This window comes from Ornithodoros turicata, chromosome 6 (assembly GCF_037126465.1).
Source record: "Ornithodoros turicata isolate Travis chromosome 6, ASM3712646v1, whole genome shotgun sequence".
In the NCBI taxonomy this organism is placed as follows: domain Eukaryota; kingdom Metazoa; phylum Arthropoda; class Arachnida; order Ixodida; family Argasidae; genus Ornithodoros; species Ornithodoros turicata.
The window spans coordinates 21,808,836-21,916,201 of NC_088206.1; the positions used below are offsets into that span (position 1 = coordinate 21,808,836).

At 45.9% G+C, this 107,366-nt stretch overlaps 3 protein-coding genes and 2 long non-coding RNA genes across 8 annotated transcripts in view; 2 read left to right on the top strand and 3 right to left on the bottom strand.

The window, feature by feature from the left end:
* The first annotated feature begins 2,671 nt into the window (after positions 1–2,671).
* Positions 2,672–47,739, top strand: LOC135396411 (uncharacterized). Of its 4 annotated transcripts, none has more exons than XM_064627375.1 (6): positions 2,672–2,735; positions 12,661–12,755; positions 24,216–24,592; positions 39,599–39,779; positions 39,840–39,960; positions 47,192–47,739. In XM_064627375.1, exons 1-6 carry the CDS (start codon positions 2,687–2,689, stop codon positions 47,479–47,481), a joined length of 1,113 nt encoding a protein of 370 aa, XP_064483445.1. In that variant the 5' UTR covers positions 2,672–2,686; the 3' UTR covers positions 47,482–47,739. The 4 variants fall into 4 exon arrangements, with proteins under 4 accessions (XP_064483445.1, XP_064483446.1, XP_064483447.1 ...); XM_064627376.1 differs by lacking the exon at positions 2,672–2,735 and adding an exon at positions 8,288–8,431 and having other exon boundaries at positions 47,192–47,738; XM_064627377.1 differs by lacking the exon at positions 2,672–2,735 and adding an exon at positions 9,244–9,603 and having other exon boundaries at positions 47,192–47,732.
* Positions 5,040–90,095, bottom strand: LOC135396413 (uncharacterized). Its single transcript, XR_010423373.1, has 3 exons — positions 89,970–90,095; positions 6,357–6,467; positions 5,040–5,126 (listed from the first exon to the last, which is right to left on the bottom strand). It is a non-coding gene; the product is annotated as an uncharacterized LOC135396413 (long non-coding RNA).
* On the bottom strand, positions 34,240–38,174 carry LOC135396412 (uncharacterized). The gene is made up of 3 exons (XR_010423372.1): positions 37,701–38,174; positions 37,391–37,529; positions 34,240–37,136 (listed from the first exon to the last, which is right to left on the bottom strand). It is a non-coding gene; the product is annotated as an uncharacterized LOC135396412 (long non-coding RNA).
* Positions 90,096–104,205: 14,110 nt separating the features above from the next.
* Positions 104,206–106,534, bottom strand: LOC135396415 (m7GpppX diphosphatase-like). Its single transcript, XM_064627380.1, has 4 exons — positions 106,186–106,534; positions 105,941–106,086; positions 105,654–105,878; positions 104,206–104,635 (listed from the first exon to the last, which is right to left on the bottom strand). Exons 1-4 carry the CDS (start codon positions 106,517–106,519, stop codon positions 104,363–104,365), a joined length of 978 nt encoding a protein of 325 aa, XP_064483450.1. The 5' UTR covers positions 106,520–106,534; the 3' UTR covers positions 104,206–104,362.
* A 194-nt stretch (positions 106,535–106,728) lies between these two features.
* Positions 106,729–107,366, top strand: part of LOC135396414 (CCA tRNA nucleotidyltransferase 1, mitochondrial-like) — a 1,618-nt gene continuing 980 nt past the window's right edge. The window contains exon 1 of the mRNA XM_064627379.1: positions 106,729–107,366. This exon is cut by the window's right edge and continues 980 nt beyond it. Within this exon, the coding sequence (XP_064483449.1) occupies positions 106,911–107,366 (456 nt within the window). The 5' untranslated portion in view covers positions 106,729–106,910.

Here is a 107,366-nt window from a genome sequence, read left to right on the forward strand (position 1 = left end):
TTATTCCTTTTAGTTTATCAGGCAGATTGATGTGAAGATATTCCTCAATTTCACTAGTAACTTTCCTATGCTAAGCGCAATGTAACTTTTTTAGCTCACATTTGCGAAACACAGACGGGTATGTATAACGTATTGCATCATATGGGCTATGAAGCTAGTTTCCGTCATACAATCAGTTGCAAAACTGTCGTGGTGATGATGACGGTGATGTGGAAAAAAAAAAGTCCAGCTGCCTACCCCAGGGCCTACACATGGTGATGGGAGTGCAACATGTAGTTAAAAAATGTCAACCGAGTCAGTGTCAAATGTCAAACAAGCAGAGGAATCGTTGGGGACACACAGCACGCACTTAGCAAGTCATAGAATATCCTTAACTCCAGTTGTAGGCAGAAAATTTCACGTGCCCTCAGAGCCTTGTCGAACGACTGCGGGATGTCGAAGGCTCGGGGGCGCACGTGAGATTGGCTCGCCTCTAAAACCCTCCTAGTGTCACCGTATTTTCGATACCTGAGAAGCATGTCCTGTCGTAACGATCGTTCGTGTTGATGGCACGCGCTTAAAGCTGTGTCCTCCAACTTGATTGATCGGAGCAGATAAACAAGGCATCTTTTGGGACAGGAAGACGAAAATATCATCGGAAACGCAACGAGATATCGCTATAGTCATTGCACTGCGAACGTATACCGCAGACTTTGTTTTAAGGTGTTCGTGCCGCGCAGACAAAGCACTCGTAGAATCATCTTAGCTTACACGGATTGCCGAACGGGATCTAGTTATTTTCTCACCTTAAGTACATTACACTGTAGGTATGTGAGCCGCACAAAATGAAGAGTTAACAACGTTAGCCGGGAGTCAGTCCATGCCAACATGCTTATTAATGCTCTTTGAACACTTGCTTTGTGACGGTACACAGGCGATTAACTTTAAAGGTAGCTAATTGTGGTTTAAATTGTTTACGGCGTTTGACATGTTTAGGGAAGAGTTACATTTTTTTTCTCTCTCTCTCTCTCTAAATATTTTATTGCGGAGGTGATCTCACACGAGGAGCTGATACTCGTTGAAAAGGCGTATTAAACGTCGCGTTTCGTATACATCTAGTCAAACGCTTTGTAAGAGATACCGTCATGTGGCTGGAAGAATCGAAGCAGGGGGTAGGCAACAACAGTAACTCCTAATTCCAGTGAGCCCCAAACTTTGGTGCAGTATGCCAACAACACTCAGAAGCCTATTCTTCCTGGCGAGAGTAAACATTATGTCGTTCGTTTGATCTTTTTACCACCTGGTAGTCACTTATTGAGGACTCGATGAGTGGTCGCTTACGATGGCGTCACTTGACCACAGGAAAGATAAGTAATCAGTAAAATAGTAAGCAGACGGAAAAGTTAGGGGTTGGGATTCGCGGATATCAGAAAGAAACATTATTAAGTGCAGTTATGCTCTATATGTGCATGGAATTATGTCTTCTAGTGCGTATCATCTCAAGATCAAGATCAATCTGAAATAATATATCGTTGCTGTAAGTGGTGCTATACTTTATACTGCATGCTGGCTATGTCACGGAACATAAATGCTGCACCATCTTTAGACACATTCGGCAACGGGACGCCTACGGTAAGATGTTGCCTATAGGGAAAGATCTGGCAGCCGAAAAATAACGGCATAGTATTCACGTTACTTTTATTTGGTAGCGGTAGGGTATGCGTTACTTATTCAAATTTGTAGCGACGCTAGTGTTGCGCTACTTTTTCGTGGAGTAGCGAGTAGCGGTATTTGGTTACTTCATGGGCACAATACTGGTTGAGAGTTAGCAGTCGTCCGTGCCGTCATACCTCGTCGTCCGGGTCTTTTTGCTGCCCATACAGAATGTAACATTCTAACGATAAACTGTCTGCCTGAACAGTGAACAGTGCCTGTCCCCGGCCCCGGTCCATTGATCGAGGGGCCCTGCCCCGGGATGGGGGTTTTCATCATGACGTAGGAAAACCGAGAAGCACGGACAAAAATGGGACAACACACACAGATCTCTACTCTCACTGGGTATTTATCGTTTTTAGAAGCGTCAATTGCAGGGTCTTTCGCTCATGAATCACGAAGGACGCTACTAATGACGCCTGTTCCTTTTGTGTCGGTGTCAGGGTAACAGCATTCCGCGAGATTTTACTTTTTTTTTTTGCGCGTTAGCGTTTTGTTGAAACCATGGCTGAAGACGAGGGCTGAAGACGACAATGGGTCATCACCTGCCTCCACTCACGTGACCAGCATCTCGTCACATCATTCTTGTCTCACCTGCGGTAATAAACACATCGTCAACCTGCCTCGCTGTCTCGTCTTCCACACGTCCATTTAACGCTCCAAGCGTTGTCGGGTGAACTGAACTATATTTGTATGTGTGCCTATTACGCGTATCATCTACACCCCCCTCCCCACTCCTTCCGCCTGTCCTCTCTCCATCTGTCCAGTTGCTTGGCGGTGCTAACACGGAATTAAAAAAAAAAAACTCTAAGAAAGCCCTCTTCTGATGCAAGCCATTGACCCCGTGCTCTGCTCTCCACCGGCAAAACAACCACTATGACAACGCCACTTCCGTTCTATTTCTTCTATTTAGAAGAATCCTCGCCCACATGTGTGAGCGCAACCCGCCTTTCGCATAATACCGGTCCGCACGTTGCCAGGCTCCCTACGGCGAATGTGCCGGAACGATCAGCAAGGTGCTCGTTGTCGACGCAACACGACGAGTGAGTTTTGCTTCCAAAACTGGTTTTCCAATCACTTTTCAGCCGCCATCTCTGGGTTTGTTTCGTAGTAAGGCATCAAGAAGCCATGTGACTTTATGTGAAAGACCACCTCATTGCTAGTCACTGGCTAGTCTGATGTATTCATAACTCGGTGTTCCTCTGTCATGTACAATACTCGCGGCATGAAGGATTGTTATTCTTTCTTTACGTATTTCCGGGGATGGGGAACGAGAAGCTACCACTCTGCATGTTTGGGTTAGCTAGCTGCTACTGGAGTACAGAGCTGGCGTGATACACACACCGCACCAGCTTTGCCATCATCATATGACACGGATTCCTTTCGCAGCCGGCGCCGGAATCATTTGCCCAGTGCTCGTATGTACGCATCTATTCAACGAAGCACCTGCTGCTTGACATTTTTTTTCTTTTCTTTGACGTTGCTATTGCTTTGCTGCTTGACATTGCTTACTGCAATTGCGTCGCTGCCCTCTTTGACATTGCTATCTTGTTGCTTTATTTGTTCTCGTTTTAATTTTGTTTTCCTAGGCGTTTATCAGAATTGTGCGTAAAAGACTATCATTCTTCAATTTGTCAATATTTTGCGTCTCAGAAATCTGTACTCTCAGTTCGAAGTGGAATGGTTCATACTTCATAATTAAGACGCTCAGTGCACGAAGATATATAGAATGTACATGAACATTAAATGTTTATTGGACTGTCGGGAAGGTAAGCATCTCTTACTCATAAACGACCCTATCTCCATGGCTGCCCGTGTTGCCATGACGATTGAAGGCCCTCCAACATGGCGGACGTATTCACGTTGTCACTTGGTTTCGATTTTGAGATTTCTGAATTGCGGCCTTCGGCCTTCATGTATCGCGCAAAGAGCGCCGTGCACGTGTTTTATCACGTGCCCACCTTTTTAAATTTCCCGCCCGTCTTTTTGAATCTGTGAGTTAGCAACGGTCAAATTTTACAGCCTGATACACTGGACCGTGCCGGACTGGGCCGGGTTTCTCGGGCAAGGCTTGGGCCGAGAAACCTAGAATCTTTCGGGCTTGGTCCGGGCCCGGGCTAGGTATGTAGCCGTCGGGCAGGACCTGGGCGGGCAAAATCAATGGAACGCCGGGCTCGGGCCTAAGAATGCGGTCCGTTCAGTGCTCTGCTTGCTACCGCATTGTAACCAAGTCCGAAGTTGCAAAGCGAACACACAATCTAATTCCTAATAATGGGTGATTTGCACATTGCAACGAAATAGAAACCTTTCCTGCAGTTCAGTATTGTGAAAAAGTGGCAACCCAAACAACTATTGAGTGGAATAGCGGTTACCTGAATGTCTCACGTAGTGATTTCACGGTGCTACTGTAGGTAGGAATTTATTTGTTTGTGGCCATCACCGACGTGAGTGTGAAGTCAAGTCCACGTGAGTGATTGTACTGCTTTCGTTGCGTTCATTGCGTTCATTCAGCCTTATCTACTGTAAATTCGGTGAATTAACTATATTCGTTTAACTCTTTCTAATTTTCATTTTATTACTACTATAGGATGGATTTTTTCAAGAGCAATCACAGTTTCTAAAGATGTCTTCCTCTCGTTTTTCTTTCGCATTCCAGCTTGTGTCACATTTACCTACGATGATCATGTTTTTATTAATCACCCACATACTGTTAGCGCGCTTCTGTCCTGATGACTCGCATAAAAAGAGGGATGCTCTTAAATACAGGCTATGCTGATCGCGCGGTGCTATAGGTTATACGGCCATGTGCATGTAAGACGTAGACAGAAGCTTCCTCCCATTCCTCTCTAAATTACAGACAAAGCATATCGCTCTATAGTGATGCGAGGTCACCAGCGTAGCACACGTATTAGCGCGAGCGTTACCTGCGTGAATAACCTAAACATAGTCCGCACAAATTCAAGCATTAACCATAAATGATATCGTAGGGACATGTGTCGGGTACCCTTCTTGAACACATGCTACGCGGGGTAAGTCATATTTGGTCCAGTAATAGCACAACTTCAACTGCACATAATTCTTCCAACTATAAACTCAGACACGAAACTTTAATTCTGAATGCTTGTGTTCACGACAAGCGTTAATAAGCAGAAACTGTGTTGCTCATTTCACGTGTTCAACACGTAGACGGCATATACAATCATGATAAGATGAATTCATAAGTGGGGAATGCGAGTTTTGGAAATGTATTCGCAACACTCACGTGTAGGTTCGCAGGGGCAACCCTGGATGTAGCGTCCTCCCTTCACTTGACCCAAGGAGCATCTTTGACCTTCCTTACTCCGTGGCTGACATGTAGAGACTCCTGATGCACGCAGACAGCAGCTCGACTTGCATTCGCCGCTGTTGGAGCAACCTTCTCCATTAGGCAGGCTCTGAGTACATGGAATAGAATAGAAACTGAAATTTAAAATTTCGGTACTGCAACACGACTGTCGTGTAAATTGCAGGAATCTAACGTCAGTGTGATGTCAAAGAAAAGTACTGTAGTGTGCGCTCAAATTGCGGTAATATTTATTTTGGCTAAATGCAAGGCTAGATCAAGGAGCAAGATACAAAACGACAATCCGGGAGCGTTCGTTAAATAAACATCATTTTTTAACGCTACTTGGCGCCTGGAATCTTACACGTAATTGCTTGATCGAGACGTATTTGTCCTGTGCGTCCTGTGTTTGTACCTCCCAGTGTACTTTGTATTACGGTATACAGGGTGAACACATAAAGACGCTGTTCGAACAGTTCGAAGCACAAAATAATAGCCCATCGTCATTACATGTGTGGTTATTATAACGCAGACGTAGTAGCCGTACCAAATACTACACGACAGAGATGCATGAAATTATTAGCAGAAAGAACGCTGCAGCTCCCCGCTCGGCCGGGACTTCAACTCTGTCAGACGGCGACCTCTTGCGGAAACACTACAGGTCTTCCCGTTGTATTTAATCCTTATACAGTGGAATTTAATCCTGAGCTGTCGCCTTTTGAAATGAAATGAAAGCGGGGGGCGTACGCCTTTTGTGTGACTATATTATGAACAGCATAAGTGTCACAAAAAAAGGCGTCCGCCTCCAGTTTTCAACAAATCGGGGCAGATAACGATATCATTCGATATGGTGGTTTGCTAGGAGCGTGCTATGCGGTGAAGTTCATTTTTAAGAGTGTGAGTGGAAGCAGCGGTGGAAGCAGTGAGTGGAAGCAGTGGAAGCAGCAAAGGTGGCTGCCGCCGCCTTTGAGTCCTTATGCTGTTGGATTTAATCTTTCTGCAACATTTAATCCTCGTGTTCCAATTTTAATCCTTATGCCATGAAATTTAATCCAAAATTCTCGAGTTATCTTTTCATTTTCATTTTCAAACAAATTCATTTCATTTTTGATTTCATTTTCAAACAAATAAAATTATTTGTTTCCCGGCACGGGGGTTTTATCGCTTTTAAAGTATGAAATACCGAACAGCCCAATTTTTAACCTTTGATTTTTAACCTTTCAACCTGTGATTTATTACCATTCAGGACTATTTCCTTTTTTACAACTATAAATTGAATTTATGCGACTACTACTATTATGTGCAGTACTATGGGTAGTATGGGACTACCTGCATGACGCACTTGGTTGACTCCTCGTGCATGACGGCGCTTCCGAATGAACACCGTTCACAGCGCCATGTTGACGCAGGTGAGACGTCACACCGGGGCCAAGTCTCAGCGCAACATTGGAAACTAAAGAAAATATCGAAGAATATCAGAAGTGAGAAAGTTATCTATTTTGGAGGAAGACATGGTCTTGCTATGGAAGACGCTTCCTTCCAAGGACAGCGGTTAACATCATGGAAGGTTTTTTTTTTAGTTCCGTGTTAGCGCTGCGAAGCAACTGTGGCACCGAGAGGCGTACAGATGTGGGCGGATGGAGAGAGGACAGCAGGAAGGAATAGAGGACAGTATGCGTCCTGGGATTACTTTAGGGGGAACTGTGCCAACATTTCTCTGGAAAGTCTTGGGAAAACCCAGGGAAAACCTCAGACGGCACAGCCGGTGGTAGGATTCGAACACACCACCTTCCCGGTCTTCAGCACGACCTTGCCTATACCACTAACGAGCGGGACGCCGTAACCCGCTCGGCCATGCCGCTGGTTTGAAGGGAATCGAAGAAAGTGCCTTTTCGTGTTGGTTGAATTGAAAGTTTAATGAAACGCTAATTCCACGGACAATTGCATTTCTCCCGCAGTAGATGAACCATGGCACTGGCATGTGCAGACACGGTATTATAAACTGACTGAAGTACGCAAAATAGATGTCCTCACAACGAATAGCCGAACCGTTGTAAATATACGGGCATCACATTAAGTAATTTTTCCCTCTGAGGTTGGTGCACTGGGGTCCGACCCTGCCCTCATTCTCACGTCCCTGTTGTGTCTTTATCATAGTTGTCATCACCAAAAGGAAGAAAGACAAACGACGTTACATTCTCGGCGGTGTTGATTCCAGAAGTTGAACATGCGGAAAACAAAGAGTTATCAGTAATATTGCAGCGACAGCGAATACAAATCTGACGCGTCAGATTACAACAACTTTATTACAATTTTGTTCCCTGAAGCAAAAAATGAAAAAGTGACGTGAATATATGATTCGTACTATATAGTGTCGGAAAGGGGTTGTTGCTTGGAAGTCTAATCAGATGCCAATGTAGTGGAAGGTGTAAAACTTTCGAAAAGCTGATTTGTGCAGACAAAAATACCAACCGATATACATAGTCCGATTACTTAAAAACCCGAGTCTGGGGGACAAAAAACGACAACACAGACGCGGTCTCAGTTGAGACCTTGTCTGTGTCGTCGTTTTTTGCCCCCAGTCTCGGGATTTTAAGTTATGGATCTATACCACCAGCTCGCTATTCTCTCGTTACCGATACAGTGCGAACCATCGACAGCGCCACAACAATATACAGCGAATACAGAGCACGAAATATACAACAACTTTATTGCGAAATGATGAATGGGGAGTTTCGTTTATAATGTCTCGTTATTTATGTAATTTCATGTACTTTATAATACAAAATATGCATATTTGCCATCGATAGTTTGATATAGCGGCAAAGCTGACTATATCCGTGCCACGATTTCTTTAAGTCATCTTGATGGCGGTCGCGCGTGTTATCGCCCTGCTTCCTTTGGGCCCGAAATTGTAGCAGAAAAGAAAAGAAGATGAAGGAACTTACCCCGTGTGCTGCGCTAAACGGCCTTAGAATATCCACCTGTTCCTCCGGAAAACGAGCACCGGAGGCACTGTTTAACGCCAACAGCACGACCAAGAGACACACAACCACCTTCGCGTCCATCTGTCCGCAAATAATGACGAAAACGATTTGTAGAACTTGTTACGGGCACTGTCAGCTTGAAAGAACCGAGGAGGTCGCCGCAATTTCTGACGTCACGATTTATAAAACCGGTCCTTGTTTTCGATCTTCCGCGGCTGTAATTAACGCACGTGGAAGGGTGACTCAGTTAATGTCATAAAGTCGTTGGATTATAGTTATGAGAGACACGATTCAAGATTCTTACGTACCTCGACTTAATGTTGACCTTCGCGGAAAATTGTGACGTCTGTGCTGCTCAATTACTAACCGACGCCGACTTGTTGATTAGTGATGCTTATAGTACGAGGAAGCTGTTGGCCACAGGACAAGGGTAGGTGTTACGTTTCGTAGTGTCACCGCCGAGCTGCAGAGTGACCTCGATAACTCAGTCAGCAACGTGCTGACCTATAACAGTGTTAGATTTGATGTAATTAAAGCGTATTTAATCTATAGCGGACTTTGCGCTTCACAACCTACTGTTCAAAGATTTGGAGATCGGTCTCCTTGTTGCTGCCGTGTGGGCTTGTACCGGTACCGGGCTTAAGCGTGTCCACATTCCCCTTGGGTCCACAGCAGAAAAGAGTGCGGCGGCAAAGTAAAGAGCGGCATTTCGGGCACATATTCTTAGAAATTCGTGAAGCACGATCCTTGTCTTTGCTACCGTACAGTTGGCGTAAAATGAAAAACGTGTGGCAGGGTACAAGGTTTTCGTAGCTTTGTGTGCAGGGTACTCACTGACCATCCTCGCCTCGAAAAAAAAAATGTTGCCATGACGTCTAATACACATCCCGTGTTCAGTTTTCGGGGAATCATGATGTTTCCAGCCACACTTTTTTGCTCGCACTCAGGGTCGTGGGGGGTTCCACGTAGTCCCGCTGTCCGACATCCATGGCCCCTGATATGGGTACTCATCAGCATGCATCCTATGTAACATTTTATAGCACCACTCAAGGTTTCCAGTACCCACCGTAAAGCATAGATTGAGAAGTTACCCGTCAAAAAGAACTCGTTACAAGTTAAGTTACCGCGTGCAAAATGTAACTAAGTTACCGTATTTTCACGCGTATTAGCCGTACCGCAGATAGGCCGCAGGACTCGTTTTTAGATACATTTTAAAAATGTTTTTGCAGATAAGCCGCGGGTAATACGGCGCGACTGCTCTGTGCGCTAAACCAATGATGCACATACAAAATCAACAGAGACGCTCAACGCTCGTGAGCGCCGTACTCCCTGCCAGCTGCCCTGTTCTGCCCTGACGACTTTTAGTTTGAAGCCGCTGTCGTGGCTGTGCCACAGCGTTGGAGCCATGCCCCACCTCTAACTGCCGTGCCCGTGTCCACGAATGCTGCTGCTCTCGTCAAATGAGAACTGACGCTTAGCTGACCACGTTTTATCCCGATGACAGGTGTATTGAACCCTTCCTGTGCGTCTGCCGACAAAGGAGACCGTGGGGAAGGCCATAAACCCTGTCCACATTCCGGTGTTGGCATGAAGTATAACAAAGTAGGTCAATTCTAGTGTTCTACCACTTAGATCGGATTGTGCCCTTGTTGCGTGTTTTTCGTGGATTGACGGGTTAGTCCACTCGAATGTGGAGTGGACCCGCCCATGTTCGGTATTGTTCGTGCACTGGCAGGGCGGTCCTGTTCCGAAAAACATGAGGAACTGTCGGCCCTTTCGTTTAACCCGGGGTATGGGGAAGGTACCAGGGAAAAATAGTCACCAGATAAGCCGCACCCACGGATAAGCCGCAGAGCGTCCGCGAAAAAAATAAATCCTGCATAAGCCGCGGCTAATACGCGTGAAAATACGGTAATAACGACGTTCTTCAGCCTGAAATGTAACTCGCAGTTACTGAGTTACTTAAAAAAAAGAACGAGTTACTTTCAAGTTACTTCGGACATGAAATAGCATTACGCAGGTGCAGCACGCGTGAGCAATTAAGTTAAACCTTGAGTTGCCTCCGGAGGAGTGCTAAACGCTTAGATCGTTTCGTTTATGTGCAACAATAGACCTCTACCTGTTTGTAAACAAATGACGTCATAGTGTTCGACAGCGCCAAAACTTGGTAGAATTGAACTATACGCTCGAAGCTTGAGGTGAACAAGGTCGCGCACGAAAGCTAGGGTCCTGAGGGGATTACGATATGGCCCCTTAAAGGGACGCGACCCTCGGTCCTACTTTTCTTTCAATGGGAGGCAGTGAACAAGTGCCCATTCGTGGAACCCAGCCCTCTCCTTCAGATTTGTTTCGATTTCAGTCTGTGTACCAATGTCATGATGACGTTTCTGTAGATATTCGAACGCTTTGCATCTTATACTCCCTGTGGGCGCACAATGGTTCAGCTCCATTTCAATGGCAGCGGTTCTTACTTCCTGAGTAAAATACTTTAATTGATTTGATATCACGTTTTATGGCAAAAAATGACAGGAAGGCACCGGAGTGAAAGCAAGAACATATGTAGACGTGAGTGAAAAGCGGGTTAAAAGTAACTTGGAACTTCACTTAAGTTACTTTGGCAAACTTACCCAAAAAAGGAATGAGTTCCTCTGAAAGTTACCACGGCACAAAAGTACCGAGTTAAGTTACAAGTTACCAAAAAATGGAACTTAGTTACAGTAACGAGTTGCTTGTAACGAGTTACCTCGAACTCTGCCGTAAAGACACTTCCGACATACCCAAACGTCCTTGCAAGACATCACCCGACAAGCCACAAGACAAGGCCCCCGAATAGCTGTCCATAACCCTGTCTCGCGCTTAGTGATACTTTTCGTGTCGTTTTTCAACGACCCCACACCATGCTTGATGCAATCTTTTGTATCATGTCCATCTTTTGATCCCCCACGCACATTTTTCATGCGTTCATAAATACTGGCTAGTGGACATCTACCGTACTTAGCCCATAATTATGTCACCACAAGGTGGCTCTTATTTGCCTATAGAAGCTTACCGCCTCGCCAAGTTAACGCAAAATTGAAGGAGAGCATACTGCTATTTGTGACACGAAGCGACACTTATGCAACAACATGTAACAATGTATAATACGTATATGCGAACGTCATCACAGTATTCCGGGTTGCAACGTCTCAAACGCCTCTCAGTGTCTTCTGCGGGAAACGAGAGAAGGTAACATTGATGCTCATTATCTTTTAGACATATAGTTCATAGCTAAAAACTAATATTGCGATATAAAATTCTATCTGAATTGAACGGATTTGCAAATGAATTGAAATTCGTATGTATCATGACCTGCATAAAAGGATTGCATTCAGCGCGGACGGACTTGACAGGTGAATTCGCTCTCTCAGTTTAAGAGACGTCTGCTTGAACAATCACAGCAGAAGTCATTGTCAACTACGAATGCTCCACCAATTGAGAAAATACGTTGCCCTTTGAAAGAGAATTTTATCGAAATGAAAGGCTTAAAGGAGCAGCGCTTCAGTCACGACCATTTCTTCAAACCAAGCCGTTAACATGATTGCTAAAACGTACCATGCCAAGTGATTCACTCGACAGATGCATACATATCGCGGAATTCGATTTTGAAAATCGCGACCGCGCGCAACGGTGGCAATGCCCGCAACTAGCCGCCAGAATCGTTCTGACGTCATCGCAGTGCAACCCGCTAACTGGTTTGCTTGTTTGGAGAAGCATCGTCTGCTACACAGAGAGAACTGGGAGTAGGGAGTAGTAACAGTTCCCTTAGAAGTCGGCCCAGGACGCACATTCCCCCAGGGCGTGAGTCGTGACGTTGCCCACATACGTGAGGCCGACAACGGCAAGCCCTATCACCACCACCACCACCGGGAGTAGGAACGAAAAAGAGAAAAAAGTGCGAAAAGCGCTGGCCCCGTTGGAGCGCGGTCTCTCTTCTTCTTCTTCTTCTTCCCAGGAAGATGGAAAAAAATACTGAGTACTGGAATACTGGAAAAATACTGGAATACTCTTGTAATCGTGATGACATCACAATCCTCTTCCTCCTCCTCGTTTTGGCCCGCAGAGCGAGTCGAGCGGGAACGCGTGCGTCCATGTTCGGGGGCGTTTTTTTTTGTGTGTGTTAGTTGTCATGTCAAGTTACGCCATTTCGTAATTCCCCAGAAACAGAAGATCTTTTGGATAGATTTCTGGGATCCTTTAAAGGGGCTCTAAATTGTAAAAATTTCTCCTCGTGGGATGAAAGATGCCGTTACACAAAAGGAACGAGTTTCATCTCACCAATCTCTCATTCTCCGTGTTCTCCCAATTGCCATTGGGCTATGCGCAACCCATTTTAAGTAGAAGAAGAAGGTCGGTGACGGGGGCTCCAAGTACGAGCAGAAGAACAAGAAGAAGATCGCCTGGCCAATCGCCCTGTGTGGCTGGTGGCCACTGTTCCTAGTGGTGGAAGAACAAGAAGAAGAATATCGGTGTTCGGTGTTCGTCTCACATGAAACCTGTAACAGAAGAGGAGCCACTGCTCGCACGTTGTGACGAGGATGTACTACATACATTACATTCTTGTAATCGGCTGTTTATTGAATGTTGCAAACTGCTTGTTAACAATATCCTTGTTTCTTTCAGTGCACGAAGACAATGTCTTAGTGTCATTTCCTGATGACGGGCAAGAATTCCTTCTTCCCGAAGCAGATAGTCCTCCCGTGAAAGGTGTGTGTCAGGTAAGACACAACAATGTCGTCCTACGCTTAAGGTTGAAACAAACGTCGACGAGCACGTCCTTTTCGGGTAGGGTAAGGTGGTTTATGTTGAAGACAGTTGAGCTGTTTTGTTAATAGCAGTCAGAATAATCGCCTAAATTGAACCATAATTCGTTAACTGAATCCCCAAACCTGACGCACAAATTACTGTGGTGCTAAACCAAATATTTATTTCGTACGAGCCAAAAATGACAGCCTACATATTTCATCAACTTACCCCACCCTACGGGTAAGTTGAGGACATCAAAAAAATAATGCCGGGTTTAAATTTTGTCTTTTGTGTGGGCCAGCCGAAACGGTCAGCCACGAGTGGTGCACATGGAAACACAGGGCAGTGACACAGCATCAAAACGGTGAGGTCATATTTTATTAGCCGAGGAGCAGAAATGAGCAAATTGGAGGTCAGTGCTTGCGAAAGTTACAGATGGGACGAAAAAAGGCCCCTCCTACCTCGACCACATCTGCAAAACAGCGTCTGACGTCTTTCTCTTTCTAAAAAGCCACGTGCAGAACGTCAACACGTTGCTTCGAAGCCCAGACAACTGCTGTGCTCATCCTGGTGTCACAGACGAGAAAGAAATATTGCTAAGAAAATGCCACGCGAAAAACCCAAACTGTCCTCATCTTGCCCCAGTCTTCAAGTAGCCCCACTTTATCCTACACTCTTAAAAATGAACTTTACCGCATAGCACGCCCCTAGCCAACCATCATCTCGAATGATATCGTTATCTGCCCTGATTTGTTGAAAACGGGAGGCGCCTTTTTTGTGACACTTATGCTGTTCATAATTGTCACAAAAAAGGCGTACGCCTCCCGTTTTCAACAAATCGGGGCAGATAACGATATCATTCGAGATGATGGTTGGCTTGAAGCGTGCTATGCGGTGAAGTTCATTTCTAAGAGTGTATACAGGGTGTGTGCAGATCAACCTAAGTGGCATTTTGCGCACTTATACCCTAGTCAGACGGCAAACCTCAGTCCGTTAGCGGGAAGGCCGTTACTTCGCCTGTAGTCCAACCATCATTTCGAATGACATCGTTCTCTGCCCTGATTTGTTGAAAACGGGAGGCGTACGCCCTTTTTGTGGCAATTATCAACTGCATAATTGTAACAAAAAAGGTGTACGCCTCCCATTTTCAACAAATCAGGGCAGAGAACGATGTCATTCGAAATGGTGGTTGGACTACAGGCGAAGTAACGGCCTTTCCGCTAACGGACTTAGGTTTGCCGTCTGACTAGGGTATTAGCTTGTCTACTTAACTGACGAACTTCCGGTGGCGCACGACGATACATTTATGCATGCGAAAGCTACCAAAAACTCGTGGAAGCCATGCTTACCGTAGAAAATAAACATAGCGACGAAAACGTCGGCTTCTGTGCATTTAGAATAGGGCAACATGGCGGTCTCAGGTGAGCTGTGTGGAGGTACCGCTGAGGCACTACCGATGAGCATTCATAAGGCATCCATATGGGACATCGTTTCGGTTTCTGCACCCATAGCTTCCCTAGCCGTTTGTAATGCACAAATTGCCCCTATTGTAATGCACAAATTGGCCCCTATTGTAATGCACAAAGCCGATGTTTTCGTCGCCATGTTTATCTTATACGCTGAGTGAGGCTTCCGCGAGTTTTCTGTAGATTTCGCACGCATAAATGCGCCGTCGTGCACTGTTTTCAAACAACAGTCACAACCGGAAGTTGTCCAGGGTTCCCAGCGGCTGCATGTGGTGCCACGCGCTGTTATTCAATTGAGTTAAACCCTTTCACTATTTGTAAACAGTGATACACTCTTAAAAATGAACTTCACCGCAAAGCACGCTCCTAGCCAACCATAACCTCTAATGATACCGTTATCTGCCGTGATTTGCTGAAAACGGGAGGCGTACGCCTTTTTTGTGACAATTATGAACAGCATAAGTGTCACAAAAAAGGCGTACGCCTCCCGTTTTCAACAAATCACGGCAGATAACGATATCATTCGAGATTATGGTTGGCTAGGAGCGTGCTATGCGGTGAAGTTCATTTTTAAGAGTGTAGGGTTTAGCTGAAATGAGTGACACGTCGTGGCGCCACATGTAGCCGCTGACGCTGGGAACCCCTTCCAAAGCAAAGTGGGACACCAAGAGTACGTGATGTCTAAATCGCCTGGGAGGGCATGACGTTCAAAGGGATTCGGAATATTGCAATAAATTAATCAGTCGTCAGGTAAAATGCCTACAGATGATGATGTTGGCGAAGGTAGGTGGTTAATATCGATAAGAAACAACAGGGGACGGAGGTATTCCTCAAGTGACCGCTTGAGGATGGTAGATAGGACAAACTGATCTGCATTTTAGTATAATTCGAAATCATGTAAAATTGGTCGGGTCAATGCATAACCCAGATGACTTTGCAAGTAAACACGCACGAGGTACACAATGAAAAGCTTTGGCAAGGTCAGCCTGGTTGCCTTCATCGAGATTTTTGAGAATATCGTAAGTTAAGCCAGACAACTGTGCGTGTAGGAATAGCCGTGACAGGAGCTATGTTGCAAAGGAAAAAACAGGCGTTAGTTTCAAGCAATGTCATTTGCAATCCGATCTAATGGCATTTCTATAATGTGTTCAGACTTGTACGTATTTGGAGTATTGTATTTAAAATACTGTATTTTAAATACAATTTGCGGTATTTTGGTACTCTACTCAATACTTTTTGTTTTGTGTATTTATACCCTATTTAAAATACATTTTCTGGTATTTTGTACTCAATACTCTAATTACATATTTTGGATCTCCCTCTCAAACTTTCTGTGTCTCGTCTTTCCATTATCTTGCTTGTTCAGTGGAAATTTCCTGAGTCCCTCGGACATGACCCGGACATTGGCCCTTCTTGGAAGTCCCCATTTAGAGATCTTGCCCCGTGTGTACTAATCCTGGGCCAGTGAGGGTTCTATTCTGTGTGCCTTGACGCGGTTACGCCGAATTCTGACCTCACCGTGCAGGGACTTGCTAGAAGTTTGCTTTGTTCTGGGTCACATACTTAGTGGAGTTATGTGGTACCTTTTTGTCATCTTTTTGGGACTTGTGTTTAGATGACTCCTATCAGACAGCGGCGGCTAGCGTAGTGCGCGAGGTTTACGTGATTCATGTCACATAGCGGCGACTTGCCGCATTGACCAGTGACCCGTGACTTTTTGCGTTCAATGATAAATAGTATCTTAATTGTATTTCAAATACTTTTCGAAGTATTTTGTACTCTATCTTAATTACTTTGGTTTTCATGTATTTATACTCTATCTTAATTACATTCTACCCAAGCAGCACAAAGGACTGGGATTCGGCTGGGAACGTAACGGGGATGATGGGTTCGAGGTGGCCGATATCGCCGTCACGAGCCCGACTGCTTCCCGACTATGTGAGGGGGAAGAATTGAGGGAGAGGGAACTACATAAAATTATTTCCCGATAGATCCCCGTTCGTGTCCCGGTCAGAATTCTTTCCGATAGATTCCCGTTTGCGTCCCGGCCAGGATTCTTTCCCGATGGATCCCCGTTAACGTCCCGATCTGCTGTGGTGTACTGGTTAGTATTTCTTCCCGCTCGTCTCCCGATGTTTATGCAGATTCGGTAACACGTGATCGGATGGTACAGCTTGAGACAAAGTTTCTGAAACACGGGTATTCTGTATTGGACTTCTCCCAGCCACCTTTGGGGAATGCTTGTTGAACAGAATCCTTGGGAAAAATCTGCTCAAGGATTCTGTTCAACAAGTGTTCCCCTTAGGCCGCAGGGGAGGCATGGAGAAGTGAAATACAAAACACCCGTGTTTCAGAAACTTTTGTCCCAAGCTGTACGAGACAGTGAAGCACCCCTTCAGGAAGGAATTTGGCTGTCTGGTATGAGGTAACTCTTTCAAACATTGGGCTGCACTTCATGTGTTGTGTGTTGTGTTGTGTGTGCTGTATGTGTTGTATGACAGAAAACATGCACACGCAGCACCCTGAACAGAAGTATTAATGGAGCCTCACTGCAAAGCAGGCAAGTACAAGATACTCGGGAAGAGTCGGTCACGTTTTACGGCTACAAGTTTTGCAAAGTTTGGTTCGGAGGGAGTATGGAACGCCGTTTTGTGGTCAACGTGGCCAGAGTGCCTCAAAAGTACTCCTGCCGCATTCTGGTCACTGTTATAAGTGTGATGCCCTGACACCATCAGCAGCTTTTAGGTAGATTCATGGCACATAAGGAACCTGTGATGTACACCATCGCACACAGTCAAGAAAAATGTAGCATTTAACCTTGCTCTCCTTCATTATAACAACAACAAAAAAAAAAAAAAAAAGAAAGAAAGAATACTAGAGAAAGGGTCGGCAAAACAGTGAGTGTTTTGTTGTTGTTGTTTCTGATTCTATCGATCTCTCGCTGTCAGATAGCACTGCCGATCTGTTCACAATCATAACTATTACCTTAGCTTTGGCCAATCTCATGTTGCAATTTCGCTTCAAACACAACATTCAGTGCTTCTTATGAAAACAGCAGCATTTCTCGAAAGATCCTGGAACGGCCACAATCTCAAGAGGTAGTACGATTCTATCCGTCGTCATATTTCGTCCGCCAAGCCATTGCGCGGAGATGTTGGCTCCATGCCCATTTCAACACAGGCTCACCCACACTCGCCCGGGCTCGCGCGTCGTCGCTGGTCTTCCATGCCACCAGCCAGCGCTGCCTGTCGCGCATGCGCTGTTCTTGTTGGGTTCGCTTTGGCTGCTGTAACGGTCGTTTCTCGTCGCCGCGTGTAGTTCGCGTAATTGCGAGCGTTCCAGCAAGTCTAAAGCGTTTTAGAGGCTTTGTATTGTTGTTCTCACCTGATGCTGTCGTTCTTGCAACCCGTCTGATATTGCAACTGTCTGTAAGTGCAAGCGTTTCTTCTAACCGCGAGCAGACCAGTCGGTCTCGTTTGACATGTCAAAGAGTGAAGACGCTGCCTTGCATGTGAAGCCAAATCGTTCTTCGCCTTCAGGATTCTGTTTCAGGTGTGTAATTAATGTAACTGTGAAGTAATATATTCGACTGCGCCATGCATTCTCATTGTCCGTTTTATTCTATTTGCAGGGATCTGCACAACGACAGGGAGATAGAACGCCAAGTGAAGTCGACTGTATGCTTTGTGCAGACGGTATGTCATATGTCTCTACACTGCTCTACCTATAGGTGTCCTGCCATCGTATTTTCTGGAACGATATTTCTTGCAGGTTCAGCGTGTATGACGCAGCGGCCTCCAGCAAGAGAAACTCAAGCACCGTGTTCAAATATGGTTCAAATGCGGTGAGGACTCTTGCTCGACAAGACAACGCTTAGAAGTGCTTTTTCTGAAGAAGGACAAGTTGGACCGGAAATGAGGACCTAGGTGTGCTCTTTTGCGTTGTTGTTCACCGTTCGATCATTACCAATTTTTGTGCCCCCGTGGGTTCAACGCTCAGGTATGTTGATGATAAATGGATATGCGTTAAAAGGTACGTACTCCGGAGTGGTGAATTGTTGTGGTGAAGTGATTTGTTGCTGCTATCTCCTGTTTCGTGAGGGTTCTTGTCGGTACTCATATACCGCAGGCATGAGGGGCTTTCTTTGCAGAACATTTCAGTAAACCAAGACTGCAGCATTTTCAAGATTGCCATAACAGCATCAATGCAGCTCTCATGTCAACATCAGCATCAAGACAGCTCTGATGTTAGCATCAGCCAGGGCAGCTCTGATGTTAACATCATCATCAGAGCAGCTGTGATGTTAACATCAGATCTGATGTGATTTGGGACACTGTCTTGATGCTAACATCAGCTGGTGTTAACATCATCATCAGAGCAGCTCTGATGTTAACATCAGCTGGTGTTAGCATCAAGACAGTGTCCCAAATCACATCAGACCTGATGTCGCTTTTTTTTTTTTCAATAGGGATGCTTCTCCTTGACCATGTTTTTTTTTTTTTTTTTGCTTATTGACGTTTTTGTGAAGGAACGCTGGATATGTGCACACCATTGACTGTCAGCTCTAGTCCCGGTCAGTTTTCGTTGTAGTAATTGCTAGTCATTTGCACCAAAGGCGCTGGATGTAAACTATTTTCTCTTTCCTGGACTTGCATTTCTCCCAGTCGTTGGCTTTGTCATTTTTTCATAATTTAAATTTTCTGTTGGTAACTCTTGAGTTTCATAATCCCTACGCTGTGCATTTTACCATTTTTGATAAAGCTCATTCCACATACCGTGCACAGACTATTTTGTGCTGACATGCAGCAATTGTTCCGTTTTGTCTAATGTTACATGCCATTCATTTTTGTGTCTGGGCAGTACTGAAGCATGAGCAGATAGGCAGACTGCCTATTACTGCATAACTTCGTTTTCTTTGAGACACCACCACTTTTGCAGGCAGACCGCCTCTTGCTGTATACTTTTTCTTTCTTTTGAGACACCATTGACGTGCCAGTGGTTTCGCAGGCAGGCTGCATATTGCTGTATACCATTCCCCCCATGCAGCAATTTTACCGTTACATCTAATATTAATGCTACAAGCCGTTCATTTCTTCCTGGGCCACTACCGAAGTGCAAGTGGTTTGGCAGACTGCCTACTACTGCATTCCTTTTTTGTTTCCTTTGAGAGACTACCTCTTACTGTGTACGTTTTCCCCCCTTTTGAGACACCATTGAAGGGCCAGTGGTTACGGAGGCAGGCTGGATATTACGGTAGACCATTTCCACCCTTTTCTTTTCAGGCTACATTGCCAATGACAGTATTTATGCGGACAGGCTGCATATTTCTGTTTACCCCTCTTTTTTTGTTTTTCATTTCAGACACAATTGGCATGCATTGGGTGATGCAGGCAAACTGCTTAGTATGCACCACTGGTCGTTTAGTCTATTGAGGTGCTACAAGTGTTGTGTCAGTCTATTTCCTCTCCGAAAATAAAATGTTGGGCTCTACACACACTGTTTACACTCGAAATTATTCTAATTATTATAAATAAGCATGATAATGCTAAAATATGCATGGGGGGAGCCCCTGCCAGCATTATCGGGGATCCGTCGGGGACCTGCTGGGACCGAATACTTGCTGCCGATGTTGGTCCTTAATCATCCCGGTGTTGCAAACTGTAGGAAGGACCGGTATCGGCTGGTGGCATGCCCCCGACTTTGTAGGATTCTTTCCCGATGCTGGACCGGCTTCGCCCCGGTCCTTTGTGCTGCTTGGGTAACGTTAGTATTTATTATCTTATCTTAAATACATTTTTGAGTATCTTGTACATGTCTGAATGTGTTGCATGGCAGGCTGGATGGGTCTATCACGTATGTGCAGATGATTGACCATGAGTAGCCACATAAGTCGCCGAGCAGGACGACCACTCCTCATTCTGGAAAGCGAGGGGTACACCTTTTTGAGGCAACCAGTGTGACACAAAATGGTGTACACTTCACGTTTTCAACAGGCAGACATTTTTCGGAATCATTACGGCCGACAACGAATGTGTTATGGGTTGCAACTCTTTTTTTGCAACTAGTTTTTTAAAAGGGCCTGCGGAGCCCCATGTATTTTCTGTGGGAGAAACTTTGGGTTACTGCTCGCTACCTACTGGACCGATTTTCACGAGACTGGTTTTGCTCGATAGCTTTTCAAGAGCCCGTGGGGATATGGGAAAAAATGTGCGAGTTTTTAAAGCAGTGATTTTATAAGTGTCCGTAAAAATTTGGGAAAATCGCCGAAATCAGACATCCGATTTGCGAAGCGCACGGATCGAATGTTATGATAAGCCAGACGAAACGTCTGCCCCAATTCTCCCTCGAAAGTCTTTCTAGAATATTTTCGTACTGGTATTATGTGTATCCTCGACTCTGTTCATTCACGACAACCCAAAATGTCAAGGCATGTGAGACGCTGTCTCGTGAGCACATTTTCAATCGCGCACTGGCGGCACACCGCGGGCTACAGAAGGTATCACTCTGCAACATATGGGGCTGCTATTCCAGCAGCCTATCCTAAACTGGCTTTCCCAGGTAATCGCGGTGGGCAGGCAGTGGTGGGGAAATTATTTATTTTGTAACGCATTACATTTACTATTTTTTCAGAAGTAACGCACAAGAAGTTGCTCATATTACCTTTGTGGTTAGTAATGTCATTACTTTCATTAAATAATGCCATTACTCCTGCACTAGAGTCTCTAAGAAGTATAAGGCCCTGCATCATAGGTATCAGTCGCACGAATATTACTCAAATTGGTGCGAGTGAATTTGCGCGTAATACCGAGGGCAGGGTATTCTATCCATGATCATCGTTAAAGACTGCTTAAAAAAGAAAAGAAAAGGAAAGGATTTTCCGTGCCTCAACACAGCACAATTTTTAACTGTCCGCTTCAGACTGTGCCAGAACATTCAGTCCAAGTAATGAGTAATGCCATGACGCATTACTCGATCAACATGTGATGCACGACTTTGTAATGCATTACGCCCCACCTCTTCACCAGACGAACTTTTAGGTTTAGCCTAACTGGACAAGGGGGGAGAGGAGCCTAAAACCGGACATCTATATGGGCGTGTCCAGCTGAAGAACAGCACCTCGGGACACTACGCTTTTAACTATGAAAATAATTATATTAAACGTAAATGTGACCTGAGGGAATGCCATATGTATAGCGCTTCGTTGCACGATAAGCCGGTGCCGTTCTTAGGTAGGCATTCCTGTAGTCGCATGTTAGATTTCAATTCGCATCTTTGATAGAATTACAGTTTACAAATTCTTATTATTTGGCTTATGCACAAAGAATACTTTTTGCAGCTGATGCGAATATAAATCACGCCTTTCAAACATGCCTGACTACAAGCGCGGGTGAACGAAATACAACGCATGGATTGAAATAACTGAGGAAAGAGGGTTGTAGCTTGCCTCGGCTGATGAACCTTTTTCACATACGCGTCATATCATAGCACCATGCTCGCTGCAACCATGCTCGGGGCGTGTCAAAACAAATCCACGTGGGGACCAAAACCGCTCCTGACTGGGACCGACGAGCTCGCGCCGTTCGTGCAGACCCCATATCGCTGCATCTTCGACTCAGGAAGAAAAATGTAATATCGGGTACGGCATTTTTGGCATTTAGCGCCATATTGAAAAGTATAATGCAGAGCGTTTCGGAACATGCCGAATTTTCAAAATATTCGGCATGCACACACAGGTAAACATTCGGGTAGGTATAACTATGCTTGGACAGTAGAAGAGCTAAAACAATGATTTTTTTAGTTACAGCTTTTCTTAAAATGCAACTGTAGGCAGTTGCATTTGAAAAAGATGTTGAGAGTATGCCGGAATTCCTTCACTGGAAAAAGGCGAAAACGTAATTCCCTACACCACCAATGAGAGCACGACCTTGAGAAAAGGAATGCTTTCTCCTCTGAGAGACGCCCGTTCATTCCTTTGGTTAGGTAGTCAGGTCACCACACCGGGACTCTCTGCATCTGCGGAAGCGCCGCTCATTTTTGAAATTGTATTATTCGCGGTGTATCGCGGTGTAAAATCGCAAAAAATTGTAGTCGCGAATAAAGGTGTACTAGCCGTCACCAAAAGGGACACTGTTGCCAGCTGAGCTCTCGCAACAAGAACGAAAAATAGCCTACCACGAACGGCCAATGAATCAGCCTGCATGGTGGACGTAGAGATTGACGGTTGAAACAGCGCGTTTCTCACCTGACGTTCGGGAGCTTTCTGGAAATGGCAGCCAAGGAAGCGTGTTGCTGCACCGTTGATCTGTATAGGCTTCAAGTATCGAAGCCATGACGTCGTCGCGGGTCCGGTCGCAATGGAATGGTACTTGCAAGTTGCGGCTAACGTTTCCGAACTCTTTCACGAACTTGCTCTGTGACCACCGTCCGCTGGCGGCCTTGTGGTATACAATGACCGCCTAGGAATCTGTTAATCCCTTTGTCCTCTCGTGACGTCAGTGAACTCGGGTGGGCGTGTTCTCCCCAGTTACAAAACTAATGCAGAGTGCGGAGCCCCATTCTGGGAAGCTTCATTTCCCGGTCACAACGGGCCCACAGCTCGTTTCTGAGGCGGCCTTTGTGCTGACCCCAGGAAATGAGGGACTGTACTCAAAACGCGCATTTAAGTGCACGTGAATATGTCTGAAAATGACAAACTTCTCGATCCGCGACAATTAATACATCGCTAATACTAATACACTTACAGTATTTGATATCTAAGCACTTTTTGGACGAAAAAATTAGCCAAATAGATTGCCAGTTAGCCAAGAAGACAGGTGGTATCCCCCCGGATGCGACCGTTCCTCTAAGACAGCGCGCGCTTTACCGCATAACACGCTCCTAGTCAAACGATGAATGACATTCTCTTCTGGTTTGTTGAAAACGATCGAAAGACGTACGCCTATTCTGTAACACTTTACACGTATGCCAAGTGTTACAAGAATTACGTACCTCAACACCATTCCCGAGACAAATCAAGTGAAAACGATATTGCTACATATATATAGGGATAACGTGGACGGGGGATTATCTCGAGCGCTCTGTCCGAATAAGCAACTCAGTTATCCATTCCGTCCTTCTGCTTGGCCGTGGCTGGAGTGTGCTATGCGGTCAAGCGCTCTTTTTAGAGTGCTGCGGAAAGCCGATAGGTATGCGCCTTTTTTGGACAGTTACTGCAGAATGCAAAGCGTAAAAACAGGGCCCCCATTTTCAACAAATCAGGAGAGAGAACGATATCATTCGGATTAATTGTTGGCTAGGAACGTGTTACGCGGTGAAGTACCTTGACAGTCACAAAGGAAGAGTTTCCCTTTCTGGGAACGAAACAAACTGGAAATTCTTGTGATTATATGTTTTGCAAGTTTGAGACGAGTTGAGAGATCCAAGTTGCGACAGTGGCAATAATTATTTGCCTCCTTACGAAGTCGGGTAAAAATGCAAGTACTGCGTATTTACTGCCGATGAGTCACTCGCATGACTGCTACTGTGGTCACATGGAAAATCTGGAACACATCAATCTTCATTGGCGCACAACTAAGTGTTCAAAATTATATTTACGGTGTCCTCAGACCTGTTCTATTCTCGCTCTTCCACTGTGACAAAATTGTTTGGTAAAATCCAGCCCACCAGGGCAATGCCCTAACAGCACTGCTGCCTTCGTGCACACTGTGAAGCTCGGTTCAATAGCCCTATCCCTGTTTGTAAACAAATGACGTCATAGTGTTCGACAGCGGCACCAGTTTGGTAGAGTTGAACTACACTCGAAGCTAGGGGCGAAAAAGGTCGCGACCAAAAGCCGCGGTCTTGAGGGGCTTACGACGGTCCGATTTGTTTCGGTTTCAGTTTGTCAACCAACGTCATGATGACGTTTCTCGGGTAGAGGTCTGTTGCTGTTGTTCACTCACATGTGCTGCTTATTCTCTCTTACAGGTAGCGAAAGCGTCATGTATGACACGCTCGTCAATGTCTCTGCGCTTCCTACTGGCTACCAGTGTGACTTTCATCGTTTCGGACTTGTGCAAGGTGATGTCCAGCTACGCTCTCCGCTACTATAATCATGACCGGTACCCCGTGGACCAGACGATCCTGGTGGCTCTTACGGAGGGTTCAAAAGGAGTAGTTTGCTTCGCAGTCCACCGCTGGCTGAGTGAGAGTTGGGACATGCGGCTCTCCGTCAAGTTTCTCGTCCCTTCTGTCATTTACGCGTTCACCAACAACATATTCTTCTACGCCTTAAACTACGTCACTCCTGCTGTTTGGATCATTCTGGTGCAAAGCAAGGTGCTGCTCACACTGCTGGCCTACAAGTAAGTATAGAAGGGTATGGACGTTTCTAAAGCATAAGAATAGAGGAGAGCTTGCCCTCCATTTCTGTTAAGACCATGTTCATATCGAACAATTCGGCCGTCGCAATGGGACATTAAGAAAATGTTCCTCCGTGATTTCATTAATTCAATCGAGTACTTAAATTGAGCGGAATTTGATTAGCATCGGCGGTGCAATGCTCAAGTCAGGACCCAGTTTTCACGTATTTTGTCCAAGTTTTTGTGTACATCATTCGCAGTTATCGTTAGTTGTGCGTATCACGCGAAAGTTTGAGTCGCATAAAAGGTAATTGGGTAAAAGGTTGTGACACTTTGATATGTGTGGCTGCAGAAGCGGCGTGATGTCACTCAATAAGCGGAGGAGTGAGAGGGCGCCACTCAGAGGAGGAAAGGCGCCGTCCAGACACCCCGTAACTCGTTCCTCGCCTCAAAGGCGTGCCATCATTGGCCGGTTACAGAATGACGTTCCCTCGTTTTTTCAGAGAGGGAATTCCGGCATACTCTCAACATCGGGCGTCTGCTCTTGTCATGTATTCTGTCGAATAACAGTGAAGCTACACCAGTATTTCGCGTGGGATTTTTGATACAGTCGTTAGCGGGGAATTAAATGACATTACCGTTTTGAAATGGACTGGAATGGATGCGACCGTCTCTTAAACCGTCCATTAAAACTGTCAGTGTGGCACCGCACGAATGACATCACAACCTAAGCACTTAATGTAATTTTTTTGTGCCCGGGTGGTATACTCATATAGACGACGACGTCGCTAGTGGACGACTCTGGACATCGTCTTTGATGAATAATTTCATCGCAGTCATAGTCGGTTAACACAGAACTGCCTGTCGTCCACCTGCAGTTATAGCCCCAGGGAAGGGTAACGGACGTATTTTCGTTACCGTTTCCATTTTCGTTACTGTTATATTTTCGCTTCCGTTATCCGTTTCTGATACCAGCTTTTCAATTTTGTTTCTGTTACCTTTCCGTTACTGTTTCCGGTAATGAAGCTGTTGTTACCAGCTGGCGGGAGGACATGCCGTCCGACTCTGTCCGGCAGTCTGTTTTGCCCACGTGCTGCTTCGGTGTCACGCGTACACACATAGTAATTTTATGTCGTTGAGATGCGCACATCTTGCAAGGTTTTCTTAAAAAATGCAGGAACATGTCTTCAGTCTTCAGCCACTCCGAGTCGAGCAACTCAAAATGGGCGTAACCTTCACCCAATGTCGCCATTCATAGGCCGACACTCTCAGTTGTAAACAATGCTGCCAGAGCCACGGTCAAATGAAAAAAAGTAAAAAGTAAATAAATAAATACAAATCGTAGACTGTCATCCTCGTGCTATGGCGGAGTAGAGTGCGTGGGGCCTATGTTTCTCACGTGTTCATGTCATGAAGTTATGAGGACTGCAACGAGTAGGTAAACAAGGGATATGCACCCTTGAGATCCAATATTGCGCATTGATTCCATGCTTACGTGTAATATTTAGAGCGTTACTGGGAATGGAGTCATCAGAATACAAAAATAAAATAAAATGTCACTCGTGTCATCGCACAACAGGAATAGCCATTACCCGAATTCAATACCGGACAATAATTTTCGTTTCCGTTTCTGTAGCCGGTAATGGAGGAGCGTGGTATCTGTTTCCGTTATCGTTATCTTCCCTTCCCAGGTTATAGCTAGACTCCGCTTGCGGTGGTGGTGATGTAACGTGAAAACAAAGCGAGGTCTGGCTGCTCTTTCTTGGGGAAGAAAGAGGAGGTTGGGGAGAGGTAGGCTACAGAGCTTGTAGAAGTTCGGTTCCCTTCAGGTATGCGAGGCGGACGCCCCGAACCTTGTAGCGTGTGGTGAGTGTGCTTGTTGGAGTCTTCGCTTCGAGGGGGTGCTCGCAGTACCCTGTACAAGTCTCTCTCTCTCTCCAGTTTCCCTCTCTCCCACGTTGAAACTGGAGCAACCTCATTGGTCCAAAATACCGGGCAACATTTCATCGTCGAGGCGCACGTGGGTGGGCGGACACATTGTAACGTGGACCCCTGTGCATAGTCAAACTGTTTTAGCGTTTGACAGCTAGGCGATTGATTACCGCGCAAAACGAGTAACTGAGTAGAGTACTAAATACATACCCAATCTTATTTAAGACGAAGTATTAAATACTCTTAAAAGTAGCTCGTTACTTTCAAGATATTTTGACGTCACAGTTGAAATTCGCTATCAAAGGAATACGAAGAGCGTCAAGTTGAAAATGGCAGAAAAAGATTTATTAGCTCGCAGGAACAACTTGTTTCCAAAAGCACTTTCCCCGTTTGTGTTCAACACATTGCCCCCAATACACTGAAAGGGCGCTCTACAGATGCGAACGAATGTTCTACCACAACGACAGCATTACTGTCATTTTTCTCTTTCACCCTCTCTCGCTACGGCTTCGGCACGCATACCCTTCTGGACAACATATGCACTCTATATGAAAACAAACGGAACGTTAATTAGTACTCCCTTTCTGCTCGTCTTTACTCTGATCACCCCGCCTTACTCTTCCGAGACACACTTTATCCTGCTAAGTTTCCCGTTACACATCCAAGAGTCTAAACGATACTCTTAGGGAGCGTAAAAGTTACTCTCCTCTTCTACACTTTTATTCTGGGATGTGCTCTACTCTTGCACTTCATTGCCTGACTTACTATTCTGAGAGTCCCTTTCCTCCAAGTAGCAGAGCAAGCGTTTGGGCTGGTTGGTTCATATTGAATTAAAAACAATTAAAAAACCCCCAGTGCTGGGTAGGACAAGGACATAGGATAAAAGGGCAAGGACCGGCACTGAACTACAACCAAGTGAAGTTTATTTTTCGAGCAAACCCGTGACACCCCTCTCACCCCACAAAAACCGACCAAAAGAGAGCGCTATACACTAGAAACAAGTTTTTCCAAATCTGCTTGCCTATCTGTTGTCGTGCGTTGATAAATTCTTCTTTTTTCTTGGTGAAATCGATGGATGCCATACTAACACAATTATCCCCTTCCTCTCGAATGTACCTAGCCTCCTGATAAAGAAGCTTCCCTCTTCCATGCCCGTGAAAAAGAATTTGCGTTCCGCGGTAATCTGGGGGCTGTTTTTTGCAACCATCGCAATCTTTTACGTGATCTTTTAAAGTTTAATATTGGGAGCTCGGCCTGGCATGCTCCTGCAACCTGACGTTGACGCATTTCTGCATTTGCCCAATGTACGATTTCTTGCAACCTAAAGGAATTTTGTACACGACATTCCGTTTGCAACCGGTGAACCTTTCCTCCAATATTTGTTTCGGAATTGCAATCGTTTTGGAATTCTGAATTGTTTGGTATATAGCAGCAAACGTGGTTGTCGTAGAAAACCAAGTTAGACATGTCTTTCAAAGTTAATTTTTCTATATACAACAGACTCTGTGCCTTTCAAACTGAGCCAAGTTTATGGTGCTTAACTGTTGGCATTACAACTATGAAAAATGCACTTATAGGATTTTACTTGAAAGACTAAGGTATCTGCTGTAGCACATGTTCTACGCTCGTGGAGCCGCAACAGGCGTTGGTGTGCCGACTCTTGTAGTCACAACGTACCCAAGTACCCAGAGCAGGTCTCCCGTCCTAACTGTTCGCGATGAGGGGATCATCATACGATGAGCACGCGCTCTTCATTTTTAGGGCAAGTGCTGAACGCGATGTGGTCTTGTCCCATCCCCCAGGTGGCAACGCAAGGTACTCAGCACTTTGCTCCGCACGTTAATATCTGATAGGGGCCATGGCCATGATGCGCTGGCTGCGGTGATAGCAGTTCTATATACGGCCCTCTGTTTCCAAGCATGTGACGCCACGAAAAAACTGGTTGGAGGCTATAGTTTGCTGTGGTGGGCAAGAAGCGGGAAAAAGGCTGATAATGTTGATAATAGGTGCCCACCAGCATACTTTGCGCGGCGGCGAAACGTTATCGATGACGTATAGGGGAGCACGTCGTTTATATGACGTTGTCATACCATGCTGAACACACAGGTTGCCGTCCGTTGTCTACTGTACATCTCTAAAATAGCGGCTTGTGTGTGGGGTCACTAGGACATGGGTGTAGACAGGACGAGTGCTGACTCGCAACTGTGACAGACGTCTCCCGTTCACTATACTTCCGCTAGAGCGAGCTCCACCAACCGGAAATATTTTGGGTGGCCCTGAACTAGTACTTTGGGATATTTTTTTTACATAGTCCCCTGTGGACCAATATAATCTACCTCCAAGTTAGTTAGCGCGATAAAAGGTGAACTGATTTCTTTATTAATACCCTCAGGGCAAAGCACTACAGAGGGGAGTGGTTTTACAAATGATCCGTAATGAATATATGGAATGTTTCCGAGTTGGTACAAAATAGTGAAGATGGAAGGTGATTCCAGTCAATGCTTGTTCTCGGTACAAACGACTTTGAAAAAGCGCTAGTCCTGCAGTGAGGTATCCCTACTTTGTGCTGATGGTCAATGCGGGATGAAAAGTAATGCGGAGCGGCGAGGAGGTCATCCTTTAAAGGTCAGCTACGCCGATTTCCCGATGTGTTGAAACGGTTGTGATATTCAGAACGAGCACATCCAACTGCCCCCGAAACGCACCTTCGTTTCTCAATTTTGTCTTCCAATTACGAAAATTAATTCATCAAAGAAACCAAAACAAGCCATGGGCGCAGCCATTTTTGTGACGTAGATGGGATAAACCACTGATCTCTATCTATAAAGGCTGGATGGCGCATGGGAGAGGGGCTCGCGGGGGAGAGGCGTGCATTCGGGCCGCCATGTTGGGAGGCCCTAAAGCGCAGTGTGCGCCCATAGAAAACAATGGGAGGCAACGGAGATTGTGAGTATTTATAGCGCTGCAGGCGTTGATCGTTGCTTGTCATCACACAATTTTGTAAGGTGCCAGTATACTGATGTATCCTAACAGTGTTTCACAGGTGTCCTGCCGTTCGATTCTTAATTACGTTATGTTTTGCATTCCGAAACTAGACCGTCACAGCAGTGCAACGCTGGGGATTGTACTACAGTACGTTTCCCAGCCAATATTTCAACAAGAAACGATGTGAGGTTATCAACCACCATGTATGTAATATCCCGTGCTGCGTTCTGGACAAAAATTGCTCCATAAAGAACGGTCCGGGAAAGGATATACTCGCATGGCAGAAAGAGATCGTTCTGTAGAATCACAGCCGTTGTTTTCGCCGTGTATCGGTTTCGTATGATTTATATCAAGCACCGCCGCAGAAAGTGTCTTTTAGTGAACGACTGCGGTGCTTTGCCTCGCAAATATGGACATACCGAAGCAGCCCAAATACGTTGTGAGTGTGATCTAATTGCTTCACGCAATTAGAACACGCTCGTTAGGACAGTTAATCAGGTAGTGATGTAAGCTTAATCAATTAAGTTACTTAAAAGTGGTAACACCTCCTTGAGACGCAAGATTTACCTCTTTTTGAAGTACAGCCCTTCTATGTTTGCTTGTTTCTTCCTTCATTTGTTCTGATTATTTGCAGGCGCGGTTGTGCCAAACTGAATGTCCTTCTCGAGTACTCACATGCTTTTGCTGAATACAACTGCAGCGTGAGTAAAGCTGCTTAGGAACGGGGGCCTGCTATCCAGTGCTGACTTTGTCATGCTTGTTATGTGGAGCACGTTTGAAAAAATGCAGCTGCACATCTGAAACTCCAATGAGTATCATCGTCATGTAAAAGAGAGCGTCGTAGCACCGTTGTGAGACCAGACACGCTTTCTGAATATCTTCTATGGCTCCTTCCGCAGTTTGCACAATTTTGTTCAGCATCGAAGTCTCTCATAGGAACCACTTTGCATTAACTGTAACTCCCATCTTACATTTTGATGTGCAAGGGCCTTCTTGCACTACACACGTATGGTCTGCAACAGGATAATTGCAGCAGGACGATTTGGAGCTTGAAACAGTTGTGATTTTGTCATTTTGGCCCTCGTGTACCCCGTCTGTGAAACGTAAACAAAAAAAATCTAACACGATATGCTTTTGTAAAGAAGGTCACTGATGGTGAGTAAAGAGAATATACAAGTTCAAGTTTATTCAACATTTTATATCATACATTATATTATTCAACATTTTATATCATACATTATATTATTCAACATTTTATATCAAGTTAATACAACATCAAGTTTATTAAAGTTATTTCTTGCACTTATGCGTTTCAGGATACAATGAACGTGCAGGGAGGCCACAAAAGACTACATTTATTGTTTTATGACCTTGCTACAATGACAATATATATTTTAGGAATGACAATGGACAGGTACTCTCTCTAAATTTGTAGCACTCAATTTTAGGTTAGAATGAGCAATGAATAGCAACTTCCCTCCTGGTATTTTCTTATATATGATGAATTTTGAATTTAATGTGATCAAATATGTGTTAATATAATAGTATATATAAGAATATAATATGTGATAAATGAATGTGATCAACAGTAGATGTAAACAACACCAGTAGCCAGAGAAGTGCATTCTCAAGAAATAATTTTCTTTAGCATATATGTGCATGCCTATTAACTGAAGCAATTATCACGGTTTTAATTTCTGAGAGTGTACTGTAGAGACGGCTTAGATCTACAACAGTTAATACAAGGTATTATATACTGTGAATACATTTAAAAATTCCATGTGACACATACTTTTTTGGAGGTGCTGTGGTAATCAAAGTTTGTGGGCATTACGCAGGTTCTGCACCCATTTCTTGAGTATGTCGAGGCAGCTGTGAAGTAACCTGCATTGATGATGATTATTCCAATTTTTATGGTGCATCGACAACAAAGGAAATAATACATCAGAACATTGGTTTGGGTGCAACCAGTTAAAAATGAATATGTTGTTTAATAAATGCATTGGACAAATGTTAAAACATCAGTTTAAAACATGGTTTACAATCCCTGTATCTTCTAAAAATTAAAAAGATGAAAAACTATTCTAAAAAGAATATGGGGAACTCTTCTAAAAAGAATTATAATCTCTAATTATTATATTGCTGGGTGAAGGAGCCTAAAGTGTAAGGTGTGTTTCTGATGTGAACATGTAAGAAAATATGCAAAACTGAGAGAGGCTAACCACAGTGCGTGCACTGAGGTTGTTCCTTCCTGTAAAGTAGTAACCAGTGGATGAGGAACGTGATACTTACCTGTACACCCAGCCGTATCACACTACACAGATTATTCACTGGGTAGCCCTCATGACGAAACCTGTATTGAGAGACCACTTTTGCCTTAAAAACTGCTTCAAATAGCACGACACGCTACAAATTATTACTATCGTAACAAGCTGACGATACAGCTCAGACAGTTATTCAAGTCGCGCCACACCACCGTTACGTAGGATTCTTTGTCACAAATCGAACCAAGGCACAAAACAATACCAATACATGAAAAAAGGTGACAATCGTGGTCTCATTATGACGTAATACCGAACTTGTGCGTGAAGGTAATTCAAAGAAATGAATGTGGCACTTGCTTCCGCAGAGAACACCGTGTACCATGCTAGAAATGCATGCAAAAAAGCGCTCGAGTGCTCGCACATATGTTGATGACAACACTACCTGTGTAGTGTAACGTGTTCTTTCAAGCATATTATGCACTCAAACTGTATTTGCCGCCGGGTAAAATGCAAGTGTGCTCGATTGAACGTCGGAAGAGCGATCAAGCAACCTGCATCCAGTGCTCGTTTTGGACAAACAAACACTTCATAATGGTCAACTAAATATACAGAATGAACGCCTATTTATTCCTCGATAAAGAGTGACTCACCTGTATAAATTTAGGCCCTGTAACCTCGCCAGTACGGTTGGTACGACCGTAATTGCAAGAAGTTGCCATGATCGCTGCGGCGACTGTTGTGAGCACCGTAAGATGGCGGCCGGTTTCTTCACGCTCGCGCTCCCTATCCGCGATCCAGCCTTTTACAATCGAGATCAGTGGGATAAACCTGCTCCATCGACGTAGATAGAGAATCGTGCGTCTGATTGGATGAAAGCTGAGGCTTTCTCTGACTTCCCTGGCGTCCTCTCCCGTTTGCGAGGAAATCCAGTTATGGCCGCCGGCTACGATGAGCGTTTCGTCCGAGGTAATCCCGAGAACTATTGAGCGATGGAAACAACAACCGCGAACTCACCTCAACATCATTTTCGGCGTGAAATTATGATTGTGTGCTCGAGAACTTCGCAGTTCAACCGTTCAGCTGCCATTCACGTCAACCCGTTTGCTGCTTTTACTACAAGTGCAGGAATGGGAGCGATTGAACAACAACGTGAGACTTGGTGATCGTTTGAGCATATACCTGCAGAGGACTGGTCTTCAAAGAAAGAAGGCCGTATTTCTGCCCATGCACTTCGGGCGATTGCCAGGCTTGTTACACGCGATACATATATTGTGCAGCATCATAGCGCGACTGCAATGAACGACGTAGGAATGTATCGTGACCACTCGAACTGCACTCGTTGAACCATTCGTGGGTTATATGAAAGTGCTCAATAGAGTTGCCCCGCACAAAAAGTGTTGGATATAGTTTTGTAGTGTGTTGTTTATCTCGTAGAGCGCATCGCGGCATGTAGGTCCAGAGCCCTTATACGTATTTTTTGCATGTTTACTTGAGTGTGCGCATTGTTCTATACCACACAGGCCATATTTCATTCATAATAGTTTCGCAAATAAACACGTACGGGTCGATCTCATATTGCTTTTGAGTTAGGCATAGTGTCTTCAGATCAGGGTATGTGTATCCTGTTTGCTGGGCCCAACAGATGTTATTAAGGGTAGTGCAACATTTCCCACTTCTTGAACCATGCTAAGATTGCCAGAATAAGGAACATTACACTGTGCTGTGTATTCCACACTCAGTTGTCTCGCGACGTAAACCCCGAATTATTATATTGGGTACTCCACATGTTCAACCAGTCAGCACTTCCCATATCCTATTTTTTTTAAACATGTGCTTAAAATTCCACAACTGCCACTCAAGTAACTTTGCCACCAAATTAGTCAGTGACAAAAGGTATATGTACTTTATCACAAATTTAATAACCTTGGTGGAAATGGTTGATGGTGTCCTCTGCCTTGTACGGTGCACTTCATAGCAAAATACACAATAGTCCAAATGTTTTCCTTGTCCACAAATGTCCTGTCAAAGCTGAAAGACTCTTATCAAAAAGGGGAAACGGGCTTGCTTGTCCAGATGAACAAATATGAAACTGCAGTGCTCAACGTAAATAACTGCATGCTCAGCAACTAAGGCTGGTGATGCCGAAGACCTAATATTTCTAGGTTAAAAGGAACAAAGGAGAAAAGACCACTGCGGCGTATTAATGTTGTTTCAAAAGTATAACACCACAAAATTTGTGAGAGTCAGTTGGTGTATTTAGTTATGTTGGTCACCTCCTGCACCAATTTTTAATAAGATTCAAATGCATTGCTACAAACCAGGACCTAAGCTTGACCTATGATCTAATAATAATAATAATAGTATCTATCTATGACCTATATGGACCTTCACCACTAGTTTGGTCCAGGTTTCACACGTGGCTTCTAGTGAAATTCCAAGCTGCTTTGTAGAGCTGACAGGAGACTTGCAGAGTAGGGAATTTTTTATTTATATTTTCTATAGAACATGTAAAAAACAATGTGCTGTACCAACTGTATTCAAAGAAATAGAAATATACTTTGTTTTAGCTATGTGCATATTAGCAGATTACAGGTGACCGATGACACACAATGGGCGTCAAGGGTGAGAACACAAGAATACTACCACTGCAGGCACTGTCCTGAAATTCTAAGTCACCATTTGTCAGAAAGCAATGACCACGCAGGCCTAAGGATCATATTTAGCTCCTTCCATTATTCTTTTTATTGACAGCATGTTGGCTGCCATCCAGTCCATGAAAGTGACCCTTATCGTTGAAAGAACGGTTCAACAGCAAGCGAGCTGGTGATAGTGACCATGATGGCGAAACCTGAAGAGGAGATACAAGAAGGGACATAAACACGCTATGTTGAGACATTGTGTATGTCCCTTCCTATCCCTCGTCTCAGGGTTTTTCGCTATGGACCTTCATGATGTTTCCTTCCGGAAACTTGACATATTTTTATGTAGAATTGTGAAGGTACAGCTAGGTGCTGTTAGCAAATCACACAGTACTTTTCTTGAAACAAGAATCCATAGAAGATACACAATCATCTTCAGCATTGCACACATCTATGGGACATGTTAATCACTTTGGAATGTCACAGACAGGTCATGGAGGCCGGCACATGATTAGTGGTGTTGAACAGACAACTATTTGTCATGTTTTAGGCAGAAAAAGCAGTTTTCGCACCTGCATGTTGAGACAGATGTATCTCTACATACTTTGCCATGACACAAATATATGAAGCAACAAATGTGGTCCAAGAATGTCCTGGCCAACTGCCAAGAATGGGGGAACACAGTCTTTTACCACCTACACTCTTCAAAATGGCCTTCACACACGACACACTGTAGGTCAACGAGACTCCAGAATGATGTCCTCTCCCTCCCCATTAGCTGAAAACATTTTTCTACAACCTTGCGTAAGGGGAAGTTAGTACAAGAAACACACACATTCCTTTTTTGAGCAAATTAGTATTCAGAGCGTTACCATACTGTGGTATGCCTGCAGTACATACGTGGTACAGCACACACACTAAAAAATTTCACCGTAGAACATGTCCCCCATTCTAATGACAGTCTTCTCCAGTTTTTCAAACTGCCATTTCCCATAGTGCTTTATGGTATGACACAGTATTTCTAAATCTTTACTGTAGTTTACTGATTGTAGCAGAAAAAAGACATCACTGTTCCCGATCACAGGACGCAAGCCATAAGTGCTATACGGAAACAGTACATGCTGCTCTCTAGCAGTTGTTAGTGTTTGGACATGGTATGGTGCATGCAGGGTAAATTCCATGGTGAAAATATCCAAACGTGAACAACTGTTAGATTACATGATGTAGAATGCTCTATAGTACAGTAAAACCTCCAAAGTCGGACACCTCCCTACCTCGGACAACTCCCCATGATTTCATTGCACGGGCAGGCTCCCATTGAAACTACATGGGGACGAAATTCTCTATGTCGGACACCTCCCTATCTTGGAAGTAGGATAGGGTTTTCCCTGCAAAGTCGGACAAAACCCTGGCCAAATTACCTCAATATCGGCCCATCTTTGCACCAAAAAGACCCAAAATGAGCAAGTGGCCTTGACTTTTGCCCCTTTTTTCCCTATACTGGTCACAGCATTTTGTTGCTTTAGTTTTTAGAGTCCAAAAACAAGTGCTGTCAGTCTACATTGTAATTCTTTATGTGAGCACTTGTCTTCAGTTTGTCTAGAGCCTTTGAACGAGCACTGCACCAAAGCTATCAGAAGTGGGCTGACGCTTCAGAGACAAGTCCTTGCTGCTCGAAAAGCTCCAGAGGTAATGCCATTGAGTAGAATCTGAACGGAATTGAATATACTAAAATCAGTAATAATTATCAGTCAAGAGTGGGTAGAGGTACCACTACCAGGCACCACCACCAGGTACCACTAAGGACCTTAAATTGAAGAAGGGGGACATTTCTCACAGCTGTGATCTCTTCCATTTTTTGTTGCCGTCATATTCTGTAAATCGGACACCTCTATACGTAGGAGACGCTTCGGCTGCACCGCGGGTGTCCAACATACGAAGGTTTCACTGTATTTATGTTCCGTGTCATGTGACCACAAACAATATATGCTTTTGCTCATGCTGCACAGCACAGGCGAATTGAGCTGCATGTGAGGATAATAACATGAAACCCGAGGCGCGGAGGAAAAGGCATGACTTTACGGTCTCTGTGTCAGTTGTTTCATGTTGTAATTGCGTACCAGCTGGCCTGTACCTGAGAATAGGTTTGATGCATTGTGCACGCACCATAAACATGCAGTATGTGGTGTGTTGTGATAGTAATGCCACTGCCAATTGAAGAATAATGCTCCAGGTGGATTGTTTCGGTACAATCTTGAACTATGCATACCAAGGGGTAGGGCATCTGCGTGACAGGTTTACCTGGAAGTAAGAATGTAAATGTTAGCTGAAGTCATTGAATAATTAACATTATCAATATACTGCTGCAGATGATACAAACAATAGCATACATGATGCTCCGATATGTTCTGCAGGAATGTCTCTGTACTCGCAATATTAGTACAGCAGCTACAGAAAGGCATAAAACAAGTTTTTGTATACATGATACCACTTGAATGCAACACAAGCTTCTGCTGCACTGCCAGAACACCACGGCGGACAGATTTACCTTACTTCACCTCAGAAAAAGTATACACTGTTGCACACATGATGCTGTTTGAATGTCTCGAAAAACATAATTTATGACCAAAAGACATCAACTGGAAGATTTCGATTTACCTTAGTCAAAACTGAGAAAAAGTATGTGCTGTTGCACACATGAAACTGCTTGAACTGTCCTCGAGCGCTCTGGAAAAACACCTTATTTGTGACCAAAATACAACAGCTGAGCCAACATTGAATTTATACCTTACTCAAAATACACAAGATTTGCTGCAGTGCATATGATACGGTGATACTGCTTAAATGTACTCTGAAAGCGCTGCCACCTCAGGCATGGTTGCTCTAAGCTAGCGAGCAACAGCAAGGGTATACGAACACAAGAAGTCGAGCACAAGTGATGGAATGCACTTGATTAATCAGAAAATGAAACGTCTCAGTACCAGGTGTCACTGTTCCGTCAACAAAAACAGATGAACTTTGAAGGGGCGTCTGGTTGGCACTGGTGGCAGCCTTCAGCTTGAAACCCAGACGGTGATAGTTGAGACGTGGAGTGCAAGCTTTTCGGTTGTGCCAGCATGCCTGCGAAATCATTTAACAAATAAGGCAATTCCAAATCTGTACTGAGAATACACCTGCTGGGGCGTAATCTCTAAAGGATGAAGCAGTAACCGACAGGTAGCGTATTTTTCTCTTCTACGTGATGCAATTTGCACCGCATGACTGACTTGTCTAACATATTACGCGTCTTACCTTTATCTGCTACCTAGTCCTGCCCCTGCAATCTCCTGCTGCAGATAAGGTTGGCACAGCATCCAGGACGAGACATCTTCGGCTTCTTGTGAAACAAGTTGCGCATTGCTTCCGTAACATTCGTATGAGCCAGATGAACAGATCAAAGCGCTCCTTTCGAAGGTGGCACCCAGTCGGAGTTGTAACCGATTGTTGCAGTCAATAGACTTCTCTTTCGCCTTTCGGAAAATTGTGGTTTGAAACATTGGAACTGCATGCTCAAGTGTTCTTGCAGACGGGAGCAAAACGCTTACACATTCTCGGCACGCAGCACAGAACACGAATCACACCAGGAAGTCTGTACTGGCCTAGCAAATGCTTTGCAGTCGAAGGAAGCAAAACTCACGTTCCTCGTGGGTTTAGTGAAGTCCAGAAATATACTGGCTCCCTAATAGCGAACTGTTTATCACTTCCCCAATGTGAATCTGCGCAGCAGACGGCTCGGCAGAACTGGCCGGCTTGGCGGAAGAAACCAAGCCAAAAGTCATGCCAAGCCGGAGCGCGGGCAGACCACGAATGTGTCGTCGACACAGGGTTTGCGGGCCACAAGACGGGATGTCAGTGAAACTAAAAATTCACTTTTTCGGAAAACCGCGAGGAGTTTGGGATAACTATTTTGCATACATAATCAGTGTTCCCTTATGAACACATCGTGTGAGTACCATTCCATTCTGTAACACTCGAAAATCGGCGTAGCTGAGCTTTAAAGTGGGATTGTGGAAGTAGGTATATGCTATGGAAGAGAGAAAGACGGCTAATTTTACGGCGTAAAGATAATGGCTGTAAGGACAATGAGACTTTCATAGCTGAAACACTGGCTGTGCGGTGGTAGTTCGAGAAGATGAAACGGGTCGCGCTGTTCTGCACTGCTTCCAGTTTATGATGATTGGACTGGGTCCCAGACGGCTGATGCGTATTCGAGTTTCGGTCGCACAAGCGTCTTATATAGTCTTAACTTTAGGTTCACCGGGGCCAAGTAAAAATTTCTCCTTATATACCCAAGAGCACGGTTAGCATTGTTGCAAATGTATTCAACATCGGTGTCCCATGAGAGGTCAGGCGATAGTAGTACGCCAAGGTATTTATACCTGGTAACAGACTGAAGATGAAGAACAGACTGATACTTGTGAGTGAGCGCCAAAGTGTTACTCTCAGCGTCTGTACGCCCGTCCGTATAATCCACCCCTGAGTGTGTACGTCCAGGACGATTGTTCAACTAGAGTATTTATATTGACCCTTGGAAAGTATTTGCAAGATACCAAGTTATATTTAAGATACGTAACTTAAATATCCTGAGCAGCGACGCAATCCCGAGATTCTTGAAGAAAAAGCAGTCATTTCAGGAACGTTTCGAGTCACGGTCAAGCTAGTCTCGAGTTGGGAGCGTTTATGAACTTCAGATTGGCGTTTCATCTTGCTTTAGCCGAAATGGAAACATCGGCCTAATGCGGTTTGAAACAACAAGTTCCTCGCAAGAAGGGGAGCTCAAATTGGAATAACTGATACATTAACAGCTCTAAGAAGAAAACAGATGGCAATGCAGTGTTTCACTAATTATGCAGCCTTTCTGTACGTGACCTTCGGATAGCCATATTTAAGTTTGGAATGTATTTCGTGTCAGGTAGGCACTCATATGTCCCTACATAGGAGATTATCCTTATCAGAGAGAATACGACTTGATCCTTAGACATAAAAGTGGGAGCTCAGTGTGGGCAGCCGCCCCTCACGACACCGAAACATTCCATCGAAAGCGATTGTCTAAACAAGGACACCCCACCAAAGCTCTGATATCCTTGTCTAGCAAACGAAATTGACGCTTTCTAAAACCCTGCATTTCGTTAACCGATTTTGCTTTACAGATTCTATTTCAGAAAAGACATTACCTGTGCCCAGTGGACAGCAGGCTTACTAATCATTATAGCTGTCTCTGGAAGCCAGTTGGATGACATTTTGCGCGGGAACATCAAAGGACAACTCACAGCCATTCTTCTAGGCCTACTCAACAGTCTGCTCTCAACGATAGCTTCGGTTTACACAGAGGTTGGAAACACTCGTGTATTGGGACTGCTCATTGTCTCATGGTTTTCCGTGGTATTGCAGTTCCTATTTAAGAATGATACTCGAACCATGTGGGAACAACAAGTCCAAATCTACTCGGGTGGCGCAGTCTTTGCGGCACTGGCGGGGGTTGCTGTTCAGAAGACAACTACTGGATCATCTGGTATATAGTTCAATTAACTCGTATATTGCAACTCGTGAAATGTGCAATTCTTGTGCAACTGTCTCTCGACGTTGAGGCAGGGTCACATTCCATATTCCAACTGCACATAATCTGCTAATTAGGACTCGATGTGCCTGAAATATGACAGTCGTCAGAAAAGTCAGAGCGACCAGTAATCGAACCCGTACTTTCTTGATTGCTGGTCAAGTGCGCTAACCATTTCGCTACATTGTCACGGCTTACCGAAGACGTACCAAGAGACTTACCATTCAAGTATTCTCCTCGCGTTCTCTCCCGCCCCATGGTAAGTCGGCGGTATATGCTGTGCAGGTGGATGGTTAGTCGCAAGTGGATGGTAAAAACGCGCAGGTTCTTTTCCTGCCGCTCTCTAGCTTTTTTTTTTTTTTACGGCTGTCATATTTCAGGCACATCGAGTCCTAATTAGCAGATTCCGACCTCTGAATATTTCCTTTCCCTCGCGTAGATCTGCTTTTGTCGCATTTCTCTTCATGAAAGGTTTCTATATAGCACGGTTGAGTGGTTGAGATACGAGGGCGTGCTGAAAAGTTGGACCCACTTCCAGATATACGAACGCGATCTCGTCATCGTAGACACAGAGTCACAGCGCCAGACGAAGAAGCAGCAATGAAATCCGCCATTTGAGAAAAAGATGACGACGCATGCGCGAAGCGGGTCTTAACGGGAAGCAAATTGGTTGGCACGTGAAGCAGAAGCTAGAATCCTAAGTACTGCAACGGACAGCACTGGCACGAAAACCCAAGTCCGACCTAGACTGGCCCCGCACCAGAAGACCGGACCCCACAGTTCTCTTGCCTTTGGGCGCGTACCGGACTCCGGTCTAGACCCACGACAATTGTCCTCAATTCTTTATTGCACATTTTTTATCCGCAGTCTGGTACACAACTGTTACGCGTGAAACAGCTTTTTCAACAAATTTTGTTCAATTTCTGTGGTACTGCTTGCGACACACTTGCCTGGAATCTCCAGCCCGTGGCGCCCCCTATCGGCGGTGTTGCGCGCGAAGGAACTACACCATTATCGTCTCCGATGGGAGGCCATGGGAAAACTGTCGGCAGTATACATCGAGACGAGAAACGGCTGATAGTTTTACGATATTTCACCACCGACAGTTGCCCTTTTGTATGAAATATTGCTGCTGTACATAGTACTAGTATAATAGTTCTCAAATGTGCTGTACGAAACTGTCTAAATATAACCTGGTTTGGGATGACAAAGCAGTGCAATGACAGCAGAGCAATGACCGCGCTCCGCCAATGCTTTCAATGCAGTGAATGGCGGTATTCGAAGCACTCTCTGGTTTGCATTCCCTTTTAAGCGCCTCCTCTCACCACCTGCATAACGTAGTGGAACAACACATGTGTGAGGCATGACACGCGGTAGGACTCATGCACGAGAGTCGTGTGTATCGCTCGGGGAATGGCGGCGCCTCAAACATGGCGAAACTCTGGAGGTTTCCGTGGGCGCTGCAAGAGGGCGCTGAGTTTTACATACCTTCTAAAAAAGGCTAAGCGAAATTCGGCAATAATTAAAAACAGGGGTCTATGGGCTTATAGCAGGTACGAAGTAATCGGTATGATTTAGAAGGGGGTGATGGTACCAGGATTGAACTTCGGAAACGCAGTACTGAGCCCAAATCCGGGTATACAATCCTTTATGGAAGCACGTCAGATGGGTGTAGGGAGATTGGCACTAGGAGCATATGGAAATACACCGAGCGAGTGGGTTATGGGGGATATGGGATGGTCCTCCTTGGAGAGCCGGGAGGCAAAAAGTAAGATCATGTACGAGGCGCGTCTCAGGAATTTAGACGAAAAGATGTGGGTCAGGAAAGTGCTATCATATATTTATCTAAACAACGTAGACACGAAATGGCGGAAAAGAACTAAGCGCTTGTCTGCTAAATATTTAACTTGGGACGAGGAAAGAAAGAAGAAAAACATAAAGACTAGGGTAAGGCCTAAGGGGGGAATCTGAAACTAGACAGTGGACAAGTAAAATGCAGGCGAAACCATCACTTGAGGTGTACAGGGAATATAAAAGGGAGATACGGCAGGAGGGGATTTTCGACAATTCTAGAGCAAGCGCGATGCTGTTTGAGGCAAGGACAGAGATCTTACGAACAAAAACTCACGTCGCAAAATATACAGAGGTCTCAGATAACACATACGGCATATGTGAACAAGAAGAGGAGACTGCGGAGCATGTCATTCTGGCATGCAAAGGTATTCAGCCGACGCAGGGCGATGTGACCTTATCGGAAGCACTAGGGGTCCGAAACGATAGGGACGAAGTTAACCTCAAATCAGTACAAAATACAAAGGACCGACTAAATGATTGGTGGCATAGGAATAATGTAGTTGTCTCCAATGCAGACACCGGCAGTGTGAGTAGTTCTAATCATTCGAAGTTAATTTCATCTTCAGTAATGTGTCAATTCTAGGCTAGGTGGCGCAAGCTACCGCCCGCTCCAAAGGGAAAAGCCACAGTATCCGTCCGTCCATCCATCCATCCATCCATCCATCCATCCATTGCTCGCTAAAGTTACACATAGCGTGATCCGTTGTACAGGGTATTGTTTTAGAATTACGCCTCACCCGTCGTCTCCAAACCACTTCGCACAATGGTAACGGTAGCTCACCATAGTAACGGTGCTCCAAACTTTCGAAACGCCGTGGATTGGATCGGCTCGGCGCGGTATGCGCGGATAAATCCAACATGGCAGCTTTCCGCGTAGTGCGCATAGTGGTGACCGGCTACCCCAGCTCATACCGACACAACCCATACCGATACAACTCATACCAGACAACCAGTGTTGTGCGTAGCGGCGCTACTGTAATCGCTACTTTTTTCAGTAGCGGAGGTGTAATTCCGCTACAATTTTGAGTAGCAGAACCGCCTCCGCTACCGCTACTTTTGAGGGAGAAAATAAATAAATTAGACGCTAGACTCTAGCGTCTAAAGGTGATTTTACTACATGCTCCGTATCGTATTCAACTGCGAAACCGGTAACGATACATGGTATTCACTTTAGGTTGGAACAGGGCTGGGCAGTATTTCAAATACAGTCGACCCCCGTTTATCCGGACGGTACCGTTCCCGGCGAAATCGTCCGGATACCGGGGCATCCGGATAAATGAAACGACCGAATAGAAACGACCTACAGAGCAAGGTTTAATTAAAACACAGAAATTTTGTCAATGACAGCTGTTCCATAGTAGTGTAGTCACTCGATTCCTGCAAACTTTTGCTAATTGCATAGAGTTGAGCCACGCCGTTGCGCTGCTCGAAGAATGTCAGTGCGGACGCAAAGTGTCAATGTCGGAGCCTTGTTTCTCACTGGCATCATCGGGACCGTCTTGCTGCACATCATCGGAGGCGACAGCAGCAATCACACCGTCATCAGTCATAGCTGCGCACGCGTCATCATCCTTATCAACGTCAACGTAGTCAGAAACCGCAGGCATCACCTACGGCAGTCACAGTGAGCCTCTGCATCAGGGATCGCAGCTCACCTAGGGGAATGTCTTCATCGGCCAACGGGCCGTAAGCAGCAGGCCCTCAGGTTGGAGTTTTCCCCTCTAGAACCGGACAGTTGCTCGAGATATTTCCAAATGACTCGACTGGTCAACGTGACAAACGCATACAAATAGAAAAGGGGGTCATCGTGCACGGTTGTCGCCCCTACGGAGGAATGTAGGTTCCTAACGTGTGACGGGAATAACCCCGACACAGCGAAAAGGGTGACGAAGCGGGGTCAGTGTCTCCTCATGCTCACGGTAGTCCGGATAACTGAAGCTGGATTACAAGAATTTTCGACTGTCGTTCCCTGGAATTCTTGTCCGAGTCCGGAAGCTGAAGTCCGGATAAACGAGAACAAAATACATGGAGGAAAATCCGTTCCCGTGCCTTTTGTCCGGATACCGCGGGATCCGGATAAATGAAGTCCGGATAAACGGGGGTCGACTGTACATTGTATTATAATACCGTTACTGTAATACTTTAGAGTATTTGTATTACGTATTATAATACCCATCTGATAAGTGTATTTGTATTACGAGTTCGAGTATTACTTGCATTGTATTACTGCAAAACTCGTAATACTTATGACATGTCCTGCCTGAGGTGATGGGTCTTACACGTGTATGCTTTCGGTACCATTCCAGTCCTACGAACACAACCTAGTTCTGCCAACAGAGGATCACACTTCAACGTGCAACAAACGGACGATTACAGGAGCTGGCTGACTCAAATTTCTGAGAAACTTCTCCACTCTGAGTGAACAACCCGGAGCCCTTATGGGGTCGTATTATAGAATGGAGCCAGGGTCGGTGCGTCAGAAAGTGAGGCAGAAAAAAGGGGATTATCGACACACACACACCTGCGTCCCGCGAGAGAATGCCCAGAGGGCTGTGCACTGTGCCGTGCGAAGTTGGAAGTCCTCAAGTACCTCGATGACAGCCGCGTAGACTTGTCCATGTTGGACGACTACCCGTCAGTTAAGAGTGTTTTCTTAAGCACTAATTTATGTTCGTCCGCGCCGGTTGAACGATTGTTTTCGTTTGCGAACCTGCTACTCAGACCAAACAGACGATCGTTAGAAGATGGCGTATTTGAAAAGATGTTTCTTCTTAAGTGCAATCAACTGAAATAAACATGCGTTGACCGGACCGGTGGCTTCAGAAATATGTCTGCGATTCCTTTTATAATAACTGTCTGCCACGGCACAAAAGTATTACTAGTTATACTTGAGTAATACAGGGAAGTAATAGTATTATGTATCATAATACTTGAAAATAAAATGTATTAGTATTATAATACCATTTTTAGCAAGTATTATGTATTTGTATTATAATACAAATTTTGAGTATTCCTGCCCAGCCCTGGGTTGGACCGATTCATGTCAGACCAGAGCCTTCAAATCGCTGCTGTCTTAATGCCGCGGTTCAAGCTCTCATGGCTCGCAGATGAAAACCAACGAAAGGAAGTAACCAGCTTGACCGTAAACGAAATGTTAAGGTGTTCGGTCGCCTCAAGTGAGCGCGCCGAGGAAGATGCTCCATGCAGATGATTTCTTTTCTTTTGGGGAGTCAACTTCTACAGCAGATCCAGCTGATTGTGAGCTTACTCAGTACTTCTCTGTGCCAGATAACTTTAATTTGACATCGCTAAAGCAGGGTTATCCAAGAGTGCACGGGGCGTTCCTCAAACTGAATACCGCCGTTCCATCAAGTGCGTCTACCGAACGACTTTTCAACGTTTGCGCCGATACGTTCATCATGAAACGTGTTAGGCTCAGTGACGGGAACTTTGAGCGGCAACTGCTCTTGAAGGTGAATGCAAGTGTGTAATGACTTTTTCAGAAAGTACTGATCGCAAGAAATAAAGTATCAGCATATATGTATATAAGTATCTTCCCTAAGTATCCCTTCCGCTACTTTCTCGCCGAAGGCCTATGAATATGTGATACATTCAAATCAATCATCATTGATACTTTGAATGTATCACATATTCATAGGCCTTCGGCGAGAAAATAGCAGAAAGGTAATTCGCTACATTTTTTTGGTAGCGGTAGCGGTATCGCGCTACATTCGTAAATTTGTAGCGCCGCTAGTATCGCGCTAGTAGCGGTATTTCGCTACCTAAATTGAGTAGCGGGCACAACACTGCTGACAACTCATACCACACTCAACTCATACTGGGACAACTCATACCGGGACAACTCATGCCACACTTAACTGTGTTTTTTGCTTTGTTTTTTGCGGAAAATGTTTTACTTTTATTTTTTTGTCTTGCGGGAAGAGGTGTTGATTTTGGGAGTAGCTTTTTTGTACCATTCAAATTGAAGTCACGCAGGGAAAGGCCATATCAGGAAAAAAATGTCACAGAATGTGACACACCAGTCCTACAGATGACAGTTGCCGACGCACACTGAAAAATAGTTAAAGCACACAGAAATTGTAATCAGAAATGGGGACTTTTTTCTAAAGAAGCCAAATCGAGAATGTCCCACATTTCCACTGTCGTACGGAACCCTAAAACACTAATCCTTTGAATACATGGTCAATGGGCTCAATCCGTATTGCAGCCCAATACGATGACACGTTTCTCCAGGCGTTGTTTGCGCGATGCGTTGGGGTGCCAGCCAAGGACTAGCAACCCATTCTTCATGGTGGTCTGGCAGACTTGTAGAACTTTAGTAGAACGGTGGGAAAAACTAAACAGCCTCCACGTCGAGTTAATTCGTCCTATTCTCCAGGAACGGCTTATCGGCCAGGCCAACGATTAAGGTCATCGAGGGATAAGCCTCCAATCATAAGAACATATATTAACATCAGCGACTAGCTGGTTGCCTCCTATGCTTGCAACCAGCCAGACCAGCCAACTCAGAAATATTCCACACGACGATGATAATGTTGGACAATTTTGATTTGATTTCATTTCAAAATTCCCGATCTTCAATAACCATTGCAGTGCGGTTTAACTATCCTTCAGTGCGCTTCGGTAAATGTCATTGGTGGAATTCTTATATTTCTTTCAGTTTCAGTGAGTGCCGTGATTTAGTTTTTTTCTTCCTGGTGGCGTTTCCAGGCGTGGCATGAGTTTTGAGTTTCAAAAGCTAATCCCGAAATCAACCCCTCTTCCCTCAAAAAAAAAAAAAAAAAAAAAGAGAAGAAAAGTTGAGTGTGGTATGAGTTGTATGTGAGCTGTCTTGGTATGAGTTGTCCTGGTATGAGTTATCTTGGTATGAGTTGTACTGGTACGAGTTGTCCTGGTATGAGTTGTCCAGGTGTGAGTTGTCTTGGTATGAGCTGGATGGTCGCCGGGGTGACCGATTGCAGTTTGAACACGCGTTTCGTTTCCACGGGTAGAAATCGGGTTTTGTAACGTTGCCCGGGGGGCACATACCGGGTTTGACCCGAGGCGACCGGCAATGCATTCGGGGGGTACGTTCGTTGAGAAATAGGGTTAAACCCGAAAACTTCTGGCCATGAGCTGAAGCAGTGATTTCTCCAGAAATAGACCTCTGGTGAAGTGCTGAGATTCCAGGGGGTATTGGACAGTCTCAGAAGTTTCAGGCGTGTGTCACAAAAAGCCATGGAGGAGAACCTAATACAGTCAATAGAGTGCGAAAGAACCCTGTACAGGTAGGGATTCTCAATCGTTATTTGACCTCACTTTTCTCTTTCAGTAGAGACAATGTCGTCACTAACCGCATCGCTTCTTGCCGCAATAATTGTTACGGCCACCATCCATGGGATAATGACAGCTGTCGTCGTGAAGTCACTCGACAACATTGTCAAGTACCAGCTGTCTGCAACCTGCAATGTCCTCAATTGCATAATTTGTGCATCACTTTTTCCGGACCGTTTTCATTTCACCTCTTTCTACGTATTAAGTTTTCTCATATTACTCCTCGCTATCTACCTCTATGAGAGGCAAAAGTTTGAACTCCCAAAAATGTGTCAGGGAGCATTATAGCACTGCAGTAATGTCAATATTAGCTACTGTTAATGACACGTAAAACCTTTCAGGGCTTTGCTTGGTTTGGCGTTGCTCTCCTACGTGTTACTACGTGTATCATTCTGATCTTAGTATGTGTATTGCAGCTCCCAAATATGTATAGATATGTGTGTACTCATGCGCATTATTACTTGCGCTTGTGTTTTGGAACGCTGTATTAAAGTTGTAAAATTGCGAGTAAAAACTGTGAAGTTATCACATAAATCAATCTGACGGCCTATGCCGTCCGGCATGTGGGCAAAGGTCTAATGCAGTCCATGAAGACAGAGGACGACACACGTAGGCTAATTCTGAGGCACAGTAATAATTTACTGGTTCATCTCAAACGAAATCTTCGAAAGGGTGCAAGAGGGAAAAAAGACGCATAACTACGTTTCGCCTTGGTGGCGATCTCCAAGGATTCCAAGCTAGCTCTTAATTTCCCTTGTTTCAGTGGTATAAGGCAGTGACATGCTAACTTTGTTACAGGATTTTTTTTTGCGTATGAATTTACGAGTGACTAATAAACCAAACATACAAAAAGAAAATGGGTTATGTCACACATATACAGGGTGTCCCAGCTAAATTCGAACATCACCTTTTCCGAGATTAAATCAATTGCAATATAGCATATGCTGAAGGGCACTCCTTAGGAGGGCATTAGGAAACTCCTAAGGTAATGTCTCAATTAACATTCAATAATTAACTTTTTAATTATAAAAGCTGCGAAGTTGTCCCATTGAGAACATCTGATCTCTTCGGTCGGGATACGGACATTTCGGTGCACGGACATTTAAGTGTAAAACGTTGCTGAGGCGTCCCGAAAAAACAGTGATATTAAACGGTAGGAGCAACTTATTTATTTACACATGGTAACGAGACTTTCTCTCGTCTCGTTACCATGTGTAAATAAATAAGTTGCTCCTACCGTTTAATATCACTCTTTGATTTACTCACCGCCGGCAACTTGACATCGCCTATTTTTCTGCCTTCGTATCTTCTCGTCGTAATAAAACAAAGGCAACGGGGCGGCTTGGCATCAAAAGTAGTGTTGTCAAGAAATTTGGTTTACACAGAGATGGGCGTGCTCTACCTATTTTTGTGTACTAGTGTAGATTTAAGACCTGATCTGCATGTGTTCGTGGTCTGTCGTGACTTTTTAACTTTTTGGGCATATTTTGCGCCCCATGTTCTGGTCGGTGCAGTACAGATATTTATTATTTATTTATTTCTTCAAGAGCAGATGAAGAATCGCTTTGTCATTTTGTAATGAGTGTTATATCGAAGAGGTATCTTCAAGGTATATATACTGGTATTATGCATTTGAATTCCATTTGTTGTGGACGTGCCCGTTACACCTTTGGTGGAAACGCATCATTAGTTGTTTTTTTGCTTGTATTCCTACAGAATTTTTCTCGGGGATGGCCGCGTATTATCAAGGCCTAAACAACCATATAATATTTCCGTGGTGCCCCTCCAAAACCTGTTACACTCGTTAGCCATAAAATGATTGCGGTGACTTAAAATTATAAAATCATTTCCAACAATAAATTACGTGGTTGACAATTATCGATAAAAGATGAAAGTCACTGAAAAGGTTAGCCAGCTGTAGGACTCGAACCCACATCTTCTGGATTGCCGGATGTCCCTTCTATGTTGTTCCAGCCTCAGAACATCAGTTCTTTCTTGACAATGATGTACTGCTTCTGTGGTTTAGCCTCAATCTTTTGTTTTCTTAACTCGAGAGCAACAGCTGACTGACTGAACCAATGCGTAGTGCATGCCGGAGCGTATGTGTTACGTCTCTCAAATCATTTTTCCCTTTTTTTTTTTTTTTGCATAGGATTCCCTTTACTGCGGACCACATTATCGGTCATAGTGCACTTTTTCTTTTTCTGTCATAGGCCGTGTCCTTCACTAGTCATTTCAATCCGTTCATCCAAATCATAATCTGCAGCGCTTCGTAGTTCTGTTAATGTTTCTTCCTCTTTTTTTATTACCTATTTTTCTTTTTACTTTTGCTGTTCCCCTGGACCTAGCCTGTTGAGACATGGATGTATAGGAATAAGGGAATTTTTTACCCGTAATAGCAGTGCCGTGCAACCAGGCGTTCGGCGACGTCGTGCCTGACATCACGCTGGCATCGGGTGAGAGAATACAGATACAAGGGGAGACGTGTCCACATTTTGCTTCTGAGATAAGCTTTCCTTGCATTCAAATTAGGGCTCAGGATCTAACACATTTTTCCGATTTTCCTATAAAACGTTTCCGTTTAAACGCTTTATACGCTGGAAAACCTTTCCTTATGAAACGTTTAAACGTTGTGTTTAATGCGAAACGTTTAAACGTTGGTACGGCGCACCGGTTCATGTTGGCGTCGTTTTTTTTTTTTTTTGTATGCAGGTATCGTGAGGGAATCTCACAAATGTGATGCCAGGGAATCTTTCCGTTTACCTGATCAAAATGACTCCAATCAAACGATTTCTTCGTTCTGCGTTGCGCAGAAACTTGTGAAAAGTTATTTAAACCTCTAGTCATATGATAAAAAGTTGAAGGTTCGATATTTCCTGTCTGCCTCTCTGTTGCTTTGGACGTCTCTGCTAACGACTCTCTAAACATGTCTCAACGTGAGATTTTTACTCGATTATGTGAGGCGGGAATGAAGAAAAGGATGTCCTGGGTCGCCAAGTGTGGAAGGAAGGTGACCGGGCCGTGGCTCACTCCAAGAACATCTTCATCCGCCAAACTCTTGTAATAAGGATGCGGCAGTCGGAGTAGCAACAAATACAAACGTTTAATGATGATGAGACGTATTTACAGGCATGCATAATAATTTAGGATGGTAAGGTGCCGAATAGGTCGTCGTAGGACGTTCTATGAATGACGACTGACCATTCCCAGACAGAACACCATCTCCCACGGACGTCCGAAATAGATCCCAATGTCCATATCCGAAAATGGATCTCCGTGGGACTTCCCTGGGAGGTATATTCGTAGCCGTATATCCGCAGGGGGTCCCGTTGTGGTTGTTTCACGGATTGTCCAAATCGACTCCGTGATGGGATGCTGCATGGATCATGTATTCCAAGAGAGAGAGAAACGCGGGATGTAGCACAGCACAAATTCGACTTGTCATAAACCAACTCAGTTTCTCAAACCGAATGAGTAAGAAACAGAGACATTACCTCCACAGTGACTTAATACGCCAAGCAGTTTCTCACATCACTGTTGTTCGTGCACGCAATCGAATTAAACTTGCACATCTCACCCTTCATTTCGACCCACCAGCGAACAGGGCTCTCGTACTTGTAGAAGCTCTCGAAAACACCAATGTACAGTGTCTGTTTTCTGTTTGGAAGTGAATACGACTACATTTCCAAAGCTTTTCGGCTAAGTGGCCCAATCTCTTGTTGCTGTTTTTTTTTTTTTTTTTTTTTGAATGCACAAATGTGCACTGGTCCTGACTGTCATATATTACGAGTGCTTGTACTTTTTTTGCGGGGTTTCGCGTTTTAATTGCACAAGTACGCTGTGCAGAATTTGTGAGCCTGGTGAACGTTGAAAATTAACACTGCATTCCCATGCTACCTGCATTTGTAGCGTTTACAATTATATTGTTCTTAGTTTCTACGGTGTTTTTCTATATCTTAGATGCCTTTACAGTAAATTCCAATAAAAACACTATGCATTTTGAATACGTGTCTGTGTGCACACTAAACTTTTTTACACCCTTTTGAGTGTAAGCTGGGTGTGCCATAACTCACACCCTTTTGAGTGTAAAAGTTTGTAGGTATAATAGAATACACCGGCCTCTCAGGGTGTATTTCACAACACATCCACATAGACACCTCTGTAACATCTACTTAGCGGCTGTGCGGTTTGTTGATTTATACTGGTAATTGGACGATACCCTATAAGGGAAACTGATTCAATTTTTGGTGTGGCGTGTGCAGCTTTGTTTCTACAGTGAGTGTATCATGCATATCAGCCAAAGTAAATGCATAATATGAACATATAATGCATTGTGTTCTCCCAATATAGCAATTACGAACTCGTGCCATATTGTATCAATAGCGGGTCTGATATAGGGATAAGGATATACGCGCTTAAATTTAGAGATTAATTTGAAACATCACACAAATGGAATGACGAACCAAAAGCACTCTTAGAAAGGCATTTCCTTTCTATGAGTAAAACATATACTACATATATTGCAAGGTAAATATAGATGGTAGCGAAGCTTGCATTGGCCACCACGTCTTCAAGGGCGGCCATGATAAAGACCGTCAGCGCCATCCATCCGTTGCGGGGCAAACTACAAATTCCGTCATAATGACGTCACCTGTTACGTCACCGTTACGTATAGCGCAGGGCGGGCGCTCGCGCGGCGCGTGCGTTCCATCGCGATGTCGAGCCGCGGAATGTCAGAACCGCTGTTGAAAGCAAATCCAAGAGCAAAAACTCAAACAATTTGTAAACAGAGAAGAATCAACACTAGCGACATGCGTGCAACAAAGGACACAGGAGACCAGGTGGGGGCTTGCTCTCTTTTATCACAGGTAAATTCGCCATGCCGTTGTAAACAGTATAAATACCCACATGAGACAATTGATGTTCTGAGGCTGGAACACAGACTTTTCAGTGACTTCCATCTTTCATCATAAATACCCACGACAGAATAATGTGCAAAATAACAAGTATGACAGTCCATGTACTGAATAAGCACGAAAGGATAATGTACAAATTCCAGCAAGCACAGGTGGTTGCATGCTGCTATAGCTGTCCTCATGTACATCTGGAACTTTCCACATATCTTTCGTACAAAGAAGGTGGAAGTGAACATATTTGCATTTGAAGATCACATTATATGATATTTGCATACTGTGTGGTGCTATGTCTGCCCACAGTTTTTGTCACTGTAAGGAATGCTATGGGGGAATAAGAAGGCACAAGTCCATTAGCTCATTTTAGAAGTCTGTGATACTTTATCTTGGAAAACAGGCACAACAGTATCAGCTTCCAGCAATGACAACCTTGTTCAGTGTGTACACACCCTGCTGATGTCTACTTCTACTTTGATTACAACAGCATTTTTGTATTAAAGGAATGTCAAAGCATCGACAATGTTCTATGCTTCTGCTATTTTGTGCACATTTTGCCATGTGGTGTAGATCTGCAAGCTGCACAAGGTGCTTAGCCCTGCATATAACTGCTCCTACATACTTGCACACAACTACTGAACTCAGCGCAGGATTCAAAACATAAAATTACCTGCTAGGGATCTATGTACACAGGTATACACTTAATACATATCAAAGAATAGGCAAACTGCTGAAGATTCAAAATAGAAAATGTATGCTAGGTATCTATTTACACAGGTGTACAAACACTAAACATATAAATAATTGGCAGCACAGACTACTGAACTCTGCATGGCTGTCAAAATACAAATAACACAGTAAGGAACTATGTGCAAAAGTGCACTTTGACAAATCGTTTGCTTCACAGGAATGAAAGAATTACAAGATATCATGTGTAATCTAGGTTACAACTGAAAGCACTGGATAGACAACAGAACCATGCATATCCCTTTGCATGGAAAGAAAACGTCTGGTTACATCACAACAACGTGCAGAGATTACGAACTTAGTATCGCTGCCTGCTGCAGTGCCTTCTGACGTAACGTACTACTTCGTACCTCCTCATTCCTTTCTCGTGCAAACCAGAACAGTCATACCCTCAGAAAAAAGTGAAATAGATCATCATACACGGATGAAAAACACAAACTCAATGTCTTTGGCACAAGTATGTCCAACGCTTCACACAGCTTGGACCTGACTCCTTGGGAGCTGAGGAATGTCTTAATGAACGTTGGCTTTGAAGGCTTCCTCACACGCACCCACAAACGTCGCAAAGGCAGGAAGAGGACCCGACAGCTCCAAAGTCAGTACTGTCTACATTCTTGACACACAAATAAAGCAATAGCTGGCTACTGTTCTGAAATATGGCATTCCCCCGAGGAATGTCCCAAGTTGGACTTGGTGGTTTGAAATTGAAAAGACGACGATGAAGAAGAAGCTATGAACAGTCACAAAGTGCGCAGTCAACGTACAGCAAACTCGTAGCTAACAACATGGAGAGCGACAGGAACCGGAAGAGTACTCGGCTCTGTCAATAATCTTAGGTATTACTGGCAGACCGCGCGAATTGCTACATTAAAAACATGCATATTGCATTAGTACAGACATTATTCGCGCCTCCGATTAAATTATTTTTGTTTACCTTCGTAGTTTGCCCCTCAACAACCACGCTCGCATGTGTATCATGAAGGGCGCAGGGTTGCTAACACAGATTTCGTATTTTTTCCCGCCTTCGCTACCATTTATATTTACCTTGGTGTACACGCCATTCATATTCCATGACAATGTTGAACATTTTACAATGAGGCAAAACACCCTTGAACCACTGCACCCTTATTACACCCTTAGCACACCCATAACGCACCAATGTAGATGTGCACCCAATTCACACCCATCTGTGAGAGTGTCAGCCTCGAAGAGGTGTAACATGAGTGTGATCTGGGTGTGTATTGCAAAATACACCCCTCTTACACTAACATAGGTGTAAAAAAGTTTAGTGTGTGGGTGCATGAGCTGTAACAATCCCATACATGTCCCTGCTATGACCTCTGAGGATCATAGCAGGACTTCCACAGGATATCAAAACTGCGGCCACGCGGAGCTCCACAGGACATCCTCTACATGTCAACTCCCCAAAATGGTCATATCCTGTGGACGTCCGGATCTCCACCTCAGGTTTTCCACGGGAAATCCACAGGAGAGCATTGTTCCCTTTGGGTTACGACGTGGCGCACCGCCGTTAAATACTACGGTGGCGCCACTAACACACATTGACGATGGGCATGTCAGCTGACGATGACAATGACGCTGACACGACCCCTTGTAATAAAAATGAAATGTCCTCATTTCATGGTCACTCTTGAGGTACTAAACACTTGATAATCAAAAAAATGATAATCATCGTGACATTCTGTCTTTCTCAGTTTTAAACAATGCACCTCGACTCTTACCAGGGCCCTTGGCAGAATAAGGGCACTGAGAAAAGAGAACTGACAGAATTCCTCGAAGTTACAACGTATATGCTAAGTGTGGCAAATCCATACCCGTTACAAAAGAAAAAATCTCCTGATTTTGAGTACAGTGAAGTATACAGAAAAATTGTGAAGTGTACACAGTTGTGACAAGAATATGTGCGCGACAAAATCTGACAGTGAACAGAATACCAAAAATGAAGTACTGACACAAGCACTCCAAGCATGGTATACGAGAGCAGGAGTCAGGGAAATCAAGCAGGGAAAATTGTCAAGCCAAATTTGTTCGTTCATGAGACGAAGCATCCTTCGCTCATGAAACGTCTGTTTACATTTGTCGAGGCGTCCCACCACAAGTGCAAACTCTCAATTTCAAGTCGTACTAGGTAAATTACAAGGGTAGACTTAAGTTGAAGTGATAACCAAGTCGAAGTGACTGGCCATTGCGAAAGAGTAAATGTTACGCAAGTCTGCACTATAAAAATCGTAAAACGTAACGTGAGGATAGCGGTAACAATAGATCTAAGCAGAACTAGATGTTGGCATTAATAGCGATAAAGATATACGTCTCAACATACCTTAAGTTCTTGTCTGAACTGAAGATAATTACGAACACATCACTATAACGTTTCGCGTTTCGTGCGAAGTCTCTTCAAAATCGTTGATCACTGAACGAAGTTTCTTTTCGGTGAAGAGGAAAGTCCTTGTTGATAGAAGACGAAGAGGTACAGTTCCAAGAAGTACATAGCGACGAAGATGAGGCCGGATCAGCTGATTACAGGGCACTGATGTTGCGTTTGCTGAAGACCAGTCAAATGTTCGTGAAGGTGACTACGGATACGATGAATCGTGAGGTGAAGTTCGCATCGCTTGAGCAGGCTGTGCTGTATGAAGACACTCGTGGTCCTTGCGTGGATCACTTGAAGATGACAACGGCGATGGCGATGAACGGCTGGACGATATGTCCCAAGCAGTGTGATAGTCCAGGAAATGAGCTGAATTGGCTCAAAAATAACACATCAGGGGAAGTTGTCTGAATATTAATGGCTTGTGCTTGGAAGATATGTTACGATAACGAGACATGCTACGCTTACTTCGAAACACCAAGCTATCACCAAAGACTAAAAGATAGCATTCCGGAACATTAGTCGCGGAAGCTCAATATATTCCGTTGCAACTGACTGAAGAGTTACAAGTGTGGAATGGAGGTTTAGTTTTCGACAGGAAAACTTAAAATGGCTACAACTGAGCTAGAGAACGGCCTCGAAAGTCACTCGAGGAAGGCACGTTCTAGAACGTTAGGCTAAGCAACTGTTAGACCTAACTGAAGAAAAGGGTTTAACTCTCGCGCGGAAGAAATCTACGTTCTACACCGCTAAAGAAGGTTTGAAAGTCATGAGTAAGACATGACGGCTGCCTAGACTGAAGCAAGCCATCAGGACACTAGTCTCGTGAGAGAGAACGCTAGTGACTTTACTGAATAGGACAATGGCTGACCTTGACAAGGTTACCGCGACTGTTGGTTGCTGGAGGACGAATCCAATACGAATTGCTTAACAACGTCGAAGAACCAGAAGATGGAAAACACGCCTTCGGTTCAAGCACCCAAGCTGATGGAGCTATCTGAGTACCTCGTACAAGTGAAAAGAAAACTCACTATGCCTCTGCTGACAAAGGCCATGGACTGCGCTGAAAAACGATCTTGCCTTTGAACTCTGAAGACTTCACTCCGAAGATTGCCGATCCTGTCGACTGCGCCATGTGAGGCGGGAATGAAGAAGGGGATTGTCCTGGGTCGCCAGATGTGGAAGGAAGGTGACCGGGCCGTGGCTCACTCCAAGAACATCTTCATCCGCCAAACTCTTGAAATAAGGATGCGGCAGTCGGAGTAGCAACAAATACAAACTTTTAATGATGATGAGACGTATTTACAGGCATGCATAATAATTTAGGATGGTAAGGTGCCGAATAGGTCGTCGTAGGACGTTCCATGAATGACGACTGACCATTACGACGTGGCGCACCGCCGTTAAATACTACGGTGGCGCCACTAACACACATTGACGATGGGCATGTCAGCTGACGATGACAATGACGCTGACAATTAGTATTACGAGTACACTCCTACCAAACTTCTGAGCAAACCCTGCAAGGCCGATTTGTAATATTAGTGCCTTCAAAGCTACTATAGACAGTAGACACGGATCGGTAGGCTTGGTGATCTCCCGAGTGAATTCGATCATCTACAGGGTGTCCCAGAAAACGGCAGAATTCGGCACGCTCTTCATGTTGGTGGGGTAAAAAAGTTACCTTTACTTGGCAAATTGCTGAGTTCACTTCGCAAAAATTTACATCATTAAACTTAGGTTACACGACATTCACATCAGGAGGTGGCAAAAGCCAAGTAAGAACAAATGCCGTTCACCGCATAATTCTAGGTGGCGTACTTTTTTTTAGAATACAATGACACGTTTTTTGGGACACCCTGTATACCAGACCTCCGAATGCACCGCCCCTTTATGCTAATTACTCCAGGGCGATTCCACGCGAAATGATCCAGCGGACCTGCTCAGTCCTCACAAAACTATAGCGAATTTTTACGAAAATTTGTTTAGTAGTCCCTAATAGTGCAAAACGACACACCACGAAACGTTTCTTCCCAAATCTCGTATTGTTCTGCTCAGAGGAGACCGCCGTTCAATTCTGCGACGTCTAGTGACACCCCTGGCTTCCCGCCAACGGACAACCGACATTCTTCCCCCCTCTATGTTGAACAGAGTTGATCCCACGCTCGCTTTCCGCATGCCACGAAACACATCTCGTCAGGATGCTGCATTAATCCACCGCATGCGCCTCGATGTGGCCTTTACAGCTCAGTGGCGTTACCGCTTGAGACAAATTGGTTCTCCCACCTGCTGCCACTGTGGTGCTCTTGAGGATCTGGAGCACATTCTTCTTCATTGCCCTCACTACGAACCTTCCCGAACCACACTCTCCGAGTCTCTTCGTCAGCTGGACTCTCGCCCTCTCTCCCTACCGACATTGCTTGGTCCCTGGCCCAATCCAGCCCAGCAACGCTCTGCGCTCAAAGCTCTTCTGACATTTCTGGACACCATCGGACTTCGATCGTTATTGTAAAGGGGCTCGTTATTTTATTCCCCCCATTCCACCAAGCACTGGGGTAGAGTATCGCCTGTTGCGATGAAACTCCCCACTCTCCAAGGCCGAAAATAAAGTTGTTGTTGTTTCCCAAATCTCAATGTGGCGGGTGCTACACAGGAGCAAAGTTCGCAGCGCTGGCGAAAACCGTGCCTGGTGTGAACGGCAGATGCGGCTCATAGAAAGCACCTAGAACTGTGCGGTTTTCATTTGCGTATAGAGGAAACCATGCTTTACACAGCGTCCAAATCCCGATTGTCGTGCTGTAATCGGTGCTGGCATACAAAGGCCGGAAGTTTCGCAATTTTCCTCCTACTTCGTGATTTTTTTGTGGAAAATCAAACCATTAAATTTTAATGAATATTTTTCCCTGACAAGGCTTCGTGGAATACTTCCACAGGAAAAATCGCAAGTCACGTAACTCTTGTAGTCATTGCAGGAAAAAAAGAGGAAGTATGCGATTCTTCCAAAAGTCGCTACAATCGAGCGTAAAACACGCAATGAAGAGGTCGGAAGAGACGCCTGAAACGCAGTTTTATAGAGCGAGCCTTCCTCTACAACATATTAAAAAATCTCGATGGTGTTTTTTCGAATACATGAGAAAATAATTTTTTTGTAGTAGAGGGTATTACGGCCACACTGACCCACGCTGCATGTATCCGGTGGGGTGCTATATTTGTTTCTTGGGCTCCCGTTTTAATTCCTCGTATTTCTGATTTTTTTCTGGTTGGTTTTCAATATGACAACTACCCGGACCAAAGGAACTTGGCTTCAGGTGAGCACTGTGGAGTTCCAATCCACCAGTATGAATATTACAGGCGTGTGAAGTATGTTCACTTGATGAAAGTTCCCTTTAACTGTCACATTTAAATGCTGAACGATTCAGCAAAAATATTAACCACGAAAAGTCTAACAAATTATAACGCTAGAGGAAAAGACGAACGTGCAAAAAAGTCATTTACATGACAGTACTGGAAACGACTGAATCTCGTGGCGGTGGTTCATCGTTCATGCTGTCCCAGGTTCCAGTGAGGCTCACAGCTATATAAAGCCTTGCACCATTCGCGTATGGAAGCGTATACCCGCGGATATCCGCAAGAAACTTCTGGGTTCGGATGAAATATGGACGCTTGTTGTGATCTGCGGATCAGACGCGGACGGCGCCGGCTGAGGAACGGGTCAGACTCGGATAAACCGCGAGATTGCGCCATGAGTTTGCTTCCCAGTAGGTACAGAACATAGAGTACAAGGTGTACGAAAGCCGCTCGCGCATCTGAGAGAGATCTATGGCGTCTCGAGTCGAGGTGCGCGTTCGGCGCCGATCTTGCGTTTCACTTGCAATAAACTCTACTTATCCCGTTTGGTGCAAAATGTGTTGCTGTGCTTAGTGCCATATAATCTTTCGTGGAAGCTTTAATCTGTACTTGCTGTCGTGTATCCTTTGGTAGCATCATGGACGCTCAGGACCTGTCCTCGCTAGAGAAGCTATGCCGCTCCGGGGTTTTCACTGTCAGAACGAAAGAGAGGAAGTCGCCCGTGTGGATGAAGTTTGGTGACAGCTTTTTTTGCTGGCGTTTTTCTTTGTTGCTGTTGTTGTTGTTGTTTTGTGCTGACGGGAAATAACGTTTATGTGCTGGAAAATTGGCCTGATATATCGAGCATAGAAACTGAACTATTGCTGCGTGCCGTGGGAGACGCGGATTTTTCGTATAGGATGTGGATGTCAAAAAGCTCATCCGCGCAGGGCTTTAGCTCACATGCCAAAATTATTACTTAGACTTGCCCATCACCGCTAATCCCCAATCTCCGTTGCCGGCATCGCGCACACCGGAAACAATGCCATAAACTTAACCACCCAGGGGGCGTAATCGCTTCATCGTCGTTACGGTCGTTACAAGCTAACGAGTGGGGGGAAATTAAAAAAGGCGGGCGGGAAATTTAAAAACGTGGGCACGTGAAAAAACACGTGCACGGCGCTCTTTGCGCGATACGTGAAGGCCGTGGTACACGTCACGCGCAGTGTGTCACGTGCCCACCTTTTTGAATTTCCCGCCATTAAGCCCCTTGCAATACACGTGTTATGCTACAGAAGCAAAGATTATGGTAACCTTGCAGAAGTCTGTGCCACAGCATATTGCCTGCTCATTATACCCCAACCAGACCAGAGGAAAATTAAAAATAAAACGAATTAAAACAGGAGCCCAAGAAAAAAATATAGCACCCCACTAGATACATGCAACGTGGGTCACTGTGGTCGTAATACCCTCTACTACAAAAAAAAGTATTTTCTCCAGTATACGAAAAAACACCCTCGAGATTTTTTAATATGTTGTAGAGGAAGGCTCGTTCTATAAAGCTGCGTTGGTTTCAGGCGCCTCTTCCGTGTTTTACGCTCGATTGTAGCGAATTTTGGAAAAATCGCATACTTCCTCTTTTTTTCCTGCAATGACTATCAAAGTGACGTGTCTGGCGATTTTTCCTGTTGAAGTATCCCTTAGGGTCTTGGCAGGAAAAAATATTCATCAAAATTTAATGGTTTGATTTTCCAGAAAAAAATCCCGAAGTAGGAAGAAAATTGCGAAACTTCCGGCTTTTGTATACCTGCACCGATTACAGCACGACAACCGGGATTTGGACGCTGCGTAGAGCATAGTTTCCTCTATACGCAGAAGAAAACCGCAAGTTCTAGGTGCTTTCTATGAGCCGCACCTGCCGTTCACGCCAGGCACTGTTTTCGCCAGTGCTGCGAACTTTGCTCGTGTCTAGCACCCGCCACATTGAGATTTCGGAAGAAATGTTTCGTGGTGTGTCGTTTTGCACTATTAGGGACTGCTAAAAAATATTCGTAAAAATCCGGGATCGTTTTGTGGGGGCCGAGCAGGTCCGCTAGATCATTTCGCGTGGAATCGCCCTCCAGCTTGATGCTCGCCTACAGTTGCCGGCGTCCAGTGCCAGCGCTACCCCAAAGCAGTCATATGCGGCCCGCGTAGTTCCTCCAAGGTTCAATGCGGCCCGCAGACACAAATGAGTTCGGCACCCCTGGCGAACACTAAAAAAAGAAAAAAGAAAAATGATCGGATATCGCCATGGTGATGGGAATATTGGGATAACGTTAGCTTAGGCTATTGACAGTACTTTGTCGAAGGCGAAGTTCAACGTCACCTCGAGTATTTGCAAAAATCGCCCTGGGTGTACTATTTCATGCGCAAAACATGAGTAGTAGTCAGTCAAACTGTATAAGAACCACTTCTTTCTAATCCAATTCTAAGCCAAAACCCAGTTCTAATCCAACACAATCCAGTTCTAAGCCACCACAATCCAATTCAAATCCAACGCAAGCCAGTTCTAAGCCATGTGATTGGTCGCCATTAGCTCCGCCCACTTCACGTTGATTGGCCCATGCTAAGCCTACTGATCATTGATTGGTTGACCGTAGCTCCGCCCCTTTATGCTAATTACTTGGCTCCCTCTACTTCACGCTGATTGGTGCATGCTGATCGCTGAGTTTCGCCCCTTTTTTCTAATCCAATTCTAAGCAAAAATTCCAGTTCTAATCCAACACAATCCAATTCTAATCCAACACAAGCCAATTCCAAGTCATCTGATTGGTCGACCACTGATTTGGCCCGGCCCACTGATTGGCTGAGCCTTCACTAGCGCCCGCCAGGGGGCGCGCTCGGTAGCGGCCCCGCTGCGACTTCAGACAGATTTCAGACAGACAGGCAAAAAAATACATTTCGACGTTTATTGAGTACATATTTGAGGCAAAGCATGGCAGTCTTGGAGAGATTGATTCCTTTGACGCTCGGCGTGGTTCCGCGGAAGTGACGGATCATGTAAACATTTCCGGGACAGCTGCCAAGAAAAATTTCGTCCTCCGTGAGTTGGCACTTCCACGTGCACTGGATATCTTCATAGCTGTCGCTCACGTCCAGTGAGTGAAGGCACTTGCTCTGCGATCCAGTAGCGTTCCTGCCCAGGTTAATGCCGAACCGCATAGGTACCACGTGCCACTCTCTGATGGCCAAGAAGTCGCCAGGGCATTCGTGCGCGTACGTGTACTTATCCGTCTTCAGCTTGATGCTCGCCTACAGTTGCCAGCGTCCAGTGCCAGCGTGCACAAGACAAGCGAGAAGAGAACAAGATACCACATCCTTCCAGTGACGTAGTCCAAATGACGCTACTCCATCTCATCCTCTGCATTATCTGAGGGGGAAAGAACGCCAGGTGAAATCACGCTATCTACGTCATCCGCTTGAGCTCACCATATTTGCAGCTTCCGTACAGGTAGGAGTCGACGTCATTGTAGAGGTACCGTTTGCCGTCATACGCCATCAGACTTCTTTTCACATTTCTGATGGTGTACATGCACTGTTTCTTTCCCACTATTGACACCTGTTCGTGCGATACGCTAGTGTGCTTGAATAGGGTATCGCGGTACGTGTCATGGAGGAGGTTTTTGCACAATGTGTTTTTTTTTACCCCTTTAGCTCTTGCTATCTGTTTTCCCCCAGCTAATTTGATGGAATACATTTTGGCTTTCAAGCATATTACTTCCTCGATGGGTATGCTACCAGTTTCACTTTTGAACGCGCCAAGCCTACCGCGATTCCTCTCGCTGTACAGCGGATGATCCCGGTCGAAGGAAGACAAGCCTAAATGGTCGTCGGCGATCCCACGTAACTGATCTTCGTAGTCCTTGCAAAATAGGCCGAGGATTAGAGAATCCGTGTCACAGTAGCAGGTAATCACCAGACAAGTGAGCTTACTCAGCAGGGTTTCATAGTAGAACGAGTACATGGTTAACTTACTCAGTTCTAAAATCGTAAAGCCAATCTGCAGGGGGAAATCGCATCGCACTTTTCGTTTGCGCATTTCGTACATGGCGCAATCGGGGGACAAAATTTCCATTCGCACGCATTCCGCTCGACTCCCGAGGCGACTCTCCGTTTCCTCATCGAAGGCTACTCGAACATCCTGCATATTAAATTTATTTAGCAGCGTTCTCCCGAAGACCGCATTATTGGAGATTTTAGAGAATTTTTTTTTAACGTCGTGCCCGAGACAACACATCTGGCAACATTGTTCTCGATGTAGGGATGCAGGAATGGTGCCTGACGAAATTTTAGAATAACGATGAATTTTTTTCACCCTCATGCCCAATCTACAATAGAGCACGAGTAGCGTGTAATGAACGACGTACTCGACCTTGTCCTTGCACGTGAGCAGCAGCTTTTTGCTGTTTGCTGGCTGATACATTAAGTCTTCGAGGAGCCCCCGCTGGAATGACGAGAGCCATTCTTTTGGGATGACCGTCTTCTCGGGAGCCAGGGGGAAGTACAGCGTCAGCGCGTGGATAGATTTTGGATATTCCAAGTCGCACACGTAAACGTACCCCGCGTCCGAATCCGTGGGATGATGCATAAAATCCACTGAGCTAAAATCCTCGACCCATTCGAAATCGCCGACGGGGAGGCGCTTTATCATACTGAATTCGTAAAGATTGTTGCAATCTATGTACGATATGGTACACCTCCTCTTTATGGGGATCATAGCCACTGCACAGAGGGTTGTTAGGCCGTAAATGACTCCTGCTCGCCTGACAGAGCCCACCTCTAACACTCGATTCTATGGTCCGGTACATGTCCTCGTCGATGATCAATTCCAAATTTGCCTGTGTGTAATTTAGGGCGCATTGCCACGAATAGGATGCCGGAGAAACGCAATGAAGCAATTCCAACCCGCGCGCGTCGTAGCACAGGCGTCGGAAGTGCTGCATTACATCAGCATGTAATAGGGCATTCGTTTTCAGGTACAATGCATTATAATTAGAGGTGTGCGAATATTCGAAATTTCGAATACGAATCGAATATTTGTGATATTCGATTCGTATTCGTATTCGAAAATTTGATATTCGAAGTTTTCGAATATTCGATTTTTTTTCGAATATCATAGTCAGTGATGGCCACTAACTACTTCTACAGTAGTTTAACTATAACTACGAACTACTTTGCGATTGAGAAGTTTAACTAGTAGTTCAACTACTTTTCAGGGGAATAGTTAAAACTACTTCTTTAACTACTGCAATGTAGTTTAACTACGTCGATAACTACTTAACGTTGTCCATCAACACCAATCACTTGTAGTGTTCTTAGACACCTAAATATGAATCATAAGCAATGATAAACTTTGGCTCAAGCCATTGCTACGATCGTCAAATACAAAGCTTGTGGCGGGATTCTTTCTGTGCCTACGCGATAAACTAAGTTGCAGAATTATTTCACAGCAAAATTAGGCTTCATTAGACAAGCATTAAAAGTGAAGATCTAGTACACATGCACGACACAATTGCTCTGCACCTCCGTTCTCATCAAACAAGCAGCACAAGGTAAAAGTCGGAAGCACAATCGTGCCGTAAAGCTTGCGGCAAAATCGGAAGTAGTTGGCGTCTTTCCAATAACCTAACTACTGTACTTAAAATAGCAGTTTAACTACTAGTTGCCACTACATTTCTGCAAGTAGTTGATAACTACTTTTTAACTACAACCAGGTAGTTTAACTAGTAGTTTAACTACTGGCCATCGCTGATCATAGCAGCTTATTACAAAGCTGTTGCTGCACACTGGAATTTGTACGTTGCGGCGACGAACATGCATAGTAGAACAGCTGCAAAGCGACGCGCTGAGCTTCCGAGGTACGCTCATTAGCGAATGCGTTGCTATACGTTGGGTAACCGAAACCGAAACTAGTACGCAGTTGTGTGGCAGCCGCCATTCTAAAGTACCACCCCAGTGAATCCCGCGACAGCGGTACGTTTCATACATCGTCAGCACAGTCGCGGCTTTAGTGGATTGCTAACGAACTCTGAACATTCGTATGAGGCCTACAGTTCGGTGAAATTACGGTTAAATATTGAAATTTTGTTGAGTTGAGCTTAACATCGCTGTTTACCGTCCCATTGCATGCATAGCCAAAACCTGCGTCTCGAATGCGTTTTTCGGTCTCGATTTGTGGTTGTCAGCGATATATAATAGAATCATGGTCGCGTGCGATGACGGCGATAATCGAGGAGTGGGACGTGTTAATATTTCGACATAGTTTCTCCAACTCCGGCGCTCTGCGACCGTATGAAAGTGCCAACTAGGACGACAATAACGCTGCAGTCATTTGAAACTGCACTAACTGCTGTTACAATCTATGATAGCAAGACGCATATATAACCTGAAGCCCGATCTGAATGGAGCGATTTTGCTCGCGACTGACGCGCGTCACCGTCGGCACGACAAAGTTTGAGGCCCGCGCGCAGATTTTCGCCGTGAAATGAAAGGAGCGCTGAACACGAACGTCGCGGGAACAATCACACTTGATGACCATACGGCGATTTGTAGATACGGCGATTTTGTAGTTATTAGTAGTAATGACTGGACACAGACTGTCGGCAACGCTACAAGGCTTCTGGACACGTTTAATTAGCAATTAGAACTAATTGGGACCCCCACGTTAATCAGCATCATCCAATGAGTCATCACACTAATTAGGGAGCATCTAAGTCGTGTCCAGACCACCCTGTGCGTTGGCGACAACCTGTGTAAATAAAAAATAGGTAGAAAATAAAATAATAAGATAGAAATAGAGTGGAGAGAAACAATTTATTCAAAAATCAATGACGCCGTGACGAAGAAACCGCTCCGAAACGTCCCAGTGACCAGCACCCGCCATGTCGGTAGTTGGCGACGGGCAGTTGCAGAGATCGACGACAGGTGGCCACTTAGTTGCCAGGCATCACACCAGATGGTACCACCATCATAGCTCTATGCAAGAAAGAGAACAAGATACTAGCGGCAGGTAAAAATGGCAGCACTGCTAAACAAGTCTAGGCATGCGAGAGAAAAGGTCTAACTGCTACTGCTAAACAGCACGGAGAAAGCAGTACACATCGGGGAAAAGGCTTAGGGGCAGCGATCGCTTAGGCCTAACCACAGCGCCTCAACACTATACACAAGGCGGGAACCACTGTGCACACATCGCTAAACATGCGTCAACACAAACAAAAGGCTTGCTCACCGCTAAACAATTCTGTACATGCGAGAAAAGGCTTAACACGAGCGCGGTCAAACGCGGTCACCGCTAAACACGGGGGCACGGCAAATATGCGAGAAAAGGAGCGCGCCAAATCACTCACCCTTTCCCCTGCCACGACTGCTCCATCCGAGAGTGCGGAGCAACCGAGCACATGTCTGCTCTCCGCGACAACCAGCCAGAAACTGAGCGGGCGCGGGGACTGTGGAGCAACCGAGCACACGTCTGCTCTCCGCGACAGCCAGCCAGCAACTGACTGGGACATCGCTCCGCGGCAGCTACGCACGCGCGCGCGCGTTTATCTGTATAAAGGCAGTAGGGGACCAAGGCGCCGTAGGGGACCAAGCTCTTCTTGAGTCTCGAAATGGTGTACATCGTTTGCTTTATACTCTGGATGGTGCACTGCTTCTGAGAGACCGCCTTTTCATTGAACAGAGAATCTCGGTACACTTCATGCAATAAATGTTTCCTCACCACGTCTTTCTCAACTCCTTTCGCTCTCGCGATCTGTTTGTGTGTCCCAGCCAAGAGAATGCTGTACATTTTCGCTCGGATGGCTACGACTTCCAGAATAACTCCGCCTCCCGTCTCGTCTTTGAAGTACCCCATCTGATTCGCGTGCTCGTCGTTGAAAAGTGGGTGGTCCGGTGGATAGGAAGACAGATCTAACTCACTCTCAATCTTCATCAGCTGCTCTTCCAGGCTTTCACACGTGAGAGAAAAAATTATGCTGTCCGTGTCGCTATAGATCAATTGCAGTGGACACGTCAAGCGAGAAAAGAGCGACTCGTAGATGAAGCTGTACATTCGGACTATGGATATCTCTAGAATGGCAAAGCCCACGTAAAGTGGGTGCGTGTATTTGATGCGGCGTTGTTTCATCTTGTACAAGATGCACTTATCACTCAGAATGTGAAAATGCTGACTGTCGACTGAGCTAGCTTTTCGGAGCGCGCTTTCTTTGTCGTAGGCTATAGCATACATTTTCATGCGTCTCACATTTTGTATCGACTTACCGAACGTGCTGTTTGACATGGTTTTGTACAGAAGTCGCTCGAATTTCGTGGTCGCGGCGTTCCTCAACGCAACGTTTCTCTGCACGAAGGTTCGCAAAAAGTTGTCTTGACAGAACGAGAGGATGCTGTGAACACGTTTTATTTTCATGCCCAACCTCACCTACAGAGCGAGCAATGCATAACGAACGACGTAGCGTTCTTTGTCGTAGCACGTCAGCAAGAGTTTCTTTGTGGGAGGGGCGTTCAGCGACACCGCATCTTTCAGGTGGCGTTGGTAGGGGGAGAGTTCGTTCTCGTCCACGCAACTGTGTTCGGGTGCTAGGGGAAAATCCCTGGTGACAGCGTGCAATTCTTCGGGATACGACAAGTCTACCACGTAGACGTAACCCACTTCCGAATCGTGAGGAATGTTGAGAAAATCGATCTCGCTCCACCTCGAAGGATCGACCCACTCAAAACCACCTGTCGGGAGATGGAAAGTCATCGCGTATGGGTACAAACTGTTCACGTCGAGGTACTGGATAAAAGTGTTTTCTTGCTGCGGGTCGTAATCGTCACACCCCTCGTGATTAGCCCGACAGTATCTGTGGAAGCTGTTACAAATGCCTCCCCTGATTCCCTTCTCGATCGTTTCGTACATCTCGCGATCGCTCATGAGCTCGAATTTGACATTGGTGAGCTTCAGAGTGCTGCTCCACGCGTAACTGGCGAGGGACATGTTACGTAAGATATCCATCCCATCCGTCTCTAGCGCAATCTTCCTGAAATACAGTATGATGTCGCAGAGCTGACAAGCGTCGAGCGTGACGTAGAGACGCGTGTAACCGCTGAGGTTCTTACATTCGAACAATTAGAAAATCTCGAGGGCGTACTGATAGTCCTTGGCCGTGATCTCTTGGTCATTCAGGTCACTTTTCAAAGCTTCCTTTGGCGGTAGTGTGGGCAAATTGTACGCTTCGAAACTGTCGACGAAGGTGTACGGGTAAATGCGCTTCCTGAGGAGGCGCCGGAAACGGTCACCATACATTTGACGGGTACAATGAAACATGCCCTCGCCACCGCTGGCGAGGAGGGTTTCCACCAGGTTCGACAAGGACAGGTTGAAAAACTGCGTGGTATCGCGGATATGGAGATCGCCAATGTTGAACCCTCTTTTCTTTTCCGAGCTCGAAGCTAGGATCCACGGTTCGCCCAGATTTAGAACGTGCATGTGGCGGAGAAGGGAGCTCAAATCGTATTGCAGGTTGTGCACGCACACGACGGGTTCTTTGGTATTACGACATTTAAGGTTACACGTATCACACAGCGTCGCGACAAAATTAGAAGAACCGGGCTCTACGAAGCGGGTGTGGTCGTGATGCGACACCTTTCGCGTATGTCGGTTGAATTCGATTCCACAAAATTCGCAGTGTGTAGCGCTCGCGTGTCGCAAGTGGTCTTCCATACTCATGACCAACGGTGAGGGACAACGGTTCAACCTATCGATTTGATTGCTAAATCGCTTGAGCGAGAGAAAGCATTTCTCTGCCGCGTTGGGTCCCAAATAGCCATCTAGGCCTAGTATTTTTCCGTCCCAACTTCTCACTACAACGATGCAGTACGAGCTCACCCTGTGCACACTCACGGCGTCCTTAACGAGTGCGTCCTTTTCCAAGACCGTGTTTTCCGTGTCCAACACCGCGAAATAGGGATAGGGATGCATGTACTGTATCTTGTTGAAGTAGACACTCTCCCATGCTTCTGGCATTTGGAGAATCACTTCGTTTACGTCTCGACACAGACGTTCGTGTTGCTGCAATGCCTCTCTCGTCCCATAACCGGACGTCCATTTCTCGCAATAAAAATAGTCACTTCGTCCCATGAAAATGCTAAATTTTTTAATGCCATAGAAATGCTGCCTAACCTTGAGCAGATGGACTTTATCTTTATGGAGCATGCAGGGAACCCGTCCAGTAGATATCGAACTCGTCTGCTCATCGAACACGTAGATGTACATGGAGATTTTGTTTTTTCTCTCCCACAGGCTAATGTCTACGTATGTGACTGGGAAGCAGGGCGGCCAGTACGTTACGCGTGTCTCTGGATTTGAAGGATTCATGTATTTGCGGTATCTGGCATAATCGTTTGGTTTATTCCTCAAAGGATGTAAGAGTGCCAGCACGCTATGCTTGAAACACTCGTTTTCGTGATTCGGAGGGAGTTTGACATTTGTGAGAGTCCTTGTTTTTCTGTTCAACATTTCTGGAAGCTCGACCGTGCACCGAATCCGCTTCGGTTTTAAGCGCGTTAGTTTTAAGTCGACACATTGGACGTCGTTCGAGGTGAAACCAGACCCTTCTCTCGCATAGTTTTCTACACGTTGCGAGGACTCTGCGATGGCAGCGTTTATCGCGGCTTCGATTTCTTGACAGTTATGAATCACTCTCATGTGAAGGTTCACGTGAAGGAGATGAGAAGTCAACCCGTCGGCTCCGTCCTTAACCATAAGCACCTTAACCTTCGAGCACAGTCAAAATTTGAAAGGCATGGGATAAGCTTCGAGGACGCGCGTGATTGCTGTAGCTATGCTCGGTAGATAGAGTCGCAAATCGTCGACGTTGTCGTCGTGCGGGGAACAGAGAAGCGTGTACCTAGTAGCCGTTCCGTCAAATGCCTCATCTGTGACAAAGAAAGGAAGGAATCGTCTCTCCTTGACGGAGGGTTGATTCTGTACGACGTGTTCTCGTAATTCAACGATTCTGCGTCCCTGGACAGGCTCAGCTTCGTTTCGAAATTCTGGGCTCGCATCTGGTGATTCATCTCTAGCCCTACCAGACAGAGGAATGAAATCTGCATACGACTGATCCCCTTACCACATGAGCAGCTCGTGTGCACTGTCGTGCCCATCTAGGGGTTCGTCGTCGTCCGTTTCAGGTATTACGAAAGGCGGACTACTGACTCTGTCGTCGTCGTCATCTGAAAGGACGACTGAGCTGTTACCAAGATTCTCTATTCTAGCTTCGTGCTCTCTTTCTATGGCCACGAGCATGGCATCGATCGGGTCGTACTGACACACGAGACAGCGCGGCACTGCGGTCAAACAAAATCAGTACGAGATTCCCCCTCACGAAACAATGCTCAGTTTTCCCTTCAGTTAAGAAACGCTTGAGATTGGTGATGAATGAGGATGGGATGAGTCCCTGTGTGTGTGTGTGTTCAGTGTCATGCGGTGACAGCGGCTATTGGTTCCTGAAAAGCAATGTCATACATAGAACACACTCTCACAGCAGAGGCGGTGAACTTACATTTTGCTCCACGAAACGCCTCGCGTCGTGGATGAATACCCCTCGTGGGCTTTCGATCAATCATCGTACAACCAGCGCACTTTTTATAGTCGCTACACCGCTCTCCTCCTCCTCGCATTGCGACGGTGCCGTCTGTACTTTGACCACCCCACCTTCCGTCTTTCGCGCCTTTTTTCTTTGCGATGTCGCATATGACAATGATACCATCGACGTTGAATAAAACATTACACTAATGTCTAACTAACACTCTGGGCCGACTTGTATATGACAACGAGAAGACCAAGTGTGGGATCCGAACCCAGGAACTTCCTACACTGGACGCGACACACTAACCACGAGTCTAATTCGTACTGCGTGACGTTTTTCGTATTGCGGGGTCCCCAAGAACACACATGGTCCTCAGGATGTCCCCACAGTGTCATCGTGTCCTCGTCCTTCGAGGTGTATCCCCATAACGTCCTGAGGATAACACTCGCGGACTGTCCGTGAAGAGTCATTCAGGTACGTCCTGTGCCCGTCCCTGTGGGTAGCTAGGGGGACGAGAAATAGTATTTTGTTTAGTTTACCTGCTCAGACTCCCTAAACACATCTGTTTTGTTTTTGGGCCGATCCTGGGACCTGACTGAGATTTTTCCTAAATAAAGGGTGGCCCAGCGTAAAATTCCCTGCCGCCAAAAGGAATGACTGCCTATGATACATGAACGATTTTTCGTGGAAAGAACAGAAACGCGCGATTCTGTCGCACTACTTTTGACTTTCAAAGTTTCTACCTGAATGTCTCAAACCAACGTGAGTAAGAAACATAGATTTTGGAATGAGGCAAACCTAATACTTCAATCCATTCCTCGCTTTGAGTATTTTTTCTTTGCGTAATCGAAAGAAGCATTGAGAGCTCACCCTTCGTTTTGCGTAGCAGGCGAGCAGGACTCCCGTATTTACGGAGGGACGCGTTATAAGCAACAAATGGTATCTGTTTCGGCTTCGGGAGAGAATTATAGTACCTTTCGGAGTGAGTTTCTGAGTGGGCAAGCTTAAGGCTTGTCCCACCCTTACGAGGATTTCTCAGACTTGGTGTCCTTCACAAGATTCTGTTTCCCACAGGAACAACAAAAACGCTCCTATAAATTTGGTGTCATTGCAATTCGGTGCAACTTGTGTAAGCACTTGGCGGATGTGCGTGCCAGAAAACGCAAAATACATAAAACAAATCAAAGCAGAGAATTGACGGAAAGCATTGTCCTTCATGTGTACTTAAACTGTCCTAAATTGGTCCCTGAGGATGGGCGAGGGACAGCCTCGGGGACGTCATCTCATATGCCAAAGTGGCAGTATTATGACATTCTGAGGATCAGATTTTGACATCCTAGGGATGCCATACCTGTCCCCATCTGACAACCTTAAGATAGCCCTGGGATGACAGTGTGTTCTTGGGGGTTCGTGTCTACACTCGTCACAACTTGTTCAAACACGACCAAACACGTTCAAACGTGTTCAATGACGTCATAGAGAGGGAGAGAGGAACAAGTGTGTGTCCAGGGACGACTTCGACGGTTCGCCGCCCGTGTCTGAACACGTCCAAACACGTTCAATGACGTCATAGAGAGTGAGAGGAAAAGCTTTACTATAAATGACGAAGCGAACGTTTGATCATCATTCTCGTGCCATCATGATCAGCTTGGTAGATCCTCGTAAGTAATACTAATGACGTCATCATCGTCGAAGTGTTTGAAAAGTTTTGTTTCCAGTTTACAACACTTTTGCTGCGCGTGAAGTCGGTTTTTTCAGGCCTCACATACTTCGGGATTGGCAGCGCCCGCTTCTTCTGCACCAATTGCGGTGGATTGTGGTCCAAAGGTACGCTTCCTCGTTATTTTCTAATACGTTCTATAATCGTTCACATTTTTTTCAGAGCAAAAGCATTGGACGGACCGATTGATTCGCCCGTTTCTCGGCTGTCGGACGGTACCGTTCGACGTACGTTGCGAAGGACTTCGACTATTGAAAGAAGATGGAGAAGATGGACCATCAGTGTCACTCTGTGACTGAAGAAGATTGTACGTGTGTTTGAGATAAAAAAAACACGTGTTTCTCACGTTCGTTTCGTGCAGATTACTGGCTACTCTTACGACTTACGTCGTGGCTACTGACGGGAGATCTACCCCTGGTCCTAACCTTCAAGCCTCCTCCGAAGACCTTCTTTTTGCGGATCGGCGATCAGCTGACCACCTGTCGTTGCGGTGGACTCTGGTCGAGAAAACCCAGCCATTGGTTAGACTCGAGCCTTCGTCCGTATTTGGGCTGTCTTCCCGGCTACGAAACCAAAGCTGGTGACTAATTCATGTATAACCTCTCATCATCAATAAAGATGGTTGTCTACTGTCATTCTGTCTCAGTCATGACGCTCGAGCAGAGGTTTGCAACCTTTGTGCAAACGCGAATGTATCGGGACTTGCTGCGATTACGCGATTATATTCATGGCGATAGCTGCGAGGGAGACTTTCACTCGATTCTCCAGACGATACCAGTGGCGTCGGAACTATTTTTCCTGTGGGGGAGCGAAAAAAAGTGCTAGCATAAACATCATCATCATCATCATCATCATCACTTATTTTCCTTGAGGGCTCATGCTGGCGTTATACAAGGTTGCTACACAAACTGTAAACATGCTCCAGGCAAACGACATCTGCATATTTGTACAGTACATCTAAAATAGCATTGCAGAAGTATTGTAATTAAATAGCGCTTGGTGGTGGGCTAGTTGGTATGAGTTCAATGCGTCCGGCTTTTTTTACTTCTGCGCAGTGCCTAGACCTCTATGACAAGTAATGTGTAAGGAACTTCCGCGAACCGTCGTCGCAGCACGTACGCGTGCCGCGACTAGAAGCGAATATCGTCTGATCCGCAAGCCTTCTGCGAAGAAACCACACTTTCCTGGGGCGGTCTGGAGCTCAGCAAGAATGTGTCCCTTTGACACCCAGCTCTTTGACTGGGTGTCACGCTGTCGTTATCAGTCCAGGGCGACTCCATAGGAAAAGCCGGGTAAATGACAACAGCAGGTAGTTTTGGACATCAGTACGGTGGAAAGTGAGGAGCCAGCAATCCCGTTAACAGCTAGAATATTTTACTATGACAAGTGAACATATACATAATATGAAGACAACAAACAAGCTGCGATACATATCTCTTACCAGAGGTGTGGGCTTCTCCGATGTCTATGGCGTTTGATAATCATGTAACGCTTCTGCAGGCGACAACTTGATGGCGCTCCCTCGACGTTGCCGTTGGAATCCGACACGTGAACACAACACCGGTGCGACGTTTCGTCTTAGTCAATTGCACTTATTGTCGTACTATAGGTCTCACACGTCAGCTCGAAGTGGGCACCCTGGCCACAACCGACTGAAATCTGTGGCTGCACCTGGTAAACCGCCCCTATAGCAACCTTCAACCGGGTGGTATCTTTGTATCCTTATTTCCCCCAGATGTCTTGTGTCTTGCGTGCCTTTCGCGCTTCCCGTTTGCGCCTCTATCCCCCCACCCCACCCCGTGGATTGAGTCTGGTAATGCTCGCGCCTCCCGGTACACACTTTCGGACTGATTTATTGCACTTCGAAACCTCGACAGTGCACTTCGCACCGCAAACCTTGCCATGGTCAAATCCAGAACCCTGTGAACCTGACACCTTTGGTATGTAACCCTTTTCAAACGGTCTCCGCACAGTGACAGTGGTAGGCTCTCTGTTTGTTGCTCTCTAAATTTATCGCCGCCGAAAGAACACATGCACGGGCCTTTCCGTTACGACGTAGAAGAATACGACGCGGGGCTGACACTGAGGGAGCCGTGCTCCCCCATTCGTAAATGTGGGGGAGCCGTCGCTCCCCCTGTTCCGGCGCCCCTGGACGATACCCTTACGTCTGTTCACCGTCAGTGGGAAGATTGCAAAGAAAATGAAGCGTTTCATAGATTACAAGCTCGAGCTGTTGGAAAAGTATAGACGAGTAGAGACAGTCGACCCGTGTCTCATCAACGCGGGTTTCAACCGTCCTATCGTCCATCGCTACTGGCTTCTCCACACATCCCTCGACGTCACGGTGACCGGCGACGACGAGCGTCGGGTCAGCACGTTGGAAGATCGTCTCGCAAGCGTCCTGTGTATGTCGTGAAAAAAACAAATAGACAACTTTACGAAACGAGTTCGCTCACGAGGAGACGTTTTATTGTTTCGTCATTCTGTTCGAGGTTACAGGAAAACATGGATACACAATTTTTCAAGCTGTAGCGTTTCGACATGCGCGTGGCTACGTAGATACAAAAAAGCCCGCAGTAAGGCGAAAAAGGTGATTGAATACACTGGTCGTTATACTCGTCCACTAGTAAAGTCTTTCGAAGGTTTGCTTCGATGGGGGTAAGTCCGTAGCTGTCGAAAAACACGGCAGACCCGTCGTAGTTTTTCAGGTAGAGCACCCAGTGCTGCCCGCGCTTTCTTCGCTCTTCCGTATTGATGATTAAATAGCCGGGCTTGCCTAAAACGAAGGCTTCGTTGGAAGCGCAAATGCCCTTCAGCATGGAGGAAGCGAGGGGGTTCAGGGACACAAGTTCCAAGATGTCGCTCTCGTACATCTTTTCTATGGGAAGGTGACCGTACAGTCCTTGTCGACGCACATGAGCTTGGGACACTCGGAAATCAAGAGGGCGGTGACCGCTTGTGGAAGGGCTTTAGCGAAGCGTAATTGCAGGCGAACGTTTCCTTTTCGCCACTCCTTCAAATGCGAAGGAGAAGAACACTTGTCCACGTCCAAGTTGAAGTAGAGAAGGAACCTGTTCGTTTTAAATCGCTCGTAGCCATACTTGAAATGTTTTTCATCCAGTTCTTGCAAGAAGTTAAAGTAGGGAATTTGACGAGGGCGTTCTGAAAGTCGTACTCTGCTCGCACCTGCTGACCGTCCACGGACAGCATCGAATGAGACAGGTCGTAATGGCGGAATTTGTAGGGGTTCGATTGGATGTCGCCAAGAAAGTCAAACGTGGCAAGCAGGGCGACGCATAATTTGGAAGGTACCCTTTCGGGGTAAACGTTTTCAAAGTGAGCGTCCAAGCTCCCGGCACTCAAGCTCCGCACCTTGGTTTCCAATCCACGTAACACGTAGATGGCTGGCGTGGTCTGAAGCCGCCGCTCGTATTCCAAAAACAGGGAAGGTGCCAGCGTCACCTTTTTCAAGTGTAACGTCATTTCTTTAATGTCCACCTCGTAATTGTACGTTTTCTTGTCGTTGGGGACCGATATGAGTTTAAATTCGTCGTTGTTTAACAGGAAAACGACGCGAATTTCGACGGCAGGTACCATCAGGCGCGGCTGTTGAAACAGGTCGGTATTGATCTGACCGACCATGTTAAAGTATTTTCCACCCTTCGTCGCTTCGTAACGTTGTTTCGGACCGCGAGACGAGACGTTGTAATCGTTCTTTAAATGTTCGTCGTCCTCGACATAGAGTCCAGCCGCGTGCACTGGTGCTTGAGCCAGGGGTGTGGAATGAAGCACGACGTTCAAAATACTCCTGTAGGCATACAACTCGTTGGAACTGACGAGCTTGTTGTTCGCATAAACGGTGACCGTCTTAAACATGCCGCTCAACAGATGGTTTATTGGGAAAACGACATCTTTCTCGTCCATTTCTTCCCCGTCGTCGCGAACAATGCGCGCGGTCAAAGACACGAAGCTACCGTAGAGATCCAAGTGTGCCCTTTGTAAATTTTGAATAGAAAATTCGATCACAAACTATTTACCCCGTTCACCGGATAAAAGAGTTGGTACGAAGTATCTTCCACGCCGTATTGAATGGAAGGGGGATCGAATATCATCACGTCACTCGTAAGACGATGCAGTGACCGTTGCGTCTGTATTTTTCCTTTCGTTGACGTCATGATGGACGGAGCGCGCAGCGGATGTGTGACCTTCACAGCATACCAAAGATATCTGCAGGTGCATCATGTGTCGGCGGCTTTTGTTGTCTTTTGCGACGTTTCTTTCCATTGTTGTTGTTTCCAGAGCCCTCCATGGAATCCAGCACGTCTCTCCCCGTTGCTACGGCCGTCTTTTTTACTGCGCGCGATATTCCTTCGCCATCGGCCAAATTCCGCGCCAAGCGCTTCAACGTTCTCTTGGCGATCGGTTTTATTTTCTGCCAGATGGGAACGATAAACTTGGATATGTTGCTCAACACACCGCCCCCTCGCTGGAAAAGGGGCCCCGTGTACACGGGAATTATTTTGGGAGAATTATGGTACATATTTGAAATGCAACGTTAGATTGGTTCTGCCTCTGGACCGCAGCGGCAAACGTCTTCCCGTTTCGTCCGCGAAAACGATCGTCACTGAGGGAATTTCGATTTGAGACAGGTTAAAATACTGGATGTTATCTAACGTGTAGGTGACGACGTGCTTGTCTTTCTCGTAATAAAAGGGTAGTATTTTTGATATCGGTTTTCTTCCCGCTCCCCACGTACGTGGATTCCACGATATCCGTGTAGACGATTATGTTGTGAAACGGGGGTTCCAGATGTACCTCGACGGAGCTCGTGGCATCCTCCTCCTCCCCCGTGAACACGGTACGCGATTCGAAGCCCAAAAGCACGACCAGGTACTCGGAAAGTCTTAGGGTGGAGGTGCCCTCGGAAAGCCGAATTTTACATTTCTGTTCGGTTCCGTCGAAGCTGAAGCGCGCGCGTTCGCCTACGCGCTGGTTAATCGCATCCAGAAGTGCTTGCGGCGTCGCATAATAGCCGGAAGGCAGATGTACTTGCAAAGATCGAGGAATTTTCGTCTTGACCGTGAAAGAAAATTGGCGCGCTACGGGGAGAGAGACGCGTAGCGTTTCTCCGTGTCCCTCGACCGGTGTGAGATGTAGCAGCTTGACAAAGGGTTCCGGTAAGTGCAAGCCTTTCGGCGTTTTCAGATAGTAGACGTTATCCGCGAATTCTAGCGAGGCGTCCAGCTTGTGCATCTGGAAATACTTGTTGAGTGTGTTACGTAGTTGGTTACGTAGTTCGTTACGTTGAGTGTGTTACCGAATTCAGAGTGACGTCGCCGAAAGCGACGGGTGCGGCGTGCTCCAATAAGATGGAGGTGGCTTTGCGTTCGCTCAATTTGGGAGGCTTCACCGCACGACCTGCTTCGCGGGACGCTAGCGAGGGGTCGAGCGCCTGTGCGAGCCAAGGGTCCAATTCCACGGCTTTCACGTCCACGGGTAAGACGAAGTCGTATCGCGATTTATTTTACGCGAAAGAAATGTTAAATTCCGAAAGGGCTTTTCCCAAATCCCTCTCGAGATCCGAGGTGACACGAAAAGTTCTCCTGGCTTCGACCGTGTCCTCGAAAGAAACCTCGATTTTCGCATCTTGCCTTTCGTACCCGATATTTAAAAAATTGTTGCTTATGCTGAGATCCATCAGACCGACTTTATAGCGATTCGAGAGCTGACGCGGACTATCGAAACCTACCGTGAAGGCGTTGAGTTTATTTGAGGGAAACTTATCCATGCTGGCGTTCGAGAGCAGGTGGACGTAGATGTCTGACGTCATTTCCCAATCTTGACCTCGTCGCTGCTCGGAACCCAACTGTCGTGTTATTTGTCGTAACCGAACCAGCGAACCAAGGAGAAGCTCTGACCGTTCACTTGCTTCTTTCTCAGCACTTTCGTTACTGGCCAAGGCTGATTGGCGTCTCGGGTTACGATGAGTACCTCCTCGGGGTAGAAAGATCCGTCCACCTCCTTACCCCGGTAATCTTCCAGGTGCACGACGGGAGGGGAGGTGTCTCTCAGGCGTCAGACTGTGAAAATCTGAGGCGACCAACTCCCTTCCGAGCTCTTATAAAAACCTTTTCTATGTAGCAGGACCCTCACTTTATCCCCCACTTTGAGCTTATTTTTCACGGAGGGTACGACGGGCTTCCCATTTATCTTATTGAACAGCTCCAATTCGTTTTCGGGCGTGACTTCGGACGGGCTGATGCCCAACGTCCTGTGTTTGGTGTTGTTGTAGTCACGCACGATCTTGGGAAGCGCGGAAACGAAGTGGTATTTTCTGGTCACTCTAAAATAGCGGAATATTCTGTCGCGTAAAGTGCCTGCGATGCCTTGATTACAGGAGAGAAGGTGGAATACATGTGGACCTTCTTTCGTGGACCTTCCCGTCTTACGTTGCAACAAATACCTTTTACGCTCGGTTTCTTTTTTTTTTCTTTTTTTTTCTTCGTTGTTGTTGTTGTTGTTATTGTGTTGTTTAAAATGATCCTTGTCGCTTTTTTTTTATTTCCTGTAACCCACTCCTCCCATGTAACGCCCTCCCGAGGGACTCTTGGGAGTAAATAAATTGATTGATTGATTGATAATTGACGAGTTCGTAAACGGAGGAGTGCCTGATGGGCTTGCCCGGCACGGAGACACTCGCGATCCCAGGAAAGAACCTTCTTTAACTCCGATACGACCCTTTCCGCTTCCTCTTCGTCCACCTCTGGGGAGAGGAGCGAATAGTCAGTCATTTGTAGCGTCGGACGCCTTGTTTTTATTGTCGTAGGGGTCGAATCTGTACTGCTTGAGAATGCGATACAGTGCTTGCAGTATGAATTTTCTCTTTGACGTCGTCACTCTCCTTCGAGGAAAGGATGTTCCCGATGGAGGAGGTGGTCACTTCAATTCTCTTGGCTATTGGCGAAAAGGTTCAACACGGCGGAAAGCAGGAGACAAACCACCGACGAAAGAACGCCCTGTCCTCGCTGCTGAGACGCTGAAAGCGCTTCAAACGCTGTGGATTCTTGTGAATCTTTTTGTAGGCGAGCCGTCGTATGAAGCGTTTGTGCTTCTTCAAACGCGCGAACGTGTCTGGAGCTAGAGCCACCTTTCCGTTCAATACACTGAGGCAAATTTCGGAGAGGTGTTTCATGTCTGATGAGGAAGAACGTCTCAAGACGGCGCGACGGCGCGGAGGGGGTAGAGTGGAGAGTACTTTGAATAAAGTGAGGTGAGGGCGGAGATTCATTTCGGAGTGTGGATATATTGAAGTTCACCCGGAAAGATATTCCTATGCAACCTGTGGTCCTCGCGCGTATAATTATGAAGATCCATGAGTAAATAAGCGTGGGGCGATGACATCGCTTGTTTATATGCGTCCAGAAAATATTCCAGTCTTTTTCTGCCAAATAGCTGTTGCCCGAAATGTTCCATCTGGTGCACGGTGCGCCACAGGACAACGTAACTGGCGTTGTAGGATATAGCTCTAAAATGGCTAATGTCGAAAAAGATGTTTTGAACGAGTAAGAAGATCGACGCGTTGGCGTGGTGAGAACCCCAAATAAAAAGATTGTTCACCTCCTTCAAGGAACCGGCGTTCCTCATGTGATCGTCGACGACGATCGGCGTAGCGCGCGACGTGTCCCACTCTCGCGGTAGCCCCTTGGTAAATTTTACGGAGTCCCCAAATTCGTCCTGCATGCTCGGCGAAGCATATTTCTGCACGTAGAATATTTGTGATGAAGACTTGTCCACCACGACGTTCATCTTCCTCAGCACGTTCACAACGAAAGTAGATTTGCCGCACATGGAGGGACGGCTTAAGATCAGGGTGTCGGAGCGAACCGAAAACCGGAACCGAAATCCGGAACCGAAAACCGAAAACAACCACTATTTTGGTGCGAACCGGAACGGAATCGAAACTGCATACGTTTTTTTCGCTCAGGAGGGAAACCGAAAAATATATTTAACGGTTTTCGGTCCAAGGAAAAACTTCGCCGGTTTGGACTACGGATAGGCGAATGAAACAGACGTCGTGTGCTCTGAAGTCATGTCATGGATACTATAGGAGGGTTACGGTTACGGTGGAATGTATGTTGGTATACTATGACCCTTAGGCTCCCTTTGTAAAGGTTTATCGTTCGCACACGCACACAGACTTAAAGGTACATATGATTTTCTAGCAATGTGCCGTAGTGTTCGCTTTAATTTGATCCCCCCAAACTCTCCTCAACTAAACAGCGACCTAAGGGGGCTGCATAACGGCCTCTTTATCGGTAATGTCGCGCAACGCGTCCCTTGTTTGAGAGCAGCTAAGTTGAATAGATTTACGTATACACGAGGGCAAGCCCGTGTGAAGTGTCAACGCTTTTGTGGACAGGACACGAAGAAAATAAAACGGAGCCGTCGAGCGCGTTTGTGATGTTCCTCGATTTGCGTCGCACTCGTGCGGTGGTGCTTGCTGGCTAGACAATAGCAACAGACATTCGGATGGGACACGGTTGCTCCAACCCAGCAAGAAAGTACTTTACGTATGACATCACAACAAACAAGTCCGTTTGTAGCATGCGCTTCAAGATAGACAGTAACCTACAGGAGCTACCAATTTCACAGCTGTCTATTAATATTAAATACCATGTGTGCGGAATAAACAGGTTTACATTTTGTAACCTTGATTTTTTTTGTGGGGATGAATATTCCCAGCAGAAGTGGAACCGGTTAAAAACCGGTATGAACTGTTATTTTTTTGCTCCGGAGCAGAACCGGTACCGGATCGTTTATGATGTAACCGGAATGAAAACTGGAACGAAAAACGTTTCGGTTCGACACCCGGCTTAAGATACAGCGAAAAGGATGACGGAAACGAAAAGGTTCGGGGGAAGACATGTTGTGTGCGTACACGTTGCACGAAGAAAAAGAAGAGACTGAGACTCGAAGAGAAATGCATCACTTTTATTTACACGACGGTCGTCGTCCTCTAGATCGGAACTGCGTTCCTAATACAGATTATCCAGGCTAAAGTTGGACTTCTTTTTCGTCAGTCTGTCTGCCGCTAAGATGTGGTTGAGCGTCTACATCTGGTCCTGACACATTTCTTGATGTGCTTGCAACCATTCCAGGTGAAGGATTTGAAAGGCTTCCTCCACGATGCCGCGAATAAATTCGTGAAGTTCTTCGTTTTTGTCTTTTTCTGATGACAACGACGAGAAACGCAGGAGAATAAATCACACATGGCGTTTTCCACGTCTCGGTCAGAATGATGACGCGAGCGCGGTGCCTTTATACAGATAAACGAGCGCAAAGAAATGAGAGCGAAACCGAAACGAAGAAGCCACCCGTCGCCGCTAGGAACGCGCGCGCGCGCAGCAGCAGGAGCAGAGAGTGAAACCGAAACCACCCGCTGTCGGGTGGACAGACGGCGCGCGCGCGTATGCGTAGCTGCCGCGGCGCGGCGTCCCAGTCGGTTGCTCGCTGGCTGTCGCGGAGAGCAGACGTGCGCTCGGTTGCTCCGCAGTCCCTCAAGTGCTCAAACATCGCCACGCCAGTACTGGACAGCTGTGTCAGCCTTATTGGGCCATCATCAGCAGTACGCAGGCAGGCAGCATTTGAGTGGGTGTTGTCAGAAGACCACGTAGCACGTGATTACTCCCGTCAGGGTGTGCTAACTCACCACTGAAAGCCCAGTGCAAAGTCAGTGAAGTATATTATAGGAATATAGCCGGAGCTACCCTCTGACGCCAGAGCTATCTTCTGACGCCATCCGTTCAAACGCTGCCTGCCTGCGTATTGCTGATGATGGCCCGCTCAGTTTCTGCCTGACTCTCGGATGGAGCAGTCGCACCGCCCCGCGGGGAAAAAGGTGAGTGACTTGCCGATGTTTGCGCGTTGTTTTACCGCGCACCTTTTCTCGCATGTTTGCCGTGCCCCCATGTTTAGACTTGTTTAGCGGTGACCAACGAGTGATTTGCCAATGTTTGCACGTTGTTTGACCGCGCTCGTGTTAAGCCTTTTATCGCACGTTTGCCGTACGCGCATGTTTAGACTTGTTTAGCAGTGAGCAAGTCTTTTCTTCATGTTGACGCATGTTTAGCGATGTGTGCCCAGTGGTTCCCGCCTTGTGTTAGCTGAATAGTGTTGTGACGCTGTGGTTAGGCCTAGACTTGTTTAGCAGTGTTGCCATTTTTACCTGCCGCTAGTATCTTGTTGTTCTCTGTCTTTCTCGCATAGAGCTATGATGGTGGCGCGATCTGGTGTGATGCCTTGCAACTAAGTGGCCACCTGTCGTCGATATCTGCAACTGCCCGTCGCCAACTACCAACATGGCGGGCGCTGGTCACTCGGTCGTTTCGGAGCGGTTTCTTCGCCACGGCGTCGTTCATTTTCGAATAAATTGTTTCTCCCCACTCTATTTCTATCTCATTTTCTTCTTTTTTTTCTTTTTTATGGACACAGGTTGCCACCAAATCACAGCTTGGTCTGGAAACGAGATAGATGCTCCCCAATTAGTGTAATGACTCCCTGGAGGGTGCTGATTAATGTAGGGGGTCCCCATTAGCTCTAATTGCTAATTAAATTGTGTTTAGACGAAGTTGTGAGTTGGCGGCAGCCTGTGTCCAGTCATTACTACTATTACTCCCGTCAGGGTGTGCTAACTCACCACTGAAAGCCCAGTGCAAAGCCAGTGAAGTATATTACGGGAAAAATGGCCGGAACTCTTTGGCTGCACGCATAGCATATATGTTTGCAAGTGCTCAAACGTCGCCACGCCAGTACTAGACAGCTGTTTCGGCCGTATTGGACCATCATCAGCAGTACGCAGGCAGGCAGCGTTTGAGCGGATGGCGTTAGAAAATCACGTAGCACGTGATTACTCCCGTCAGGGTGTGCTAACCCACCACTGAAAGCCTAGTGCAAAGCCAGCGAAGTATATTAGGGGAAAAATAGCCAGAGCTCTTTGGCTGCACGCATAGCATATGTTTGTAGTGCTCAAACGTCGCCACGCCAGTACTGGACAGCTGTTTCGGCCTTATTGGGCCATCATTAGCAGTACGCAGGCGGGCAGCGTTTGAGCGGATGGCGTCAGAAGATCACGTAGCACGTGATTACTCCCATCAGGGTGTGCTCACCACTGAAAGCCCAGTGCAAAGCCAGTGAAGTATATTACGGGAAAAATGGCCGGAACTCTTTGGCTGCACGCATAGCATATATGTTTGCAAGTGCTCAAACGTCGCCACGCCAGTACTAGACAGCTGTTTCGGCCGTATTGGGCCATCATCAGCAGTACGCAGGCAGGCAGCGTTTGACCGGATGGCGTTAGAAGATCACGTAGCACGTGATTACTCCCGTCAGGGTGTGCTAACCCACCACTGAAAGCCTAGTGCAAAGCCAGCGAAGTATATTAGGGGAAAAATAGCCAGAGCTCTTTGGCTGCAGGCATAGCATATGTTTGTAGTGCTCAAACGTCGCCACGCCAGTACTGGACAGCTGTTTCGGCCTTATTGGGCCATCATTAGCAGTACGCAGGCAGGCAGCGTTTGAGCGGATGGCGTCAGAAGATCACGTAGCACGCGATTACTCCCGTCAGGGTGTGCTCACCACTGAAAGCCCAGTGCAAAGCCAGTGAAGTATATTAGGGGGAAAATAGCCGGAGCTCTTTGGCTGCACACATAGCATATATGTTTGTATAAGTGCTCAAACATCGCCACGCCAGTACTGGACAGCTGTTTCGGCCTTATTGGGCCATCATCAGCAGTACGCAGGCAGGCAGCGTTTGAGTGGGTGTTGTCAGAAGACCACGTAGCACGTGATTACTCCCGTCAGGGTGTGCTAACTCACCACTGAAAGCCCAGTGCAAAGTCAGTGAAGTATATTATAGGAAAAATAGCCGGAGCTACCCTCTGACGCCAGAGCTATCTTCTGACGCCATCCGCTCAAACGCTGCCTGCCTGCGTATTGCTGATGATGGCCCAATAAGGCCGAAACCGCTGTCCAGTACTGGCGTGGCGACCGACGTTTGAGCTCATAGAAACATATGCTATGCGTGCAGCCAAAGACCTCCGGCTGTTTTTCCCCTAATATACCTCACTGACTTTGCACTGGGCTTTCAGTGGTGAGTTAGCACACTCTGACGGGAGTAATCGCGTGCTACGTGATCTTCTGACGCCATCCGCTCAAACGCTGCCCGCCTGCGTACTGCTAATGATGGCCCAATACGGCCGAAACAGCTGTCCAGTACTGGCGTGACGGCGTTCGATCACTTACAAACATATATGCTATGCGTGCAGGCAAATACCTCCGGCTATTTTTCCCCTAATATACTTCACTGGTTTTGGACTGGGCTTTCAGTGGTGAGTTAGCATACCCGAACGGGAGTAATCACGGTGCTGCGTGACCTTCTGACGCCATCCACTCAAATGCTGCCTGCCTGCGTACTGCTAATGATGGCCCAATAAGGCCGAAACAGCTAGCTGTCCAGTACTGGCATGGCGACGTTTGAGCACTTACAAACATATGCTATGCGTGCAGCCAGAAAACTCCGGCTTTTTTTTCCCTAATATACTTCACTGGCTTTCCACTGGGCTTTCAGTGGTGTTGCGACATGGGTTCCGAGTCGACGTGGTAGCGAGCAGACGCAGCCAGGGAAGGAAAATTATACAAGTTTATTTACAGTGACATGTCAGTGTGCGAGTGAGCAGTACAAAATGGCGCGCAGCGCTTTTAAAGGCTTGAACAAAGGAGCCACCGTTGACCTTCGCTGGATATGGCACCACGGTTTCCCAGAAATCCCTTGGAGCTGCGGAAGCACTTAGACTGCGTCCCTTTCTTTCCAACTTGGAGTAGGCCTTTGTTTCTGCGTTGGTTGGTATCGTGCAGATTCCTCAATGGGGATTAAATGCATCTGGCAGGTGTGCGTCCTTGTCGTCTAGCCGAAGGTTCGAAGGACCTTTAACTTCTATTCTTTTCACCTTGGCTCTTTCGTAACATCACCCCGCCGCCGGGTGGTCCATCAAGAAAAGGAGCGATCTTCTGTCTTGCTCCTTTAGATTGATGCAGAATCGCAGAAGCGCACTTTATTTGCCAGGACGTCCGATCGTGGCACGAAGTAATTGGATGCTCTGTTGCCGTGCTTTCAATTTGCAGAAGTGTTTGGCGTCGAATAGACCAGGCCAAGAGACCTCCCTGCTGTCTTCCTTGTTCGAAAGGCAACCCACTTATATATAGTAACTGCAGGTAGAATGAGCACACAGCAAAGGTAGAACAGTGACAGAATCGACCACTCCAAACCACAATCCCAACACAGACAAGTGCCGGTTTTGTCGCATCGTCTGTCAGACTTAACAACATAAGGACAAGTCCTACGATTTATTCCCAGCTACCCCCATTAATCAAGAATATGTCCCATCAGTGCAGATCACAGCCAAACCTCCCAAAGTGAGACAGTCGTCTGTCAAAGCGCGCCCATGCGGGATCCTTTTCACGCAAATGCAAAAATGCAAACATTCCCCCAGCTATTTACAGAATTTGGTCCACTTGGAGAGCACGTCTTCTGAACTAAAAAGAGCGACTAGGTCCGTCAGCGTTACGAGGGTGGTTCCATAAGTTTCCGGCCCGAGGTAGAAAATCCGCGCGAATTTGAAAATGCGATTAAGGACGTGTGGCGCCATCTGTTGGAGGTCCGGAGCACAACCCTCAACCCTCTCCATGCTTTTGTCGGTTGGAGAGCGGCATTTCAAACAGCCAGGGTGCACACTTCATTTAAAATGGAAAAAATCGAGTACCGCGCTGTGATAAAGTTCTTAACAAAAGAGTGACTTCCGCCTAAAGAAATTAAAGCGCGACTGGACAACGTGTACAGGGAAGCCTCTCCGTCGTACACAACGTAAAAGACTGGGCTAAGCAGTTTCGACTGGGGCGAGAGTCCATTGAAGATGATCCACGCGATGGTCGTCCAGTGGAAGTGGTGACACAAGAAAATTTGTCTCTTGTCGAGGAGGAAGTGCTGAGCGACAGGCGTCTGAAGGTGAAGGAAATCTCAGAAAGGCTGGGGCTTTCCAAAACAACCGTTTTTCGCATCATCGGTGAGGGCCTTCACACGAAAAAGGTCACTGTGAGATGGGTGCCACGACTTCTCTCGTCAGTTCAAAAGCAACAGCGCGTCGTCTGTGCCAAAGAGTTTTTGGAGCTCTGTCAAGAGAACGGGGAAGAAATATTGAAGTCAATTGTCACAGGGGATGATGGTGCTCTACTATGATCCCCTTTCGAAAAAGGAGTCGATGGAATGGCGCAAACCAGGAGAAGCACCCCCAAGAAAAGCCAAGGTCACACAATCCACAAAGAAGATCATGGCAACAATATTTTGGGATTGTCACGGGACCCTCCTCATCGAGGAACACCACAGTGAATGCGACTTATTATGCTTCACTCCTGCACCGACTGCGAGACGCCATCAAGGAAAAGAGGCACGGCAGGTTGAGTCGAGGTGTCCGGTTGCTCCAGGACAATGCCCCTGTCCACATGGCTTCTGTTGCCAAGGCTGCACTGAAGGAGTGCGGCTTCGAAGAAATCCACCACCCACCCTACAGTCCAGATCTGTTGGAGGTCCGGAGCACCACCCTCAACCCTCTCCATGCTTTTGTCGGTTGGAGAGCGGCATTTCAAACAGCCAGGGTGCACACTTCATTTAAAATAGAAAAAATCGAGTACCTGGCACCGAGTGACTACTTCCTGTTCTCAGACTTGAAGAGGGATCTCAGAGGACGGAGATTTCAAAACGATAGTGAAGTGCAAGAGGCAGTTTTCCAGCATTTTGCTGACAAACCTTCGGACTGTTTTTTCAAGGGTATAAGAATGATGGTTGAAAGGTGTCAAAAGTGCATCGAAGTTAAGGGTGACTATGTCGAAAAGTGATACACTTGTTTCGTCTCTATGACTATTAAAAGTTGGTCGGGCCGAAAACTTATGGAACCACCCTCGTACCATTGTCAGCTCCCTTCTTATACTTTATCTCGAAATTATAAGGCTGCAACGCTAAGCTCCAGCGGAGCAGTCGACCATTCTTCGCGGGCATGTTTTTCAGCCACGTTAGCGCGCAGTGGTCAGTCTCAATTACAAATTTGGCACCGGACAGATAGCAAGAGAGCTTTTGGACTGCCCCCAGATCAAGCATGCGCACTCTTTTTCTGTGTGGTAGGCTTCTTCCCGCCCCGTCAGTTTGCGACTTATATACAAAATTGGTCTTTCACGACCGCCTTCATCTAACTGACAAAGGACTGCACCAATGCCACAATCGCTGGCGTCACACTGCACGAAGAACGTGTGGTTGTAGTCCGGGGCCTTTAAGATAGGCTTGTGTGTGAGCGCCTCTTTTAACTCGCGGAAGGCCCTTTCCTTTGCGTCATCCCACTTGATGACATTCGGTTCAGTCTTTCTCAAAGCATCGGTTAGGGGACTAGCGATACTGGAGTAACTTCTGATATAGTGCTGGTAGTACCCCGCGAGTCCAAGAAACGCTCAAGCTCGGTCTTGGTAGTTGGTCGCGGGTACTCTGCTGCAGCTGCGATCTTCACGTCGGCTGGACGGCGATATCCCTGTCCAATCACATGCCCTAAATGCGTGACCTCGGCCTTCCCGATCTGACACTTTTTCGCACGCACCGTGAGTCCTGCGTCGCGAAGCCTTCCCAGTACGGTTCGAAGATACCGAATGTGATCTTCCCAGCTGTCTGAGAAGATGGCGATATCATCTAGATACGGGAGTGCGAAATCTCCCAGCCCTTTTAGCACGCGGTCCATAAGGCTTCAAAAGCAAAAGGGAGCGTTCTTTAACACAAAGCTGAGCATTTTTGGGCGAAATGTTCCCAACGGGGACACAAAGGCGGCATATCTGCTTGCGCGCTCCGTTAAAGGGACTTGCCAGTACCCGCGAACGAGGTCTAGGGTGGAGATGTATTTCGCCTTACTTACGACCTCCACCCTTTCCTCGATATTCGGTATCGGATACGTTTGATCACGGGTAACGGTATTCAACTTCCGATAATCTACGCACGGTCGTGCGTCCTTTCCGGGCACTTCTACTAGTATCAATGGGTTCGTCAGCCGTTCGCAGTTCGTTTATGCTAACAATCATGGCTCTCCTCTTTCTGCAGTTCACTCTGGCGTTCCCCAGGGTTCCGTCCTAGGGTCCCTCCTCTTTTCAATATACATTAACGATCTGACTACCCATGTCTCTTGTGATATTCATCTGTTCGCCGACGATTGTGTCATTTTTCGGGAAGTAACATGCGACAATGACGTTAACATGCTACAGCGCGATCTAACAAAAATTATGGATTGGTGTAACACGTGGAAGATGGATTTAAATGTTAACAAATGCAAGTTGCTGCGCGTATCTCGTTCACATACTCCTGTTCCATCTTATTACTTGTACACCGCCCTTGATCATGTTTCGTCATATAAGTACCTCGGTGTCCACATTACTTCCTCTCTTACCTGGTCGCTCCATATTAATTCCGTTATTAACAACGCTAACCGTACTTTAGGCTACTTACGGCGGAATTTTTCCGCAGCTCCTCGTTCACTAAAGCTGTTACTTTATAAAACACTAGTCCGGCCTAAACTAGAATACGCTGCGTCCATATGGGACCCCTCTTCTTATTCTTTGATCATTTCAATCGAGCTCATACAAAATAATGCCGCACGTTTCATTAACCACAACTATTGCCGTGCTGCTAGTGTCACCATTATGAAAGAGTCATTATCACTTCCGTCACTAGCCTCTCGGCGTAAACTTGCTCGTCTATCATTATTTCACAAAGTTTACCATCAGATTCCTGCGCTACGCGCTCAGTTGTTACCGCCTCCTTCCTGTGTTTCATCTCGCTTAGATTATCAACACAAAGTTGGCATTGCTCCCTGCCAAACATCTGCCTGTTCTCATTCTTTCATCCCCCGCACATCGGAAGAGTGGAACCGCCTTCCAGGTAACATCACTCACATATATGACCATTCAAAGTTCAATGCTGCACTAATTACTTTACTGGAGTTTTCTAATTGATTGTGATATTTATGGTGTACTGCATAGCAATGTTACTTTTTGTTATTTATGTTGTTCATTGTGACTTATGTGACTTATTTTAGTGTTATTCATCTAATTGCTTTTGTATTTTCTGTACTGTTGCGCTTATTCTGACCTGTATTTATTACCTTTGTATATTGTGTTTGTGTGTAATAACCCACTCCCCTCTGTAATGCCTTCGGGCCTTGAGGAGTAAATAAATAAATAAATAAATAAATGGGGATGTAAAATCGCTTTCCCCGGGCTCTATGATACCTAGATCTAGCATGCGTTTTTTCTCGCTCTCTATGATCTCTCTTTGCCTCGGCGATACTCGGTAGGGCTTGGAACGAACCGGCTCATCACTAAGTAGCTCGATGTCGTGCTCCACCAAATTCGTTTTTCCTGGTCTGCTCGAGAATACGTCCTGGTATTCTGAAAATATCTGTTTTACATCTCTCAACTGGTCTTCAGGAAGCGTCCCACTGTTCACTATCTTTCGACAGAAAGGTCTTTATGGACACCAACGAAGGGAGTACACCCCCAGTCACACTTGTACAAGGAGTTCCGCAAGGAGCAGTTCTCAGCCCGACACTCTTCAATCTGCTCATGTCGGAGCTCGCCAGCTTACTACCACCCAAAGTAAAATATACCATGTATGCCAACGACCTCTGCGTATGGAGCAGTGGAAGACAGATACAGGCAATAGAAAACACACTTCAGCATGCCCTAGTAACCATCGCCATCTTCCTTGAAAAAAGAGCCCTAGATTTTGAACTTTTCGCTATCCCGTAACGCTCGCTAAACGCTCGTGCTCCCCGGTTGACGGCCAATGCGCGTGACGGAATAAGCGCGCGAATTTTGAAAAATAGCTATAACGATCGTTATGTACAGATCAAGATAGAGCGCATGGACCTCTCAACCAGCAAAACCGTCTACTTACCCTTTACAGGAAAACGTCTGAAAAACTTTAAACTCACAGTGGCTGGAACCGAAATAAGGCGCGTCACCAAGCACAAATACCTGGGAGTCACCATCAACAGGAGTACAACATGGGGTGACGAAGTTAAACACCTGGAAAAATCCACAAGAACCTACACAAACATAATGAATCCTTGGCGGATACCGTGGGGGTAACAACAAGGCTCTTCAAGCAATGCACCGTGGCCTCATCAGGCAAACAATAGCCTACAGCCATCCCTTGTCATCAAAATCTCTCTCCGTCTCAGGATAACAGACTGCAACGTATCCTAAGTCGCAGTCTACGCATCTGCCTGGGACTTCCTAGAACTGTCAGAACGGATATAGTACTTGCCGAAGGAAGAGAGCCACCCATCCAAACCCTTCGCAAACAAGAAACTGAGCGCCACCTTATCCGTCTCCTCACAAGACACTGCGGGCACCCCCTCATCGACAAGATAAAGCAACGCACCAAATGTAGCATCTACAAGGCCATCCGATACATTGACCGCATCCTTCCTAAGCATCGTGCAAAAAGACACTATCAGGACACGGCCCCCTGGCTCCTACTCCCACCAAAGATCTCCACTGAAGTACCAGGGATTTACAAGAAAAACGAAACACCACAAGTGGCCCTAAAAGCACTAGCCATGGCACATATTGAAGAAAACTACCCGGTAGCAATGCAGGTGTATACTGACGGTTCCACATCGAAAAACAGATCACCCAGTGCTTTCGTAACCGACGGCATAACAAAAGCGTACAGGTTGTCCCACAAGACAACATCCACAGCAGCAGAGCAACATGCAATTTTGAAAGCTCTACGCCATATCAGAAAATCCCAAGCCGGGACATGGATAGTGTGCTCCGACTCCAGAGCGGCCCTCTACTCCATCCAAAAGCAGGACCCACAAGACCGTATTGTCTACAACATCATGAAGGCGCACAGCGAAGCCGAAGCCTTAGGACACAATATATTACTCCAATGAATACCCTCTCACTGCGACATCTCCGGAAATGAATGCGCAGACAGAGCTGCAAAGGAAGCCCTTAGCAAAAGTAGGATATCTGCAATCCCCTTTACAAAGTCAGATGCAAAGAGCCGTCTCCGTAAAAGTACAGAAAGAAGACCGCGCACAATTTGGAAACAATCAATGAGGCCAAAGGACTACTTTGCATTCATCGACACTGAAGCAGACAGCATAATTCCAAATGGAATTGAACGATCAGTCAAAACAGCCATACATCGCACATGACTTGGAGCGCTGTACACAGGAACTACACGGCGCCAGCTAAGGCTCTGCGACTCAGACCTTTGCAAACGATGCAAAGTCCCAGAGGATACACACCACATAATCATGCACTGCCCAGAATATACCCAAGCCAGACTCCAACAGACTCTAGTCTAGCGGCACTGGACAACAGGCCTTTCTCCTTTTGCAAGATTGCTGGAAGATGGCCCACAAGGCACCAACAAGCACTTAAAAGACAGCGGTATAAAAGACCGCTTCTAAATTCCATCACTCCTAATTATTATATTTTAACGCGTAAGAACTGGAGCTGCAGGCGCCCTTAGGACAGCCACCTAGCTCCAATACACCATGCATACCACTTATGCATATTTGGGTCTTCCCCTTTTCCCTCCCAAGACTCCTTCAACATTCGCAAGGGTGTTCGTTGCGCACGCCCGTACAGAAGCTCGGCAGGACTAAATCCCGTGCTCTCGCGTGCTACAGAACGCAGCGCAAACATCGTTGCCGGCAGGCATGACTCCCAGTTAGTCTTGTGCTCGTAACATAATGCTCTCAGCACTCTTTTGAGGACGGAATGCATCCTCTCCACGCTGTTTGATTGAGGATGATGCACTGGGCTATGGATTATTTTCATGTCACATTTCTCTAGGAATGTAGTTGTGAGGTTGCTCGTGAAAACACTGCCATTATCGCTCTGGATTTCTGCGGGGAAGCCCACCCTAGCAAATATGGAGAGGAGCACGTCTACCACTTGCGCGGAACTCAATTCCCTCAGAGCTACGGCCTCGGGGAACTTCGTGGCTGGACACAACGCTGTTAGAACGTAGCGATGTCCTTGCTCTGTCACGTGTAAGGGACCGACAATGTCAATCACCAGTCTGCGGAAGGGCTCGGTGATTATTGGCACGAGACACAGTCGGCCCCACGCGTTGGCATGTATCGCATGATTTCACCCAGTTTTCGATGTATTTCCAGCAACCAGGCCAGTAATACTCCGCAGTTAGACGAGCCTTAGTCTTTCGAACGCAGAACGTGAAGAAAAAACAATGTGCAAGTTTCCGGCGATGCAGAATCAAAAATAACAAAGACGGTTAGGAGCATCAGCTGTTTACTATATACATTAAAAACAAGACTTTCGTGCAGTAGGCTGCACTTCTTCAGGTTTGAGGACCTGTTACAAGTTGTGAAGCATATATCAAAAAACCAAGTCACATGGTACAAGAGAAAAGGGTAAGGGTGAAGAGAACTACAAACGCGATACAAATATCAACAAAAATGAAAATGAAAAACAAAACGCAATCAGTAGGAGGTGGCTCGACAAGGTCAGACAGACATACAGACGAGTCGGAGTTGTACGTGGAGGAAACCAGTGAACAGCACATGAATAGGCACAGCAGCCAGTTGGCACAAAGGGCTTTAGAATGCGTACGGGGAATTAGGGCTCAAGGGCGAAGGATTGAGGACACACAGCACCTTGATGGCTAAGAGCTTCCAGACTCTGGGAAAGTAACGCGGAGTTGGTGTCTTACTGATTGTGTATCATCGTGTATGATGTGAAAAATGGCAGACAAGTGATAATACAATAAATAGACTCATAGTGTAAAGGACTGTAATGGACCGCCGTACACGTTGATGCCGTGCGGCTGTAACGTTGCAAATTTCGAAATGAAAAAGGATTCTCGATTTTTGCGTTTGATGTCATTAGCGTACCCGGATTCTAAAATGGTGATAAGTATATGCGTATGCAGATCATGTCCCGGAAGATTAAAATGTAGCGATACAGGTGACTGGCGTTTATTAACAATATCTGATTTATGGCCATAAAATCTTTCACGGATGGTGTTACGTGTTTCGCCTATGTATTGTTTATTGCACAATTTGCATGTAATGAGATAGCAAACATTGAATGAGTTACAGTGAAGAGACTGCCGAATAGAGAAAACGAAACCATTAACAGTGCTACAGGTGGAGGTACATGTTGCAATAAATAAGCAAGTTTGGCAGCGGTTGCTGTTGCAAGGAGCGCAACCGGGACTCTGTTGATTATTGCGAGAGGAAGTGAGTAAGTCGCGTATGTTACGTGATCTCCGAAATGTAATAGTCGGAGCATTAGGAAAAATGTCTTTGAGATATTCATCGGCGTGGAGTATGTTTAAATGGCGTTCGAACACAGATCCTACATTACGGAGTGTGCGGTTGTAAGGTGTAATGAAAGTACATTTATTATGACTTGATGCGTTATTGGATTCACGAGAAAGCAACCTTTCCCTGTCCAGGGAGGTGGCTCTGGCTAGGGCATTGTCGATGAGATCGTCGGGATATCTGCGCTCCTTGAAGTCATTGCACATGTCCTTTGCATGCTTCAAAAAATCTTGTGTATCGGAACATATGCGTTTTAAACGTGTGAGTTGTCCAAATGGAATGTTTCGCTTTTGGATATTAAAGTGATGGCTGTTGAAATGAAGGTACTGCCGTTTGTCAGTCGGCTTCTTATAGAGATCTGTGACGAGTTTACCCGACTCGAGAGAAACAGTGACGTCTAGAAAGGTGTCCGCCCATTTGGTCGAACGCCGTTTGGTCGAACGCCGTTTGATCGAAGGCGTTTGATCGAACGCCGCTTGGTCGAAAGCCGTTTGATCGAAAGCCGATTGATCGACACTGTTTGTTCGAAAGACGTTTGTTCGAAGGGAATTCAAAGCTGTGTTCTCCGCACCACTTTTTCGGTTACTTTTGACTCGAGCATACGGAGCAGGCAATCAGTGTCCTCTGCTTTTTTTATTTCTTCTTTTTTTTTCTTTTTTGCTTTTTGCAGCCGAAGAGGGGAGACCACTGGTTAGTTGCAGACGTTTGTCATTTACGAATCAGTAGGACACATACTGAAGAAAGCTGCCCCAGGTTGAGAGCAGCCGATAGTCTATGCTTGTTCTGGGCACCCTTCTTATTGCTGGCGACATATTTAAAGGGAACGCTCTGAAACGGGATAGTCATATGTGCAAAGCCACGCCAAGTCTGTGGGTGCTAAGAACGAAATTTCGCCACGGTACAACGAGAGATATTAAATTAACAGCATGTAAAACCTTAGTTCGACCTTAGAGTATGCATCTGCAGCCTCGAATCACTACACATGCACGCTATCCGAAGAAATAGAGGAAGTACAAAGGTCTGCTGCCCTGCTTATCTTGTGTAAGTTTCGAAGGACTTCTTCGGATACATGTCTGTTGCAAGAACTAAATTTAGGGTCACTTGCACATAGGCGAAAAGTAAATAAACTGAAACTGCTCTTTCTCCTATCCAGTGGTCAGTTGATTACAAACAATAATACACTGTTAATTATTATTTGTTATTTGTTCATATTCGACTGGAATAAATCATCAAAAATGTCATTTACTTATTTTTAATTCATTTGCCAAAATGTTTAATACTTGACATCAATTATTATTTGACAAAGGGTTGGGGGATTAACAAGTACAGCATGTTTAGTCACTATGTGTCAGAGCGGAAAAACCTATTCGGTTGTCCAACGGGTTAACGGTGAACAACCCTGGCTCCTGTAGTGCTTTTTGGACACTAAAAAGTGGTTTAGCATGAGGAATGTGTTTACGGGGAAGCAGATTACACAAAGTTAAATGTTCCTTAGGATAACTGCATTTAGAACTGCAGCTTTTTTTTTCTTGTCATTTTTTGTCATTTTCGACACTCCAAGCGAACCAATTAAAGAAATCGATCAAACGACCGCTGCCGTTTCGATCAAACGGCGTTCGATCAAATGGTTTTCGAGCAAATGTCCTGCGTTCGATCAAACGGCTTTCGACCAAACGGCGTTCTATCAAATGTCCCGGAACCGTCTAGAAAGTTGATTGAAGTACGAGAGTAGTTGCACTTGAATTTGATGGAATTGTGTCGTGAGTTAAAATGATCAAAAAATGAGAGTAGGGAGGTTTCGTCAGCTGTCCCGAGATGGCAAAAATATCATCAATGTATCGCAGGAATACTAGTGGTGTCACTGGAAAAGACTCTAAGGTTCTTTGTTCAAAAAGGCCCATGAAGAGGTTTGCGTAATTGGGTGAAACACGGGAACCCATCGCTGCGCCCTGAACTTGGACATAATGTTTGTCGTTAAAAACAAAGTTGTTGTACTGCAAGACTAACTCAAGAAGACAGATAATGGTTTTAGTTTGAAGAAGATCAGACGGAAAGGAGGAAAGAAAAAGCTCTACAGCATTGACACCTTCATCATGGGGAATATTTGTATATAATGACGTCACATCCATAGTTACCAGTATAGCGTTGTTGAGGTTAGGAGAAATGTTATTAATGGAATTTATTTGGGCAAGGAAGTCGTTAGTGTCCTTTACATAAGAGGGAAGTTGTGGAGGAATATGCTTGATGCAGTGATCTAAGACGAGGGATATTTTCTCAGTCGGTGTATTAACACCCGAAATTATAGGCCTGCCAGGGTGGTTAATTTTGTGCATCTTAATAAGGAGATAAAAAGAACCAGGCGTGGTGTTCTTTGGCTTAATAAAGTCTGCTATACTACGCGGGAGAGAGTTGTCTTTGGTAAGTTCTAAGATCTTCTTGTTGATTATTTGGCAGAATAATGACGTCGGGTCGCCATCAAGAGGTCTGTAAAATGTCTCATCATCAAGGTGTTTGTTTGCCTCATCTATGTAGGCCGATGCATTCATAACGACTATTCCGCCACCTTTGTCAGCAGGTCTAATAATGATATCTTTACGTCTCTTAAGATTCATTAAGGCCGTCCTTTCTGCTTTAGATAAGTTAAAATTATTAGCGTTGTTATCAATGACAGTTAGGCATTTAATATCGTTATAAACCGCTCTAATGTAATTGTCAATCATGGGGCTTGTTTTCGACGGGTCTGGTGTCCAGCTTGAGGGTTTCTTAAATGGTGTTATCTCTGTATGTTCACTGCCGTGGAAAAACGTCTGCAGGTGCATTCTACGATCTAAGCTAAGAAGGTCATTTAGGATTTCGAAATTGTCAGTGCTGGGAGGGGTGGGCACAAAGGTGAGACCTTTGGATAACACATTTACTTCTGCTTTGTTTAATGGTACGTTAGCGAGATTGAATACCACGTTGTTTGTGGCTGAACTGGGATATGTATGAGGTGTCAAAGCATCGCAAATATCAAGATCCTCAATCGGAGCGAGTTGAATGCCGTCGCGTTTCGCCTTCTTGGACTTAGTGCGTTGCAGGACGGCAAGTTTACGGACACAAAAAGAGCGCAGCTCATCCAGCTCATCAGGCGATAGTACACGGCTAAGTTGTCGAAGTTGATTGTCTGTGTCCTTAATGACATGTGAGGCTTCATTCTGTGAAATTCTGATGAGGCTTATGGAAGCATGCGTCAAGATATTGGACCAACTTTTGGAATTACGGGGAGATTGAAATTTAAATGAGGAACATGGGCACTCAGCAGCAAACCTTTAGGAACAACGTGTTGTCTAATGCAATCGGTATAAAAATACGAGTGGGAAACAAACCTTGCTTTCTTATCTAACAATTTTCGAGCCTTCAGGAAAGAAGGGGACTTTGAATTGTCCGAGATGAGTCAACGTGAACTTGAGCTTCGTGTGTTGTACCGTGAAGTGCGGAATCCTGGTTTCTTGAAAGTGGCCCCTCTCGAAGACGAAGGGGACGTAGGCTTCGGAAGGCCGTCGTTGGACACCGGGCGAACTGGCGAGCTGGAGACCGGGATGGCACTTACAGTGGGGTGCACAGTATCCAAACGAGGACATTCACGCACACTGGGCACTGGGGGCGAAGAAGTTGAGGGCTGCACAAGAACGTAATTACCATCGGAAGACGCGTTGCAGGTAGAGTCACATTTAAGGTCATGTGGTGCGCACTGGGTGGCATGTGGAGGCACAGACAGAAGATGATGGCTAGAATCCGACTTGCTCGGGCCTGCAAGTGGCACAACAGGGCTCAACGGGGCTGTGTATGAGCTGTGTATGAGCTGTGTATGAGCTGATTGCGTTTTGTTTTTCATTTTCATTTTTGTTGATATTTGTATCGCGTTTGTAGTTCTCTTCACCCTTACCCTTTTCTCTTGTACCATGTGACTTGGTTTTTTGATATATGCTTCTCCACTTGTAACAGGTCCTCAAACCAGAAGAAGTGCAGCCTACTGCACGAAAGTCTTGTTTTTAATGTATATAGTAAACAGCTGATGCTCTTAACCGTCTTTGTTATTTTTGTTATTTTTGATTCTTTCGAACGCCTAAGTGCCCTGACCACGCATTGTTGTGAGACAAATGCGGGAGATCTTCCCTGTACTTTTGTGCAACGACTACTTGGTCAAACACTCTACCGTTTTTATCCCTCTATCGCCGATACAGCAAGTTCTGTTTTTCGTAGGATGAGATGTTCTTTCTAGCAACGCCCTCTGTAACGCTATCACACAAGTTACGTATCGATGGGTCGCTCTTTTGCTCTGCTGCCAAAGCAGCTTGATCTACTTTCGCCAGTGATTGGAAACCGTTAGATACTGGCGCCAAGATCGCCCCGCACGCGTCTGAATTTTCAGTATCTTTACTAGACTGCATGTCCGAGTCTTTCTCGCTAACTTCGATATCGCTGGTCTGATCTGACTGCGATTCGTCTGACGTCACGGTGTTCGCATTTGTCTCAGGAGCGCTTTTGTCGGCGCTGTACGTCATCTGTCCGGCTATATAGCTCTCGCGCCTTGGAGCGTGTCAACGCCTACACTAGTTCTAGGGAAAAGCACTGTCCCCAATCCCGCAGCAACTGATCCGATTTGTTGGAAAAGAGGTACGGATAGTGCGAAGGGAGGTTCGCGGAAACGGCTGCTTCTGTTGCAAGTACTCCGAAAGGTCCCTCAATCGTCACTCTGGCTACAGGAAGGCATACACTATTCTCCTCCACGACTTGCTTAATCCACGCACAATCACCTGTTAGGTCGTCTGGGCGATGTACGAGGGATGGATTACGTCCATCGTGGCTGCGGAGTCACGAAGTACCTGCATTCCTTCCCGTTTACTCTAAGGGTTTTCGTGTACGGATCCAAGAGCTTTATGTTTTTCTCGCTCTAGCTCACATAGGAAAAGACCATCTTTCTCTCACACTGGGCTGCCAGGTGACCCGGTTTCTTACAGTTATAGCAAACTTTAGGCTTTCTGGCTTCAAATACCCTAGTGCTCTCGACTGGGTCTAGCCTCGACTTCCCTTTTCGTGGCTACCGTTTCGTCCGTCAATCTCTCTTTGCTTGACGCTCTACGCCCTTCTTCTTTAGCGCGCTCTCCTCGTTTGAGAAACCCTGTCCGGTTCTCCCTACTGTTTTTAGACCGAACAACTTGGTCATCTTTAAGACCTCTCCCTGTCGCGTATTCCTCTGCGTATTCGGCCGCCGTTTGGATATTAGGTTCTTTTAGCCTGTCCTGAATCCAAAATTTGGTTTGCTCTGGGATGCCACGGTAAAATTGCTCTAAAGCAACGCACTCGACCACTTTGTCGTGATTCCCGTAGGTTTCCGCACTCTTGAGCCATTCGACTAAGTTGGCTTTAAGGTTGTACCCGAAATCTGGATAGGATTCACTCGTCCTTTTCGTCGCGTTACTGAACCTTTGCCTGAACGCTTTCGTGGACAAACGATACATTTTTAGGAGCGCTGACTTTGTCCTATCATAGTCGGCTGCATCCTCTTTTACTCAATCCAGCCAGCAAGCACCACCGCACGAGTATGACGCAAATCGAGGAACACCTTCACTTACAAACGCGCTCGACGGCTCCGTTTTCTTTTCTTCGTGTCCTGTCCACAAAAGAAGCCACACTTCGTACGCGCTTGCCCTCGCGGATACGTAAATGTATTCAACTTCGCTGCTCTCAAACAAGGGACGCGTTGCGCGACATTACCGATAGAGAAGCCGTTACGCAGCCCCCTTGGGTCGTGTTTAGTTCAGGAGGGTTTGGGCGGATGAAATTAAAACGAACACTACGGCACATTGGTAGACAGTCACAACCTGTCACATGTACCTGGGTCATTCCACGCGAAAGGATCCAATGACTGCGCTCGACCTACCACCATTCGAGCCGAAAAAAATCGTGGCACCTCCAAGGGATGTATAATGTCACATGACAAAATATTTATGCTCTAGTAGTAACGGTTCTCGCTGCAGGCGCCATTAAAGGGGGAGTTCCTTGTAGAAACCACCAATCACCCGTAAGTTTGTAGCGACACTTCGGGATCTTCTGGAAAATTGGGATTTGTTTTAAATCGTAGAAGGAGGTCTATTTTATAATCGCAGCGAAATTCCCGCCTTTTTACATTCCCCCGTCATTGCCTACGGAACCAGTCACGAACGCAATTTTCGTGTAATTTTGCGATTTTTTTACACCTGATGGGTCAGCTAAATTTTCGTGAATATTTTTTCGCTAGTAGCTCTCATGATGCCGCTCATGCAAAAAAATCGTCAGAACTGAGGGTGTAGTTGGTAACGTAATAAAAATTGGTAAAGTAGCCATTTTTAGCGAAATCTTCAATGTTCGGAAGCGAAATTCGGAATGAGGAGGTCAGTTTGGAAAAATAATGTTTGCGTCATTGTATGCGACGGACCTTCCCATACAACATATAAAAAATCCCGAGGGTATTTTTTTATAAGCTCGAGAAAAAAATTTTTGCCGATGGATATATCGCCACGTCTCCGCGAGGGGATCTGCGTCTCGCTACGGCGTCGCAAGGCTAGACGCGACGCGTCGAGCACAAATATTCAGCGTCGCGCTCGTCGATCAGTCTGTGCACGATGGACGAAGCGAGACCATCAGGAAGCTCGGATGATCTCTGCAGTTCCACCAGGTAGGTTTCTTTTATCCACATCTGAACCAAACTGCCTGAAGGCAAGGATAGGAGAGCAGCGTATGCGTGGTTTGTGCGGGCTGTTCTATCAAACAAGACACATGGTGGGTTGAGAGGCAGCGACTAGAGCCCTGCACGGGCACACTTTTCCGGCCCGACCCGGCCTGGGCCTTCATGCTTTTATGCGGCTCGGCAGGCCCGGCCCTGTGACTCAGCAAATGGAGCGCGGTCCGGTCCGGTCCGGCCGGGTGACTCAGCGCGCAGATCCCCGGCTAGTACTTTCAGCCGTGACGTACGCGTCTCTAGCGCTTATCACACAAACTTATCAGTACATTTGTAAGAAGAGAAGACACGTACGGCCACAAACATACAAGAACAGTTGGTTTAACGCCACAAAAGCACGAGACCAAACTAAATCCAGGATGCACGCGGGCTGCTGTGTGTGAGGATGCTGTCGACAAACTCCTCCCAATCCTTACCCCTTTCACCAAGCTTTGCGAACGTGCTTTTTTCTTCTTTTTTTTTTTCGGTGTTAGCGCCGCGAAGCAACTGTTATGCGGCTATGAGCGGCGTACAGACGTGGACAGATGGAGGGAGGACAGCAGGAAGGAGTGGAAGACAAAGAGGCTAGTATGCGTCTTGGGCCGACTTCAAGGGGAACTGTGCCGACATTCGTCTGGAAAGTCCTCGGAAAACCCAGGGAAAACCTCAGACAGCACAGCCGGTAACAGGATTCGAACACGTGTCACCTCCCAGTCTAACCCTAACCACTATGCCACGGGAGCTGGTCGAACGTGCTTGTGAAATACGTACGTGAAGAGTCAGAAGCATTGTAAAGTCGCCTTGAGAATGTTATAGAGGGTCGAATCATACGCATAATGCAGTGTCCCTTGCTTGTTTTCGCAAATACATGCACATGAATTACGCAAGTATAGTCCTCCATTGCGTGGGATTAGTTGCGTGACCTGGTCGAGCCTAACTCTTGGAAACATGTTTGCCGGCCGGGCCCGCCGTGCTGGCGTTTCTTCTCGGCCCGGCCCGCGGTGTTGTCGTATTTTGTCGCCCCGGGCTCGGCCCGGTCCAGAGCACACAGCCAATAACAAGCCTGGCCCAGCCCACGGGCCGGGTCGGGGGCCATGCCCGTGCAGGGCTCTAGCGACGACAACGCTAAGAAAACGTCACAGAAAAAAAAGAGAAGTCTCACAGCAGTAAATAAGAGTTATGCAAATACAATTCAAGAGGAACTGAACTGTTCCATTCAATCTAAGACTAGTCTAAGACTAAGACTAGGTGAGTTGATGTGGAAGTCACAGGAACTCGACGGCCTATCCGGACGAACAAGACATGCAGTGCAAATAGTAAAAGGAAACTATCAGGGGCCACCGACATTTAGTGGGGAAGCACGAGCGTGGTGTCAATTCACCCAGCGGAGTGGCGACGTATCCGTCGGCAAAAAAAAAGTTTGTCGCGCTTATCAAAAAATACCCTCGAGATTTTGCTATATGTTCTATGTTAAGGTCCGTCGCCATACAATGATATAAACTATATATTTCCAAACCGACCTCCTCATTCCGAATTTTGCCTCCGAACATTGAAGATTTAGCTGAAAATGGCTACTTTACCAATTTTTAATACATTACCAACTACACCCTCAGCGCTGACGATTTTTGTGCATGAGCATCAGCACGAGAGCTACAAGCGAAAAAATATCGAAAATCCAGCTGACCCATCAGGCGTAAAAAAATCGCAAACCTAGGCGAAAATTGCTTTCGTGACGGGCTCCGCAGGCAATGACGGGGGAAGGTAAAAATGCGGGAATTTCGCTACGATTATAAAATAGACCACCTTCTATACTTTAAAACAAACCCTAAGTCTCTAGGAGATCCCGGAGCGTCGCTACAAACTTTCGGGCGATTGGTGGTTTTTAGAAGGAACTCACTCTTTAATGGCGCCTGGAGCGACAACGGCTACCACTAGAACATAAATATTTTGTCATGTGACATTACAGATACCCATGAGGTGCCACAATTTTTTTCTGCTCGAATGGAGGTAGGTCGAGCGCACTCATTGGATCCTTTCGCGTAGAATGACCCACCTGTAAGTCTGTGTGCGCGAACGATAAAACGTTACCAAGGGGTCATAGTATACCGACATACATTCCACCGTAACCGTAGCCCTCGTAAAGAATCCGTGACATGACTTCAGAACACACGACGTCAGTTTCATTCGCTCATTCGTAGTCCAAACCGGTTTTTCTTGGACCGAAAACCGTTAAATAAATTTTTCGGTTTCCCTCCTGAGCGAAAAAAACGTATACGGTTTCGATACCCTTCCGGTTCGCACCAAATTACGTTTTTTTCAGTTTTCGGTTCGCTTCGACATCCTATTTTCTGCAACAAATGACCCGCTTTCGTGGCACATTATTCTCTAAAGGGTGTCCACTGAAGTTCCCAAAAAGGGGTAGTACCCATTTTAATGGCGACGGCTCCATGCTTCAGAAGTTATGTTTTTTCACGAAACTCGTTAGAATTTGTATTTAAATAATGAGTGCCTCCCATTCATTCACACTGTGCGCAGCTTGTAGGACAGAGACCTGTAAAGAGGAAAGTTCTTCGATTGGTGCACCGCTTCACGAATTATTTAGCCCGGGGATTTAACTGAGACACCCTGTGTACACGGTGTCCCAGAAAACGTGTCATTGAATTATATATAGATTTTAAAAAAAGCTACGCCACCTAGAACCATGCGGTCAACGGCATATGTTCCTACTAGGTCTTTGCCACCCCCTAAGGTAAATGTCATGTAGTGTAAGGTTTATTATATAAATTTTTGCGAACTGAGCTCGGAAATTTGCCAAGTATAGGTAACTTTCTTACCCCACCAATGTGAAGACCATGCCAAACTCACTCAAATTCATGATAATTGACAGGGATATTGAGGAGCTATCCCATCGGAAAAAATAGCCGAACATCATGCTTTTCGGGGCACGAAGAGCATAGCGCTCGATGACTTTTTGAGCGCAATCGTTGTCAGTCCGACGGCTAATCGCATTCAGCTTCAGGTGGGTTTACGCCTTCCCTCTCCCAATTTCAAGGAACGATGACTTTTTTTTACTATCACCACCAGAGTATTGAAAGACCGTGCTATCACACAGTGGGCTGGGTTTGCGACCGCCTTTCGTCGGACCACGATCGAGGAGCCGTGGTCGGACTGACAAGATTGCGCTCAAAAAGTCATCGGGCGCTATGCTTTTGGTGCCCCGAAAAGCATGATGTTTGGCTATTTTTTTCTGGTGGGACAGCTCCTCAATATCCCTGCAAATTATCACGAATTTGAGTAAATTCGGCACGCTCTTCACATGGGGCAAAAAAGTTACCTTTACTTGGCAAATTTCAGAGTTCAGTTCGCAAAAATTCACATAATAAACCTTAGGTTTCATGACATTCACATCAGGAGGCGGCAAAAACCTTGTAAGAGCAAACGCATTATTCTAGATGGTGTAGTCTTTTAATTATAACTCTAGGACACGTCTTCTGGGACACCCTGTAGTATGTGCTGCCACGCATCATGCCCTCATTCAAAAAGATCGCTTTAGTTCCAACTCCACTTTGTTCCAACGAATCTTCGGTCCCCTTCCAGTTCCAATTAACGGGATCTATTTTTAAATGACATCTTGCATCACTGTTGGCATTTCTCAATATTATCTATCGTTGCGGTAACCTGACAGAGACAACGTGGCAGCTGCATTCGAACGGTTTATTTACAGAAGAAAAGGAGGACTTGTCTAGAAACTAACCAAGCCAAGAGCGTTGGAACCTTGCCGGTACGTGGAAGATATCGGGGATTATCGAGCATCGTTTACCCCGATAGAAGGGTCGAAAAATTTCGGGGCAGTACATATCAACGCATCAGCAATATGAACACCATAGCAACGCCTCAGTGTTTTTGACTGAGCAAGAAATGACATTTCTAGGGATACAGATAAACGATGATTGACAGTCAGATATGTACGACTTCTGACTAGCCCTCAGGTTGACAGTAAGCCTCTTTTTTATTTATTTTTTATTATTAATGTCTCAGTAAATTTCAGTTCGTATTTACAAAATAAACTTGTTCCCAACAATGGACCAAGTAACAGCACTGGTGTATTGAGGCACTACACAATCACCATCAATTACTTTGCTTCAATTAATCAATTCAATTACACTTTTGAGGCATACAAATTATTTTCACTCAGCCACATCGCATGTTCTCTAACCATACAAACTGTACTTTGTAGCTTAAATCATCCTTTTATTCTGTACTTGTAAAGCAAGCTTTATTAATGCTCTATAGCTCCAGCTTTTTTCAGCACTGTGTGTAATGGTGTGCCATCTTTAACAACATAGTTTAGCGCAACACACCCATAATAGTCATCCAAGAGTTCAATGTTGGAAATGACTTGGCTGATGAGGTGAGCACGTTCCGCCTGGATACCTGGTGCGTCGTAGGTGATCTCCGAGAAGTGGACGTGAAGATGATAGTACGATGGCTGATAATGCAAGTACGCTCGTAGTTTATGGGGGCCGATGCCGAAGTTTGTCTGCAGAGTCTCCTGCATGAAAAGTGATATTCCATCAGTTATGTACACTGCTGTTTTGCCTCTGTAACCAGGCTTCTGACGTCTATGGTCCCCATTTGTAGGGAAATGCTGACTGTTTTGCAAACCTCTCAGGCTTAGCAGCCGAGGAGAGCACTTTATCGGAGGCTTAGCGTTGAGCAGGAACATATGCAACAAGAAAAAAATAAAAATAAAAACACACACACGGAGAGGCAAATGTACACAGCTACACCAAACTAAACTTAAGTTTATTCATGGAAGATACGTTTTAAGCTTTAAGCCGATGAATAAACTCGAGTTGTTAGTTTGCAGTAACTGTGTACATCTGTCTCTCCATGTCTGTGTGTTTTCTTTCTACATATTCTCATGCTCAATGTCAAGATACCACTCTAGATATCTGGGGTAGTTGGTAATGTGACAGCATAGACATCGTGCAGCAAATTAGACCAGAGACAGTCCCTAGTCTTATTTGCTGCGCCATATCTATGCCATCAACATACCACCTAGTGTTTTGGAAACTTTGCTAGCTCCCATAATTTCTTGGCCCGGGGCAGAGAAAGGGAGGAGGAAGACCTCTCCTGAAAAACTTTGTCTAAGAACAACTACATACGTCCAAAATTTTCCGAATTGCTGAGATGGTTTCTTCTCTCTTCCTCCCCTCCCCTATGTCGCTCCTACAAGAATGCTACACTATACTAGACTAGAACGCTAGACGAGTATTATAGTACTAGAATAAAGCTTCATTGCTGATTTGGTTTGGTTGCTGGTCCTGTGTTGTATATTTCTTTGTTCATCGCCCTGTCCTCCGATGTCAAATGCACAACTTCCTTCAGCACATCATTGCACATCCACGAATATACCAAGCTTTGCTTTAACTGTATTTCATCACATTATAGAATGCACAGGAAAAAAGAGTTTGGCTGCCTTTTGAAAAAGTGCTCATGTCAAGATCACATTCAAGAGTACCATTTGTGCATCATTGTTGCCTTGTCGTGGCAGGAAAGATACATACATGTACTTTGTCACGGATATTACGCAGAAGAGGCAGATGTTCCCCCCTCAGGTCTCTGATGGATTTAATTCCGTGCTTGTGACACACCGCAAGAACGTGCAAGTTCTCCAGCTGCTTCGTGTCCCATTTCATGTCGGGCAAAAGGACAAAGCCAGTGTCTGTATTGGGGTCTTCAAAAATGATCCTTTCTGCCTCTTTCTTGTGATCGAGGATGTTGTAAACCCACTTGAAGTAAAAGCACAGGAGTTTAAATTAAAGCATTACACCCAAGTAACCACCGGATTTACCTGTAATGAAAATTGCTGGGCTGCTAAGTATGGTTCAATCACTTCTTTATACACTTGCGGGGTTTCTGTTACCATATACAAGGATTGAGGTAAGTATTTCTCAATATGCTTCTGAGTTGCAGGATGTATAACAGTCGTCGTAATGTCTGAAACGAACAAACAATATGTCACTTGGACACAGTACAGAACACAAAGTTCAGAGGACAAGAGTCATACTAGACTTGTGCAAAAACTCGACAGTGTACCATTTGTTGTTGGCGCTAGCGTGCCCTTGTAAGAAGTGTAGATGTCATTATGAAACGTTTCTTCCAGCGTGGTACCACTATTAAAAATATCTTGGTAGGATTCTTTATTGAAAGGTTTCTTTTCGATCACCACAACCGCGGTACCTTCACTGCCTTTGAATGTGCCTTCAACGGATATTAGCTTAGTACGCGAGTCTTCGCTGAGAACTCGCTTCGGAATGAACGTTTCAAAATGACTCAAAGGCACATGGGTGTCTTCGTTATGAGACTTGAGCTTCTTTCGTGATAATTCCGTTTCGTCGCTACTGTCACGCTCGCGAACCATCGCCGCCATTTATTGAAAATACCGGTTAAGCAGCGCCGCCCCCACAGTGTGGTGTCCAAGCCGTTTAATGTATTTTACACATAGCATACATGTGTGTATATGCCTTAGACAATGAAATATATGTAGAACAAATATCTACCAGTTGAAGTCTACATCTTTGAAGATTTTTTAAAGCTACGACCACAGCCGGCCGGTATCGGCTTCCGTAGGCTTCCCACTGAGGCTTTCATACTTTTAAGTTCCGGTTGCGATTTGTGTGAGATCCCCGGAGTTGTAATGCTTTCGTAATGGGCCTTTACATCATTTATTCGAGGTATTTCGTGCATGAAGTTATCAAGGGTGCACCATACTAAATGATTTCAAGTGTGCTAATAAGAAGCACCACAATCAGCTTCTGTCGATGCTGTTCAATCAACGACAGGCATTTCGTAACATCACGCACGTGTTCGTAAGGTTTTTCTTTAACTCAAACAAACCGCAGCTCTGCTGCAAGAAGTTGCCCAATACCATGAAGCTGGACACCCCGCAGTTTAGGGCGCTTTTTAGCCCCGAAGTAAAGGAACTGGTGGAAATCTTCAAACGTCACGGACACGAACTTCGTATAGCTGGAGGTGCAGTGCGAGATCTCCTGATGCACAAACAACCTCAAGATCTTGATTTTGCAACGACAGCAACACCAACACAGATGAAAGAAATGTTTGACAACGAAAGCGTACGCATGATCAACACCAAAGGTGAAAAGCACGGCACGATAACTGCTCGTATCAACGACAAGGCCAACTTCGAAGTAACTACCCTGCGCATCGACGTTGTAACAGACGGGCGGCACGCGGAGGTTGAGTTTACAACCGACTGG

Bases quoted from the DNA above. Each gene is read 5' to 3' on its own strand.
- LOC135396411 (XM_064627374.1), top strand. From the start codon at position 12,527: ATGAAACCTGTAACAGAAGAGGAGCCACTGCTCGCACGTTGTGACGAG. The intron at 24,593-39,598 runs GTAAGTATAGAA...TTTGCTTTACAG, and splicing joins CTCACACTGCTGGCCTACAA to ATTCTATTTCAGAAAAGACA. The intron at 39,961-47,191 runs GTATATAGTTCA...TTTCTCTTTCAG, and splicing joins GACAACTACTGGATCATCTG to TAGAGACAATGTCGTCACTA.
- LOC135396415 (XM_064627380.1), bottom strand. From the start codon at position 106,519: ATGGCGGCGATGGTTCGCGAGCGTGACAGTAGCGACGAAACGGAATTA. The intron at 106,087-106,185 runs GTACACTGTCGA...TGTTCGTTTCAG, and splicing joins GCTAGCGCCAACAACAAATG to ACATTACGACGACTGTTATA. The intron at 105,879-105,940 runs GTAAATCCGGTG...TTTTACTTCAAG, and splicing joins CCCAGCAATTTTCATTACAG to TGGGTTTACAACATCCTCGA.